The 110,159-nt window shown below is 62.4% G+C and overlaps 5 protein-coding genes across 5 annotated transcripts; 3 read left to right on the top strand and 2 right to left on the bottom strand.

Annotated features, from left to right (window-relative positions):
- Positions 1-2,404: 2,404 nt before the first annotated feature.
- On the bottom strand, positions 2,405-48,221 carry TAF4 (TATA-box binding protein associated factor 4). Its single transcript, XM_058679679.1, has 15 exons — positions 46,898-48,221; positions 19,891-20,057; positions 18,914-19,033; positions 16,744-16,863; positions 16,004-16,126; positions 13,324-13,413; positions 12,607-12,852; positions 11,608-11,755; positions 11,257-11,371; positions 9,613-9,790; positions 9,045-9,167; positions 8,666-8,791; positions 8,333-8,389; positions 7,859-7,978; positions 2,405-2,612 (listed from the first exon to the last, which is right to left on the bottom strand). Exons 1-15 carry the CDS (start codon positions 48,177-48,179, stop codon positions 2,445-2,447), a joined length of 3,183 nt encoding a protein of 1,060 aa, XP_058535662.1. The 5' UTR covers positions 48,180-48,221; the 3' UTR covers positions 2,405-2,444.
- A 12,338-nt stretch (positions 48,222-60,559) lies between these two features.
- Positions 60,560-67,946, top strand: LSM14B (LSM family member 14B). Its single transcript, XM_058679695.1, has 10 exons — positions 60,560-60,825; positions 61,300-61,463; positions 62,428-62,563; positions 63,173-63,289; positions 65,001-65,168; positions 65,500-65,580; positions 65,698-65,859; positions 66,065-66,215; positions 66,775-66,960; positions 67,468-67,946. The coding sequence occupies exons 1-9, from the start codon at positions 60,699-60,701 to the stop codon at positions 66,944-66,946; spliced, it is 1,278 nt and encodes a 425-aa protein (XP_058535678.1). The 5' UTR covers positions 60,560-60,698; the 3' UTR covers positions 66,947-66,960; positions 67,468-67,946.
- A 2,964-nt stretch (positions 67,947-70,910) lies between these two features.
- Positions 70,911-76,364, bottom strand: PSMA7 (proteasome 20S subunit alpha 7). Its single transcript, XM_058679650.1, has 7 exons — positions 76,189-76,364; positions 73,296-73,422; positions 72,982-73,106; positions 72,159-72,281; positions 71,801-71,920; positions 71,417-71,479; positions 70,911-71,017 (listed from the first exon to the last, which is right to left on the bottom strand). Exons 1-7 carry the CDS (start codon positions 76,282-76,284, stop codon positions 70,925-70,927), a joined length of 747 nt encoding a protein of 248 aa, XP_058535633.1. The 5' UTR covers positions 76,285-76,364; the 3' UTR covers positions 70,911-70,924.
- Positions 76,365-76,558: 194 nt separating this feature from the next.
- Positions 76,559-93,579, top strand: SS18L1 (SS18L1 subunit of BAF chromatin remodeling complex). Its single transcript, XM_058679866.1, has 11 exons — positions 76,559-76,759; positions 82,102-82,178; positions 83,568-83,652; positions 84,202-84,346; positions 85,492-85,689; positions 86,511-86,675; positions 86,838-86,939; positions 87,509-87,601; positions 91,052-91,171; positions 91,970-92,199; positions 93,553-93,579. Exons 1-11 carry the CDS (start codon positions 76,691-76,693, stop codon positions 93,577-93,579), a joined length of 1,311 nt encoding a protein of 436 aa, XP_058535849.1. The 5' UTR covers positions 76,559-76,690.
- Positions 93,580-95,490: 1,911 nt separating this feature from the next.
- On the top strand, positions 95,491-104,342 carry MTG2 (mitochondrial ribosome associated GTPase 2). The gene is made up of 7 exons (XM_058679865.1): positions 95,491-95,563; positions 99,997-100,184; positions 101,393-101,540; positions 101,950-102,065; positions 102,561-102,779; positions 102,951-103,089; positions 103,862-104,342. Exons 1-7 carry the CDS (start codon positions 95,491-95,493, stop codon positions 104,254-104,256), a joined length of 1,278 nt encoding a protein of 425 aa, XP_058535848.1. The 3' UTR covers positions 104,257-104,342.
- Positions 104,343-110,159: the final 5,817 nt, after the last annotated feature.

Genomic DNA, 110,159 nt, shown 5'->3' with positions numbered 1-110,159 from the left:
CCTGTGCCCTTCTGGAGGGCCCAGCCAGACGTGGCTGTTCACGGAACCAGCACTGTGAGCACACATCAACAAGGGCATGAGACCGGCCCAGGCAGGACTGAGTCCCTGCGGCCTGACACTACGGCAGCCCAGGGGCCTTCCCACGAGCGCTCCCGGGACTCACCAAAGGTGCCACCTTCCTGGGTGCGCTACAGAGCTCGACGTGGTTCTAACAGCAGGCCCGACGGAAGCAGGGGCCCTCACCCCGTCCCAGCCCCTCCATAGCTGTGTAGCCTCTGAGGTCAGCGTCCAAGCTGGAGGTCTCAGCGCAGCCAGCCGGGGCCCCAAGCACCGCGCAGTGGCCGTGCCCACCACAGGCCTGCCGAGTCCCTGACCGGGCCAGGCTAGGATGAGGCTTGGATCTCTGTGGATAGAAACTGCTGTCAGTGAGCGGAACCTCCCACTCCATGAACCTGGAGTTCCTCTTCACCTCGCCTGACTCAGCCTAAAGATCTTGCTGACCACCACCGGGGTTCAGCCACGGCTCTCCACCACCAGCGTCGGCTCCTGAGAGCTGGCAGCGTGTCATCGCTGGCTCCCCCGGCTCCCCGGCTCCCTGGCTCCCCGGCTCCTGCCGCACACAGCCGCGCCTCGGGTGCTCGCTGCCTGCCTTTCTCCTCTTCCTCATCTGGCACACATCTCGGTCACGTTACCCACCTGTTTCACAGGACAGACTGCATCTACTGTGTCACACACCACACGCTGCCTGCCACACGCCAGTCACACCGCAGTATCCCCCAACAGCCCCATGCCCATGCCCATTGCCAGGCGGCAATGCAAGCAGCGGGCACCTCAGCCCGGGACTCTGGTCACAGTCATGGCTGCCCCAGGACCATCACAGCCCAGCCACAGGCACACAGCCACATCTACCATCCTGAGTGGACTTGCCGAAGCTGCCCAAGGCCACAGGACTGCAGGTAAGCCTGTGCAGACGCGGGGCTGCCCTCAGAACCCGGCACAGGACTGGGGTACCCCACCCTGACCCAGCATGACTCATGTCTACACACATGCCAGGCTCACACTAAGGTGCCCATCAAGGGCTCTCACCTGCAGCCCAGCCGAGCTGTAGGCCTGGCCAGGGGCATTGTGCAGTGGCCCCTCCCTGCCCTGGCTTCCCTGTGCCTCCCCCTGCCAGGCCCAGCCGAGCCACACGCACCGTGCCCTGGAGGCAGCTCAGGGCTTTCCGCTGCAGGGCCAGCAGCTCGTGACCACGGCAGGATGCGAACATGCGAAGAGCCGACAACACACGTACAGATAAAGTTGTTTTTAATAAAGGAGTTAATTTTCTTTCAATCCTATATAAAACAATAGCAATTAAAAACTTCATTTTTCAAAGTAAAATATTTACATATGAACAAGTAACTGTGCAAAATTTACATGAAAAATGGAAAGACGGGGATCTCCTAAAAGACAAACTAAAGGCTGTAACAGTTCTCAGGTGTCGGTGGAAAATACTGACCGGCTACCTGGGCTCGTGCGGCTGGTCACGCGTGGCCGCACGAGCCAGGCTCTGTACAGTCATAAAAGCGCTATCCATAGACAATTTAATACAATAACCTCTGAAAATAGAAAGAACCAATTAGTATATCTGTCATAAAAAAATAGGTACAAAGAAGGGGCTTGGCTCCGGACGCCTGCAAAGTCGGCCCCCAGCTTGCATACAGTCTTAGCAAAATAACTGTAGTTTACACGGCCGTGTGGACACTCCGAGCCAGACGTGCACACCACCGACAGAACACGACGTCCCCACACGTGATTCAATGCGACGATAGGCCTCCGATGATTCTTCTCAACTCTGATTTTATTTCATCTAAGTTTCCACTTTGAGCTAAAAAACACAGTGCAAGTAAAATATATTTATGCTGAAAAGGTTTCCATCTTTCCACTTTACAGCTTTACAGCCCGGCAGGGGCAGCGCCCACGACCACGCTGCCCACAGTCAGGAGGAGCCGCCAGCCTGGCCGGGGAGCTACAGTGACCTGCTGTGCCTCGAGGGGGCTCAGCGGGCGGCCGGGGCGGGGCGGGGCGGGGGAGGCTAAAAAATCAGTTTGCTTTGCCAACTGACTCTAAGCAACATAAAACAAAGGCGGTGAGGTCGCCGGCTGCAGACACGTCCACACAGGCTGAACACACGCGGCCGGGGCGGCTCGTTCGGCGGCTCCATCAGTCTATATATATATGGCTTGTTTGGCAAGAAGGCCACTCACTCAGAGCTGAGTTAGATTCGGCTGTCCTGTGAGAGTCCACGGGCCTCGTGTTCTCTGTTACAGAGACGGGTTGCTTTCGTACTGAAGAGCGGATTTAGAAAGTGGTCCCCCTGAGAGGGGGCTGCTGGGAAACGGAACCCCTCGGCTCGGTCCAGAGGGGACCCCTGCGAAGCCAGCGGCCGTCCGCGCAGCACCGCGTCACTTCAGGAGCGCCTTGTACAGCAGCAGGGAGTGGCTGCTCTCCCGCTCATTTTCTAAACAGAATATGAGGTCCCTGAGGTTGACCCGCGTGATTCTCTGCCGCGTGAACTGCCTGGGGGTTCCGACGCCGGAGCTGCCTGGGACCGCTGAGCCCGGGCCCGCGCCCTGGTGACGAGAAAGCACAAGACAGGCGAGTTAGTGGTGCCAGGGGCAGTGCCCAACAGGAGGGACTGGGAGGGGCCCCCACGGCGCACGCTCAGACACCAGCCCTCGGCGACCCCACAGCTAGCACCTGGCCCTCCATACAAACACAGCACAGCTGCCCAGCAGGTGCAGTAGGGGTCCGAGCCCACCCAGGGCCACTCCGAAGGCCGGCTGAGTCATCCCACGTGGCCGTCACGCACACTGGACCTGGGCCTGCCTTCCCGGCCTGGGTGAGCAGGTGCTGAGCCGGGAAGGGGTGAAGGCTCAGTGGTTACAGTGGGCGGGTCGGGCCCGAGAATGGCCCCCTGCCCCACAGCCACCCAGCACCACCAGACCCTGGGGCAGCCTGCTATCCACGGAGCTGTTGGGGGCGTCTTCGACCCAGACAGCAGCTGCAGGCAGGCTTGGGGTGAGCGCAGCAGGGTCCACACGCCGAGGGTGGGAGCGCTTCCAGCACGCTTGAGCAGACACGGCCACAGAGTCCTCACGGCGTTCCACAGTCTGAGGCGCCCAGGAGTTCTGCCAGGACACTGCCAAGGATGGTGGGGCAGGAGAGGCCCCAGGCCCGCACCGAGCACTGCCCACGCCTGGGTTGGTCCAGGTCCAGTTGGGGCAGGCCACTGCTCTGGCTTGGCAGGTTTCAAAACAGGCTGGTGTGGCTCCAGCCCTCGGCCCCAGTTTCTTCACGGACAGATGGTCCAAGGAGGAGAGCAGGCCGCCGCTCAGGTGCCTGAGCCCCGATGCACACCCACTCCTTCTGGCCTCGCGGGCAGGTGTCAGCTGCAGGGACTCCATGGTCTCAGCAGGCTCCAGAGCAGCTTCAAGTCGCATCCTCCAGTGGCCTCGGCGCAGGAAGATGCGGGTCCCGTGCCCGGGAAGGCCCTCTGGCGGCTTGGAACAGCAATGGCACCAGCGACTGAGAGCGGGCCACGTGTGGGCAGGGCTCCAAGCCTGTCCTTGGCGGGCCAATGTGCAGCCATGGCCACCGGCGGCAAGCCTCCACGGCTTCCTCACGCAGTCACCACACCTGACCTCAGGGCTCAGCACAGCCAGCTGGCGCGGAGTGGGGCGGGCCCACGGGGAGGCTGCCAGCTGCAGGACACCGCCTTATGAAGCATATCTGCTCTCTGAACCCGAGAGCTGGCACCAAGGCAAGGCGTTAAGTTTACAGGGTGCTACAAGTCAGAAATCAGATAAACAAGATTTTAATGCAATCTTTTCTTGAGATTAGACTGACGCCCCAACTGGCCCACCGGCCAAGGCCAACACCCGCGTCTCCCAGGGCTCACGAGGTGGCGCCAACCTGCCTGCTGACCAGTGGCGGCATGGAAGGCCCCATCCGCACTCAGAGACCATTGGCAAAGTTGAACAGGGAGCTCAGACCAGCCTGTGGACTCCCAGGTGGGCAATGCAGACCCACTGTGAGTCCCACCTCGGGGGCTCTGTCAGCCAGCCCCGGCCACACCAGTAGCACTGCCTTCTCGTCTTCCCAGTGTGCAAACAAGGCAGGGCCAGGCCAGCTAGCTGGGAGTCAGGGCTGGACAGGACCCTGCCAAGGATCTGAGCTGACAGCAGTGCCAGGGCCAGCACCCCGTCAGGCCGCCCACACCTGCAGGCCCATGTCCTCCCCAGCAGGGGCAGGTGTGTGGCAAGTGGCAGCGGGAGGCAGCTTCACAGCTCACATGAGCCAGCCCAAAGGTCAGATCCCACCACCCCACGCACCCTGGGAAGGCAGCTCTGGTGGGGTTCTAGTTAGCACACAGCCAGCAGCACCAGGGCTGGTCATCCATCAGCCCCATCCCCCACCGAGGTGGCGTCATGCGTCCACTGCCCACAGCAGGCTGCAGAATGGACGCACTAGCCACTGAGGCCATGTGGGGAGGGACCCCCCGACGAGAGACAGAAGACAAAATCTCCCCACCTTGTCTCTAGCACTTTGTCTTTCGAATAATCAAACAGCACAGAAGAAACACCTGCGAGTGGCCAGGTCCGAGGCCCCGGGCCGGACCCCGGAAAGGGCTGAGCCCACAATGAACGGGCGGTGGGCCGCAGGGCCAAGCCCACACAGACGCAGGATCCAACCAGCCAGCACGGGCACAGAAGGCCCACTCCTGCACTTCGCAAGACCGTCAGGAGAGGGCGCCGTAACACCATGGACCCTGGAAGGAGGCAGCGCGGCACTGGGGGGGGGGGGCAGAGCACACACCTGCAGGAAAGCTGCATCGGGGAGCAGCTGTGACAGCATCCACGGAAACCAGACCACCCTGAAGCCTCCGAGCATGGAAGGAGAAGCCTGCGGGGACCAGGGCCAGGGGGCGGGGCCGGGGAGAGCAAGGTGCCCAAGCGCCCGACAGGAGGAAGAAGAGGAAGGAGGCAATGAATGTGCTTTGCCTGTGCTGTGAGACGGGGCAGGACTTGGCTTTGGTCACAGCGACCGCCTCTGTGGTCCCTCCCGTACAGCTCCAACTCTTGGCACATGGCAATGCCCAGATGGGGGAACCCCAGGACAGACACAAGGCAAAGGGGCTGGCATGGCTGCAGTGGGCACCTGGGGATCGGCCACCCCAAGAGAGGGCGCCCGTGTGCACTTCCATGCCCCTTGAGGCGAGCAGCTCTAAGCCTGCTGCAGCCACGTGGATATCAGGACCAAGACCCCCTGGATGCGTGGGGAGACGCGGGCTCCCCCACCGGCTGCTCAGCAGGGCCCACACAGCTGGCAAGACAAACTTGGGCTCAGCTCCTGGGAGCCCCGAGCACCCCTTACCCCCAGGGATGGACATCTCACCCACCACCAGCACTTCAGAGACACGGCTGCTATGGCAAGAGGAAGAGGAACGAAAAAGCTCCCGGAGACCCACGCCATCTGAACAGCAAAGCCAACCATCAGTTTTAATACGCCGTGGGATACCCCGCCCATGCACGCCACTGGAAACGCAGCAACAGACACGGCCAGGCAGCGGGGAACATGGGAGAAGGGGCTGGCGCGCTCAGCCCTGGTCTGACCCAGGCCTCTCACAGGACGCCCGGCAAGCTCACTTCCTGCCAGCGTGGTGCAGGCCAGATGACAAGCAGTTCGGGGAGGAGCAGCACACGCAGGACCCACACCTCTAGTGCCCACACCACGAACGGCTCTCGGAATGACACAGCTGCTGTCCAGCACTTCCATATTTCAATGATTTCAATGTCGTTTTGGAGTGGGCCCCGTAGGCTCCAAAGTCATCACAGACCAGGCCCAGCTCAGGCCGTGGGCTGCTCTTCCAAAGCCCTTCTGTGGGCCCCTGCCCACGATGCCAGTTAGTGTCCCAGCTGGTGAGCCAGCTCCCTGCAGACATGCCTGGGAAGCAGTAGGAACGCCCTGGCACGCACGTGGGAGACCAAATGGGGCCCGTACTTTCTGGGGCTGTCCTTCCAGACACACAGTCCTGCCCCACAGCCTGTACTGCCACCTCTCCCCTGTGGGCTGCAGCCTAGAGCCCCATCCACAGAGGGTGGGGCCCCAAGGTCACAGAGACACCAGGACACCAGAGACCTCGCACACTGCCAAGGTCACTGTGTAGGCCCTGCCTCAGACCACCTCCTCTCCACACAGCAGGTACACAGATAACAGCCACTCCACAGCTGGGATGGGACCCCCCCAACCTGAGCACCATAACCTGCACCCCACAAACACCTGGCCCCAAGTTAGGCCCACACACCTGAGAGGCCTCAGACCAGGCCCAGATCAGGAGTCGGGCGAACAAGGTGAGAAAGCCACCAGGAACCACGGGCCTCAGCAGGCCATCCCCAAGGCGTGCCCAGGATGCCAGCGGCCGTCAGACATGCGCAGCACCAACACTGCAGCCTGAAGTGCAAGGACAGCCCGAGGCCCCCAAGGGCTTGAGCTGCAGCTAGGATGGCCCACGCGGGCACTGAGCACTGGAAAGGCAGCTTTCACTCATTCGCCTCAAGAACGAGCAGCACACACACTGCTTAGTGAGTAGGCAGGCACTCAGCAGCTCATATGAGCCAGAGAACCAGGCGGAAAGCCTGCAAAGGCACTTTGGCAACATCCGAGCAGGGCACAGTGTGTGCAAGCAGGGCATGGCGTGTCCAAGAAGGGCACGGTGCGTCCCAGCAGGGCACGGCGCGTCCAAGGAGGGCACGACGCGTTCGAACAGGACACGGCGCGTCCAAGGAGGGCACGACGCGTTCGAACAGGGCACGGTGCGTCCAAGGAGGGCACAAAACATCCGAGCAGGGCACGGTGCATCCCAGCAGGGCATGGCGTGTCTGAACAGGGCACGGTGCATCCAAGGAGGGCATGGCATGTCCAGGCTGGGCACGACACATCCATGTAGGGCACGGTGTGTCCAGGCAGGGCACGGCACATCCCAGGACGACACACAATCAAGGGACCTGGAGGTGGTCCCACGCGTATCCCTGGCCCAAGAAGTTGACACTGAAGTCAACAGAGCTAACTGACATGTGAAACCAGAGCCCAGAGTGCAGAAGTCAGCCAAGGCTCCACTTGATGGTCACTCAGAGCATACAGGTGGGCCGGGCAGTCCAAGGCCCACTACTGGGGGGAACTCAGCATGAGCCAGAACCAAAACACGCACAGCGTGTGTGTCCAGGGCAGGTGCTGTGTCCGGCAGCCACAACGGTGCAGAGCTGGACTTGGTACCCCACATCTGAATGTCTGGGCTGCCTGCCCTGGGAGGCAGCAGCAACACTCGAGGGACTCTGGGGTTGGGTACCTCACTGGGGTTGGCCTGGCACTTGGGGAATGAGCCAGCAGCCACAGACCCGTCTCCCTCCGTGCCATCACCGCCATGAAAACGGAACCTGAAAAGTTACGGCACGTTGGGGTGCGCCTAACCAGCAACAGGCGTGAGAGTAAGATGAGGGCTGACGGCAGCCGGTGACAAGGTGGCTCCCGACAGGGCCCTGGAGAGACGCGGGCCCCAGGAGCAGGGTCACCAGGCTGAGCCCTCCAGCCCAGCCTGAACCCACCGCAGCCAGCCGTGATGTCCAAGTGGAGCAAATGCCCCTGGGTCAGGGCAGAAGACCCCCAAAGGCAGCTCAGAAGCTCCTGCCCGCTGCCCCGTCCCACGGGTACCTCTGCACCGCAGCCCTTGCCCCGCCCCGTGTGGCCGGTACCTCTGCACGCACCCTCTGCCCTGCCCAGTTCCACAGCGGAGCCCCTCTGTCGTCCACCCTGCCAGTACCTCTGCACCCGCTGTGGAGCCTGGCCAGTCTGCTCTCCTCTTCTTACGGGGGCCGATGGCAGCCAGGGCGGTCAAGTTGGCATCCCGCTGCCTCAACTGTGCCAGCTCCTGCTGCTGCATCTGGGACAAGTATGGGAGGACGCAGGGTCACCTTTCATTACCACAGAGCAGAGACAAGTCCCCCAACCAGGAACCCCTCATGTTCTAGCTCATGTGCGTGAGTGCATGTGCGTTCAAACTTTTTTGACCGTGAGCGTATTCTGCAAATCAGAAACAGCAGCACTTCTGAAAGGGATGACACTCACGTGAAAAGTCACAAATACGGACCAGTTCTGAGCGTCAGGCTGCGCATCCGGAGAAGCCACACTCGAGTGGGACCAAGCAGCCACAGTCCCACATGCAGCACTACCCATGCCCAGGGTGGCGCTGGGGGCAAGCACGACGTGGACCCACACGCTGGGGCCCCACCCTCACCTCTTTCGCCTTCTGCTTCAGCCTCAGCTGCTCAGGGTCTTCCTGTCTGGATCGAGACTGTGGTTCAAAGCAGCAGAAAGAGACAAGTCATGACCCAGGGTTCACGTCACGCGTGGCTCAGCTACCATCAGTCCACAAACATGTCTGACACGTGAGGCCGAGCGGTCAGCTGCCCACGGCATGCGTGGAAATGAGAAAGCAAGATGCAGTCCCACAGGGTGCGAGCCAGACTGGGGGCTGCCCACTGCCCGGCCTGGCCCAGGGCCAGCTGCCCCTCTTCACTCTGTGCAGCCCCGCCCGTGCGGGCACCTGCATGAGCCGCCGCACACTTGCCTTGGCCGCGCGCATCAGGATCTCACGCTCCTGTTCGTCCTTCCTCTGCTTCTCGATCTGATCGAGCTGCTCGAAGAACTTGAGCTGCGCCCGGACGTCACTCGCCTGCTCGTACCTGTCGTCATCCTACGGGGGAACGCAGCCAACCTGAGCCTGGAACCCCCTCCCCGTCTGCCCCGGGACACAGGCGCCTGCACCTCACACAAGCCCACAGGGATTCTAGAACTTCCAGACCCACAGTGGAGGGCATCCTTGAGACACTGCTCTGAGGCTGGGAACCCAGGGCTGTGGGAGGGACATCTCCAAGCCGCAGGTGCCCTCCTGCTGGCCTCCTGCTGGCCCGGGGCTGGCGACGGCGAAGCCCCTCCCGGCAGGATACCTTGTAAGAGAAGTTCTTCTGCTGTGCTGTCTCTGATATTCTCTCCACAAGGTTCTGCAGCCGCTGCTGCGTGGCATGCGACACGTAGCTCACAACGTCCGGGTGCAGCTCTGTGATGCCATGCTTCTTACCTGCAGCCCAGGCGACAGGAAGCAAGCATGTCGTGGAGCCAGGGTAGCGCTGCCTGCCTCGCCTCCCGCCGTTGCCCTGTGGTCTACCACCTCAGGGCAGCCCAGCCAAGACCACAGTTCACCAGTGCCCAGCACGGCAGGCATGGCCTGCTGCCCTCAGGCACCGGCAGAGGGCAAACCAAGCTCAGACATGGGTGCTCCCGGGAGCTGCCCAGCGCCCACCTGCCTGGTTCTGAGGCCCATCTTATAAAGCCCTCCCGGGAGCTGCCCAGCGCCCACCTGCCTGGTTCTGACCCATCTTATAAACCCTCCCAGAAGCTGCCCAGTGCCCACCTGCCTGGTTCTGACCCATCTTACAAACCCTCCCGGGAGCTGCCCAGCGCCCACCTGCCTGGTTCTGATCCATCTTATAAACCGTCCCGGGAGCTGCCCAGCACCCACTTGCCTATTTCTAATATTCTTCTTTGCAAAGGCGCCGGGAGGAGAAAGGTCTCATCTTTACAGGACCGGGTCAGCGTCCCCACAATTTCCGAGTTTGTGGCTAATATTCTCGCACTTTCTTCCGACAGATTTACTCCAGCCATTGACGCCACATCATTAATGTCATCATCGTCCCTTGAGAAAAGCAGATCAGATCGTCACAGCGGATGGGAGGAGAGGCTCTGGGCTCCTGGGCGACACACGCAGGGCAGGGAAAGGCCCAGCTTCTGCACCGGCTGCCCGCGGGCACTCCATCTGCTTCGTGATTTGTGGGCCCCCCGCGCCGCGTCCACGTGCTCACTGCTCTCCAGGCTCCACCACCTGACTAGAAGCTGGCAGCGGTCGGGACAACGTCTGCCCACCTGGCCAAGAGGAGCCCCCCGATGTGGCACAGGAAGCTCATCACCCACGTACTGCTGCCCACAGCCACCATTGTGGCAACTGCCCCAGGGCATCTCCTGTCCCTCGCTGTGGTCACTGCCACAGGCAGCAGCACACATTCCCACCCTTCACAGCTGAAGGTCACTGGCCAGTTGTCCCCAGGAGTCCTTGCTATGGTGGCCTGAGCCCCACAGGCAGCGGCCGTGGGACGACTCCTCCATGCTGTCTGCCAGCTACACAGCTCTGTGCATGCTGGCCCCAGGCGGGGCTGCCCTGGGGCCCCAGGGGACATGCTCTGGGTCCTTCCAACAGCGTGAGGTCACCTGCTGCTGGGGCAGCCGTCACCAACCTGGGACCCCCAACCCGTCTCACCCTTGAGCACCACAGCCCAGGCCAGCCATGTCCTTCCTGGGAGCGCTGGCCCAACCCGAGTTCCCCCAGCCACCCATGCCCAGCAGTGCTGCCACCCAGAGTCTGTGCCAGCCTGCCCGGGCCCATGCAGCACCCGCCCATGCCACTCAGACGAGGAGGAACCCTGGCTGCTAGCAGCCTCCTACACTCCTGGCTCCGATCCTCAAGGAACCGAGTTTCTTCTGCACCCCATGCAGCCAGTCGCCACCCCCGACCCCACTCTGTCCACATGGGGAGGGCGGGGGTCAGGAAGCCTCCGAAGCTGAGTGTGCCCTTCCCCCACCGCGGCCCCTCCTGCCCGTGGCCTGGGAACCCCCGACCCAGGGTGGCTCCTCTGGGTGCACTTGCAATACCACCCAGAGGGGCTAATGAACGTTTCTCTGTTCACACCCAGAAGCCCCAGGGACCGCCGAGGTGGCACCGATGCAGCCCCCGACCAGAGCTCCAGTTCCAGCCCCAGCTGTCTGGCTTCCCCCACCTCCCCTACCTAGGAAAGCAACAGGATGGCCCCAGTACTTGGGCCCTGCTGTCCACATGGGAGACCTGGATGGGGCGCCGGCTCCAGCCTCAACCTGGCCCAGCCCCCACCAGCACCGCCACAGACAGAAGTTCTGCCACTCCAGTCAGTCCCACTCATGTGGCATCCTCGAGGCAACCCCCCACACAGGTGGCTCCACTCAGGTAGGGAGAAGCAGTCTGCAGCCGCAGGAGCCCTGGGATGAAGGCCCACGAAGGCCCACGCACGCCCCGAGAGCCCGAGCAAGCCGAGGCCAGCTCCCCACTGACCCCACGGCGGGTGCAGCGCTTACCGGAAGGACCCGCCCCCAGGCTCCTTCAGCTTGTGCTTCTGCGCAGCGGCCGCCTGGGCTGACGCGGCAGTCAGGGCTTTGGTTCCAGGTAACACGGCGGGCTTGACAACGGGGACTGCAAGACACGGGCAATGCCACGAGGCTGTCGGCAGGCCCTGCCCGGGAGCTCACCTCCCGCCTCACTGCAGTGTTTCAGAACTTCGGATCAACCCGAACTCCACTGCAAGGGACCTCTCGGGACTCCCTCGATCTTATCAACCATTCCACACGCAGAGTCGTGTGGGACAGCGACAGCGGCACCGGTGCACGCCGCGCTCACCGAGCAGCGCACACTCTGCGCCCGGGCCTCACCTGGCTGCAGCTGGCTCAGCTGGACCTGCTGCGGGGCTGTCAGCATGATGCGGCTGTGAGGCTGCCGCAGGGCGACCATGGGTGTCTGCGTCAGCGTCACCTGTGGGGGTCGGATCAGGGCTCCTGGCTTCGAGGGCTGCTGGATGACCTGCAGCAGAGCGGGGAGGGCGGTGAGCACATGGCCCCCGACCCCGTTCCACACGCAGCTGGCAGGATCAGCGCAGGGGCAGATGGGGAGGTGCCCCCGCCACGTGCCACAGCACGTCGAGCAGCCTCCCTGCCAGAGCAGCCCAGGGCCATGAGGCCAGTGCAGGGGCCGAGCGGGAGCTCTGCCTGGGGCGCTGCCAGCACAGGCTCCAAGCCGCTTCTCCCTAGGCACTGGCAGGGGACCTCCTCTTGGGAGCTGAGTAGCTTCCTGGGCTTTGATCCTGCGGTGGGATGAGTCCTGCCTGAAAAGTGGCTCAACCACGCCCACCGGGCCTGCCACTTACACACCCTGGTCCTCCCAAGCACACCTCACCTGCACCTCTAGCAACCCCACTGCCCAAGCCATGGACCCTGCCCCCAGATATAACCTGACCCCTGACCCCTAACAAGAGCCACAAAGCTCAAGCCTGCGAGGCCTTGCCTTCAACCACAAGTCTGACACTTGTATGACCCTCACAAAGGTGCCTGGGGTGCACCCAGCAGAAACAGGAAGCTGGTGCAGACAACACAATGTCACAGGACACCAGGGTACACCATGTGCCAGCAGGTGGGCCCTATATCAGGAACCATGTAGACCAACACTACAGCCTCACACAGGCTCAGCCAGAGGACCCAGGCTAGCCTTACCACTCTGCCCCTGTCCCCCAGGGCCTCGCCCGTGGGGCCTGCTTCTCCTGTGTCCAGTGGACATGTGCCCGGGCGCATATCACACAGTAATGCCCACCCCAGACGCACCCCCAGCCCAGCCCCCTCACAGCGCCCTGTCTGGGCAGCTGGCCTTGCCGTGCATACCAGCGGGGCAGGCTGTGCCTGCTTGCCCACGCCGACCTGCGTGGGCTGGGCGAGGCTGATGACAGGGGGCTGCAGGGCGTTGGTCACGGTGGCCGCTGTCTTCCCCGCCGGGCGCTGCCCCGAGCTGCTCAGCACCACGGCCGTGAGCGCGGTGGTGGCCTGCGAGGCGGGCGGCGGCTGCTGCTGGCTCTGCTGGATGAAGGCCGCTGAGTCGGGGGTCAGCTGTCTCAACGCAGGCAGGCTCCTCTACATGGACACACAGGTGGCAGGGCTCAGGAGCGGACCAGGCAGCTCGCCCCATTGAAGGAACAGGCTCCCAACCCAAGGGAACATTCCGAGGTCAGGCCTCTACATCTGCCAAGGTCGCCTCTCCTGCCACCAGAACGCTTAAAAACAAGGTGGCAGCGACAGCAGGGTCAGTGTTCAGGGCGCTGCTCCAAGGCAGCACAGACGGCTCCCATCCCCAGGCCTCTGCCCCGAGGTGGGGGCCCAGATGGAGCTCTGGGCTCCCCGCTCCGCCTGGCCCCCACAGCCATGGCGGTCAGCTGGAGGGGAAACCGACAGGCAGTCTCTGGCTCTGTCTCTCCAAAACATGAAATACAACCAAGAAACAGCAGCACTGCTTAACACAGTGAAGGCCCAGACACAGCCTGCAGTCCCGGGCACCCCCGCCCAGCAGGACGGCCTCGCTGGGCAGCCCCGGGCACCTGCGCTTACCTTCAGGAAAGGCACAAGGTAAGGTTGAGGTGAAGAGTTAAGTTCTCGGTATAACCTGCTAGTGAAATCTTCAGCTTCAATTTTTCCATCCTTAAAAACAAGAGCCACATTGAAACCGGTGAACAGAGGCTCGTGGACACATCTCCACACAGCACCAAGTGGCCTCATCCGCCCCCTTCACCTGCTGGAGGGGGCAGGGGCCTGCACCTGGGCTCCTCAGGCCCTGCACAGCCCTGACACCTCCAGCCCCGTCCAAGCCACAGCCCCAACATCACCTGCAGCCCGTCCAAGCCAGCTCCTTGCCCAGCAGGGGCCAGGGCACCTTCCGGAAGGGGCCAACCCTGCCCACACCTACAAAGGGCTCGAGACGCAGGAGCTCAATACAGAGGAAACCAAGAGAGCCCAGAGCACAACGGACCAATTCCTCTCAAGAAACTCAAGCTTGCAACAGACAGACAAGTGAGATGGGCAGGGACCAGCAGCACAGCTTACTGGCTGCAACCAAGGACAGCGAGCCCTGGCAACCACAGCGAGGGCCTGGGGACAGAGGCCACCCCAGGCCACAGCACAGGCCTAGGGGCAGAGGCTACCCCAGGCCACAGCGAGGACGCAAGCACCAGAGTTCTGACCCAGAACACAGCGCGCTTCACAGAAACCAAGCAGTTTAGAGGTGGAAGTCAGAGGATGAGGTGTCAACCCTCTGTTGGGGGCATCTGCAGGGCCACAGGCATGTCCTGCCATCAGGGGACCCCAGGCCAGGCCTGGCACCACACAGGGACTTCAGAGAGGAGGAGCAAGCTTCCCTGACAAGCCATTCTCACAGAGGCTGGCACTGCAGTGGCCACGTCCATCCTGGGAGACGGTGCAGTCAGAAGGGGCAGCGAGCAGCAGCCAGGGCTCAGATGTCACAGAAGGGACCGCTGGTGGCCTTGCCAAGAGCACAGCTGCTGGGCTCAGCGAGAAGCAGAGAGCAGCCAACAGGTGCCCCCAGCCGGGCACACCACGCAACCTAGAGTGCAAGCCTCATGTCCAGGCATCCAAGCCCACGAGGAAGGAGCGAGGGGCAGCCCCGGGCACACAGCTCAGGCTGTCAGAAAGCACCACTAGGAGGTGGAAGCGGACACCCCTGTGGCCACGCAGCTCAGCCGCCAGTCGCCCCCAGAACACAGGGGGGCAGCAACCCTTGTACTCCTCTGTCCACTTAAACAAGGCTGACACCTCCCTGTTTAAAAGCAGTAAAGGTGGGAGGGGAAGGCAGGAGGAGTGGCGGGGGTAAGAAATGACACCTTGAGAAAAGAGCTTCGAGGAGCCGCACACACACTGTGCAGCACTGCCCTTCGCACAGCGGCCACCTGCCATGGCCCCTCTGAGAGCTGGCCCAGTCTCTCCACGTGGGCAAGCACGGGCAGACACAGCTCAAGATGGCGACGCATGCAGGGCCACAAGGATGGAGGCGGGGTCAGGCCCTCTCCTGCTGACCCTGTCATGGCCATGCCCGGGCCCTCTCCTGCTGACCCTGTCATCACGGCCGTGCCCGGGCCCTCTCCTGACCCTCTCCTGCTGACCCTGTCCCACGGCCATGCCAGGGTCCTCTCCTGAACCTCTCCTGCTGACTCTGTCATGGCAGTGCCCGGGTCCTCTCCTGACCCTCTCCTGCTGACCCTGTCATGGCCATGCCCGGGCCCTCTCCTGCTGACCCTCTCCTACTGATCCTGTCATCACGGATGTGCCCGGGTCCTCTCCTGACCCTCTCCTGCTGACCCTGTCATGGCTGTGCCCGGGTCCTCTCCTGACCCTCTCCTGCTGACCCTGTCATGGCTGTGCCCGGGTCCTCTCCTGACCCTCTCCTGTTGACCCTGTCATCACGGCCATGCCCGGGCCCTCTCCTGCTGACCCTGTCATGCTGACCCTGTCATCACGGCCGTGCCCGGGCCCTCTCCTGCTGACCCTGTCATGCTGACCCTGTCATCACGGCCGTGCCCGGGCCCTCTCCTGCTGACCCTGTCATGCTGACCCTGTCATCACGGCCGTGCCGGGGCCCTCTCCTGACCCTCTCCTGCTGACCCTGTCATGGCCATGCCCGGGCCCTCTCCTGACCCTCTCCTGACGACCCTGCCATCACGGCCGTGCCCGGGCCCTCTCCTGACCCTCTCCTGACGACCCTGTCATCACGGCCGTGCCCGGGCCCTCTCCTGACCCTCTCCTGCTGACCCTGTCATGGCCATGCCCAGGCCCTCTCCTGACCCTCTCCTGCTGACCCTGTCATCACGGCCGTGCCCGGGCCCTCTCCTGACCCTCTCCTGCTGACCCTGTCATGGCCATGCCCGGGCCCTCTCCTGACCCTCTCCTGCTGACCCTGTCATCACGGCCATGCCCGGGCCCTCTCCTGACCCTCTCCTGCTGACCCTGTCATCACGGCCGTGCCCGGGCCCTCTCCTGACCCTCTCCTGACGACCCTGTCATCACGGCCGTGCCCGGGCCCTCTCCTGACCCTCTCCTGCTGACCCTGTCATCACGGCCGTGCCCGGGTCCTCACCTGCTGACCCTGTCATCACGGCTGTGCCCGGGTCCTCTCCTGCTGACCCTGTCATGGCCATGCCCAGGCCCTCTCCTGCTGACCCTCTCCTGCTGACCCGCCGTCACGGCCGTGCCCGGCTCGGGGAATCGTGCAACTTCTCACCAGTAAACTCTGCACCAGCTCCTTCACGTTCGCTGCCGTCTCTGTGGACTGCTTACCAGACGAGGCCAGCTTTATTAACGTAGACAGAAAGTTTTTGCATTTCTTCACGTTTTCCATGGTCTCCTAGGTTAAAGTATAAAGACAAGTGAGGCAGTCAGGGGAGCCTCGCAGACACTTTCCAGAAAACACTGTGAGGGCAGCCCACCACGCCTGTCCAGGGCACCACAGGGCTGTACCCTCGGCCCAGAGGCATCGCACTGAGCGACCGAAGGCAGGCACGGGCACTGTGCTGACAGCAGAGGGCGCCACCTGGATGCACCCCAGAACCCACTCCTGGTGAGAGCTCCAGAGAAGCACGGAAAGGGCCCAGAAGTGACACGATGCCATCTTGCTAAAAGACCCGCACGGGTGTGGGGCACAGGGAGTGGGGAGAGCGACACGGGGAGAGGGTTCAGGGAGTGGGCTAGGGGCACAGGGAGTGGTGTCACTGTGCCAACAGGGTGGCCAGGGTGCCCCTCCACTGCCACCAGCCAGTTGTCTCCCATCTACAGACAGCCCCCTGGTCTAAGCTGAGAGAGAAGATCGGGGTGCTTCACTGCACCCTTCCCGCGCCTCATCAGGGCTGTGGGCTCAATGCCCCCCTCACACGTCGATGGTCCGAGCCAGCAGGAAGCAGGGGGAGGTGTGGCAGCTGCTTGCCCAGCTGTCCCCAAGGGCCCCGAGAAGCGGCAGGCTCTTACCGTGGCAGCTGTGGTGGTGGCGCTGGCCCCTGGAACTGTCCTCTGAGGAGCTCCTGCCGGAACCGCAGTCGCCGTCCCGAGGGCAGCCGTCTGCGTAGCGCCCCCCAGGACGAGCTGAGGCTGCAGGGACCCAACACCCACGGTGATGACATGGCAGGCCACCCAGCAGCTCCCCGACAGCTGAGGGTCCCTGCCGCCAGCTGCCGCCTTTAGGCAGCCAAGCCTCAGCAGAGCCACACTTCTGATGGCACCCGGGGAAGCCTCCTGCTGCGCCTGCATGAACAGCCCATCCCGGGAAAGGGCCTACCGTGCGGTCACTGTGAGGAGGCTGGGGTGACCAAGGACCAAGCCCCCTCTGCCCTCCTGCATGAACCTCACCCAGCAGCCACAGCAGGCAGGGTCAGAGCTCACCACACTGCCAGGAGGGAGCGGCCGCTGGGCTGAACAAATGGGCACAACACCTCAGATGCTGCAAAATTATCAAGGTTTCCGTTTCACAGGAATGAGCCTGATGCAAACATTTGCTGACTCTGAGTGTGTGCCCATTTGTAAACGCAGCTGCCAAGACTCCCTCGCAGCCTTTAGCTAACTCCTTGCCTGCAGCACAGAGCGCAGGCAGGGGGCAGTGCAGCCCCGGGAAGTGCTGCGACTAGCTCTTTGGGGCTTCCCGGGGCCACCCCCGAGGCGGTCAGGGAGCAGAGAGGCATCCCCGCCCTGCCTGGGAGCTCCACTCCCTGGGCACTGCCTCACAGGGTGAGGCGGGCAGCCCTGGAGGCGCAGAGGGGCCTTGGGCCAGTCCGGACCTGGGAGCTCCACTCCCTGGGCACTGCCGCACAGGGTGAGGCAGGCAGCCCTGGAGGCGCAGAGGGGCCTTGGGCCGGTCCGGACCTGGGAGCTCCACTCCCTGGGCACTGCCGCACAGGGTGAGGCGGGCAGCCTGGAGGCGCAGAGGGGCCTTGGGCTGGTCCGGACCTGGACCACAGGACTCACCTTCTCTCTGGGGGTTGGTTACCACTCTCGTTATTACTCTTTTTATCATTATTATTATTTAACTTAATGCAGTTGGCAGGCAGAGACAAGCAGGCCCCCCATCAGCTGCTTCACTCCTGAAGGGCCCCCAGCAGCCAGGGCTGGGTCAGGCCGAAGCCCCCGCCAGGGCTCCCCTGGGCCCCCACTGGGGTGGCCAGCAGCCACACAGGCCCTCTGGCTACTGCGCCCAGAGCTTCATTTTTCAGGGTGCATCCCCTGACACCTGCTGACTTCAGTGACTGCGTCTTTCCCAAACTTCACTGACACTGTGAGCTTCTCAGAAAATAATTGCCCAAGTTGGGGCCCTCCCCCACAGGGGCTTCCTGAGCCCCCGCCTGCCAGTCCCTGCTCCTGGTGCCACAGACCCACATGGGATCCAGAATCCCTGTCACCCTCTGCCGGCCAAGCCCAGGGCATGGCAGCAGGAGGACCCGCAGAGCCCAGCGCCAGGGTCAGCTCCGAAGGGCCCTGCCTTCTTCCCCAGCAGAAGGGCCAGACAAGCCAGTACAGGACCTTCCTGTGGCCCAGAGGCCACAGCTGAGCTTCCCAGAGCAATGCCCACCACAACAGTGGCCAGCTTAACACACTCCAAAACAAGAGCCCCGAGTGGGAGCAAGTAGGGGCGGACCAGTCCCCCCACGAGGGTGTGGTAGGGCACAGAATGAGAGCCACACTGGTGATCCGACACCAGGACTGGCAGAGTGGCCCAGACCCAGCACCTGCCCTCACCCACTCAGGCCTCCCACACGCAGCGAAGCCGGGGGCCGGCGTGATCCGACAGCGGACAGGCTCAACTCCTGGCTCTGCCTCTGATCAGTTTCCCAGAAGCAGCACGCGGCCAACGGGTCCCTCCGGCCCTGCATCTACACAGGGAACCAGCAAGTGGAAGGTTTCTCTGCTCTCTCTCTGCCTTTCAACTCAACTACAAATCTTGAGTCGTGAGGCACCCCTGTCAACACACCTGCTGCACAGGGGAAGCTCCCTGGGCCCGGCTGGGGACCGATGCTGTACGAACAAGGAACCCTGTTCTGGGAAAAGCACCCCGAGTTCAGCAGCACTCTATGAACCCCAGTCCCCACCCGCGACAAGACCCACGCACATGACGCAACGCCCCAGCTCCAGGGCCCATGCTACCTCTTACCTGAACACCAGGCGAGCGCTGTAGGCTTGTAGTGGGCTGTACCGTCGTCTGGGCCTGAGATACTTGCTTGATTATGGTCGTGGGGGTCACCTGCCGTGCAATGATGGGTGTCCCAGGCGCCTGCCAGATCAGCCAGTCATGTCAGACAAGCACCAGCCCACACAGCAGAGCTCCCCAACCCGTGTACAGACCCCAACCAGGACAGTTCAGGACCCACAGGCACAGCAATGTCTCATGGGAGCCACCAAACCAGGAGCTGTAATCAGAACATACACACACTGCCACCCCCAGTCTCCAGGCACCTCCGCCACCGTCACTGCACACGTTTGCAAGGTCACTATCCAGGTGGCAAAGGCAAAACAAGCCAACAACAGGAGGACAGGCCTGCCAGGAGGGAAAAGCACCTCACACGAACAGGACAAGTGTGACAGTGAGGGGCTGACAGCACCTACATGGGGCCACAGCGCACGGCCCACAGCACACGGGGCCCACAGCACATAGCCCACACTGCACAGCACACGGGGCCCTCAGCACATGGCCCACAGCACATGACCCATAGCACATGGCCCACAGTGCACGGCCCAGAGGGCACAGCCCATAGGGCACACTCCACAGTGCATGGCCCACAGCACACGGGCCCACAGCACACGGGGCCCTCAGCACATGGCCCACAGGACACAGCCCACAGCACATGGGGCCCCACAAGGCACAGCCCACAGCACACAAGGCATGGGGCCCACAGCACACGGCCCAGAGTTCACAGCCCACAGCCGAAAGGCACCCAACCTCATCCATCAGCACTTCGCCTGGGGAATTAGACACAACAGCCCCCGGGCGCTCTGAGATATGAGGTGCCTCCACCAGCTTGCAAGCGGAACGGCAGGAGACAGTGCTGTGCCCAGGCTCCCTGCACCCCTTGCTCACCTGGGAGGCCCTGGCCCCGAGGAGCAGGTGCCCCAGGGTGTGTGTGCACTCACCTGTACGGTGGAGATCTGGACAGGAGGGGCACTTGTGGGGGTGGCAGGACGGGGCGCCATGGTGCTCTGAGGCTGGGCCTGGGCATGCGCCTGCGCCTGCATCTGCGCCAAGGCCTGCTGGGGGATCATCAAGAGCTGCCCGTTCTCACTCCGCACAAGGACCATCCCTGGGACAAGACGGGGCAAGGTCAGGACAATGTCTGACACTGTGAAGGGCAGAGCCAAGGCAGTGCCAGCACTGGCCAGCAGAGCCAGGTCGGCCACCACCACAGGCTCACCAGCAGCCAGCCAGGTGCTAGCCAAGTGCCCACACTGCACTTCCCAGGGTAACCAAGGTCAAAGTGACGAGGGGCAAGGTCAGGCAGTGAGGGGGTCGGGCCAAGGCTCAGAGGACCTGCTGACATCACGAAACTGGGCCCCAAGGGCGCCCCCATGCTGGCTCTGAGTCCTGGCATCGTCCACACCGCTCAGGGAATCCCCCACCTGAGCCCTGAGTCCTCCGCTGTCCACACCATATGAAGGCATGGAGGGGGCGGGGAAGTGTTCCCACACTCGGCTGGGCACACAGCGCCATGCTGGGAATCCCCTGGGCAAGGATGGTCACTCACCCTCACTCTTGGGAAAGCAAAGCACACCACCCAGGAGGAGCACTACCCACCAACCATGTTGAGGTTCTGCTGCCCAGGCAGGAACCAGGCAGCCGGGCCCAGGGCAGCCCAGCTCAGGAGACCAGCTGCCGGGGAAAGTGCTGCTCCCCGACAGAGGGAGGGGCTCCTGAGGGCAGGCCTGGCTCCCACACCCATCACACAGTACAGAAGCAAAGGCAAGGCCTCCCCCTGGGCTTGCCACTAAAATTCTTGACCCAAAACCCCACAGTCAGGCCTGTAAAGACAGCTGCCCTCCAAGACGTCCCACTGAAAACAGAACAGGCTGAAGGCAGCCAACCCAGCCAGGCCCAGGCACTGCACGTCTCTGCCCCCGAGAGGCCTCATGCTGCCATAAGGACGGCTTGGAAAAAGGTGCGAGCAGGGACCCAGCCCAGAGATGGCCTCAGGCAGGTGGCAGGTGAGTCTGCCTTGCTCAGCAGCCACTGGCAAGTTGGAGGCAGCAGCAAGCCTGGTCACCCAAGATCTCCAAGGCCACCTGAAGGCCACCAGCAGTGGACCCAGGCCGTGGGACGGCAGCCCAGACACACACAGTGTCCTGAAGGCCACCAGCAGTGGACCCAGGCTGTGGGACAGCAGCCCAGACACACACAGTGACACACACAGTGGCCACCAGCAAGGCAGCACATGGACCCTGTGACTTAACAGGCAGCCCAAGCTGGAATGTGCTTTCATTTCCACTTGGAAAAATAACCCCAGCAACACTGAAAGGAACACATCAGACACTCACTATGGTCAAAACTTTATCAGAATCAAGTGGCATTTTGAACGTGTCCCAAGTATAAAAGCTATGACTCCTTAGAGCACGACAGTCAGGCCATTAGCACCTCTGTCACGGCCAAGACACCTGCTGACTCAACTCCAGACAACGGCCCATTCACGTCCCTGCCCTGTCCAGGAGCCAACCCAGGCTGCTTCGGCCTCAAGATTCTGATCCACAGGACGGCATTACCTTCACCTTTGCCAAAACTAAGAACCCACAGGCTCCCGGGAGCCACCCAAGGCTGCGCTGGCAGGAGCTGGCCTGGCTGCTGAGCAGCAGGGGCCCCTGCGCGTGTGCCCTGCACAGACAGGGACAGACCCACCTGCCACCGAGGCTGGCAGAGCCCGGCAGAGCTTTCCTGCGCGCCCTCCCCTGCCCCACAGCACTCATTCTGTGCCAGCCTCACTGTGCCTCACACTAAGCATACTCACAGCTCCCACTCAGGTTAAGAGTCAGTGTTAGTCTAGATTCTATTTTTCTTTATCGTCAAAAAGTAGGTTTCACTACGATTTATTTACCTACTTGAAAGACAGAATTACACAGAAAGTTACAACCACACCCACCACGGTCGCTCAACCCCACAGGCCAATGCAGGGCTCAGAGCCTTGACGATACAGGGACCACACCCCTCAGGCTCCCGCCGCCTGCCTCACTCCCCCAACAGCGACGCTCCTGGAGCAGGTCCCCCAACAGCGCACTCAGAACCCAACAAGGACACACAGCCAAGGCCAGCCTAGGCAGGACAACTCCCCAACCAGCGACGCCAGCAGCCTTCGGTGTGGTGCCAACACAATGGTGCAAGTCCCCAGAGGGCAGCTCTGCGGCCTACTCCCTGCACAGCGCCCAGGAAGGCACAGAGGACGGCCCACAAAGGAGACCTGCACGGACAACAGGGCCCAACATACGCCCCTCACACACTCTTCTCCTTCTCTCCACCATCACACAGCAGAGAAGAAATGTAGTACAGGCAAGGTCCAGCAGAGGGAGAGGGCAGCAGAGTCCAGGACAGGCACGAAGAGCACAGTCCTTCCAGGAAGCAGGGACAACTGAACACGCACAGGCAAAGACTCGGACGCACACCTCCCAGCGTCCACCGGAACCAGCCCGGCCTGAGTCCATGGACACTGCAGCTTCCAGGGGAGCCCTGACTCTGGCAGCAGCTCCAGGCAACAGCACAGCTGCACAGTAGCCAGAGAAGCTGGCCTCCTCAGACCTGCAACATTCCCTCTAAGACAGGCTCAGAGGACAGACAGCAGAGTGGAACGTGCCTCCAACACAGAACTCCCACAGTGAGAAAGCAGCCCGAAGTGGCCGGAGCTGACCAGAACACCAATGCCCGAGGAGGAGGTGCGCAGCCGTGCTACTGGCCAGGCCTACCAGTTCTGCTCTTCAGGCTCTAAAACAGTGATGGCTGAAGGAGTAAGAAGGCTGGGAAGACAGATGTGGCATCTACTGACTGACTCATGCTGACAGACAGCCCATGGTCGCTGCGACTGGCCTAGGCCAGAGCCGGGAGATGAAGCTGGGAGCTGGGGGCAGGAGCAGGAGCCGGGAGCAGGATCAGGAGCTGGGAGCAGAAGCTGGGAGCAGAAGCTGGGAGCAGGAGCGGGAGCCAGGAGCCGGGAGCAGGATCAGGAGCTGGGAGCAGAAGCTGGGAGCAGAAGCTGGGAGCAGGAGCGGGAGCCAGGAGCCAGGAGCGGGAGCCAGGAGCCGGAAGCAGGAGCCAGGAGCCGGGAGCAGGAGCCAGGAGCCAGGAGCTAGGAGTGGGAGCAGGAGTGGGAGCCAGGAGCCAGGAGCCGGAAGCAGGAGCCGGGAGCTAGGAGTGGGAGCCAGGAGCAGAAGCAGGAGCAGGGTGCGGGAGCCGGGAACCAAGAGCAGGAACAGGGAGCAGGGAGCTGGGAGCAGAAGCAGGGAGCGGGAGCCTGGAAGCCAGGAGCCAGGAGCCTGGAGCAAGAGCCAGGAGTCGGGAGCCGGGAGCTGGGAGCCAGGAGCTGGGAGCAGGTGCCGGGAGCCGGGAGCCTGGAAGCCGGGAGCTGGGAGCAGGAGCGGGAGCTGGAGCGGGAGCTGGAGCAGGAGCTGGAGCGGAAGCCAGAGCTGGGAGCCAGGAGCAGCAGCCAGGAGCGGGAGCCAGGAGCTCCATCGAGGTCTTTCTGGGTGGCAGCAGGGACACGAGCCCCTCACCTTCCAGAGTGCCTGTCAGCACGAAATGACCAGAGCAAAAGCAGGCTCCCATCCCCGGCACAACCCTGCACCACGGCGCCCACCCTCTGCTCCCATCCCCGGCACAACCCTGCACCACAGCGCCCACCCTCTGCTCCTGCTCCCAGGAGCTCACAGGGAAGGAAGCACCCAGCGGGTCAGCCAAAGCAACAGCCTGAAGGCAGGCAACCTGGACACAGTAGCAGGTGGAAGTAAAAGCACAGAAATTCTCGTCTACTGTAATGAAAAAGCTCTCAGCAACCAGACGGAGGGGACCCACAGCAACTCGGGGAATCCCAAATGACTGTGCTCAGTAAGAGCAGTGGGAGAGAGGCACTAGGCTCTTCCACCTGCTGCGACACACACCTGGCTCCAGGGACAGAGGGGTGTCAGTGACCATATGCCGACAAGGGGCCTGCAGACGATGGGTGGCTGGGGCTCCTGACCATGAGGTCAGCGTCCACACACATCAGAACTTGCTCAGCTGTCATGGCAGCACTGGGCATTCACCCTCAGCAGAGCCCTCAGGCAGAAACACTGGTAGCTCCAAGCATGGACAGCGCGGCCCTAGCGCACTCACCTTCCCCCCGCCGTCCCCAGCCCACCAGGGACCCCCGCCTGCTGCCCACTCGCCAGCAGAACACAGCAGGAGCCCTGTGGGAACCCTGGGCGCCACAACAGTCCACATCAGCCATCTCGCTCTCTTTTTAAAACACTGGAACATTTGCAGACTTTGCCGGCTGAGCATCCAAAACCAAACGCTGAGCCAGCACTCCAGGCCACAAGCCGTGGAATCCAGCACTCCAGGCCACAAGCCGTGGACTTCAGGGCATCCCTGGGCCTCAGCAGCAGAGCTGACAGACTGGCCAGGAGGCTACGAAGGGAGCCTGGGATGCAGCAGCCGCAGGTCAAGTGGCAGATCAGCCTCTCCCCAGGGATTAGAGGGATTGGCCTCTGCTGACCCATCCGGGACAGAAGGACGGTCCCCCCAGGCCTGTCTCCCTGAGTGCTGAGGGCCCCTCACACACCCCAGAGCTGCTCTTAAGCCTTCTGATTCATTCTGGCTGGGCAGGACTGCTTCCCGGGAAGCTTGGCTCTAGCAGGGGCCACAGACCAGTCAAGAGAAAGCAGGTAGTGGCCTGAGTGTGAGGTCACCCACCCACTTCCCTCATGAACACTGACGTGGGTTTCAGCGCCCCCCACACACCTGCAGCCCAGCACAGGCCAGAAGCACCCCAAAAAGGAGCACGGGGCCAGCAGCCCGTATCAGAGCACCTTCTCTGCTCCAGCTCCCTGCACAGATCAACAGAACGCACTCTTGGCTCCCTGGCCCACCTGCCTGAGGCGCTACCCGCGTCTTCCTCTGCGTCCTCCCCTCCAGGCCCACTGCCCGCAACGCAAGCCCTGGCTGCCCCTCACAAGTGTCTCTGCCCTCAACCACAGTGCTCAACTTGCAAGGCTCCACTCCACATGCACACACACCTCCCTCAAGGGCTCCACACACACACACACACACACACACCAAGGGTTACACACACACACACCCCAAGGGTTACACACACACACACACCAAGGGTTACACACACACACACACACACACACACACCAAGGGTTACACACACACACACACACACCCCAAGGGTTACACACACACACACCCCAAGGGCTCCACACACACACACACACACCGCAAGGGTTTTACACACACACACACACAAAGGGCGCACACACACACACACACACACCAAGGGCTACACACACACACACACACACCGCAAGGGTTTTACACACACACACACACACACACAGGGCACACACACACACACACCTCAAGGGTTACACACACACACACACACCAAGGGCTACACACACACACCAAGGGCTGTGCACACACACACACACACTCCAAGGGCTCCCCCTGACACACACACACCAAGGGCTGTGCACACACACACACACACACACCAAGGGCTGCACACACACACACACCCATACCCACACACTCCAAGGGCTCCCCCCAACACACACACACCAAGGGCTCACACACACACACACACCCATGGGCTCCACATGTGCACACACACGTACCCACACACACACCTACACTCCTTCCCCACCATCCTGGCCTTCTGCTCTGAGCCCCTCCCACCCAGGGCCTCTCAAAGCTGGGACACAGTTCCCCACCCCTCCACTCCACTCCACCCTGGTGCTCGGCCCCACAGGCCAGCCACTCCAGCTGCCCAGGAGCACACTGCAGGCCCCCCTGTGCGGCCCTCAGAGCTACCCAACACCACTCTGCAGGGCTGAGAGTGCCTGGAGGTGGAGATGTCATTTCTCTGCTCCCGGAGGGAAGTGTAGAGCCCCCGCAATGTCCTGGGCTTTCCCATAAGGTACTGCACCTCCCCGCCGGCATTCAGGCTGACACCCCAAACAGCAGTCATGCTTGTCTCTGAGCCCAAGGCAGCAGGCATGGCCCCTCGCACAGCCTGATTCTTTGCTAGCTAGCCCCTGGCCCCACACCTGCCCCGTGCCCAGCCCAGATACACAGCCTACATGCGTCACACCTCCTCCCCTTTACTGCTGGCTGGGTGGGCCTGGGCTAGGCAGGCCGTGGTCACCCAGGCAGGGTGGACCCTCCTGGGCACAGACGCCCAGCCAGGTGAGGGGGGCCTACAGGTACTCCCCCTCCACGCCACCTGCTGAGTCAGCTTTGAGGAAACAGGAAGCGGAGCAGCAGTCAGAGGTGTGTCAGCTGACTCTCTCAGCCCTCAGGGAGGTCTCTGCAGCCCCTCGCCTCCAGGCTGTCCCCGCCCCCCCCGCCCCCTCCCCCCCCACGCGGCCCAACCAGAGGCCAGCCCTGCACCCCACTCCATTTCTTCCCACTTCACTGTTCGGGAAGGTGTAGGAAACGCCTTCTGGCCACCAGGCGTTCCTTTGACGGAGGGCATGGCACTCGAGCCACCTCCTCCCCCTGTGCCCATCAGGCCTGGCCTTGCTCCAGGCTCTCTCGGCCTCCCCACGCCCCTCTCCTCAGTGCTGGCGTCACAAGCCCCTTCTTGGCTTAGCTCACCGGACAGCCTCGTCTCCACAGGCATGGCCCCGGTCCTCAGGGGGAGTGTCTGTCAGAACCACCCCAGACACGGGCACCCTCCCACAAGTGAGGGACCTTTTGTTCTGCCAAGGACCATTTAAATGTCTCTAAGTCATTCAACTCACAGAATCAGTCACTCAAACTGGCCACATTCACGCACGCAAAGGGCCGGCCAAGCAGCCATCCCCGACTTCCTGGTCCTGAGTCACACTCCTGCTCAGCGGGACTTGTGTCCCATGTGGCTCAGAGGCACCTGTGTCTCCCAGTTCCAGACCCACTGCACTGCTTTTCCAGGCGGCCCGAGAGAAGGCTCCGACAGCACAGACGCAGCAGCCACAGGCCGGAGGACCAGGCTCAGGGTCTGGCCTCAAAGTCCTCTCCGTGGCTTGGAAATGCAGTGACACATTCAAGGGAGCTGAGGTCAGAAACGCACCCTTGGCGACCTTCCCCAGCCTCACCGACCCAACAGCACAGCAGCATGCCTGTGAGCCCTCCCATACCTCATGGCCTCCACTCGGTCAGGGAGTTCACACCACGAGGACCCACCTGGCCAGCCACATCTGAGGGACCCGTGGGAGGGGGCAGGGGACAAAGACATGGGCAGGAGCATGGAACAGGACAAGACATGGCGGTGGGGGACAAGCCTGAGGTCCCCAGAAGAAGGGACCAGGCCAGCTCCCAGCAGACCTCTAGCTGTGAGCGCCACTGTGACCAGCTGGGCTTTCTAATTTCTGCTCGCCTCTGTTCATTGCAATGGAAAGACAGAACAGTCCCACCCACTGGCTCACTCTCCAAATGTCCGCAACAGGACTGGGCCAGGACCGCACCAGGAGCCGGAAGCTCCGCCCAGGGCTCCCACAGGAGGCAGGCACCCCAGCCAGTTCCCAGAGCCCATCGGCAGGAGCCAGGACCAAGCTCAGACACAGATCCGGGTGTGAGTATGCCCGGTGGCGGCGAAGCCACAGCGAGCAGCACCTGTCCCCACAGCTTTAGGCTGCTTTTAAAGATTTACTGATCTACTTTGAATATCAGCTACAGAGAGAAAAGGGGGGACAGGGCACTTCCACCTGCTGGTCCACCCAGCAGGCCTCAGTGGCAGGACTGGACCAGGCCAAAGCAAGCGGCCTGGAGTTCCATCCGGGTCTCCCACAGGGGGCAGAGGCCATTAGCAGGAAACTGGATCGGAAGTGGAGCAGCTGGACACCCACCGGCATTCATACGTCACCAGTACTGCCAGCAGCAGCTCTCTGGCCTGCCATGCAACACCAACCCATTTTAACAACAGGAAGCCAGCGAGACATGCCAACTGGAATCTTAACTCCACCAGCAGCTTTTGGCTGCTGGGAGACGGGGCGTAGCCTGGCCTGACTGCTTAAAAGCAGCCGGCGCCATCTTGGCAATGAGCTCTGGGGACTTGTGGGTGTGGAGTTACTGCCTAGGGACAGCCAAGGGTAAGGCCACCGTAGGTTTAGGTGAGGAATGAATCCTGAGGGAGTCCCAACGACAGGGCCACTGTACTTGCAGGTCATGGAAGAGATCCCATCTTAGGAGAAAAATATTACAGTTCTTTACAAGGCCATCCTGGACTAAGAGGGACCTGCCAAAGCAGCTCACACGCGCCTGAAGACCAGGACGCACCGGCCTAGCGCGGGGCTGTGCCATCACGTGGCCCACTATCGGCTCCTCAGGCAGTGCAGGGCATCCCCAGCAGCACGGCAAGCTCAAAGGAGACCTTAGCCCGAGCTCACAGGGAGAGCCAGGTGAAGACACCTACTACATTGACAAGGTGCAGGTATGCAGTTCCCAGGACACCAGCAGCAACTACGTCCCACAGGGACTGCAGCAGCTGTGCCCGACGCCGTCCGCTAGTGGTAGCTTAGAGGCAGACTTTCATTAAATTAAATATTTTTTAAAAAATAAAAAATTTAAAGCATAACAAAAATACTGAAGAGAAAATTGGGAAAGATAAGAAACTTTTTCTTAAAGGATTTCTTTTTACTGGAAAGACAGATTTACAGAGAGAAGGACATTCCATCTGCTCCTACTCTACTCCCCAAGTGGCCACAACAGCCAGGACTGAAGCAATCCAAAGACAGAGAGGGGAGCTTCCTCGGGGTCTCCCACATGGGTGCGGGGTCCCAAGGCTTTGGGCTGTCCTCCACTGCTTTCCCAAGACACAGGCAGGGAGCTGGATAGGAAGTAGAGCAGCTGGGACAAGAACTGGTGAACATATGGGATCCCGGCGCTTGGAAGGGGAGAATTATCCCACAGGTCCATCGCCACAGGCCAGAGCGGGAGCCTCTTCACGCTCCAAGCCAGCACAGCAGAGCCGCAGCAATGGGATGGGGGGCACAGTGCATCAACTCACCCTTCAGGACTGTCCCCGAACAACAATGCTGGATAAAGTTCAATATAAGCATTAGACCAAGGCCAATGCAACCCAAAACAGAATTAGCAAAAAATTTTAAAATGACAATACAACTTACAACAGCAGCAATAAACTCGAAGTGCAAAACCTATATATGGGAAAGGGACATAAACGGCTCAACGGCTAAATCCTCACCTTTCAAGTGTCAGGATCTCATATGGGCGCTGGTTCATGTTCTGCTTGCTCCACTTCCCATCCAGCTCCCTGCTTGTGGCCTGGGAGGACGGCCCAAAGCCTTGGGACCCTGCACCCGCATGGGAGACCAGGAGGAAGCTCCTGACTCCTGGCCTTGGATTGGTTCAGCTCCAGCCACTGTGGCCATCTGGGGAGAGAACCAGGTGATAGAAGATCTTTCTCTGTTTCTCCTTCTCTCCGTAAATCCAATTTACTTTTCAATTAAAATAAATTAAAAAAAAATCTTACATACGGGAAAAAACACAAAACTCAACTGCAAGATGTTACAGGTGTCTCAGTGAGTGACACAACACAGCCACAGCCACCAACAGGAAGACACACCAGTGCACAGCCCGGTGGACACGGCCATCTACCCAGTCACCTGCGAGGACGCCCAGGGCCTGTCACACGGCTCAGAGCCAAGCACAGAAAGACCCCAGGGATGCTGGCTGTCTCCCGCTCCACCTCGCCTTCCGTCACAGTGTCAACTCCAACACTGCGAGCGGCTCAAGTCAACCAGGTGCTACCACTCCCAACAGCGCTATACCCAGGGAAGCTCGCTCGCTCCCTGTCCTTCCCCAAGCCGCCACTTTTCATAATAAATAAATGGGGAGCCCAGCGTGGTGGCCTAACAGCTAAAGTCCTCACCTTGAATGCGCCGGGATCCCATATGGGCGCCAGTTCTAACCCGGCAGCCCCACTTCCCAGCCAGCTCCCTGCTTGTGGCCTGGGAAATCAGCAGAGGACAGCCCAAAGCCTTGGGACGCTGTGTGGGAGACCTGGAGGAAGTTCCTGGCTCCTGGCTTCGGACTGGTACAGCACTAGCTGTTGCAGTTGTTTGGGGAGTGAATCAATGCACTGAAGATCTTCCTCGCTCTCCTCTCTGTATATCTAACTTTGCAATAAAAATAAATAAATCTTTTAAAAATAAATGGGGGTGTCTTGCGGGGCTTGGGACTCTGACGAGGATGTCCGCACCCCAATTCCAAGTGTCCAGTGCCAACTTCAGGCTTTTCCACTTTGTATTTAAGGTTGACTGGTTGACTATTTGAGAGAGCGAGCAACAGAGAGGAGAGCTGCAGAGAGAGGCCTCGCACCGACCAGTTCCCTCTGGCCAGGACACCGCCACGGGAGAGCTAAGCTAAAGTCGAAGGGCGAGAACTCGCTCTGGGTCACGCTCGGGTTCCAGGTGCCCGAGCATTCGGCCCCTCAGCTGCCCGCCATGCGCACTGGCAGGATGCTGGGCCCGGAGGCAGCACCACAGCATGGGCAGGCCGGCCTCCTGCCGAGCAGCCAGATGACAGCAAGTCCATAGGTCCCTGCCACCCAGGTGGGAGACCCCGACAGTGCCCCTGGCTCCAGCCTGGTCCGGCCCGTCCATCTGAGGAGTGACCAGCAAATGGAGGACATCTCCACCCATCTGTCTCTGTGCCATCCCCACTCTGCTTGTTAAAAAGTGGAAAATGGGGCCTGGTGCCATGGCCTAGCACCTGAAGTCCTCATCTTGGACAAGCCGGGATCCCATATGGGCACCAGTTCTAATCCTGGCAGCCCTGCTTCCCATCCAGCTCCCTGCTTGTGGCCTGGAACCCTTGGGATCCTGCACCCCCGTGGGAGACCCAGAGCAGGCTCCTGGCTCCTGCCTTGGGATTGGCGCAGCTCCAGCCATTGTGGTCACTTGGGAAGTGAATCATCACGTGGGAGATCTTACTCTCTGTACATCTGACTTTCCAATAAAAATAAATAAATCCTAAAAAAAAAAAAAAAAAGCAAGCCCATCACACCCGGTGCTGGAGGGGACCGCCTCAGTCAGCGAGCAAGCAGCCCTGCTCGGCAGCTGCGTCCACACACCCGCCTGGCCTCTCGGGAGCTGCGTGGGTAAACACACACAGCAGCTTAACACGCCCTGCCACACACGCACCAACAGCACGCTGTGTGAGGAGGCCCGGCCCAACAGCACAGGCTGAGCAGGTGGGCAGTGCTCAGGCAGGCGCACGAGCTCCTCCAACCCCAACCGCACTCCTGAGGTACGCTCTTCATGCCAAGCGCCACCGCTGGGCCCAGCGAGCATCCTGTGGCCAAGTCCAGGCAGACTGTAGTGGCCAACAGTAGGAGGCAAGGTTGGATGCCCCAGGCTTCCAGCCCCCAGCCAGGCAGGGCAAGCCGAGCAGCCTGCAGCCTACGTGCCTCCCATCTGGCAGGGTAGATCTTGTTCCAAAATTATCTCTTTCAAGTTTCCAGCTCGACTCCTACTGGAGCTTCCTACACCTGCGCACATTAGGGGTGTTGGTGCCTGCAAGTGAAGATTAGCCTGTTGAGCCACAGTGCCGGCCCCCACTATAACACTTTCAATAGTGTTATACCACTACGATAGCGTAGTGGTTTAAATCCTCACCTTGCATGCCCGGGATCCCATATGGGTAACAGGTTCTAATCCCGGCAGCTCCACTTCCCATCCAGCTCCCTGCTTGTGGCCTGGGAAAGCTGTAGACGACAGCCCAATGCCTTGGGACCCTGCACCCACGTGGGAGACCTGGAAGAAGTTCTAGGCTCCTGGCTTCGGACTGGCTCAGCTCCAGCCGTTGTGGGCATTTGGGGAGTGAATCATTAGACAGAAGATCTTCCTCTCTGTCTCTCCTTCTCTCTGTAAGTTTGCTTTTCAAATAAATCTTTTTTGAAACAAGGTAACAATAACATGTACATGTGTGCACACCCACTTATTTTTACAAAAACAAACACTGAAAAAGCGTCTTACAAATGTGTCCTAAGTTTTTAAAAAACCAGGGAAGTGGACATGGGAGTTTGTGAAGCACGCAGGGACCACATGTGTGACACAGAAACCAGATCACAGCCAAGCAGAGGGCAGGGTGCACGCGGGGACAGGGCAGCCGAGGTGGCAGGTGCCAGGCACCAGTGCAGCCCCGTCCCACAACTCGGCTCCCGAGACCAGCTTCCTGCCCGACCCTAGAGGCCTCAGGACTGGCTCCAGGGTGAGCTCCCAAGCTGCCAGTTCATGCATTACACACTGAAACAGCAAGTATGTGGAGGTGCAGATTGGCCCCTGGCTCCTGGCCATGACCCCACTCAGCCTTGGGCAGGGCGGCCATTTGGTTCTCACCAAACGAGAACGCGCTCTCTGCATCTGCCCCTCGAACAAGTAAGCACTTGCACATCACTTCATCAGTAGGTAACCACACAGAAAGAACCCCATCCATGCGCTCTGAACCCAGAGCCTAGACAAAACCAGGACCAGCGGCCACCTCACCTGCTGACCAGGCGCGTACCTGCTTATGCTCTGCCTCAGATCCATGTTCCCACAGAAGACGGCTCAGGTCTTTCCGCCACTGCCACCCACATGGAAAACCTGGATAGAGGCCCTGGTTGCCGGCCTCAGCCTGGCCCAGTTCTGGCCACTGCAGCCATCGACAGAGTGAACCAGCAGGTGGAATATCTCCCTCTCACTGTAACTCTCACAACACTGAACCAATCCTCCTTTAAAAACGGAAGGGCCCAGTGCGGTAGCCTAGCCGCTAAAGTCTTCGCTTTGCATGCGCCAGGATCCCACATGGGCACTGGTTTGTGTCTCGGCCGCTCCACTTCCTTTCCAGCTCCCTGCTTGTGGCCTGGGAAAGCAGGAGAAGATGGCCCAAAGCTTTGGGACCCTGCATCTGCATGGGAGACCCTAAAGAAGCTCCTGGCTCCTGGCTCTGGATCAACTCAGTCCAGCTGTTGTGGCTGCTTGAAGAATGAGCCAGCAGATGGAATGTATTCCTCGCTGTCTCCTCTTCTCCCTGTAGATCTGACTTTCCAACAAAAATAAGTATCTTATAAAACCAAAGCAGCAGAGAGGAGCACTTGCACGGCAGTGCCTCACGCTGTAATTCTGGAAACACGCTCACTAAACACGATCACGTGCAAGACCCAAGACTGGGCCCGGCGGCGTGGCCTAGGGCCTAAAGTCCTCGCCATGTACGTGCCAGGATCCCATATGGGCGCTGGTTCTAATCCCGGCAGCACCGCTTCCCATCCAGCTCCCTGCTTGTGGCCTGAGAAAGCAGTCAAGGACGGCCCAATGCCTTGGGACCCTGCACCCGCGTGGGAGACCTGGAGGAGGTTCCTGGTTCCTGGCTCCAGATCAGCACAGCACCAACTGTTGCACTAAATTGGGGAGTGAATCATCGGACGGAAGATCTTCCTCTCTATCTCTCCTCCTCTCTATACATCTGACTTTGTAATAAAAATAAATAAATCTCAAAAAAAAAAAAAAAAGACCTAAGACAGTCTGCACAGGAGAAACACAAGCACCCCTTCAGGTCAGCAGGGAGGCCTGGAGGGTCAGGACCGAAGGGCAGGCCACAGCCCAACACACACCCGGCTCCACGGGCAGCACAGCCACACCCTGGGCGCCCATCCCAGAGCCAGCACAGCTGCACATGGGAGACACAGAAACCACCCCCAGATGGCACCAAGACCCCAGGGGGCACCCCAGAATACGGCAGGAGCATCTTGCCACACAGTCTTGCCCACCTCCCCCAATACATACACATAGTAGGCACACGCTCTAGCCAAACCATGTGGCCCACACTCACCGTGGCACTGCAATGACACGCCACCTGTGCCACGGACACGGGCCTGGCGTTCAGATCACAGGAAGGAGGGAAGATGACGGAAGGGCAGGCTGAGGCTCGCAGGGCACACACAGACAGTGCCCACGGGCAGGGAGGCCAGGGTGTCAGCCCGTCTACAGCCCAGGACCAGAGCGGAGCCTTGTAAGACACACACAACCCACAGCATTTGCACTACTTCCAGTGATGGCAAAGGTCTAGCCAGCAAGAGGGGGCATCCAGGAAGTGGGCACCACTCAGAGGGCGCTGGCAGACACATGGCTTTCCCTGGGCCAGACCCGCCCCCAGGGTACAGAGTGCCCAGCTCATCACTGCTTGTCCAGGGACTGACCTGACCAGAGCATGCCCTCATCTCAGGCAGGGACTTTCCTTCCTTCAAGCAGGAAACGCGGGCACAGCCTTTGGTGGGAAGGCTAGGGCCCCAGCGTTCCTCAACAGAGCGTGGGCTTCGTGCCAGCAAAGCGCACCAGGCAGTGGTCACAGCCCAGCAGCTGGGCTCCAGCCACCCACAGGAAGTGTCACCGGGGCCACCGCAGCCGTCTGGGGAGTGAGCAGATGGAAGATATCTCGAACTTTTTCTGAGTTTTTATTTATTTACTTATTTGGCAGAAAGACAGAGTCTCCCTACCCACCTGTTCACTCTCCAATGCTTACAACAGCTGGCCTGGGCCGTGCCCAGGTCAGTGCCCAGGACTCTGCCTAGCAGGTGCATCAGCAGGAAACTAGATCAGCAGTGGAACAATCTGGAACCTGGAGCATGCACTCCGATGTGTGGCGCCTCGCGCGGTGCACCTGCCGACACTGGGCCCAGCTCCACTCCAGTCACCACAGTGAGCCTGTCACTGTTCGGGACAGGCAGGGGCAACCACGTGGCACGGCACTGGTGTATCTCTCTCTCTAAGATTTATTTATTTTTATTTTAAACGTAGACCTACAAAGAGAAGGAAAGACAAAGAGCCCTTCCACCAGCTGGCACATTCCCCAAATGGCCACAGTGGCCAAAGCTGCTCAGGTCAGGAGCCAGGAGCTTCTTCAGGGTCTCCCACGCAGGGGCAGGTCCAAGGCTTTGGGCTGTCCTCGACTGCTGTCACAGGCCACAAGCAGGGAGCTGGATGGGAAGTGGGGCAGCTGGGGCACGAACCGGTACCCACAGGGGATGCCAGAGCGGCACGTGGAGAATCGGCTTGTTGAACCACCCTGCCAACCCCTCCTACATGCAAGCTCGCCAGTCTACACTCTGGCCGCTGGCCGTCTGCTCGCAGCCCAGGCCACACTCAGACGAACAGACCGCCCCTGTGTCTCAGCCAGCGGCTCGCTCTCCATGTGTCGTGGACAAGAGGCTTTCCTAGACAGACGCTTCCTCCAGGAAGCCCGCCAACCAGCAAAGGCCTTCCCAGACGACTCGCACGCTAGGAACTCTCCTCTAACCCAGGGTCATACAAACTGTCACCCCAAGGGTCCCCGTGAGTGACACACGCTTCTGCCATGGGGCTCTGGCCAGCTCTGGCCTCCCCAGCCAGCGAGGTCACCAGTCAGCGCTGGGCCCCCAGAAGCACGGGGTATGGGGCCTGGCTCAGCAGGGCCAGCGCACCAGGGGGATACCTGGAGAGGTCTCAGCTCCCGGCTTGAGCACAGCCCAGTCCCAGCCACTGCAGGAGTCTGGGGGAGTGAACCAGAGGACAGAGGATCGGAGAACGTGTGTCTGCCTGGCAAACAATGCAGACAAATGACACAGAAATTTGCTTTAAAAAATCCACTGGGGCTCACACAGTAGCTAAATCCCCACCTTGCAACCGCCAGGATCCCATACGGAAACTGCTTCCTATCCTGGCTATCCCACCTCCCTTCCAGCTCCCTGCCTGTGGCCTGGGAAGGCAGCAGAGGACGGCCCAGAGCAGTGAGAGCCTGCACCCGCGTGGGAGACCCGAGGCAGCTCCACGCTCCCGGCTCTGCGTCAGTGCAGTTCTGGCCGTTGCGGCCACTTGGGCAGTGAGCCAGCAGACGGGTCTTTATTTCCTTCTCTCCGTCTGCCTTTCCAATATAAATAAATAAATCTTTAAACAAAAATCCATGGGCCCTGCTCCAGGTGCAAAGCGACAGCAAGGCCTGCGAGTCACACCCGTGTGAGGTCACACATGAGCTGGGTCACACAGGACAGCGCCGCACAGGGAAGTCTGAGCTTCTAGGCAGCTCCTACAAGCCCTCACCACAAACAGGGCAGCAGGTGGGTGTCTGCTCCCAAGGACCCCAAGGGGAGAAAAGGGACCCCTGCCCAAGATGCTGCAAACACATTCCCTCCAACCCACAGGGACTCAGCCTGCTGGGGGACAGACCTGTAGCTGCTCAAGCTTCCATCACACCATCGCCTGGCACCAAGAATTCTTAGCCAGGGCATCAGAGGGGCTCACACGACCCTGGTCAAGGGCTGCCAGCAGAGCCACTCTTCCCAGGGAGCCACACCTCCCGCGCCCTCACCACCAACACGCCCAGCTCTGACCAGGAGCTCCAGCAAGCTGTGTGTGGCAGAAGCCAAGCACACAATCACACAGAAATCCCCAAGGGGACGTACCCGGGGCCTGACCCTCTCCTGCCTGCACCCAGCACTGCCCACCCAAGCCGAGGCAAGCCAGGACACGACTGCCTCTAGGCACTCCCTGTGCCACAAGGGTCCTGGACCGGACCCCCTGTGAGACTGGCCAGTCCTGGGTGGCCTGCTTGTAACACACAGCCCCAGGCCCTACTCAGGGGGCCAACAGGGTCCTAGACCGGACCCCCTGTGAGACTGGCCAGTCCTGGGTGGCCTGCTTGTAGCCGCCCCAGAGGCTCCTGCAGTTCTGGAGCCAAGACAGACCACATTACCTTGGGCTCTCGCAGGCCCAAGACAGACCGCATTACCTTGGGCTCTCACAGGCCCAAGACAGACCGCATTACCTTGGGCTCTCGCAGGCCCAAGCCCATCCGCCACGGCTCCACTTCCCTGCCCCAGCACAGCAGCAGCTTCTCCAGACACAACCCTGTCCGCCCGGCCCTCCACATCTGCCTGACAGCTCTGTACTCCCAAGGGGGACCAGGGGTCTCGGCACATGAGCCTTGAGCCTCAGCCTGGTGCCCACGTCCTCCCCAGCAGGCCAGCACCCTTCCACCTACAACCCCGGAGCTACCCACCGCCTAAGGGGTAGACTAACACTGCCTGAAGAATGTTTCCTGTCTCTCAAACACAAGGAAGTCACTCCTCCCCAGTCCTTCACCTCCGCCTGTCCAAATCCCATCCAAAGGTCAGGCCTCATCTCCCCTCTGCAAGTCAGATCAGCCAGCAGCTGGGCACCCCAACACCCCAGGTGCCTGCGACAGCCCAGGATATCCACCCAGGATCACCCCAGCGCAAGCCCTGAAAGCGCTCCGCCCTCTCCAACCGCAAGTCACCTGCACTAGCTCGTCCAGCTCCGCTGAACACCCACGTCACTCACCGAGAGCGCCTGAGCAGCACACACCCACCATCTCAAGTGGAGACTGGGCCGCCTGCCTGGGAACAGCTAACAGAAGGCAGCCTCTCCGGGGGCCCACCGCGGGACTCAGTGCAGGGGGGACCACGGAGGAGGGTCCTCCACGCCTCTACTCTGGAGCCCAGCCTCCTCATCCTCCCAGCTGGGTGCAGCCCTCGCCCCCACCAGGTCTCCCATCAGTCCCACATCTCCCACAGGGTTCTTCTAACCAGAGCAGCTCTCCAAGGGCTTTTCCCAAAACACCAAAACATCTGCTAGGGCCGGAATTGGGGAACAGCCTCCTGGGGAGCTGGCCAGCTGGCACGCCACCCCCTAGGCGCCAAGCCCCTTCCCAGCACCCCAGAACAAAGCAAAGGACTGTAAATGGCCAAAGTCCCAACAGAGACAAGGATGCAAGGGCCACCAGCCAGCAGGCGTGTCGCACACCTGCCATGTGTCAGGTGACGTGTGTCACACCTGTGTGCACCACACACCAGCGTATGCCCCGCTCCAAGAGGACGCAACAGCATTAGCTAGGAGAGTTCTGCTACCCTGGCCCCATGAAATCCAGCCCCTAGCATGGGGGGGTAAAGACACTGCCCACCTATCCTGTGCACCCCCAGGAGGTGGCCCTGGCAGGAGACTAGCAAGGGCGAGCCCCAACTCCAGGAAGTGAACACAGAAGCTCAGAAACCAGACACTGCTCACTGGAGGCAGGGCTTCAGACTGGATGACACAAATTGCACCCAGCAAGGGACAGGTGTGCTGGCCCCAGGGGCTGGCCAGAAGCCCCTCCTGGCCACTGCAAGAACCCAGGGACAGTCGCTGGCTACCTGCTCCCTCCACATAACCAAGGTCAGCCGCCAAGCAGCCACAGGCGCCCCTCCCCGCACGCTCCCCCGGCACTGCTGAGCCCCCCCCCGCAATCCCCCCGGCACTACTGAGCCCCCACTGCACGCTCTCATGGCACTGCTGAGCCCCCCCCGCACGCCCCCCAGGACTGCTGAGCCCCCACTGCACGCTCCCCCGGCACTGCTGAGCCCCCCCCGCAAGCCCCCCAGGACTGCTGAGCCCCCACTGCACGTTCCCCCGGCACTGCTGAACCCCCCCCCGCAAGCCCCCCGGCACTACTGAGCCCCCACTGCACGCTCCCCCGGCACTGCTGAGCCCCCCCCCCGCAAGCCCCCCAGGACTGCTGAGCCCCCACTGCACGCTCCCCCGGCACTGCTGAACCCCCCCCCCCGCAATCCCCCCGGCACTACTGAGCCCCCACTGCACACTCTCATGGCACTGCTGAGCCCCCCCCGCACGCCCCCCGGCACTGCTGAGCCCCTCCCCGCACGCTCCCCCGGCACTGCTGAGCCCCCACTGCACACTCCCCCGACACTGCTGAGCCCCCACTGCACGCTCTCCTGGCACTACTGAGCCCCCACTGCACGCCCCCCCCGGCACTGCTGAGCCCCCACTGCACACTCTCCCGGCACTGCTGAGCCCGCCCCCCGCACGCTCTCCTGGCACTACTGAGCCCCCACTGCACGCCCCCCCGGCACTGCTGAGCCCGCCCATTGCACGCTCTCCTGGCATTGCTGAGCCCCCACTGCACACTCCCCCGGCACTGCTGAGCCCCCACTGCACGCTCTCCCTGCACTGCTGAGCCCCCACTGCACACTCCCCCGGCACTGCTGAGCCCCCACTGCACGCTCTCCTGGCACTGAGCCCCCACTGCACGCTCCCCCAGCACTGCTGAGCCCCCATTGCACGCTCTCCTGGCTCTGCTGAGCCCCCACTGCACGCTCTCCTGGCTCTGCTGAGCCCCCACTGCACGCTCCCCCAGCACTGCTGAGCCCCCACTGCACGCTCTCCTGGCACTACTGAGCCCCCACTGCACGCTCCCCCAGCACTGCTGAGCCCCCACTGCACGCTCTCCTGGCACTACTGAGCCCCCACTGCACGCTCTCCTGGCACTACTGAGCCCCCACTGCACGCCCCCCCGGCACTGCTGAGCCCCTATTCAGATGCCGCCTCCATTCTTTTTTTTTAAGATTTATTTATTTTTATTGGCAAGGCAGATATACAGAAAGGAGGAGAGACAGAGAAGAAAATTTTCCGTCCGATGATTCACTCCCCAAGTGACCGCAACGGCTGGAGCTGGACCAATCTGAACCAATCTGAAGCCAGGAGCCAGGAGTCTCCTGTGGGTCTCCCACATGGGTGCAGGGTCCCAAGGCTTTGGGCACTCCTTGACTGCTTTCCCAGGCCACAAGCAGGGAGCTGGACGGGAAGCAGCGCTGCCGGGATTAGAACCAGTGCCCATATGGGAACCCGGCTCATGCAAGGTGAGGACTTTAACCATTACGCTATCGCACCGGGCCCCACCTCCATTCTTAAGAGTAAGGAGCCACCACAGCCCACCTCCTGCCTTCCGTTCCTGCCTGGACCCAGCTGCGGGTCAGCACACACCACGTCCTCGGGAGGGCTTAGACCCACGTGCTGCTGGACACAGTGATGTCCATACTCAGCCACGCCCTACATTGCCAATCTCCTCTCCCTGCGGGCAGCCGCGTGCTCAGCCCTTCCAACCCTCACTCCTGCTGACCCTGACACTCGGCCAGGCACCTCCTCTGCTCCGCCACCCAGAGCACCAGGCTACAACACTAACACCTCCCACAACCCCTGCTGCCCAGCCCTGCCCTGCCCTGAGCCCTGCCCTGAGTCCTGCCCGAGCCCTGCCCTGAGCCCTGCCCGAGCCCTGCCCTGAGCCCTGCCCGAGCCCTGCCCTGAGCCCTGCCCTGAGCCCTGCCCGAGCCCTGCCCGAGCCCTGCCCTGAGCCCTGCCCTGAGCCTTGCCCGAGCCCTGCCCTGAGCCTTGCCCGAGCCCTGCCCTGAGCCCTGCCCTGAGCCTTGCCCTGAGCCCTGCCCTGAGCCCTGCCCGAGCCCTGCCCGAGCCCTGCCCTGAGCCTTGCCCGAGCCCTGCCCTGAGCCCTGCCCTGAGCCCTGCCCTGAGCCCTGCCCGAGCCCTGCCCGAGCCCTGCCCGAGCCCTGCCCTGAGCCTTGCCCGAGCCCTGCCCTGAGCCCTACCCTGAGCCCCAGCACTTTGACAGCAAGAAAAACCCAGCCTGTCGTCAGGACCCAGGCCACTCCTGCACACTGACATACACACTCACGCTCACCCGTACACACTCTCAAACTCCTCCATTCACACAGTTGCACTCACCCGTACACAAACTCCTACAATGCTGCTACTTTTACACACTGTTGCACACCCGCACTTCGACAGTTACACTTACACACCCCACAGGAGAAACGGCAGCACCTTCCAGGGCAGCTGCACCCAGCCTAACACAGACAAGGCTGCCCGCACCCCTTGACGCTGCGGTCGTACCCAGAGTTCACTGCAGCTCACACATCCCTCACCAAAGTCAGCCTAAACCCAAACATAAGCCTTAGAAACCCTCCTTGGCACCCGACACGGTGGCCTAATGGCTAAAGTCCTCACCTTGAACTCCCCAGGTTCCCACATGGGCACTGTTTCATGTTCCAGTGGCCCCGTTTCCCATCCAGCTCCCTGCTTGTGGCCTGGGAAAGCAGTGGAGTACGGCCCAAAGCCTTGGGACCCTGCACCTGCGTGGGAGACCTGGAAGAGCTCCTGGCTTTGGATTGGCTCAGCTCCAGCCGTTGCGGTCACTTGGGGAGTGAACCATCGGACGGAAGATCTTCCTATCTACCTTTCCAATAAAAATAAGTGAATCTTATAAAGAAAAAAGAAAAGAAAGAAAAAAAGAAACTCCCCTTGGTCCCCCGCCAGGGCAGCAGCAGGTACAGGTGGGGGCCAGGACGGACACACAAGGTGGGCAGTGAGCAGGGTCCCTGGGACACGGGCGAGCTCCTGCTCCTTGGCCAGGGCGCTCAGCAGTACTGAGGAAATGTGACAGCCACGAAAATAAAACAGCCATGCAGGAGGCAGACCTGGCCTTCGCGTCCATCCTCGAGCCAAAGGCACGCAAGCAATTAGGCCACACCACCTCCAGGACTCCCTGACTCACTCTCCATGCATCTGGGCCATGGAGCCCACATCTGACGCTGCGGATGCCAAGCGGGCAGGTGCTCGGCTGGCAAGACACCCCCACAGCCCAGGGAGGGCGGGAGAAGTCACAGCCCTGTGATCCCAAGAGCAGGGCAGCCCCAGCAGAGCCAAGCTGCCTCCCCTGAGAGCTGGGTGGGACCCTAGAGGGGCCAGGACCCTTTGGAGTACAGCAGCCCAGTGCAGAGAGCAAGCCACGTGAGGGCACCTGGTGGCAGAAAAGCAGCTGCCTAAGAGCCACGGGCCACTTGGGCAGCCAGAACCAGCTGCACCTTCAGCACCCACTGGCCCACCACACACAGGCAGAGACCAGACCATCACACAGCACAGCGCTCACCCAGGGCTGGTGTGCAGCCGACAGGGCCACTGAAAGACACACAATGGGTATTCCACCCAAGAACAGACATCAACCAAACCCCATGTGTACACACACACACACACACACACACACTCTGCTTCAAGTTGTCACCCTGTGCTCACGCCCGTCGTGGGAGGAATTCTCTGCCCTCTGCCCCCAGCTAGCCGGCCACAGCTGAAGCTCCGTGTGCTCTGGCTCCATGAGGCCCACTCACAACTTCTGTCCAGGTTATCCTGCCCCTGGCCACTGCCCCCTGCCTCGCCCCCACCCCGGAGAGCTGTACCCTGAGACCCCCAGAGCAGCTCCCCCAGGGAGCAACAGGGCAAATGGGCCATGGGGGTGAACCACAGAGAAAAAGCACCCGTGACCACGGGACCACGGGACACAACTTAAAAGTCGCAACTTCCTACGGAATGTGCCAATCTCCAACAGGCACATTCGAGACGACTGCAGGAGCAGCCCGGCCCAGCTGAGAGTCCACTTGAGCCACAGTCCGAGACCCTGGCCCGTGAGCCCCTCGAGCATCTCGGCCGGGCACAGAGCTCGGGCTGAGAGCAAGAGGGGGAGGACAAGGCCAGCTGCCCTGGCCCCTGCCATCTCCTCCCAGCTCCTCGGATGAGCACACCAACTTCACAGCCAGAAAAACACGCTCAGAAGGAAATCATTCTCAAGTGACTACTACCTTTGCAACTTCGAGTTACAAACGCTCTCCTTTTCCCGTTCTAGCTCGGCGGGCCCTGGTGCCCTGGCTCCCCCTCCAGACAGCACCCAATCTACGGGCAGCTCAGGACAAGGCCTGACAGAACCTTCCTTTAAGCCCTCCTGCTGGCCACTGTCCCCCGTGTCAGCGCAGTTACAGCATGAGGCCCCTCCCTCACCTCAAAATGCCACCCGGCCTTGGCCAGACCCACTGTCCCAGGGTCCCGCTGGCCCCTGCCGTGCGCTGCTACCCATCCAACCCCAGAAGCAAGCCCCTTCCAGCTATCATCCCTTCCTGCTTAGCCCAGCTGGTGGGCACAGGTGCTGGCTGGGCCCCCTGTGCGCCTCCCCAGGGAGAACATCAACACCAGCAGGGCCCCAGGGCCCCCGCTGCCCGCTCCCCAGCCCTTCCATGGGACCTGACAGGTCTTACAGGACAGACAAACCCAGCAGATCTGCGTCTCAGTGAGCCCGGAGAAGCAGAGCCATGAGCACGCTGATTCCTGGGTCCACAAACGCAGAAGACACCCACCCCACCCTGCCAATGGCAGCAAAGGTGGCAGCCTGCTCCCCAACACCACAACATCTGGGCCTCATGGCACAGCGGGTCACCAGAAGTCAGAAAGGCCATGGCCAGTTCAACAGCGGACACACAGACACACACACAGGGTCAGGGACACACACAGACACACACACAGGGTCAGGGACACACACAGACACACACAGGGTCAGGGACACACACACACACACAGGGTCAGGGACACACACACAGACACACATAGGGTCAGGGACACATGCACACACACACAGGGTCAGGGACACACACACAGGGTCAGGGACACACGCACACACACACAGGGTCAGGGACACACACACAGACACACACAGGGTCAGGGACACACACACACACACAGGGTCAGGGACACACACACACACACACACAGGGTCAGGGACACACACACACACACACAGGGTCAGGGACACACACACACACAGGGTCAGGGACACACAGACACACACAGGGTCAGGGACACACACACACAGGGTCAGGGACACACACACACAAACACAGGGTCAGGGACACAGACACAGGATCAGGGACACACACACACACAGGGTCAGGGACACACACACACAGGGTCAAGGGTTTACACATCTTCAAACAGAGGTGACAGAGAGACCTATATTTGATTTTTGTCTCTTGCTTTTGACCATGTCAACCCTGAAGCCAATCATGAGAAGCAGGACACAGCAGGAAATATCATTCCAAGCTCCCGAGGCCCTGCGAGGGGTCCAGGGCTCCCATATCCAGCCCCAACTTCACAGTCCTGGCCAGCCGGTGCGCCGAGCACCCCCAGGGCAATGGCAGAGCGGCCAGCCTTCACCTCCTTCCGCAGCCCCATGTGCCCCGGCAGCCTCCTGTCCCACGGTCAAAGCCAGGTTGACAGCTCCACAAGGGGCCACGTCCAAGAGCAAAGGGGAGCTTCCGGCTCATTCACGCAGCCAGCCCCTCCGGAAGCCTGTCGCCAACGGCCACCCAAGGGGCGGCCAGGCCAAGGCAGGCTCCGGGCAGTGCATGCTGCTCTGACCCACCTCGTGCCCGGGAAGGACCCAGTGCTGCGGGTGATGCTGGCACCAGGGCACCATCCACCCAGAAAAGAGCCCATTTCCTGCAGCCTCAACACCCAAGAAGCCAGATGCTGTAGCCAAGCAGCTTCCTTGTGGGGGGCCGCACAAGCAGAACTCTACCCGCACGTGTGGACAACAGAACACACAGGAAGTCAGCTGTCCACCCCACACGTGGACACAGTGCTAGTGCCGGCAGGGAGAGGGTGACCCCAACAGGGCCACAGTCCCGGACGCTGTCACACCTGCACCGGGCACTTCCCAGAGTCTGCAGACACGTGCCGTCCACAGATCCCAGCTACAGGGTGGCTCCCAGGCCCCCAGCCTCACTGTGGGCACAGCTAGGACACCCCAGCAGGGAAGGGCAACCCTGGGGTCGGGTAGGCAGAAGCCCTGGACTGCCCTTGGTCACCCCTCCCAAAACACTGTTCTTGGTTCCCTACAAACATCACTGTCATCTAAGCAGGCCAAGAAGCCAAGCTCCCAGCCAGGCTCGGTCCACACAAGCGGCCATGGCCCCTCAGCCCCCGCGGCATGCCCCATCCTCAGAACCTGCACGCTCTGGGTGTGGCTCTGAACTCACTGAAGTCCTCCTTACAAGACCTTGTGTGACAATGTGACAAGCCCGAGACCCCTCCGACACATCCCATTCCCTTCCTCAAAGAACCAAGCCCGCTTCCCAGCCCAGGAGACTGAGACCCGCCCAGCGACGTGCCCTGCCAGGCCCCACCGCGGGGTCTCTCCCAGCAGCCACCCGCATCTCCAGCTCCCGGAACCTCAGCCTGGCCAGGAGCCCCCACTTTTACATCCCCACTTTACCAGAGGCTGTCTGTGCACCCGGCTCTGCCTGGGGGGCCACAGACACTCCTACCCCCCCATGAGGTCTCCAGGCCAGAGGGAAGAGACACTTTCCAACCACGATCAGGCCATGATTAGGAACCCACACAGGGGCCAAACAGAAAGGCGGGTAAGAGGAAATGGGGGGGATATGCAGAGAAGACCAGCATATCACCCCAAAGAAAGACCTTCAGCAAGGAGCGGGGGCACCTGCCAGGAAGGGCACTGCCTCACCGTCTCACCTCTCCACCCAAGCACAGCCCTAAAGACCCTCTGACCTAAAGACCCTTAAGTGTCCTAAGCCGCGTGATGTCTGAACAGCCAGTGGCGCCTACGATGCCGACAATCCCCCCAACCCCTTGGGGTCTGCGTCCCTCCCACAGCAGACACAGCTCAGGCCACAGCCCTTCAGAGGAGCAGATCCCAGCAGCACCCCGGCCTGGACGGAGACCCTCAGTGCTCGCGGCGGGTGAGGTGGTCTGCAGGGCCCCACCGAGGGAGAGTCCTTTCACACTCCACCCCACTTGCCAAGGACCTGCTACTGCACTTGACGCCTCCTGCAGCTTGGCAACTCCTGCCTGCCGGGTGGTGACAGGAACAAGCTATCAGCCAGCCGGGGCTCACGCACCCAGGCCGCTGCCCGCCAGCTCCTCTTCGCCACGAGAGGGTCCACAGACGCACAACACACAAGACCGGAAAGAACTTGCCACTTTCTCATCAGCAATGACACCCGGGAGGCTAACCATGGCCTCTCACGTCACTTCCACCTGGGGCATCACCCACCTGCAGCCCGGCCCAGGCACACCCAGCCCACAGAGCACCCGAGTGATGCCTCCTCATCAAGCCTGATGACCCCAAGCTCCCTGAAGCAGGACAAGGCAGGAGGTCCCCCTGTGCCAGGCCTCAGGTGCTGTGCCAGCAGTGGGCACAGGCCCGACCTCCAGGCTCCCTGGCCCTCACAGCCAGGCACCTGCTGAAGCCCACGAGCCTGGACAGCGCACACGGGCCTCCTACCAAAAGACCGACAGACATGTGCGTGAGGGCAGATGGAGGGGGCAGGGCGGCCCAGCTCGTGCTACGGGGAGCCTGCCCCCCAGCCCCACCCCCAGCTTCACCCCTTCCCCCCCCCGGGCTTGCCCTCTACCTGCCCTGGAGAGGCTACAGGGATGCCCTGCCCCTCCTGGGCTCAGTGACCCACTGCCGGCCCTCTACACCAAGCAAGAGGGCCACGCCAGAGCTGGCAACTCCTCATGACATGCCGGGGAGGAGCTCTCCGCACGCTGGGGTGCCAGCCAGGGAAGCTGGGGGTGATGGCCAAGGCGGCCCTATGTGCCTGAGGGTACCAAGCTCTCCTGGGCAATCCTGAGGAGCCCTTAGGAACTCTGAGCCGCTGCAGCTGAGGACGGAGCGTACTCGCACACCCTAGTTCTGCTGTTCTACACCTGGGAGTCTCCCTCCTCCACACACACACAGCTGCTGCCCACGCCAGGGCTCCGGGCGCGCTGCCTGTCCGGGGCCAGGTGGGAAGCCACGTCACCCCGCCTTGATCTCGCCTGGGAGAGGGGGTCTGCCAGCCTGCCTGCCAGCCCGCAGGAGAGCAGGCAAGGCCCCAGAAAGGGGGGCACGGAGGAACACCACCACTGCAGACGTACGGGAAGCCCGGGCGATCCCCAGCTCCCGGGAGCCCCATGGCCGCCCCGGGGAGCCCGCCACTGGTGCCTCGCCAACAGCGGTGACCCAACACGACCCGGCAGGCCAGGAGGGCCCGACCCAGCCAGTCGGAAAATGCAAACACCAGGACCCGGACGCAGAAGCACACCACTTCGGGTCAGGCTGGGGCTCAGGGCCTGCGGCAGCCTGGGGGCCCTGCGGGACAGATGACCTTAGCGCGTCAGCCGGCGCGGCGGACAACTTCCTGGAAGCAGCGCGCCGCGGCAGCCCGCCCTGCGCCCGCCCGCCCTGCGCCCGGCGTCCACTCACCTGGGGGCAGCTGGAAGTTCTGAATGTTGGTGGGGTTCTGAGGCGGCTGCGGCAGACGCGGGGCCAGCACGGTGGGCGTCAGCGCGGCGCGGATCCCGGCGGTGGTGGCCGTGGGCGTCCGGGGCAGGTTCTGGGGCACGGCGCCGGCCGCGCCTTTCGGCAGCCCGGTGGGGGTCCCGGGGCCGGGGCTGGGCAGCGCCCCTTGCATAGTTGGCCCGAGGATCATGCCGGCCGTGGAGCTGGCCGCGCCGCCGGCCGCCAGGGTCTGCGGGGGGGGCGCCGCCGCCGCCGCCACCACCGTCTTGGGCGACTCGGCCTTGACCCCCTGCACGGGCGCCGCGGCGGGCACGCCGGGCCCGGGCTGGCCGCTACCCCCCGCGGGGCCCCCGGCGGCCGGGGCGGGGGCGGGGGCGGCCCCGGCGCTGCCCCCGTTCTGCGCGGCGGCGGCGGCGGCGGGGGGCGGCGCGGCGGGCGCGGGTCCAGCCGGGTGGCCGGGCGGCCGGGCCAGGGTGGCCGGCGCGGGCGGCGGCGGGGGCGGGGCGGCGGCGGGCGCGGGGACGGCTGGGGGCGAGGGTGCGGCGGGGGCGGGCGCGGGGGGCGCGGCGGCGGCGGGGACGGCGGGGGCGCCCAGGAAAGGGGGCGTCTGGATGACAGTGCCGGGCGCGGGCTTGGGGGGCGGCGGCGGCGGCGGCGCGGGCCCGTTGTTGACCAGGCTGACAGCAGGTGCGGCGTGGTGCGAGTTCAGGAGCGCGGCGCCCCCATTCAAAGTTTGCGCGGCGGGGCCGGCGGGCTTGGCGGGGCCGGCGGCGGCGGCGGCGGCGGGCTCCGGCCCCGCGCTGGCGGCGGCGGCGGCGGGGGGGACCGGGGCGCAGGGCCCCGCGCTGCCCTCGGGCGGCGGCCTCAGCTTCGCGGCGGGCGCCGCTGCGGGCCCTGCGGGAGCAAGCGGGCGGCGCGGTGAGCCGGGGCCCTCGCGCCGCGGCCCCCCGCCCCCCGGCCGCGCTCTACCTGCGGGGGGCGGCTCCGGCGGCGCTCCGGGCGCGCCCTCGGCGGGGGCGGCCGCGCCAGTGCCCGCGGCTCCGGCCGGGCTGCCGCTCACAACATGGTTCCCGAGCGCGCCGGCGGCCGCGGCCCGCACCTCGGGCGTGCGCGGCGCGAGGTGGTGGTGGTGGGCCGCGCTGGCCGCCAGCTGCGACTCGAGCGAGCCCACCAGGTCGCTCACCACTTTCTCGTCCACCTCGCTGTTGAAGAAGACCTCGTCCAGCAGATCCGAGCCCGCCGCCATCTTTCCTCCTCGGCCGCCGCCGCCGCCGCCGCTCGGCCGAGCGCGCCTGGGCGGGGAGGAGGTTCCGAGGGGGGCGGCGCGGGGCGGGCGCGGGGCGGCGCGGGGTGCGAGGCCGGCGGGCTGCGCAGGCGCGCCCGCCCCCGCGGGGGCTCCCGGCCGCCCCGGATTGGCCGCGGCGCGCGCTTAAAAGGCGCGGCCAATGGCTGCGAGCGCTAGAGGCCGGGACGCGGGCGGGCGGCCGGGTGCGGCGGAGGCCGGCGGCCGGGCGCCGGCGCGGGGGGGCGGCCCGGGGTGGCGGGGCGCCGTGCGGCCGAGCGGGGCGCGGGCCCCGGGCCCCGGGCTGGGGGGCGCAGGGCCCGGGGCGCTCGCCGCCGGCCGGCCTCCCTCTTTGTCTCCGCGCCTCCAAAATGGCTGCGGCCGAGGCTGACAGGAGCGGCGGCTGAGGCCGGATGGAGCGTGGGGCTGCCGGGCGCCTTGGAGAGCGACCGGGGGACGCCCCCGCGCGCGTGGTGTGGCCTGCGGCCGCGAGGCTAGCCGGGCGCAGTGACCGGCCGGGGCCGGGTTACGGCCGGGGGCGCGGGGAGGAAGCGCGCCGGCGTTCCCGTGCGGGGTGGTCTCCACCGGCTTGCTTGCGGGGAGGGGCAGCGTGTCTGCAGTCGCGTCTGCCGCCGCGGGACGCTTCCAGTGCCCTCGTGGCTTTGTTTCCTTTAGCCAAGAGATGGTGGTCTGGGGCGCTTGCAGTGGTCTTCTCACTTCTTCGTGGGGGGAGCCCAGAGGAGCTCCAGGGCCAGTCCGGCCTCCTGAGGTCGCCGGACTCCGCCGGGAGCACCGAGCACCAGGCCCTCCAAGGAAAGGGGTGTTTCGTTTCATAAAATCAGACACAGCTTGGTGCTCGAACACAAGCCCCGCACCCCCGAGCGCCTGGAGGAGGGGTGCAGGCACCAGCGGCAGTGCCTGGAAGTCTGTGAGCCGGTGACCAGGCGCCCGCGGGCACGGAGCCTCTAGAACTCCGCCAGGGTGGGGGCCCGAGTGCCCCGGCCAGTGAAAGAATCTGCAAATGGGCCTGGGAGGCAGAGTGCTGCGCTGTGCCGGGTCACTCCCCGCAGGCCGCACTGGAGCAAAGCTTCGGCAACTGCAGGGCGGTGACCCACGGCCCCAGACCCGGGAGACCCGGATGGGTGGGAGGTGACCAGCAACGGGGAAGACTGTCATTCCACCTTTCAAAGAATTAACAGCTGAGGAGATTTTAAAGCAGAGCCAGCCAGCCACTGAGTTGGGCCCCGTGGGACTGGCCGGTGATGGCCTGCTGGTTCCAAGGTCCCCCTGCAAACCCCACGGAGCCTCGTCTGCGGTCCTGATATCTGCAGATCCTTGGGGGCATCAGCAGGCCCCACCGGAGCCTCTCACCCCAGTGTAGCCTCCCTTGGCCACTCCCAGCACCCCTGGGTCAGCCTCCCTTGGCCGCTCACAGCACCCCTGGAAGCCCCCCCTGCCCAGTGGTTGCAGGAAGCTGGGTGGCCTACTCAATCATACCTAGGATTGGAGGATTAACAAACGGACGTAGCAGAGGGTTACGCTGTCCACCTGTTGGCCTTGGGGGCTCTGGGGACCTGGCCTCATTTCCTCCTGTTTCAGCAGCTTTGCTTGTCCACAGCTGGAAAGGGGGAATTGTTCTGGGTCTGTACTTGACACCACGTTAACAAGGAAAGCTTTTACTGTCGGACCCTTCCTCGTGTGCCCACTGGGAGGCAGCAGCTGCTGGCCAGCGTCCCTGGCTCAGGAGTCCCCCCCCCCCCCCACGTCTGACCCTAGCTGTTGGGAAAACCTGGGAGTGTAGCAGCAAGTGGAAGACCCTCTCTCTGCTCTTCAAATAAAATGGCATTTTTAAATTTTGTTTAACCTTTCCATGCTGTGCTGTATCAAGCACAATGGTTTTGTTGTCTGTCTGAAAGCCTTCACCATAAGAAAATGAAAAAGGGCCCAGCGCAGTAGGCTAGCGCCTAAAGTCCTTGCCTTGTATGCGCCATAATCTCATATGAGCCCTGGTTCTAATCCCAATGACCCCACTTCCCATCCAGCTCCCTGCTTGTGGCCTGGGAAAGCAGTGGAGTACGGCCCAAAGCCTTGGGACCCTGCACCCACGTGGGATACCTGGAGGAGGTTGCTGGCTCCTGGCTTTGGATCAGTGCAGCACCTGCCTTTGCGGTCACTTGGGGAGTGAATCATCGGATGGAAGATCTTCCTCTTTGTCTCTCCTCCTATCTGTATGTCTCACTTTCCAACAAAAATAAATCGTGAAAAAAAAAGGAAAACGAAAAAGGTGAAAGTAGGGGGCAGTTGGAGGCCTGACAAGTCCCCAGGGTCCCATTCCCTGGCTGACCCTGCCAGCCTGGCCTGCCCCTTCCTCAACTGTGAAGACTCGGAGCAGACCACCTGGCCAACTGTGTAGGTGCCTGGCGGGGCCGGGAGCAGGCACATGACACCCCATTAGGAACACACATTTCGGGGGGTTGAAGCCCGAGGGCCCCTCCTCACCCCTCCAGTGGTTCCAGAGACGCAGCGACACCCCAGCGTCCAGCTGGCCAAGCATCGGTAACATCTCAGGCAGACACCCGTCCTGGGCACGGGGTCCTCTCAAGTGATGACAGCTGGAATGGCCCTGGTCCTGGACAGGGTCACAGCTGAAGTCCTTGTGGACCTGACAGGCAGGGAGCCCGTGGCAGGACTCAGCCCAGAGGCACTCTTCAGCCTCCCTGGAGCAGGCAGGACACAAGGTTCAGTGGGCCTACAGCAGGCTAATTATTAACTGTGACCTGAAGTGATGTCGCAAGTGTCCCAATGGTCTTTGGCAGATGAAAGGTTGCTCGCCCACAGGCGGAAGGGCCAGAGCCTGACAGGCTGCCCTGCTCCCCGGCAGGCCAGGCAGACCCTGTGAGGGCAGGCACTTGTCTCTGAGTGTCAGATCGGCTTCTCCAAGACCTACCCGACATGCAGCTCTCACAGCTCTACGGACACCCACAGCGCTATCGTAGAGGGGGAATGTTGGCAGGTCCTGGACAGCACCCCCACAGGTCAACCCTCCTTAACCATCACCACCACCACAGAGGGCACACATGGGCTGGCCTCACTTCCCAAACACGGAAGCCTGGGGCAGATTGCACCTGTTTCCCCTCCCCGCCCCCACTGTAAGCTCACTGCCCCCCACGTGGCTCCCTAGAATCGCTTGTTGACATGGCCGATTCCTGGCCAACGCACTCATGATCTGGTTCTCTTGCTCCTTGTAGCAGGTGCACCTTGGACAAGCCCCTGAGCCCTGGCACCAGTGATGTTCAAAGTGTGTTTGTAGGATGGGGGTACATCAAGATGCAATTATAGACAATAACCAGTAAGTGTCTTTAGGCTGTAGCTAAAGTCCTCCCTTTGCACGCCCAGGACCCCATCTGGGCGCCGATTTGTATCCCAGCTGCCCCACTTCCCATCCAGCTCCCTGCTTGTGGCCTGGGAAAACGGTGGAGGACGGCTCAAAGCCTTGGGACCCTGCATCCACCTGGGAGACCTGGAATTGGCTCCTGGCTTCGGACTGGTTCAGCTCTGGCCATTGCTGCCACTTGGGAAGCAAGTCATCGGACGGAAGACCTTCCTCTCTGTCTCTCCTCCTGTGTATCTGACTTTCCAACAAAAATAAATAAATCTTTTTTAAAAAAAAAAAGGTTCATGGGGCCCGGTGGCGTGGCCTAGCGGCTAAAGTCCTCGCCTTGAAAGCCCCGGGATCCCATATGGGCGCCAGTTCTGATCCCGGCAGCTCCACTTCCCATCCAACTCCCTGCTTGTGGCCTGGGAAAGCAGGAGAGGACAGCCCAATGCATTGGGACCCTGCACCCGTGTGGGAGACCCGGAAGAGGTTCCTGGTCCTGGCATCGGATTGGCGCGTACCGGCCCGTTGCGGCTCACTTGGGGAGTGAAACATCGGATGGAAGATCTTCCTCTCTGTCTCTCCTCCTCTGTATATCCGGCTTTCCAATAATAATAAAATCTTTAAAAAAAAAAAAGGTTCATGGCAACAACTGCCCCCCCACCCTCCACCCGGCCAAGCCCTGAGAACCGGGGCAGCAGCGGGCAGGGACTGCAAGCCCCTCCTGTCTCCCTGGCCCCATTGCAGAGAGCGGCTCCTAGAGGCTCATCCAGCAGGACAAGCAGAGGTCCCAGGGGCCTGGGCAGCTGCAGGTGCAAGGCCAGCTACTCAGGACACCAGTGCTGAAACTAAAGGCAACGAAGTTTCTGGTGATGGCATGAGACAAAGATGGGCCAAAGAGGTTCCCTGTGTTTTTAACATTTGCTTACTTGTTTATGTAAAAGAGCCTCTCTCTCTCTCAGACACACACCTTCCATCTGATGGCCAGAACAGCCAGGATTGGGCCAGGCTGAAGCCCAGAGCCAGGAGCCCCAGCCTGCTCTCCCTCGTGAGTGCAGGACCCCAGCACTCTACTGCCTTCCTAGGGCATTAGCAGGCAGCTACTCAGCAGTGGGAGGAGCCGGAACTGACCAGCGCCCAGTGTGGGGTGGATGTTGGCCCCTGGGGAGGGGGGTTGGACACTCCACAAGGGTCGCTGTCTTTGTCCAGTGAATTCTGTTCCTGAGAAGCACAGGTAACTGTGACACAAGCCAGGGAGGGCTCCCCGGAAGGGGTGGGAGCATGCACAGAGATCAGCCGACAGAGAGGGCGGGGGAGGGCAGAGCAAGCGCCTGGTGGGGGAGTACAGGGTGGCGGGGTGCACAGGGCAGGTAGGACAGAGGCCTTGCGAGCTAAGCCAGGGACACCCAGAGCCACTGCACATCCCGGAAGAGGGCACAAAGCATCCTTTCGCTAAAGACTGCCTGCCACCTCCTGGCATGGGTTCTTCCAGGACGTGTGGTCCTACAAACTGCCCAGCCATCCGGCTGCATCATGGGCGATCCCAGCACACAGCAGGTACAAGACGGGCTCGTGGACAGCCACTGGCAGCGTGGCCTCTGTGAACTAGCACCCTGGCCTGCTTGGCTTGCTTCCAAAACCTTCCACGACCACAAGGGCCTGGAGTGCCTCACCCATGTGGGGTGCTCAAGCCTTCCCCAGCTGGGGAAAAAATGCCGCAGAGTACTGCTGGGGGACAGAGCGTCCCCAGGGCACCCTTAGTCCTCCCATGCCCGCAGCCATACCAAGCTGAGCCCAGGACTCAGGGAGAGGCCCGGAGTGGGGGACAATGATGGCACACGGGGTAAGGCTTCCATTCCAACTGTTAAGTCACTTGAGTGCGTCCCAGCAAGTCACCTCTCTTCTGAACTCACCTACAAAGAGGAGTGTATGTGGCGGGGGGGCGGGATGAGACGAGAAGCTGAAAAGTGAGAGCCTGCTTGTTCACAGATCACACACAGAGAGGCCTTGGGAAGCCACCAAAAGTCTGTGGCAGGGACTGGCATGGTGGCACGGCAGCTAAGCCTCCACCTTCAGCGCCAGCATCCCATGTGAATATCAGTTAGTGTCCTGGTTGCTCCACTTCCCATCCAGTTCTCTGTCAACAGCCTGGAAAAACAGCAGAGGCTAGCCCAAGGCCTTGGGACCCAGCACCCACAGGGGAGACCCAGAAGAAGCTTCTGGTTTCCAGCTTTGGATCAGCTCAGTTCTGGCTGTCTCAGTCATTTGGGAAGTGAACTAGTAATTGGAAGATCTCTCTGACTCTCCCTGTAATCCTTCCAAGTAAAAGTAAATAGATCCAGGCCCGGTGCAGTAGCCTAGCAGCTAAAGTCCTTGCCTTGAACGTGCCAGGATCCCATGTGGGCAGTGGTTCTAATCCTGGCAGCTCCACTTCCCATCTAGCTCCCTGCCTGTGGCCTGGGAAAGCAGTCAAGGACAGCTCAAAGCCTTGGGACGCTGCACCCATGTGGGAGACCCAGAGGAGGCTCCTGGTTTCTGACTCTGGGCTCCTGGCATCAGATTGGTTCAGTTCTGGCCATTGCTGCCACTTGGGGAGTGAACCAACATATGCAAGACCTTTCTCTGTCTTTTCTCTGAATATCTGACTTTCCAATAAAAATAAATCCTAAGAAAAATATCTGTTTACTTTTTTTAAAAAGATTTATTTTATTTTTATTGCAAAGTCAGATATACAGAGAGGAGAGACAGAGAGGAAGATCTTTCGTCCAGTGATTCACTCCCCAGGTGACTACAATGGCTGGTGCTACGCCGATCTGGAGCCAGGATACAGGAACTTCTTCCAGGTCTCCCACGCGGGTGCAGGGTCCCAAGGCTTTGAGCTGTCCTTGACTGCTTTCCCAGGCCACAGACAGGGAGCTGGATGGGGAGTGGAGCAGCTGGGATATGAACCGGCACCCAGATGGGATCCCAGGTGTGCAAGACGAAGACTTTAGCCAATAGGCTACCACACTGGGCCCAAGTAAACAGATCTTAAGAAATAATACTTAAATAACAACAGAACAGGTGGACCCAGGCTAGGGGAGGGACGCCTCCTCCCTCAGCCCCCTAGTTGTCAAATCTCTGGGAGGCTAAATTTGGGGCTGGCTCTGTGGCTCAGTGAGCCAAGCCCCTGCCTACAAGGCCAGCAGCCCACACCAGAGAGCTGGTTCAAGTCCTCGCTGCACTGCTCCTCCCTCGGCTCCCCACTTGGGCGCCTGCCAAAGCAGCCACAGAGCTTGTCCCAAGGACCTGGCTTCCACGTTGAGCCAAACCCAGTTTCTCTCCCCACTCAGTCTCCTCCTTACAAGGATAAATCAACCTTAAAAAGAGGAGGGGGCCAGGGTTAGAAGTAAATTCCGGAGGCTCAGGCAATGAAGCAGGGTGAGGCTGACCAGTGCGTGCACCCTTCCCTGCTGGGGTTGGGGGCTTTAGGTCTGGGGGTTTATCAGTCCCTTAGCTCAGCTTCCTGAGGGAGATCTGTCACTGCTGTCATAGTGCCCACTGCACCCCCACAGGCCACCGTCATGTTCACTGGCTTGACCTCAGAGGTACCCCTGGGGCTACACCTGTCTCCCCTGCCCCTACCAGGACTTCCCCCCACCTCCACCCCATTCCACTCCAGCACAAGAACCAGCTGGCCCAGCCTGGACAGTGGGCACCCCGCCCAGTCAGCAGTGGGTCTGGTCAGGGGAGGCCCCAGGAGCACTGACTCAGCAGGACACAGATTCCAAAGAGGAGAGCAGAGCTGGGTCCCCTCCCGAGGTGACCCATGGTGCCAAACCTAAGCGCGGGTGACAGGCTAGCTCCTCCCACTGCTGGGGATGAGCTGGGGGGGTCCTAGGCTAGGACACATTCCTAGCAGGACCCCAGCCCCTGCTGTGCACGCCTGAGGACCAGTGACAGCCACTTGTGCCCCTGCCAGGGCCCTCAGGGCAGCCTGAGCTGCGGAGGCCTCACCCAGCTGGCCCAGACTGGTCCAGGCCAGGGCTTGTGCTCCCCACTTCTGCTCTGTGTCCTTGTCCTCCTCCTTCCTTCCTTCTCTCAAAAGTGCAAACTTGCCAAGAAAGCCCCGCACCTCCTTCCGGAGAACAAAACTGGGATGGAACAGTTCAGGCAAGCGGGCACAAGGCGGGGTTGCACAGCCTGGACAAGGACACATGTGAGCATGCCAGTGCAGGGGTTGGGGGATGCCACAGACAGTGGCCGGCCCAGCACCAGGATTCAAACTGTCTCAGGTGGTTAGAATATGTGGAGAGGAGGCTGATAGTGGGGCTGGAGGGCTGTTAACCAGGCTGCACTGACTGAGGGGATAATGACAAGATGACGGCAATTAAACAATTGAAAACCATGTGTGAGAGCCAGCAGCTGCACAGAGGCCTGGCGGACAGCAGACAGGAGGGCAAGTCCAAGTGCACATTCGATGCCAGAGAAGCTCAAGCTCCCTGCCAATGTGAGGGTGCCTGGCCAAAGCCAGGGCCCCGCTGGGAGCTGGAGGACAAAGGACACCCCTAGATGCTCCCAAATCCCGCAAGCCACTGGGAGCCAGTCCACTATGGTGGACTGACCCCAGACAAACCCACGGGGCTTGGTCAACGCTATTTCGCCAACACTGCAAGGGATCTGTGGACGCGCCCTGAGACGTCCCCTCCCCCAGTCCTCCCTGTTCCTGTGGTATACACAGGCAGCTGCCCAGCTCCAGTAGGTTCCATGACCAGGGAGGGGCTCAGCGCCATGTGGTAAGGTGCCCCATTTCCTTATGTGCAGGGATGTGGCTGGACAGCACGGGGGCGTGCCCAGGGTGAGTCCTAACTGCCCCAAGAATGTGGGGGGAGGGCAGGGACACCATGGGAATCTGCCTTGACACAGGGAGAGGCCTGCAGGGAAAGTAGCCGTGTGTGTGTATGCATGCGTGTGTGTGAGTCGACCACCTGCTCCTGTAGAGCCAGAGAGGTTTTGCTGGGTGAGCACCTCCGAGGGTGGCCAGGCTGGGCTGGGCAGCCATGCTGGGCCCCCTGCTCTCAGCTCCCTGCTGGCCTGGTGGTCCCTGTTAGGTCTGCACCCCAGCTGGCAGCTCCTGGCCCACCTTGGCCTCCCCCACTTTTCTCATCCTCTGTGACAACAGGCAGGGCTCCCCACTGGCTCGGTCACATGCTGGAAGGGCTGGGAGGACATGGGACAGCATTCTCACATGGGCCCTGGCTCCCTGGGTGGGCATGGCCACACCTATGCTGCCCTCAATTTCCTGTCCACACAGCACTGGTCACTATGGCCCCTGCTCCCTTTGCAGGCCAGGCGTGGGGAGCCCCTAGCACAGTGCCTGGGACACACCCAATCCAACTACTACATCATCTGCCACGTCACCTCTGGACTGAAGACTGGGGAGGCGCGAGCCGGGGGTAGAGGGGAGGGGCAGTGGTCCGCGGGTGGGGAAAGGACCATGGGGTCCAAGGCATTCTTCCGAGCCAGGCATGACCCTGTCCCTGCAGGCAGGACAACCTGTCCCCAGACATCACCCACACAGTCCAGCCACTGGCTGGACTGTGGCAGAACTGTGGTGGGACTCAGCAGCTGTATGGCTGGGGAAAAGCTTAGGAGAAAACACAGGCCCACACAGAGCCGCTCATGGCAGCGTTGTGTGCTTTGCAGACACACCTACGTGCGAGCAGCCAGCACAAGCAGGCCACCAATAACACACTCCCATTCACAGGAAATGCCCAGGGAGATGCCCAGGGGTGGGCAGGCTGTGGTGCCCACGCACACGGCTTCCCCTGTGCGGGTGAGAACAACATTGCTGAGAACGTACTCAGCATAGCTGGCAGAACCCTGGAACTGTGGGCCAGCAGGTGGACTGGGACAACCTCCGGACCAGGTCAGCCCACATAGATCACGTTACACACAAGTTGCCCAGGGCTCTGTGACGGCCACTGTCACTTGAACCCTGCAGGGGACAGAGGAGGAGGATTGCTGGGGACAGAAGTGGCCCTGTTCATCCAAGACTGAGCAGCTCTGCCACTGAGCCACTGGGAAGACATCTCAGGCCCTACCCCGACCCAGCCCTGGGCACCTGCTGGGGCAGTGGCAAACCTGAGGAGTGCCCTTCTCTGCTGCTCTCTCACAGGCCCCACCTGCCCCCATCACAGGCCCTCAGGGCCAGGGCCTGCCTCCTGGGGTCCACCACCTGACCCTGACACAGCCTAGGACAACCCAAGGGAAGGATGCTGTTAGCAAGCTGCACCTGCTGTGAGCAGAAGCAACGGCTTCCCAGCTGCTGCCTTGGTGTTCAGGATGCCTCTGCTCAAAGAGACATGACCTGGGTGTGCAGAAGAGGAACCTCGTGTTGGCCTGCGGGGCGCTGCTGGCAAGGCCAGGCTTCTGGGAGGCCGGGCCACCTGCTCACATGGCCTCATTCTGCAGGACCCTTGCTCTCTCCACCAGTCTTGTCCTATTGGGTGCAGGGACACACCCAGCCTGGCCTCTGGTTACCATGGCAGCCCCCAGGACACAGCTTGCATTCTTCAGGGGGAGTGGAGTCAGGAGGTAACTGCCTGTGGCAAGTGACGACTTCCCACGCCAAGCTGCAGCCCCAGATCGCATCTGGCCTCCGGCAGTGGCCTAACGGGTTCAGCAGTGGCAGACTACCAGACACTGGCTGGGGGACCCTGGGCCAGCCCTCATCTGAGCAGCTGGGGCTCCTCTGTGATTCCCCTTGGGGGTGGGGTGGGGAAAAGGTGCAAGAATGGCTAGAAAGGATGTGGGACGGATGGCATGCTTCTGCGGAGCAGGGGTGCAGAGGGCCATGCGGGTATTTCACGAGGATTCCGACACCTATTCCTCCTTCTGAGCAGGCCATGTGGGTCACCTGCTTACCGCCTCCCTGGGTCCCCCAGCCCACTCAGCCTCGCGCGTGGCAGACCCTGTGTGCCTGGTCCTGTGAGAGCGCAGGAACGAGGCCCAGCTCCCGTGTGCCCACCCTGTAGACCGCGCACTGGCTTCCAGCCTCAGGACCACCTGATTGCCTGAGTCGGCTGCCTGTGCTTCCCCGTGACCCAGCAGGGCTTCGGAGGGCGGGGTGCACCGGCCGTTCCTTACCTGGAGGATAGCGGAGGCACAGCACAGCTCTCCAGGCGTCTCCCCAAGAGGAGTGGAATGCAGCGTGGGCAGCAGTACCACCGCTCTGCCTGTTGGGAACTCTGTCCTCACACAGGTGTGATGGAGACCCACCAGCTGCCCCTGGCCCTCTGCGCAGGTCGTCTCCCACCTGTGGGGCCCTTCGGAGGCCTGGAGGCCCTGTCACTTGGCTTGGGGTGCAGTCAGTGCTAGCCGGCACCCCTTAACAGTGGGCAGATGGAACGTGGCTGCATCCTCCACCCTCTGATCAATGCTTGGGCAAGTCAGTGAAGATGTTAATGCTCTTTAGATTCCTAATTGTGTACTTCCAAGAGTTCCTGGAGAGGTGGAGCCTAACACTAAGGAAATGTTAATTCCACCTTTGGGGGGAGCCCTGGTCGTCTCTGGCCCCTGCCTACAGTTACTGAAGTTAATCAGAAATTTTGCATTGCATGACAAAACATTGTACCTTTCAAACTAATTGGAGGACGAGAGCTTAAAGCCCCCTGAGTTGTGCCACGCGGAGCAGTGGCTCCTGGTGTAGAGGGAGCTGCTGTCGCCAAGCTTGGGCTGTAAACGTTCCTAACGTCTTGCACTTGGGTACGGCGTGCTCTCTCATCAACAGCCAGCCAACAGGAAAGTGGGTGGGCAGTCCACCTGTCAGGGTTCCTCAGCAGAGTGCCCCTCAGCCTGGGGAGGGCAGTCGGTGGCCACCGGAAGAGCTGCTCATCTTCCAGGGAGCCACGGGAAGGATGCCCAGGCCTGGAAGACAGGACACCCTGTCCGGTCTAGGACGGAGATGGCACCCCCAGTGTCTTCCACCTGAGGCAGGCCTGGTGCACCTGCTGGGCACCTGGGGCCCAGGACCCAGCTCCGTCAAGGGAAGCACGCAGCAGCCCATGGCTCCAAAACCTGGGGAGTCTGATACAAGTTTCTAACCCAGGAAGGGGGTGGCAGGAGGAACTCAGCTGCTGAGGTCACCAGGACTGGGGACACCTGCTCTGGACCACGGTTTTTGACACCCCAGCCGGTAGGCCCATTTTCCCCGGCAGGGCTCCCCAGGCAGTGTCGAGGGGTGAAGCAGATGCTGTAGACCACCTCCAAGCCTTCCCATGCCGTGGGGGGGGTCTCCGCCCAGCTAATGCCTCGGGCTGTTCCCAGCGGAGGGCGACGCATTTCAGCACCCACGCAGAGGCACCTGTTTGAGTCCCTGCTCCCTGCTACTGGCCTGGGACAGCACAGGAGCACAGCCAGGGCTGGGCCCTGCACCCACCCAGGAGACCCAGAGGAACTGGCCCAGCTCTAGCCATGGCGGCCATGTGGAGAGTGAATCCCGGGGTGGAAAACCACGGCCTCTCCTCCTAACTCTGCCTTTCAAATAGATCTTTTGAAAGCACATTCAGTTTAGGTTCTGACCAAGTTCACGGAGCACAGAGACGTTAAGACAGGAGTCACAAATGGTACTTGTCTCCTACTCCACTGCCACAGCCGCTCCCGGACAGCCGCCCCCCGCACGACACGCAGTGGACGCCCCACGCGGCCGCGTGGACAGTGATCTCGCTCAGCCTCGCTGGCCCCCTCGGGATGCAGCGAAGCCCCAGGGTCTCCGCACGCAGGGACCCCGCGTCTCCGCTCCACAGTCAGGGACCCCGGGGTCTCCGCCCACGCCGCCCACGCCGCGCGGGGCCCGCCGGGAGTCACCGACTGCCTCCCCGAGCCGGCGGGCCGAGCTGCGCAGGCGCGGCCGGCGGCGCGGCCATGTTTAAAGGGCGGCGGGCGCGGCCGGCCAATGGGCGGCGCGCGTGCGGGGGCGGCGCGGGGCCCCGGATGTGGCTGCGGCGGCCGCTCCTCCCCCGCGTCCCCCTCGGAGCCCGGCGGCGCGCCCCGGCCTCGCTCGCTCGGCGCCCCGCAGGCCCCTCGGGCGGCGCGGAGGCCGCGCGGCAGCGGAGCGGGTGGCCGCCATGAGCGGCTCCTCGGGCACCCCGTACCTGGGCAGCAAGATCAGCCTCATCTCCAAGGCGCAGATCCGCTACGAGGGCATCCTCTACACCATCGACACCGACAATTCGACCGTGGCGCTCGCCAAAGGTAGCGGCGCGCGCCCAACCGCCCCGCCCGGGCACCATGGCTGCGCGCCGAGCCCGGCCGGGGCTCCGTGCAGGGGCAGGCCCCGGTCCCGCGTGGCCGCGCGCGGCCCTCGGCAGGTGCTGCCCGGCGGGGTGGGGCGCGGGGCGCGACGCCCGCGGCCGGCTCCGGGACGCCCCGGGGAGGTGTCGGTGGGCGCCGCGTGTGGCCCCCGGGCTCCTTTGTCCTCCCGCGGAGCCGGGGTGCGCGCGGGCCGAGAGCCGGGCCCGCCCCGCCGGTGGGGGTCCGTCTACCAGGCGGGTCTCTGGAGTTGTGCGGAGGGTCTCCTTTCGGGGGACAGAATCTGCTGTTGGGACCGGCCCCCTCCGCCGTGCCACCGCCGAGCAGAGGCCCCTGCGGGTGGAGGGTGAGGGGCACTGACCCCTGGGGAGCCGGCTGTGGGCAGCGTTGGTGACCCCACGATTTCTCTGGCCTAAGTGAGGTCCTTTGGGACCGAAGATCGGCCCACGGACCGGCCTGCGCCCCCGAGAGAGGAGGTTTATGAATACATCATCTTCCGGGGAAGTGACATCAAGGACATCACCGTGTGTGAACCTCCGAAGGCCCAGCACACGCTCCCTCAGGATCCTGCCATCGTTCAAGTGCGTGCCCCGTAGGGAGAGGACCAGGCCGTGAGGTGCCAGGGCTGCTGGGACCCCGGGTGCCTCGGGCAGTGCTTGCCGTTGGGCTCTGGTGCCTTGCCCGCACAGCCCTGTTGAGACACTCGGTTGACCAGCGCAGGTTGTCTGCTGGGCCGTGCCCGGTGGTGGTTTGCAGGGAGCTGCAGGTGTTGGTATTCCTGGCCTGCTTTGGGCCCAGGCGGCAGCCGGCCCTGGGCGGTCGGAAGCCTGCTCGGACTCTGATGAGCTCTGAGTGGAGAGCACACCTGAGCCAGCTCGGGCCGTAGGCTCCGGGCTCCTGGGACACGCACGCTGGATCCCAGTGCTGCCTGCGCTTCTCCTAACCCTGGGCTACAGCACACGTCCCTGCCAGGAGGCTCAGGCACCCAGGCGGGGTGGGGCATGTGGGTAGAAGGTCCCTCTGTACCTCTCAGGTGGATGGGAGTAGAAACCGTTAGAGGTTGGTCTGCAGACAGGCAGCTGTATCCCCAACGCTTGGGGACCAGAGAGGGGATGGGCGTTTAGGAGAGGGTCCAGCAGTTCCATGCCTGCAGCCCCTGGCTGTGCCTCTGCCCCTGTGAGGGAGGCTGGGCTCGGCCTGACCAGCAGGTCTGTCACGTGCCCAGGTTGGCCAGGCCTCCATGTGTGGCAGGAACTGCCCCGGCTATCCTGGCGCCCCCGTCACCCGATCAGTTTTCATGGGAAACGGATTGGGAGTAGGACCGGGACCCAGGCACTTGGTTGTGGGGTGGCCAGACGCCCACTGCCATGAGGGTATGAGCTGAGTTGGGGCAGTTGGGAAGGGTTTTGGAGAGACATCTGGGAGCCTGCAGGGAACTCCATGTGAGGAGCGCCCCAGCATCCTGGGCACCCAGGGTGGGCAGAGCCGGGGCAGGTGAGGGTCCCGGCCTGCTGTCACCGTGTCACTGTGTCTCCCCCTGTTCAGTCCTCCCTGGGCTCAGCCTCCGCCTCGCCCTTCCAGTCGCACGTGCCTTACAGCCCCTTCCGCGGGATGCCGCCCTACGGCCAGCTGGCAGCTAGCTCCCTGCTCAGCCAGCAGTACGCTGCCTCCTTAGGTCTCGGTGAGTAGCTGCCCCTCTTGTGACCGCCGGAGACTGGGTGGGTCGTGTCCTCCGGTCACGTTCAGCTGGTCGACTGTGAGCTTCTCCCACTGAGGCACGGGCCCTGCAGCTCGCTTGGCGCGGGTAGGGGGCAGCAGGCTCGCCTTTGGAGCGCACGCCCTGGGCTGTGAGCCTGGGCAGTGGTGGGACCCCGGTTACCTTCACTAGAGACACGTGCGTCTGGTGGCTGAGGCCTAGCTGGCTGCACGTGGCTGTGTGTGGAGGCGGGTTGCAGGCGGCGCCCCTGCTCACGGCCTTGGCTCCTCCCTCGGTGCGTCTCCAGCCCTGCTGGGTGACCACTCACGCCGGGGAGGGGAGCTGCAGCTCGGCCTTTGTCCTAAGCTGGACGGAGTGTTGCATTCAGAACCCGCGGGTGTCAGGTGCTCCGGCCAGGCCTGCACAGCTTCCTGCCCGAGGCTGCAGTTAGGCCCTGAGCCGTGGCACTGGTCTGTCCTTTGCCTCGCCGTCTCCGGCTCGGTCAGTGTGAGCGAGGTGCCCTGGCGCCTGCGCGCTGGGGACGTCAAGACTCACGTGTGCGCTTTGTCTCTGCTCTTCTCTCTCTCCCCTCAGAGAAGCTGGTAAGCCCTCCAGCCTCAGCCGCTGCTTCCAGCCCTGGCTCTTCTCCATCCCCACAGCCTGTCTCAGAGCTTGACATGTCCTCAGAGCCACCTCAGCTCGCTTCCAAGGGTAACAGTGTGGAGAGCTGCGCGCTGTCTGGCATGCTGAGCGCGAGGGGTAAACCGCGAGCCAGGAGACAGCGGCTGGGGCGCTGCTCCCGCGTGCTCAGGGCGTGGCCAAGAGCAGGCCCTCTCTGGCTGCAGGGGCTGTTGTAGTCTGAGCCGACGCTGCCCGTGCGCTCTGGGCCACTCAGTGGGACGCAGGGCAGGGCTCGGGCTGAGGGCCTGGCAGGTGCCTGGTGTCGGTCGGTTGGCTTGGGTGCCACTGCCAGGGCATACCCCCGTGTCTGCTGTTCGAGTGGCACCTGCAGGCCGTGGCTGTGCTCCTGCGGATCTGTCCCTGAGCCTGTGGTGCATGCGGCTCAGCGCCCCATACTTTGCCTGCTGTGCTGTGCGGCCTGGGCTGTGGCTGCGATGCACACCTGCTTTCTGGCATAGCCTGTGCATGCTGCTCGCTGGATCCAGTGGGCCCCACTGTGTTTAAGTTAGACCAGTGGGAAGACTTCCCAGAGGGTTCGTTGTAGCTGATCTGTGTGTGTGTGTGTGTGTGTGTGAAGAGCTCCATTTGTGAGTTTACTCCCCCAATGCCCACAGCAAGCAGGACGCCCTGTGCGTCTCCCACATGGGTCACAGGGACTCGAGTGCTTGCCGTGTGGGCAGCAGACTGCCGAGACTACACCCAGGCACCAGGTGGGCCGGGGCGTCCCTGCCGCCAGGACCCTGAACGTGACCATGAGCCTGCGTAGTGTAGCACCTTGCCTCCCACAGCCTCCAGCACGTACTTGGCAGCGAGGCTGCCGGACTGAGGAGCGCTCTCTGGAGGCCAACCCTGGGCACTCCAGCTGGCCCCTGAGTGGCAGGAGCTGGGTGCTGCAGAGCCGTGCCTGGCAGCAGGAAGCTGGGAGTGGGCCTGGAGCAGGCCAGGACCCAGCACTCCAGCACAGAGGGGACATGGCCCAGCAGCACTGGCTGTCGCCATGCTTGGCCTGTTGAATGAGAAGCAAACAGGGCATGGGCGCCTGGTAAGGCGCTGCTCAGCGCTTGGTGCAGAGTGGGGCTGCAAAGAGGAGCCGTGCACGTCCGTGAGGGCAGCTTCTCCGCAAGTCTTCCTCACCGCGCCCGCTCTGCGCGAGGTTAGGCCCGTGCTCAGCTGTGTGGGGTGCTCCTCGGAGTTGACCGAGGTTGGTGCGCCCACGCCACCTCCGCTCGGCCAGGCTGTCTGGTGCCCACTCCGGCAGGCTGAGCCAGGGAGGCAAGAGGGAGGCGGCTGGCGGGGCCGCAGAGGCACCCGGGAGCTCTGTAGGACTTTGCACCACATCTGCTTGTGTGAGGAGTCTGGGCTGTCTCTGAAATCACTCCTGCGTTGTCTTCAGCCTTGAATGGAAGCCAGCACTGTGGCTTGTGGCCCCAAAGTGTGACACACACACTCCAGCCAGACCAGAATGAACTGGTTTCTTAAGGTCTTACCTCAGGATGGACTCCTCTGGGCTGAGAGCTTGCAGAGTTGTCAAAGGATTTGTTCTGGAAATACTGGAGGTACCTGCTGGGGCCAGGAGTTTGCCCCCTGCCATTCTCTAGCTTGGAGTGAAGGGCTGGGGCTCCCAGAGACAAGCCTAGCTGGGGCAGCTTTGCCAACCGCAGAGGGCCCTGGTGCTGCCCACCTGGTCGACAGGCAGGTGCCAGGCCTGCTGCCGCTGAGCCCTCCCCCTCCCTCCCCACAGGAGCTGCTGTTCCCTCTCTCCCAGCCGGCAAGAGCCCGATGGTGGAGCAGGCTGTCCAGACGGGTTCTGCAGATAACCTGAGCGTGAAGAAGCTGGTCCCCGGCAAGGGCCCCTCGGGGACTCAGCTGGGCAGTCGCCAGGTCCAGGCAAGCAGCAAGACTGTGAACGGTACCCGAGCCCCCGTCCCCTGAGCAGGAGCTTTTGAGTTAGGACTTCCCCCGCCAGGCCCCCTCCTGCTGCCAGGGTCTCTGCTTTTGAGTTAGGACTCCCCCGCCAGGCCCCCTCCTGCTGCCGGGGTCTCTGCTTTTGACTTAGGATTCCCCTGCCAGGCCCCCTCCTGCTCCTGGGGTCTCTGCTTTTGAGTTAGGACTGCCCCGCCAACCCCCTCCTGCTCCTGGGGTCTCTGCTTTTGAGTTAGGACTCCCCCGCCAGGCCCCCACCTGCTGTCTGCTGCCCATGGCGGTGAGGACCTGGCTTTGTTTTGCGCTTTGGTGTCTAGAGGTCACCCAGCCAGCAGCGGTGGTGCAAGCCCAGGGGCAGGTGAATGATGAGAACAGACGGCCTCAGCGGAGGCGCTCAGGTAACCCCAGGGCCCTCGGTGCCAGCCACCACTGGGAGTCCAGAGCGTGCGGTACCTCCTGGGCAGCCCCTGTTGCATTCCGAACCTGGGCTGCTAACTTCCTGCTTGGTCCCACAGGGAACCGGAGGGCAAGGAATCGCTCCCGAGGGCAAAGCCGCCCGGCCACGGCCAAGGAGAATACCATCAAGTTTGAGGGCGACTTTGACTTCGAGAGTGCCAATGCCCAGTTCAACAGAGAGGAGCTTGACAAAGAGTTCAAGAAGAGGCTGAATTTCAAAGGTCTGGCTTCAGGGAGAGGTGCGCCCCCAGACCTCCCTGGGGAGCCGGCTGCTAGCCGCGTGGACTAAGGGGTTGAGGAGACCGGAAGGGACTGGAGTGGCAGGCCACGGGTGGAGGGATGGGGCATCCAGACCGCTGCCAGGAGCGGCCCTGGAGGCCAGCCATGCCTGCAGAGCACAGCTCATGGCTCCACTCATCTTGGTAGACGACAACGCAGAGAAGGGGGATGACAAGGACCCGGCTGTGGTGACCCAGAGAGAGGAGCCTCCTGCTGAGGAAGACCTCCTGGGCCCCAACTGCTACTATGACAAGTCCAAGTCCTTCTTCGACAACATCTCCTCTGAGCTCAAGACGAGGTGAGGCAGGCGGGACTGTGGGACTGCGCGTGCTGCGGGGCTGCAGGGCCAGGCCTCCGGGTTCAGGGTGGGTGCTCCCTGTGTACCAGGGACCACGTCTCCGCTGTGCCCACAGCAGGCAGGAGGTGGCCGGGCTGGCTTTTTGGTCCCCAACCATCCCCATGCTCACGCCTGTGCTCGGCCTGTGAGCTGGAACACTGACGAACGTTCCTTCCCAGGCTGTGTGGGGTGGTCGGTCTGCGGCACCGCTGAACTGCCACAGGAAGTGGCATCTGCCACAAGGGCACCGGGTGGGGACTGAGACACGTGTATTCTGTGATTGGGTGCTGGGGGACATGCCCCCTCCCCGCCCTTGTTCTACCAGGTTAGACTGATGGGCTGTGGGGTGACACAGGCGGGGGTCCAGGTTTTGAGTAGGGGTGGGATGGGATCCGGGGGGCATCATGGGTCGTGGCAGTGACAGCGGCTGCTGCGAGGACCGGGCCCCACCCGGGCCCGCTGAGCTGGTGCGGCCTGTGCCTGCTGCTGCAGCCTGTGCCCACCACTGCCTGCCCTTCAGTTCCAGGCGGACGACGTGGGCTGAGGAGCGGAAGCTCAACACAGAGACCTTCGGGGTGTCGGGGAGGTTTCTTCGAGGCCGCAGCTCCCGCGGTGGGTTCCGAGGAGGCAGGGGCAACGGGACCCCCCGTCGCAACCCAACTTCACACAGGGCTGGCACTGGCCGGGTGTGAGGGCACAGCCTGGGGTGAGTGGGGCACTTCTGGGGTCCCCAGGTGAGAGAGTGTGGGGACGGGCACTCCTGGGTGGAGCTTAGGGGCTGGGGAGCTGGCAGCTCTGTGGCCTATAGGTATGGAGAACAACCCAGGGCCCTGACTCTTGAAATTATGGGGCAGGAGCGACTCCCGGTAGCAGCAGGACCCGAACCGCAACCCAGGCCAACTAAACCTGAGCCCTCGGTGGGGGGGGGCAGGCCCTGGCATTGCCAAGTGATGCCAAGACGGGTGAGGGCTGTGGTGGGGCCTGTGTGAGTGTGGCCTCGAGTGGACAGCATCCCGTGTGGGGTGCCTAGTGCTGACCCACTCTTAGGTGCAGGCTGGAAGAGCAGGGGCCCCTGTGACCAGCTGCCATGCTGTTGCCATCTGGTTCCCAATGAGGGGGTCCATGGGACTGTGGGCAGCCCCTGGCAAAGGAGGGCTGGGGGCCCTGGCTGCTGCAGCCAGCTGCTCACAGGCCCTCGCTGTCTCTCCCACAGGTTCCTGACGTGTGGGACAGTGGATGCCACAGCAGCTGCTGCACTAGGGGAGAAGTGGGTTGCCTTGTTGACCGAGCTGGCAGGCCCTCGCTGCTTAGGTTTTGGGTTGAAGTAGCCTTGGACATGTCTGAGTCCGAGCTGCTGTTCTGGGGACACATTCCTGGTGACCTCCGGGAGGTGTGCACCTGCGTTTCCTTTTGAGTTGGCATTCTCCTCCTAAGGTTTTGATATTACACTCCTCACTTTGTAACTTTTTTTATGGTAACTCTGACTTTAAAAGTGGAACCACATCTCATGTGGCACGTGAGCCGGCCAGGCGCGGGCATCTCTGCCCCCCGCTGTCTCAGGAGCCAAGCAGGGCCAGTCCAAGGTGGGCATGTGGGAGGGTGGCTGTAGGTGGGGAAGGGCAGCGTCCCACAGATCATGTTGGAGAAGGGAACTGGCCTCCCTGTATGTCCTGGTGATGGCCAGGCTGTGGGCTGGCAGGGCTGCATCGTGGCGAGAGCCCCGAAGGTTGGTGTGGAGTCTGCCTTTGACATGGGGTTGAGGTCGAGGCCTGAGCCTTGGCAGTCCCCTGTGCGGTGCACCCAGCCTGGCCCTGGCGGCCCCGCAGCCCCTGCTGCTTTCTGCTGGACTCAGGTTTTCTTATCCACTTGGAAAGAAGCCAGTCCGTTTTTTTGTAAGGTCAGTTGACCGGAGCGTATTTCTTTTCTTCTTGACTGTAAATAGTTGTTTTTGTTTTAAAGGTGGGTGGAGGGAGGGTGGGACTATAAACTTGCTGCATGAGTAGTGGCTCAGCCCGTGTAAGCATGTGGCTGTGGCCGGGCCTTGGGCTGGAAGGGAGCCCCTTGGGAGCAGTTCTGCAGTGGCTTGGTTGCTGTCCAAGCTGGGCTTATTTTTGTAGGACATCAGGGCCTTGGGCTGGTAGGACTTGGGGACCCGCTGCTGTGGGAGGACGTCAGTTGTGATTCTGAATAAACAAGCAAACCTTCCGGTTGGTCTGGACTGCTGCCTCCCGCTGGGCCCCCAGGCAGGTGCTGGGCAGGGGTGGAACTTGCCTGGGTTAGTGGGATTTGGGGGGCATGGAACCCTGCCTGGTGCAGTGCTTGGGAGAGCAGCCCCGAGTCTCCTAGGCTGCTTTTCCGGGCCGAGTGGCTCTGCTGCCCAGAACCTGGACACAGCAGGCTTTCAGCCAGCTCACAGACGTAACTGCTTCAGCAGCAACCCCTTGCTCCCGATTCTCCAGCTTGTGTTATAAAATCTTACCTGGTCAAGGGGGATGTATGGAGAAAGGTGGGGCCAGTATCTGTTCTTAATTATTTCCTGTGTCCCCAGCCAGGAAAAGGTGGGACCAGTTCCTTGCTGTCAGACTGCATCAGCACCCAGGGGTGGGGATGGCTGACACTCAAATCGCCATGCGGGGAAGTGTTCTGAGGGTGTTTGACAGTTGTGAAAAGTTCCTGGTGTCACTGCTCCAGGTTTAAAGTCTTCCCAAGGTCAGCTGACTGACTGACCAAGTCCACCTTCATGTATCCATGTCGGGGAATCTCCGAACCCACGGAAGAAAACCGACGCTGAGTGAATGTGTAGGAACTCTATTCCACCAGGCAGTATGCAAACAGGAAAGCCGTCTGCTCCTGCACGTGGGAAGCGACCAATCTGCTAAAAGGTCACCCCCGCAGGCAGGACATGCAGCCTCGCCCCAAGGGGAAGACACTTCCTGAACTTGTTTTCCGCTGCCCTGTCAGGGCGTTGGTTCGAGTCGCTGTCCTAGACAGCCCCATAGATCGTTAGGTGCCCTCAACACATCCACTGGCCTAGGAACAGGCTGCACAGCTTGGTCACCCACCGGACAGCTAGCCGTCATTGGCCCTATTTTTTTGTTTTTAACATTTATTTGGAGCCAGCACACTGGTGTAGCAGGCTAGTCCCCTACAATGCTGGCATCCCACGTGGTTACTGGTTTGTATCACATGTTCAACTCCTGGTCCATCTTATGGCCTGGAAAGGCAGTAGAAGACCCAGAGTTCTGGGCCCCTGCACTTGGAGCTAGTAGTTGGAAGATCTCTTTTCTGAAAAAAAAAAAAAACATTGCCTTTCAAGTGCAAATTTTAATATGAAAAAGGATTTATTTACTTAAAGGGCAGTTAGGTCTTTGAGCTACTGCTCCACTTGCACAATGGCACAGCGCCTGACCTGGATGAACCAAGCCCAGCGCTCCATCTGGGCCTCCCACGTGGGTTGAGCTGCTTGAGATTGCCCTGCCTCTCCATTCCCTGGCAGTTAATGTGGGGGCGGGAGTGCAATGCAGGCACCAGGAATCCACCTGGACTTGAGCTGCTGTGGCTGTGCCCAGCAAAAAGGCCAGGTACGCACACCTGCGGTTATTTTAATTTTTTTTATTGGAGGGCCCGGCGCGGTGGCCTAGCTGCTAAAGTCATCGCCTTGAACATTGCCAGGATCCCATATGGGAACCAGTTCTAAACCTGGCAGCCCTGCTTCCCATCCAGCTCCCTGCTTGTGGCCTGAGAAAGCAGTTGAGGATGGCCCAAGACCTTGGGACCCTGCACCCACGTAGGAGACCCAGAAGTTGTTCCTTGCTCCTGGCTTTGGATCGGCTCAGCACCAGCCGTGGCAGCCACTTGGGGAGTGAATCCTCAGATAGACAATCTTCCTTTCTGTTTATCTTTGTGATGAAAACAAATCTTAAAAAAAAAATATTTTTATTGGAAAGGTAAACTTCCAGAGATCTTCCGTCTGCTGGCTCACTCCCCACGCAGCAGCGACAGCCAGAGCCCAGTTGATCAGGAGCCAGGAGCTTCTGGGTTTCCCTTGTAGGTACAGGGTCCCAAAGCTCTGGGCTACCTTTTACTGCTTTCCCAGGCCACAAACAGCGAGCTGGGTGGGAAACGGAGCAGCCGGGACAAGGGCCAGGGCTCACATGGGACCCCGGTGCATGCAAAGCAAAGATTTAGCCACCAGGCTACCATGCCGGGCCTGCAAAACTAGTTTTCAACATGAAACCACCTTTGTGCCATGCCCTCAAGCACTGCTCGCGGGCCCTAGCTGAAAGGCAGGCTGTCAGTTCTGCATGGCGGTCCCAAGGGGCTGCAGAATGCCAAGCCCAGCCTGGGTTGCTAAGACAGATGGGCACACAGGCCTTCCTGTGCACCCTGGTGGCAGCAGTGGGCGGCCAGGCACCTGGGTCCCTTGCCACACACCCAGGACATGTGGGTGCACAGCTCCTGGTCCAGCCCCAGCTGCTGTAATCCAGTGAGCCAACCAGCAAATGGGAGGCCTAATAAAATGATTAAAGATACACATTCTAGTAATAAAAAAAAAAGTTTAAAAAATATGCAGGTTTATTGTGGACACTCGACAGCACTGCTGGAGTGGAAAGGCCAGCAGGTCCCGCGAGGTTCCCTCATGATTGGGACAGTCAGCGGAAGGCGCTTCATCACGACGCCTTCTTCTGCTTCTTCTTTTCACTTTCTTCTTTCTCTTTCTCAATTTCAGCGACGTATTTTTCGATTTCTTCAGGATTTAAAATCTGCCAGAGGAAGAGGGGCTTGTTGGTAGTGGAGCACCCGGCCCTTCCCTGGGGGGGAGTCAACTGCTGGGCCCTCCACTAGTGACCACTACGAAGGAGCGGCAGCAGACTGCCCAGGGATGGGCAGGGGCTTGGCCCGCACAGGGTGCCCAAGGACGGGCAGGGGCTTGGCCCGCACAGGGTGCCCAGGGATGGGCAGGGGCTTGGCCCGCACAGGGTGCCCAAGGACGGGCAGGGGCTTGGCCCGCACAGGGTGCTCAGGACCAGGACACGGGCTTGGCCTGCACAGGGTGCCAGTGGATTGGGGTGGGGGCTTGCCCTGCACAGGGTGCCTTTTTTGGATGGCTGAGGCCAGCCCTGACCCCAAGATCCTCCCAGGTGAGCTCGCATAGCCATTACCTTGAGTGGCTGATCCCGTCGCATGACAGCAAGCTCAATGTTCTTGCCACCTGACTGTACCACCTAAAGAGATGACAGGAGTGTTCGACACCTCTGCCATCCCCTGCCACAAACCAAACCACCCCACAAGGCCCAGCACTGGTACCCAGGCCTCTGTGAGGCAGCCCCACTTGGGAGCTCCCCCATGGCACCTCCGAGGGGTCGGATCTGGTCAAGCTGGGGACCTCAGGTTCACTGCCACCTAGTATAACTGCCAGGGATCTCAGTCCTGAGCAACAGCTCCCAGCCAGGCACACCTGGGGTGGCGTCCTGCCGTTGGCATGCCCCGTGCTCTGCGTGGCTTGGCAGGCACACCTGGCAGGTCTCCGTGCTGCTGCCGCTTACCTCCAGGAGGGCCCTGATCACCAGCTTGATGGTCAGGTCGTCCGTGTCAATGGCCTCGTCGGTGTAATTCTTCTCCAGGAACTCGCGCACGGACTTGGCGCCCCGGCCAATCGCGTTGGCCTGCAACACGTGTAGGTGTGCCCCTGAGGTGGTGCCCTGGGGTCCGGCGAGCTGCCCCTGCTCAGTGCTGGCCTGGGCATGGCTCCCCTCGACGGAGTCACAGGCTAGGACAGGATTCTACCTTAGTCACCACCTCATCCTGTCCTTAATCTCCAACAGCCATGCTGAAGGACTTGCTGAGCACATGGGCAGGGGCCTCCACTCCCACGCGCGGAAGCCCTCGCCTTGCCCCGCTCACCTTCCAGGCATGGTATGTGCCCGAGGGGTCCGTCTGATAGAGTCTGGGGGTGCCATCGAAGTCGAAACCCACGATAAGGGCAGAGATGCCAAATGGCCTGCGGCCATTGCTCTGGGTGTAGCGCTGGCAACAACACACAGCACAGTCAGGACCATGGCCTGTGCAGCGCGGGGCCTCCGGGGGCCTCCGGGGGGCCTCCGGGGGGCCTCCAGGGCCTCCAGGGCCTCCAGGGGCCTCCAGGGGCCAGGAGGACTCTGCTGCAAGGCCAAGATCCACACAAGAATTACAGTGGCTGGAGCGGCCGACTCCCTCCCTCCACTTCTCCATTTCCGCTAGATCCTGGACACAAGGACACGTGATCTCCACGGAGTGGGGCAGGACACAAGCACACGTGATCTCCACGGAGTGGGGCAGGACACAAGCACACGTGATCTCCACGGAGTGGGGCAGGACACAAGGACACGTGATCTCCACGGAGTGGGACAGGACACAAGCACACGTGATCTCCACGGAGTGGGACAGGACACAAGGACACGTGATCTCCACGGAGTGGGACAGGACACAAGGACACGTGATCTCCACGGAGTGAGGCAGGACACAAGGACACGTGATGTCCACGGAGTGGGACAGGACACAAGCGCATGTGGTTCCCATGGAGAGGGGCAGTTCCTGCTCCCTTCCGCCTGGGAGAACACTTAACATCTCCCCCTGACCCAGGAAGAAACCCACAGGTACCAGTGCCCACCGAGGGACACCCCGCAGGTCCACGGCCAGCCCAGGACGTGGCCGCAGCTCCCGCCCTGCCTGCCTGGTGCACACGCACCTGCTTCAGGCTGGCGATGTAGCGAGTGATGTACTCCACAGTGACCGGGTCCTCCACGGTCAGCCGGTGGCTCTGGCACTCCACCCGGGCCCGGTTGATGACTATGCGTGCGTCAGCGGTGAGGCCTGCAATGAGCAGAAGGCTTGCATTCAAGGACCCACAGCGTCTCACTGGCCTCCAGGGCTCAGACAACAGGTCAGTCACCCTGGGTGCTAGATCCTGCGCCAATGCGCCAGCAAGACCCCCGGGGGCCCAGAGCTGAGGTAAACCGCGGTTCCCCAGCCGTCCCTGCATGTCCCATCCCGGCACCGCACCTGCAAAGGCCATGCAGACATTGTCGTCAAGCGCACAGATCTTCCGCACGGTCCTCTCATCCTGCAGTTTGGCCACAGACTTCTTCTCCACACCGAGGACCACAATGTCCCTGCCTCGCACGCCAACCTGCAACAACCCCCACCCCCAGGCCATGTCACCGAACGGCCACGGGCAGCGCGCGAGCTGCGGCTGGCACCCCAGGCTGAGCTCTCCGCCCCCCTGCGCCGTCACAGTCCACAAGACGACCGGGGGCGCGATCCACTCTGCCCATGTACACACACGGAAAGGAAGCACTGTGCAGTAAGGGCCACAAATCCCACAGCCCCACGAGGCCAACATGCAGGCACCGCCTCTGGCCGCCCCGCCCACCCCCAAGCCCACTTGATGGTGGGTTGCCATCAAGCAATTTTATTCGTCCCCACTGAGTCCGTCTGGGTGCGGGGACCATCCTGCCCTTGGTCTGACTCTGCTAACTTCTAAGCTGGTCATTCCAGCCTACAAACGATGCTCCAAATAGCCAAATGGCTCTTGGCAGAAAAAAGGTTCCCACGCCCGCCACAGGAGGGGCTGGCCTGTGACACTGGTGTCCCCATAGAAGTGCTGGTTTGAGACAAACACTTGGCTGCTTTTTTTTTTTTTTTTTTTTAAGATTTACTTTTGTTGGAAAGGCAATTACAGAGGAAAGAGAAAGATTTTTCACTTGCTGGTTCACTCCCCCGATGGCCACAACGGCCAGAGCTGCACCCATCTAAAGCAGGGAGCCAGGAGTGTCTTCCAGGACTCCCATGTGGGTGTAGGGTTCCAAGGCCTTGGGCCATCCTCTGTTGTTTCCCAGGCTACAAGCAAGGAGTTGGATCAGAAGTGGAGCAGCTGGGACTTGAACTGGTGACCACACAGATGCTAGCACTGTAGGCAGAGGTTCAGCCTGCTATGCCGTGGCACTAGCCCCACAGCTACGTGGCTTTGCTCAACACCTTTCTCCTTTTTACAGGTTTATTCATCTATTTGTTTTATTGGAAGGTCAGATATACAAAGAGGAGAGACACAGAGAAATACCCTCTGTCCACTGATTCACTCCCCAAGTGCCCACAACAGCTGGAGCTGAGCTGATCTGAAGCCAGGAGCCAGGAACTTCCTCCAGGTCTCCCATGCAGGTGCAGGGTCCCAAGGCTTTGGGCCGTCCTCCACTGCTTTCCCAGGCCACAGGCAGGGAGCTGGATAGGAAGTGGAGCAGCCGGGGCATGCGCCAGTGCCCACGAGGAATCCTGGCTCTGGGAGGTGAAGGATTAGCCAGTGGACCCATTTGCCAGCTGACCCACCTGGGAAGGTAGCAGAGGGTCGCCCCGCTGCACCACAGGAGGCAGGACGGAGTTCCTGGCTCCCAGGGCTGTAGCCTCCCTGGAGTTAGCCAGCTGGTGGAAGATCTCCCCTCTTTCTGGAGCACAACAAGCCAGGGGGCATGCCAGCTCCGTCCCGGGGCTAAGTCAGCGCTGCGATGCCCGAGTCCCACAGGTGGGCAGATGCCTCTGGCCGGTGGCCTGTGGGGCTTCTTAGCGAACCACGCACTGAACGTTTCAATCAGCTCCAATACAGACAGACCGTGTGCCCACCCCCCAGGGCTTGGCAGTCAGTCCCGGGCCCTGTGGGTGCCGCCCCTGCCTCCCCTTGCAGGCCAGCACATCTGCAGCGTCCCCAAAACGCAGCAGCACCCACAGTCTGCAATGTTTCCATTCCCAGGGAGGTGACCTAGGTGGTGCCAGAGGGGAAGGGAGTGAGTGGCTAGGGGTGCAGCTGGTGGAATCCCCACCGATCCCCAGCTCTGGAAGCTGTCCGGACTTGAGACTCACACCCCAACAGTACCACACCAGAGGATCGAAACACCCCCACCTCCACACTCCTGCGACCAAGTCACAAAACCATGGCCGGCAGTCTCTTGGGGAGGGGGCGGGGACTACTGACCTCAGGGCTGTGTGAAAGCCCACCAACCACCACCTCCCCCGCCCCGTCGAGAGCTCGGGTTTACACGCAAAGGGGTGCTGCTCCTGTCAATCAACGCACTTGAGGTTGGCCAGGGGCTGGAAAGCAGCCCCTCCTGGGCTCACCCTTCCACTGCCTGCAGCTGCATCCGGCTCTGCGGGCCACGCACAGAGGCGACCCCGGAGGAGCCGCACCCCTATGCCCGAGCAGCAGCTGCCGTAAAGACGGGAGAAAATGCGCAATGGGCTCTCTGGAGGGCACTGCCAGCAGCTCCCGGCCTGTCCCTCCAGCCACGGCGACGCACGGCAAGCGGCCCTCCACGCTGCGCGAGCCGGAGCACACGAGCACACGGCGCCATCGGCCCCACCCGGGCTGTGGAGCACAGGAGCCAGTGGGTCTACGATCTCCTCCCGCGTCATGGGCACACAGCGCTTCGGCCTCCACGGCCAGGCGCCCGTCCCGGAAGCGGGAACCGAGCTCAGGCCTCCAGCCACCACCACGGCCCAGGCCCCAGGCCCCGCGCACGGAGCCCCCGCCTCGCCACCACCACGGCCCAGGCCCCGCGCACGGAGCCCCCGCCTCGCCACCACCACGGCCCAGGCCCCAGGCCCCGCGCACGGAGCCCCCGCCTCGCCACCACCACGGCCCAGGCCCCAGGCCCCGCGCACGGAGCCCCCGCCTCGCCACCACCACGGCCCAGGCCCCAGGCCCCGCGCACGGAGCCCCCGCCTCCGACACCACCACGGCCCAGGCCCCAGGCCCCGCGCACGGAGCCCCCGCCTCGCCACCACCACGGCCCAGGCCCCAGGCCCCGCGCACGGAGCCCCCGCCTCGCCACCACCACGGCCCAGGCCCCAGGCCCCGCGCACGGAGCCCCCGCCTCGCCACCACCACGGCCCAGGCCCCGCGCCTCACCGCGGTCGAGCCCTTCTTGACGGCCTCCTGCGCGTACTCCACTTGGAACAGGTGGCCGTCGGGCGAGAAGACGGTGATGGCGCGGTCGTAGCTCATCCTGGGCCGCCCGGGCAGCTCCGCCGCCGCCGCCCGAAAGCGCACACTCACGGCCGGCGCGCGCGCGCACGCACGCCGCGCCCGTGACGTCAGGGCAGCGCGGGCGCGCGCCGCCGGCGGCGGGCCGAACCACGGGCGGGCGCGGGGCGGGGGTGGCGCGGCGGGCGGCGGGGCGGGCGCGGGGCGCGGAGGGGCCGCCGGTGCGGGCGCGCGGCGCGGAGCCTCGGGCCGGGGCGGGTGGCGGGCGGCGCAGCTGCGGGGCCCGGGCGGCCGCGCGGGGCGGCGGTCTGGGCGCGCCCACTGCGCGGCGTCCCCCGCGCCCCGCGCCCCCCGGCGACTGCGGAGAAGGAGCTCCCCGGGCCGCCCGCAGCCCCGGTGATCCCGGGCACAGCCCCGCGTCGCCACCATGTCCGTGGCCTTCGCGTCCGCCCGCCCGCGCGGCAAGGGGGAGGTCACGCAGCAGACCATCCAGAAGGTGGGTCGCGCCGGGGCGCGGGGCGCGCGCGGGGGCCGGCGGGCGCGGGGCGCGAACAAAGCCGGGGCGCAGCCGGGCGGCCCCGCGCTCCCCGGAGAGCCCACGCCCACCGGCCGGAGGCGTGGAGTCCCCCGCGGCCCCGAGGGGCGCGCCCCGCCGCCTCCCGCACCGCCCGCTCCGGCTCTGCGCCGAGTTGAGGAGCGTGCCGCGGTCCCTGCGCCCCTCGCAGCGCATGCGGCCGTGGGTTCCCTCCTGCACCCCGCAGCCTCCCGCTGACCCTGGCCCGGGACGGGACGGGCCCGGGGAGCCTGACCTTGCACTCGGTGGTGCACGAGGACCTTGGTCAGTTCCTCACACGTGCGGCCTCGCGCTACCCGACAAGGGCCTCACACATCCGTCTATTTTCTATGTGCGTTTTCCCTTCCGTCTCCGCCATGCGCCTGCAGCAGCCGGGCCGGGCCGGGCCAAGTGGAAACGGGGAGCCTGGGTCCCGTCCCGGGAACGGGTGCACCGGTCTGGAGCGGCAACGGCCCCGGGGGAGCTTCCAGGCCAGGTCAGGGTCATGCCCTGGCCCTGGGGCAAGCCTGCGGGCGGCTGGGGCGGCCTGGCACCGGCCGTTTGGCACTCCACTGTGGTCGTTCCCCTGGCTAGTCTAGTCTGTGCTTGGCACCCCAAGTTGTGCAGGAGCAGTGTGGGTGAGCTGGCTGGCCGGCAGCAAGCCGAGGAGGGAACTGCAGCCTGTCCATGAGCCACCTGCCAGCCAGCCCTGTCGTCCAGTGAGCAGACATCCCCTGGGCTTCTCTTATATTTGAAATACAGAATTAGGAAGACAGTGGTCTGAATGGCTGCAACAGTTGCAGTGGGGTTGGTCTGAATCCAGGACTCCCACGTGGGGCCCCAGAACTTCTGCAATCCTCTGCTGCCCTCCCAGGCCTTCGGAAGTGGAGCAGCCAGGACGCGGACTGGCCCATATGGGGTGCTGGTGCCACAGGCACAGGCCTCCAAGGTCTCTGAGCATCCTGGGATGTGAGCGGCACAGAGCCTACATGTGTCCCCGGCCTGTACCAGGGAGGGCGAGAAGGGCCAGCTCTCCCCCCTGCCCATGCATCTGCGCTTGCCCAGCCTTCCCACTGACCAGGGACCCTCATCACAAGGTAGCAGGCGAGCACGGATGACGTCACACTGGACAGCGCTGGGAGGGACGAAGGCTTGCTTGGGCTCTGAGCTGGCAGGTGGCCTGCTCTCCTCTGGACCCCTGCCTGGCGCAGCGCCACAGGTAACACAGGCTCTGCCCCGGGAGCATTTTGGGGTGAGCTGGTGTGGACACCCCAGTCCACTGGCGCCAGGGCTCTGGGGGAGCCGGGAGGCCTCTGCTGGTGGGGGGTCCATGGCTTACTTGGGCCTCATCCCTCCAGACCACACCTCTCTTTCCCTGTCTTCTCTCCTCTGTGAATACAAGTTTCCTCTCTCCCCCTTGGCCTTGGCCTTAGGGTCCAGCACTATCTAGTATGATGTCACTCCCCAAGTGCCTCTGAGGCCTGGGGTCACTCCCCAGGGGAATTTTGCAGGTGAAGAATCAAAGGGGACCAGGGTTATGGTGTCCCATGTTAGGCCCTTGCACCAGCATCTATACTGGGTACTGGTTCAAGTCCCGGCTGCTCCACTTTTAATCCAGCTCATGCTAATGTGCTGGGAAAGCAAAGGAGGAAGCTCCTAGGTTCATCCAGGACCATTCCCGCCTGGTGCGAACCAGCAGATGGAAGGTCTGTCTCCTGGCCCTGCTGCTCTTTCAAAATAACCAACACGTGACATTTTACAGAAAAAAATCAGTAGAGCCCAATGGCTCTCCTGGCCGATCTTCCAGCCCCAGGCACTGGGATCCCACGTGGGCACCGGTTCTAATCCCGGCAGCTCCACTTCCCATCCAGCTCCCTGCTTGTGGCCTGGGAAAGCAGTTGAGGATGGCCCAAAGCCTCGGGACCCTGCACCCGTGTGGGAGACCTGGTGAAGGCTCCTGGCTCCTTGCTTCGGGTAAGCTCAACTCTGGCCGTTGCGGCCACTTGGGGAGTGAGTCAGCAGACAGAAACTCTTTCTCTGTGTCTCTGCTTTGTAAGTCTGACTTTTCAATAAAATAAATAAACCATAAAGAAAATGAGAAAAGAAATGAATGGGAAGGTGTGGGGCTTGTGGTACAGGCAAGGGGGGTTGTGAGGTCCCTCCTGCCCCTCTGCAGCCCCCATTGGCCTGCATATCCCAAAGGACGCTTCTCAGGAAGGGGCCCCGCCCTACACACCCTGCACCAGCTCCCGGGGAGGGGCTGCAGAGGGGCTGCTCCCCCAGTTCACGGCCCCGCCGCAGCTCTCCTGGGGTGCCCTGCTCTCCTGGACACCATGACTTCTGTGGGTCTCGCAGTATGTGCTGCTGTGGCAGCCTCGAACAGGTGTCTGGGGACACGCTCTTCCTGGAATTGCCCGTGTTGGTGTGCTCCCGCCTCCCTCTGTCCGCCCAGGCCTCTGGAGCTGCGCACTGCTGTCCTGTGCTTCCTGGTTCTCCACGGTGCTTTCTGGAGAGGACTTTGGACGGATGCTGACTGGGGCTGTGGCGCTGTCCCATCCGCTGTCCTCCCTGGACTGTCCCTGGGCCGTTGCTAGCCTGTTCAGGCGACCTGACCTGCTCCTGAGGCCCTGGCCAGTTACAGGAAGCCATTCAGTGGGGTGCCTTGTGTCCGCCGTGGGCTGACCGGCCCTTCCTTCTGTCCTTGTTCTCTGTGGGGCTTTGCTAGGTTAGAATTTCTCAGAGCCTGTTCCTGTGTCCACCTGCCTGTGCCCTGTGTCCACCTGCCTGTCCACCTGTCTGTTCCCGTGTCTGTCCACCTGCCTGTCCCCATGTCTGTCCACCTGCCTGTGCCCGTTTCTGTCCACCTGCCTGTGCCCGTGTCTGTCCGCCTGTCTGTCCCCGTGTCTGTCCCCATGCCTGTCCCCATGTCTGTCCACCTGCCTGTGCCCGTTTCTGTCCCCCTGTCTGTCCACCTGTCTGTCCACCTGTCTGTCCCCGTGTCTGTCCGCCTGCCTGTCCCCGTGTCTGTCCGCCTGCCTGTCCCCGTGTCTGTCCGCCTGCCTGTGCCCGTGTCCACCTGCCTGTCCCCATGTCCACCTGCCTCACGCTGGCCAGCCCTTCCCCAAGGCCTTTGTTGTACCCCATTACTGTGGACTTGGCACCACCTTTCTCTGACCCAGGAACTGCACTGCATCTTTTTGAATGTGTTTCTATCAGCTTTTGTGGGTTCAGTCTCATGTCACAGTTGTGTCCACAGTTGGCCTCTGTGGATGGTGGTGGCCTTGTGTGTGCTACGTGCTGGCTGCACCCCCACCACCTGGAGCCTCAGCAGCCCTAGCCGTGTGGGCTGTACCTGGTGACGCCCCATCAGAGGCCCTGGGCTGCACGCCCCATCAGAGGCCCTGGGCTGCACGCCCCATCAGAGGCCCTGGGCTGTACCTGGTGACGCCCCATCAGAGGCCCTGGGCTGCACGCGGGGCCTGCTGCTTCAGCCTCACTCCTTCCTCCTCCTTTTTTCTTTTATTTGAAAGGCAGATACACAGAGAGAAATGTCCTCTGTGTGCTGGTTCACTCCCCAAGTGGTTACAGTGGCTGGCGCTGTGCCAATCCAAAGTCAGGAGCCAGGAGCTTCCTCCGGTTCTCCCGTGCAGGTGCAGGATCCCAAGGCTTTGGGCCGTCCTCATTGCTTTCCCAGGTCACAAGCAGGGAGCTGGATGGGAAGTGGAGCAGCCAGGACACAGACCTGCACTCTTGTGGGATCCCAGCGCGTGCAAGGCAGGGATTTAGCCACTGGGCTATGGCTCCGGGCCTAACCTCCTTTCTCTTTCCTGTGAGAGTCTGGGCCATCTGCCGCCACTGTGTCCTGGTGCTGGGAGGGCTGTTGTAAGAGCAGTTGTCACTGACGAGGACGCTCCCTGGCCACCTGATGAGCCTGAAGGGTGCTGACATGCCCATCTGTGGTGTGTTGTTTCTCTGTGCCCCTGGATTTCCCTGGGAGACCTTTGGAGGCAGAGAGCACCTCTCCGTCCTGGCCATCCTGGTGATCCGGAGGAGCCAGCGGCCGCCCTTCCGGCCAGGCAGGTGCACTGGGCAGGCGGCTCCTGGCCGGCAGCGCCCTCTGGTGGCCGATTGGAACCACATCCCGCCCTTTGGGGAGGAGGGCAGGTTACCAACACAGGAGCTGCGGTGTGTGTGCCTGAGGCCACATGGTAGCTTTAGTGGGGCACCAGGCACTGGGCCCTCTGTGGCTGTGCCATTGCAGGAAGGCCTGGTTGCATCGACAGTGTGGCACACTGGTGAGGAGGCTCGTGCCATGGCCCCGGGCTGTGGTACTTACCACCTCCTTCTGCCCTCTGTCTCCGCCTTCTCTCACATCCCCCTGCCCAGGGCCGTCTTCCTGGCCTGTGCCCCTGACACTACCCCCCTGAGCTGTGGGTGGAGGAAGTGCTCCTGGGTGGAAAGTGGAGCTGAGTTGGCTGCTCGGGTCCCTGCTGTCCCCTCGTGGGCCACCAGGGTTTGTCCTCCCCATCTTGGGCCCGGAGCCTAGACTCTGGCCGTGTGCTGGGTTCCGGGAGCCACACCCATGCTCCCCTGTCACTGGAAGAAATTGTCTCAAATCTGGAGGTTGGATCATGCCCAGGGGTGCGTCCACACACGTGTAGGACACACGGTTCATGCCAGCCAGTTCCATGTGACTGTCTGCCTCACGTCCACACACGTGTAGGACACACGGAAGTTCAGCCAGCCAGTTCCATGTGACTGTCTGCCTCACGTCCACACACGTGTAGGACACACGGAGGTTCAGCCAGCAGTTTGCAGTTCCCTGTTGTTCCATCTCCCGAGAGGCATGCAGTAAGGGAGGGCAGCGAGGGCCCCCCAGCCTGTTCCTGTCCCTCCTCCTTGCCCACCCAGCCTGCGTGCTGCCCTGTCTGTTGCTAGTGTGACCAATCTGTCGTGGGTGCTCTGCAGGTGGATTCCAGGGCCTGGTGTGCGCCTTCTCACATAGTCCCTCAGCTGGCTCCTGCTGGACATACACCCTGCTGTGCAGGGTCCTGTGGGGTGGGAGGTGGGCAGGCCCAACCCTGGCTCACTTGCACATGTACTCTAGCCTGGTCCCATATTGCAGTGAGCACAACTCGGAGACCCACCAGCCACGTCAGGGTGCCCACTCACCCCTGCTCCCCTCTGCCCACCAGCCACGCCAGGGCGCCCACTCACCCCTGCTCCCCTCTGCCCACCAGCCACGCCAGGGCGCCCACTCACCCCTGCTCCCCTCTGCCCACCAGATGCTGGACGAGAACCATCACTTGATTCAGAGCATCTTGGACTTCCAAAGCAAGGGCAAGACAGCCGAATGCACGCAGTGAGTGTGTAGGCAGTGGGTGTGATGGCGAGTGGCTGGCCAGTGGGTGTGGTGGCGAGTGGCTGGCCAGTGGGTGTGTGGGCAAGGGGCTGGCCAGTGGGTGTGCGGGCGAGGGGCTGGCCAGTGGGTGTGCGGGCAAGGGGCTGGCCAGTGGGTGTGGCCGTGAGAGGCTGGCCAGTGGGTGTGGCCGTGAGAGGCTGGCCAGTGGGTGTGCGGGCGAGGGGCTGGCCAGTGGGTGTGCGAGCGAGGGGCTGGCCAGTGGGTGTGCGGGCGAGGGGCTGGCCGGTGGGTATGGCAGGTGAGGGCTGGCAGTGGGTGTGGCAGTGAAGGGCTCAGGTGAGCTCCTTCCCTGTCTTTGTACGGTTCAGGTGGCTGCCCTGTGTAGTAAGGCGGCTGTCTGGCTGCCTCACCCTTCTCCCTCTGGCTGCCTCCCAGCTTCTGTCCACTTCTGCCTCTGGACAGACTAAGGCCACCTCCCCTTGTCTGCCTGGCCCATGCTCTTGTCATGGCCAGAGCCTAGCTCGCTGCAGCGAGGTGGGGTGCCAGAGTCCAGCTCCAGCTGAGTTCGGAACTCAAGAAGGGCGCGTGGATGAGGCATAGAGAAAATAGACGGACCACTAGGATTCCAGGATCATCGTGGACAATGCGGGAAAGCTGTCCCCTTTATTTATACAGAAGCAGTCAAACTCTGGCTCAGACTTTTTACGTCATGGTCAAGTGGGTGTTTCTAAGGGTAATTCTGCCGTTTGTTTCACCTTAAAGCAGGATGTTATCCATCCTGACCTGTGGTCAGGAAGTTCTCAATAGACGGTGCATATCAATCAGTAACACTACTACAATCCTCATTCTACAACTTAGTCTTGAATCAGCTAAGGGAGGAAATGCATCACAGAAGGAAAGCCCTAAAGATCAAAGAAGGAGGGAAAGAATAGATTCCCACTATGCCTGGGGACGGAACACCCTGGATTAGCACATGGTCAACGGGGGCAGCTGAGGCAGCAATAATAAAAGGCCCCTTGGTTAACATCAACTTCCAAGCTCACATTGGTAGTAAACATAACTCCGCAGAGGCAGACAATGCCTAAATAAATTATAGAAATCTCAGCGGGGTTATCCGGTGTCCATGCAAAGGGAGGTGGAGCTGCATTCGGGTGGTCGTAGAGACATCCGCCGGGCCCTGCCGTGCAGCGGGAAATTCCTTGCGGCCCTGCGTGCAGCGGAACAGCTCTCTTCACACCTTCCTGTCTTCCACACCCACTGCACGGACCCCAGTAGTGGGGGGCTGCTCAGGTGTCTCAGTGGGGTCTGTCTGGTTAAACTTGAGCTTTGGGGCGTCCTGGGGGCAGGCCGCTCTGTCCTCCAGCCTGAGCTGCATGGCTCTCGCTGCAGGTACCAGCAGATCCTGCACCGGAACCTGGTGTACCTGGCCACCATCGCGGACTCCAACCAGAATATGCAGTCCCTGCTCCCTGCGGTGAGTACGACTCAGAGCCCCGAGTGAGCAGCACGGGCCACGCAACATCCCAGGGACACAGCCTTGCAGGGCCAGGACAGCTGGGCCACCAGGGCGCACTTGGTGGGTTACGCTGGGAAGTCAGCCTTGGCAGGCTGCAGACCCAGGGCCATCCCCACGCAGACCCCAGCAGGGGGCAGTGTCAGCTGGGATGGTAACAGACCTGGGTCACTTCTGGGTACTCCTCACTGCAGCAGATGGAAGGAAAATGGGGAAGCGGGCGTACATGGCAGGGGTGCAGGTACCGGGGGCGGTCAGGCGAGGGGTGTGGGCCTGGCCAGCTGAGCCCGGGAGGGGAGGAGTGGCTGTGGCCACATGGACCATTCAGGGGGTCCCTCTGCCCAGGAGGAGAGCTTGGCTTTTACTGCCCAGCGTGTGTAGGTCAGCATGGTGCCTGTTCAGCTCTGGAGGCATACGCCTCGTGTGGTGTCACCTGCCCCGGCTGACTGGCTCCCTGCATGTCACTGTCCCATCGCCCCTCTGTAATGCAAACCTTCCTGTCGCCTGCAGCCACCGACCCAGAACATGACCCTGGGTCCTGGTGCCCTGACACAGAGTGGCCCTGGCCAGGGCCTGCACGCCCAGGGCAGCCTCAGCGACGCCATTGGCTCAGGCCTGCCCCCCACCTCCCTCTTGCAAGGCCAGATTGGCAACGGTGAGCACATGGGGCAGGGGCCATCGGGGGACCCCTTGCTCCCCACTCCCACAGGGCTGGGGTGGACACACACACAACACTAAGTGGACACACATGCATGGGGCTGAGGATGGACACAAACACACACTTAACAGCCCTGGGAGTAGACACACACATACACAGAGGAAGGGGGTGCTGAGGGTGAACACACATACACATTGCTGGGGTGGACACACGGGGGACTGAGGGTGAACACACACGGGGCTGTGGGCACACACGGGGCTGTGGGCACACACATGGGGTTGGGGGCACACACAGGGCTGTGGGCACACACAGGAGGCTGTGGGCACACACACACAGGGTTGGGGGCACACACACAGGGCTGTGGGCACACACACAGGGTTGGGGGCACACACACAGGGCTGTGGGCACACACAGGAGGCTGTGGGCACACACACACACAGGGTTGGGGGCACACACACAGGGCTGTGGGCACACACACAGGGTTGGGGGCACACACAGGGCTGTGGGCACACACAGGAGGCTGTGGGCACACACACACAGGGTTGGGGGCACACACATGGGGTTGGGGGCACACACACAGGGCTGTGGGCACACACAGGAGACTGTGGGCACACACACACGGGGTTGGGGGCACACACACGGGGTTGGGGGCACACATACACGGGGTTGGGGGCACACACACAGGGGGCTGTGGGCACACACACACTGTGCCTGAGGTCGTGGGCACAGCTCAGCTGCTCCAGCCCAGCTGGTGGCTGCAGTGGGGGACCCTGCGCAGGGTTGCAGCCCTGCCTGCAGGTGCCCCTCTGGCGCCGTGGGCTCCTGGCCGCTGTGGACTGACTGTCGGCTGTTGCTGACAGTGAACCTGGACCTTGCCTCGCCCCTCATCAGTGTCCATTGTCCTGTTAGCTCTTGGTGTTGGGGGCAGTGAGCCGCCCTGCCCCTCACCCCTGCGGCTCTAGCCCCGCATCCCAGGCCGACAGGAGCCTGAGCTTGCGACAGGAGTCCTGGGAGTGCCATTAGACTCGCCCCCCTGCGGGCTGTGGGGCTGAAGGCCCACCCTGAGTCAGCCCCTCCCTGCAGTTCTGGGGAAGCCCAGGGTGTGTCGGGGCAGAGGTGGTGATGTCGGCCCCGCACCACAGGCCCCAGCCACGCGTCCATGCAGCAGACGGCGCAGAGCACGCTGCCCACCACCTCTATGAGCATGTCAGGAAGCGGCCACGGCTCGGCGCCCGGCTACAGCCACGCAGGACCCTCCTCGCAGAGTGTCCCCATGCAGGGGCAGGGCCCCATCAGCAGCTACGTGTCCCGCAGCAATATCAACATGCCCTCTAACCCAGGTACTCAGCAGCTGCGCCCACCTGGGTGCGGGGACAGGGAAGCACACGGGCCGTCTTGGGGTCCCTTAGGTGTGGGGTGCTAGGAGGGAAATGCATAGATCCAAGCCAGCACACGGGGCCTGGGCCCGAGGAAGTGCTGGGCAGGACTGGCCATTCCCTGGCAGGAAGCAGCCTGCCCAAGGTGGAGGGAGCCCGGAGCTGGGAGGACCGAATGGGCTGCTGATGGCCTGGGAAGTGGCTGGTCCCAGCCCAGGGTCCCCTGAGTGTGACAGGCACAGAGCGCCACACGCCGCCTCCCCGAGCTGCTGCAGAGCTCTATGGTGAAGACTTGCTTTGTTGAGGGAACAGTCGTCGGTTGCTGGATGTGCGTTCGTGTGTCCAGCCCTGCCATGCGGGGTGCTGAGCAGGGCCAGGGGCAGGCCCAGAGTCCGGGAGGTGGTCCACAGTGAGGGGCCTGCCCTGGAGTAGGGACCAGCCAGTCGGCAGAACAGAATGGGCAAAGTGCTGTGTGTGCAGACACGTGAGGACCCAAGACTCCCTCCCGACGTGGGCCCTCTGGCCCTGTGCCCAGCAGCTCCCTAGAGGGAGCCAGACTCTGCAGGGAGTGGGTGATATGGCATTCCCGGCAGCAGCTCCACCCTCACGCAGAGGTGCCCTAAGCCAGGCTGAGCAGCTGGACGACAGCGGGGGTCTGGGCGCAGGGCGCCTTACAACCTCAGGTGCCGTTCTTGGGGCAAGAGGGGTGCCGCAGGGTGCATGCAGCCACAGCGTGGGGGTGGGGTGGCCCACCGGGTGTGACTGGGCTCCGTCATGTCACGCAGTTTCCATGATGCATCAGCAAGCAGCCACATCGCACTACAACTCGGCGCAGGGTGGCAGCCAGCACTACCAGGGCCAGTCGTCCATCGCCATGATGGGCCAGGGCGGTCAGGGCAGCGGCATGATGGGGCAGCGGCCCATGGCACCGTACCGGCCGTCCCAGCAAGGTAACGCCTGGAGGTCTCTCTATGGATACTTGCCACTTGCCCCAGGACTGCTGGGGCTGCAGACCTCTGCGGCCTTGGGAGGCTCAGTGCCACGTTTGGAGGGGAGAAGGAGGTCGTGGTGAAAAAGGTCCAGGCTGCTGAGTGCCCCTGTCCCACCCACAGGTTCTTCCCAGCAGTACCTGGGCCAGGAGGAGTACTACAGTGAGCAGTACAGCCACAGCCAAGGCGCCTCGGAGTCCATGAACCAGCAGTACTACCCAGACGGTGGGGCCCTGCCTCCCCCCGGGTGTGGATGCCGGGTCCCAGCGGAGCCTCCTCAGCCCTCTGTGGTGGAGCACATCTGGGGACAGGGACAAGGGCCAGCCTGGCAGTGCGTGGTGCCTGTCCCCTGCCGACGAGCTCTGGCACCTTCTGCCACCGCCCCCTCCCTCTGCCTCGGGGCTGGGCGCTGCTTGCAGCCTCACCTGGCCATGAGCTGGTGTGTGCGCTGCAGCCCCGCCTCAGGCGCTCACCCTGCACGTGGCTGTCCTGGAGTCACCTTCAGCATTTAGTGGTGGTCAGGGATGGCTGGGTTTGGAGCACTCCAGGCAGGAAAGCAGCTTTAGTTCCACCCCGCAGGGCTATGTGGCCAGGTCCCCTTGGACGGTCACAGCGCCCCCTCCTGGTGCCGTCCCCAGAGTCAGCTCCTTTTCCCAGCCAGGACTTGGCCTCCTAGGAGCACAAGTGGTGGGAAGAAGGGAATGGATACCTGTGGTTCCTGGCAGAGGTCGGGCACGGTCAGCCTGGGGAGCCGGCCTGGGCCCCGGGAGCTAACAGTCGTGTGTGTCTCACAGGCCATGGTGATTATACGTATCAGCAGTCATCCTACACGGAACAGAGCTACGACCGCTCGTTCGATGAGTCTACTCAGCACTACTACGAGGGGGGTAAGGGCGTCCACTGGCAGCATGGGCACTGGAGAAATCGGTGGAGGGGCTGTGAGCCACTCAGACGCCGTGCAGTTCTGTGCTTTAGCCAAGCCTGGGCCAAGGTGGCAGGACCCAGGCTCGCCGGGAGCTGCTAAGCTAAGTGGGTGATGCATGCTTGGGGTGTGGCCCCTTGGAGTGGCCAGGGGACGTGTGTCTCAGGGCTGGCAGCCAGCCAGCTGGTCCTGCTTGCCCAACAGGTAGCCTAGCCATGCAGAGCATCAGTGGCTCCCTGGGGGAGGACTTGGGGAATGCTACAGCTGGGCGCCTGGACAGCCTTGGCAGTCACAGGTCCCTCTGGCCAGCAGTGGGGGAGGGAGGGTGGCCGGTAAGACCAGTGCAGGAAGACGCACCTGCTCTCAGCTGGGGTCAGAGGTCGCATGGCAAGATCCAGCACCTCGGCTGTGTTCATTGAAGACTCGTGTTTATTTGAAAGAATTAAAAGAGGGAAGAGGAGAGCCTCTCTCCACTGGTGACTTACCAGGTATCCAGCAGCCCCTCCTGGGTCTCCCTGTGGGTGTGGGGCCCCAGCACTCGGACCAGGCCACAAACAGAGAGCTGGAGCTGGGGCAGGGCAGCCAGGACTTGAAGCGGCCCCAGCCTTAACTGTCTGCTTGCTTAAAGGGTGTATTTACGTGGAGGAGTTAGAGGAACAGAGATCTTCCGTCTGCTGCTTCTCCCCCCGGTGGCCACGGTGGCCAAGGGTGGCCTGGGCAGAACCCAGGAGACCAAGGGTTTGAGCCATTTCCCAAGGCCACTGGGGGGATCTGGCTCTGAAGTAGACAGTCAGGACTTGAACCAGTGCCCACATGGGATGTGCTACTGTAGCCAGTGGCTTAACGTGTTGCAACACAGCACCATTTTAGTGAGAAGGGCACTAGCTCCCATCCCAAGCGACCTCAGTGGCCTGGGCTGGTGGGGTGACCCAGACTGGAGCCCCAGGTGTGCGTGCTGAGAAAATGAAGTTGGAGCCATAGCTGGGACTCGAACCTAGGCCCTGCCATGTGGAGTGTGGGCCTCTTAGCCACTGTGCTAAAAAGCTATGTCTAGGTCACACCCCATAAGGAGAGCTTAACTATGTGGGAGTGTATGTGGGGTGTGGGTGCGTGGTATGTGTGTGTGTCCCAGGCATGGCTCCTGTGCTAGATAAACCCAGACCCCCTCCAACCTCAGGGGCCTCGTGGTGCTCTGGGGGGGGGGGTCCAGTGCTACAGGACATGGCCATGCTGAGGTCCTGTTCTTGCAAGCAGGCCCTGGGGTGTGCATGGAGCTCCACCTCGAGGCCCAGACGGCCAGGCCCAAGAAGCTTCTGGGACGGACCTGCTGCTAACACTTCGCTGAACTGGCTGGTGACCCGAGTGTCACCGTGAGCCTTTCCCCCTTGGCTGTGGGGCTTCTTGCAGAAGGAAGCGCAAAGTGTGGGTGCCTGTGCCGGTCACCTGGGGACAGGGATGAGGCAGTTTGTCTACAGAGAAGGCAGGGCTGGGGCCACAGAGGAGGGTCCTCCTCCGTCATGCTGCGTGAGGTAGCAGGGGGCCGTGGTGGCGGAGGGGATCCTGCCAGCACTCACAGGAGCCCGGGGCAAGGCCCCAGGGCCCACCCTAGGCACCACCACACAGGGGCCCAGGGCAAGGCCCCAGAGCCCACCCTCAGCATCCAGCACAGGGGCCCAGGGCCCACCCTCAACACCCGGCACAGGGGCCCAGGGCAAGGCCCCAGGGCCCACCCTAGGCACCACCACACAGGGGCCCAGGGCAAGGCCCCAGGGCCCACCCTAGGCACCACCACACAGGGGCCCAGGGCAAGGCCCCAGGGCCCACCCTAGGCACCACCACACAGGGCCCAGGGCAAGGCCCCAGGGCCCACCCTCAGCACCCCACACAGGGGCCCAGGGCAAGGCCCCAGGGCCCACCCTCAGCACCCCACACAGGGGCCCAGGGCCCACCCTCAACACCCAGCACAGGGGCCCAGGACAAGGCCCCAGGGCCCACCCTAGGCACCACCACACAGGGGCCCAGGGCAAGGCCCCAGGGCCCACCCTCAGCCCCCGGCACAGGGGCCCAGGGCAAGGCCCCAGGGCCCACCCTAGGCACCACCACACAGGGGCCCAGGGCAAGGCCCCAGGGCCCACCCTAGGCACCACCACACAGGGGCCCAGGGCAAGGCCCCAGGGCCCACCCTCAGCGCCCAGCACAGGGGTCCAGGGCAAGGCCCCAGGGCCCACCCTAGGCACCACTACAGAGGGGCCCAGGGCAAGGCCCCAGGGCCCACCCTAGGCACCACCACACAGGGGCCCAGGGCAAGGCCCCAGGGCCCATCCTAGGCACCACCACACAGGGGCCCAGGGCAAGGCCCCAGGGCCCACCCTCAGCGCCCGGCACAGGGGCCCAGGGCAAGGCCCCAGGGCCCACCCTCAGCGCCCGGCACAGGGGCCCAGGGCAAGGCCCCAGGGCCCACCCTCAGCGCCTGGCACAGGGGCCCAGGGCAAGGCCCCAGGGCCCACCCTAGGCACCACCACACAGGGGCCCAGGGCAAGGCCCCAGGGCCCACCCTAGGCATCACCACACAGGGGCCCAGGGCAAGGCCCCAGAGCCCATCCTAGGCACCACCACACAGGGGCCCAGGGCAAGGCCCCAGGGCCCACCCTCAGCGCCCGGCACAGGGGCCCAGGGCAAGGCCCCAGGGCCCACCCTCAGCGCCCGGCACAGGGGCCCAGGGCAAGGCCCCAGGGCCCACCCTCAGCCCCCGGCACAGGGGCCCAGGGCAAGGCCCCAGGGCCTACCCTAGGCACCACCACACAGGGGCCCAGGGCAAGGCCCCAGGGCCCACCCTAGGCATCACCACACAGGGGCCCAGGGCAAGGCCCCAGAGCCCATCCTAGGCACCACCACACAGGGGCCCAGGGCAAGGCCCCAGGGCCCACCCTCAGCCCCCGGCACAGGGGCCCAGAGCCCACCCTCAGCGCCCGGCACAGGGGCCCAGGACAAGGTCTCAACCTCATGCTGCTACATGGAGTGCTGGCAGTGTTGTTTTCCGGCATAGCCGAGGAGCTGCCCGGGCCGTCACCCACACCCTGCCTGCATGTCCTTGGCTGCTGTGGGGGCTCCAAGCCACATGGGCTTCTCTCATTGTTTCTCACTGGTCAGTGCCCTCGGCTGTCCGGTGGTCAGCTCACAGCAGGAAACGTGATACTCTGGTCCTCAGCCCTGGTCGGCCGAGCCCAAGTGACTCCATCCTCACCCTCACAGCCCACAGCACAGGGGCTCAGGACGCCCACCTGTGCCCCGTGTTCTCAGCCCTGTTAGTCTGGTTTCTCCTGGCTCTCTGACTGTTCATGAAGCGGGAGATGGAAGCAGTGTGGCGCCCGGAGCTCCCTGGCCTGTGACTGAGCCCTGCTCCTCCTGTCTGCAGGAAACTCCCAGTACAACCAGCAGCAGGCTGGCTACCAGCAGGGCACTGCCCAGCAGCAGGGCTACTCTGGGCAGCAGTACCCCGGCCAGCAGAGCTACCCTGGGCAGCAGCAGGCCTACGGTAAGGGGGGACCCCGGGCAGCAGCAGGCCTAGGTGAGGGGGACCCCGGGCAGCAGCAGGCCTAGGTGAGGGGCACCCCGGGCAGCAGCAGGCCTAGGTGAGGGGGCACCCCGGGCAGCAACAGGCCTAGGTGAGGGACACCCTGGGCAGCAGCAGGCGTACAGTAAGGTGGTGCCAGCTGCAGCAGGTCTACAATGAGGGGCCTGGCCACAGTGAGTAAGGGGGCGTCTAACCTCACACACCAAGGACGTGTGGGGTCCAGCCTTGGCTCTCGCCCTCCCTGCACCTCAGGGTCTCCTGCAGGGTCTGGACAATGCTGGAGCCCCCAGCTCAGTGCGATGCCCTTATGTGCCCCGTCTCAGGGAGCCCATGTGGTTGCTGTGCACCCTGTGGGAAAGCTCCATGACACAACCCCCAGGCCCTTCACATGGGGGATCTGGCAGTGCTGGGAAAGCTGGGCCTGCGTGGTCCTTGGGCTTCAGCGGGGGTTAGTAGAGGTGGTTCTCTTCTCCCACGGGGTCTCTGTTCTTGTGAAGTGTCCGTTTTGTGTTCACAGCAGCCCCATAACAGACCCCAGGTGGTTCCAGGCTAGCCCCTCAGCCCTGACGTGCTGTGTGGACCCCAGGGCAGCCCCGGGGAGCAGCTGTGGCGTTGGGGTGGGGTCAGACCTGGGCCCCACAAGCCTGGAGAGGCCGCTGAGAGATTGTGGGTTGTCTCGCTATATGGAGTTGGGGTCATGTGCATCTGGGGAGGTTGGCAGGTGGGTGGGGTGGCCTCATGCGCCCCGTGTCCTCTCAGGGCCTGCCCAGGGAGCACCCTCACAGTACTCCGGCTACCAGCAAGCCCAAGGCCAGCAGTACGGGAGCTACCGAGCCTCACAGACGGGACCCTCCGCCCAGCAGCAGCGGCCCTATGGCTATGAGCAGGCAAGCTTCCCGGGGTCCCCAGGCATGGCCATGCACCCCGTATGTCCAGGCGTGCGGACGGTCACACTGATCGGCTTGGGAGGGTTTGAAGTCTTGTTTTCTGTATGTGCCAGTCGCCAGCAGCCCACTGGCTCCGGACACCCTGAGCGTGTGGGATTTGTTCCTTCGTTCACTTTGCAGGCTCTTGGTTGTCAGAGCCCCCTCATCCAGGAGACAGTCACACCTGTTTCTGGACATCAAGTGTGACCTTTGTGATCCAGGGCTGGGCAGTGCCAGGCATACCTACAGGTGGTGACAGTTCCAGAGGGAAGCACTGGGCTGGAGGATTGGCAGGATCCCCAGGGGATTGAGGGGCGAGCAAGGGCTCTGAAGACGCAGTGTGGCAGAGTGGCACAGTAGACAGGAGGCAGGACGTGCTGGACACACAGTTCAGTATGGGGCAGGGGCTACTGTGGGGGTGTGGTGTTCAGGTCAGGGGGCTGGCACGGCCCAAGAGGTGAGCCAGGAGTGCGAGGAGCCCAGGTGCTTTTCAGTTCCTTAAGGTGACGGAGGTGTGTGGGAAAGCCAGAGCTGGTGCTGGGCACGTTACAGTTCAGCTCCCTCTGAGACAGGGGAAGGCAGAGTAGTGGGGGGCCTCAGGGCTGTGCGGCCAGGCCAGGCCTGTCAGAGGCAGGCAGGGTTGAGCTGGGCCATGAACAAGATGTAGGCAGCACCAGGGCAAGGATTCTGGGCCCAGGGCAGCTCTTACAGGTCCAGGACAGGCAGCAGGGGGCACTGGGGAGCAGGTAGGGCGTGTGCCAGCAGCTGCTTTGCGGAAGCTTAGTTGCAGGACTGCTCTCTGCCACTGTGGTGCCAGGTGGGAGGCCTGAGTGACAGCTGACCCGGCCAAGGGAGTGGCAGAGCACAGTGCATTGTGGGTTTTCCTCCCTGAGGAGGGTGCCAGGTATGCCCATCAGCTCACAGAAGGCTGGGTTCCACCTGGGAGCGGGCATTGGCCAGGCATCAGAGAACAGTTGAGAAGTGGCTGGCCATCAAGCCGTCACAGAACCCCTGCCCAGCTGCATGCCTGGGTGCTGGCAGTGCCTGTGGGTGCCCATGACACCCCGATGTGCCAAACAGGTCACAATCCAGCTCTTGGCTAGTGGCTCCCTCTGGGAACATGGGGCCCAGCGGCATTGGGGGGTGGCTCAGGGTGGCTGCCGCCTGGGCTGCTGGGTTGCAGGCCTGGGGTGTCTGTAGAGCAGGAGGGAAGAAAACTGGCCCCCAGCAACCCCCTCCAGCTCGCTTCCTGGCCGTGCAGTCTTCGGCAGCGCTGGGCGGAGGGCCTGGCAGTGTCTTGCTGTGCTAACCACGTGCTCTCCATGGACGTCTTTCCACCGTCCGCTCCTGGTGCTGGGCATCTGTGGTCCCTCTTCCCCGTGACTGTAGAGGTTGACCTGTCTCCATCTCTTTCAGGGCCAGTATGGAAACTACCAGCAGTGAGGACCAGCGTCCTTGGAGCGCTCGGGTAGCGTGTCCACCTGGGGACAGACGGGCCAACAGCGTGTCTGACAGACTGACCCGATGGTGGCCCCTCGGCTGCCATGTCTGGTTCACTCTGGACACGCAGCTCAGTGTGCCAGGGTACTGTGTATGGTACCCTGCGTGGACCCTGGAAGGGCCACTCCTCAGTCCCCTCACCGCCCTGCCCTGTTTCCAGCTGGCTGCGGGGTCCGTCAGCGACAGGCTACATAAGAGTTGCCACCTCCCGTCTGCCCTCTGCTTACTCACGGGTTCGAATGCAGCTGCGACTCAGTGGACCTGCCCAGGGGTGTGGACGGCACCTGCTGACCCGGGCGTCCTTCCAGCTCTAGTCCAGCGTAAAGGTGGATGTGCTTGTGTGACCGAGGAGACTGGGTCAATGACCGCATCCCGCAGACACAAGAATCCGTGGAGGGTGACATGGACAAGGAGCGAGGCACTGCCGAGGCCGGGGGCTGGGCTGAGCTGGGCTGAGCTGGGCTGAGCTGGGCGGCTCGCCTGCGTCTGGCGGCCACTCATGGCGCAGAGAGCCACGCGTGCCCTGACCTGTTTCCAGATCGTCGTACTGACGCCATGTGCCCCAGCGCTTGTGTGAGATTTCTCCTGGGACCTGCTTGTCTGGACCTCCCGAGGGTCTCCGTGGGGTGACCCACACCCCTGCTCACCGTGAACACACCCAGGGAATGCTGTTCCGTTCTTCACGGTGAGAAGGGAAGGTTTGCGTGGAGAAGTCTGAGTGGCTTATGCATTCCTACAGCGTGAATCCCACTGAATCTACACTCTGTGTAGACCCTGATGGCAGTGCACCCCAAACCCACGGTCGTGGGGGACACCCCACTGGCGTAACAGACCTCTCTGGAGAATGCTCATCTGTTTCCAAGAAATTCACAAACTGCCAGCGGAAGGCCGGCCGGCGCTGTTGCTGCTCCTTCACAGCTTGAGTTTTGCATTTCAAAAATTCCTTCCTGACTGGAATTGAGAGCTGTGGGGCTTCCATGGCCCCCCACACGTCCTGTGTGGACAGGGTCCACGGCTCCCGTGGCAGGGAGAGCGCCAGCCTGGCCACGGCAGATCCTCCCAGACAGCCTTCCTTGGCATGCGTGTCTGCAAGGCCCGACCTGGTCAGTGCACCACGCCCGTGGCCAGTGGGGGACCACACAGCCGTGCCCGCGGCCAGTGGGGGTACACAGCCGTGCCCGCGGCCAGTGGGGGACCACACAGCCGTGCCCGCGGCCAGTGGGGGTACACAGCCGTGCCCGCGGCCAGTGGGGGACCACACAGCCGTGCCCGCGGCCAGTGGGGGGTACACAGCCGTGCCCGCAGCAGGTGGGGGACACAGCCCCGCCATGCCCATGGCCAGTGGTGGGACACACGGTCCCGCCATGCCCGCAGCAGGTGGGGGACACAGCCCCGCCGTAGCCAGCTGCCCCCTGCCCAGTGTCCCCAACAGCTGTGAGGGTGCTGGAAGCTGCCACCTTGCCCACGCAGGATTGTATGCGAGAAGCGCTGTGGTAACTTTCTGAAGGAAAGGACCTGAAATAGTTATCACCCCACTTCCATCCGAGATGTCTTACATGAACAATTTCCTGAATGTTGTGTATAGATTTTAAAAAGCACTTTGTGAAATAGTTTGTACATTTGTTTCCTAATTTATACACTTTTTGGTGTTGCTATATTTAACTAATGGGATTTTATTTATTGTTTTCCTTTTCTATGTGATGTGCGTGGGGAGGACGCGGGGCGGGCCACGGAGTGCTGACCACTGCCCGCGGCGCCCTTGGCCCGGCCGCACTCGATGTTGTCTTGGTCTGAATAAACCGCTTCTCCGAGTCCCCCGAGTGTCCGCGAGGTGCACCCGCCGCCCTTCCGCACATGCGCGCAGGGTTGGGGGCGGGGCCGGAAGTCGCGGGCCGCTTCCTGCGCCTGGAGGGCGGCGCTTGGTGTTGTGAGTGCACGAGGGGCCGGGGGTGGAGGGGAGCCGGGAAACACGAGGGGCCGGGGTCGCGGGGGGCCGGGGGTGGAGAGGAGCCGGGAAACGCGGGGGGCCGGGGGTGGAGGGGAGCCGGGAAACACGAGGGGCCGGGGTCGCGGGGGGCCGGGGGTGGAGGGGAGCCGGGAAACGCGGGGACCGGGGTCGCGGGGGGCCGGGGGTGGAGGGGAGCCGGGAAACGCGGGGGGCGGGGGGCCGGGGGTGGAGGGGAGCCGGGAAACACGGGGGGCCGGGGTCGCGGGGGGCCGGGGGTGGAGGGGAGCCGGGAAACGCGGGGGGCCGGGGTCGCGGGGGGCCGGGGGTGGAGGGGAGCCGGGAAACGCGGGGGGCCGGGGTCGCGGGGGGCCGGGGGTGGAGGGGAGCCGGGAAACGCGGGGACCGGGGTCGCGGGGGCTGCGGGCAGAGGCGCTCAGCGGGCGGGCGCGATGGCCATGGCTCCCCGCCCCGGCCTGCCCCGCAGCCCCCACAGTTCAGAAGGCCGGATTAGCGGCCTGCCCTGGGACTGAGTGTCCCCAGAGGGAGGACAGCGCCCCGCGGAGCTCACGAGGCCAACAGGGGTAGTGGATTCCGGAGCAGTCAGAAAAATAGCTGGGTTGGCTCTGGTCAGACACGGCTGGACACGCGGGGTCAGCTGGGGGGTCAGACGCCCCTGGACACGCGAGGTCAGCCTGGGGGGATGTAGACACCCTGGGGTGGGGACGGGCTCATCCCTCGTGCCTGCTGAGGGCCGCCCCTGGTGTTGGGTCCATTGATGAGCTTGGGAACAGCTTCTTGGCACGGGTGACACTCTTCCATTGACAGAATTCATGCCTCTGGTGGTGGTCTTTGAGGGTTTTTTCCTCTGGAGTTTTGGAAGGCACAGTGGCAAGGGCCTGTCGTCTGCCCCGTGCCTCCCCAGCTGCCCTCTGGTGCCATGGGCATGGAGAGGACGGGGCCCAGGCGCTGGTGCTGTCTTGGGACTGCAGCCTAGGAGCCGGCTGGGCTCAGTGCCTGCCCCCGGGCCCTGCAGCTCTGTGCGTCCAGGCCCCGGTGTGCTTTGGCCCTGTGCTAAGCTGGGCCTGGTCACAGAATGCTTCCAGGAGGCTGTGGCGTCATCTCCTGGACTCCCATGTACAGTGTCCAGCAGAACATTCGTGCTGATGGAAACGCGTGTGTGGGGCCGGCGTGGGCCTCCCTGCCCAGGGGGCAGCGCGTCAGCGCGAGGTCTGACTGAAGCTGAGCTTCAGCGAGGTATCCCCTTATGGATTAAAAGGTGCAGAGCTGCCCCTGCCCTGTGGCATCCTGGGCCCACTTCCTCCTCCTCCTCCATGACACCCTGGGCCCACCCAGCCCCACCCCTGCCCTTTCCCTCCAGGTCTGTGGTCTCTGTTGACCCCCGCCCCATTTTCGCAGAGGATGAGACGAGGGTCCCTGGGGGTGCCATCAGGGACTGGCACAGCATCGCGGTGGGGTAGTGCTCGCGGTGTAGCCTTGGCATCCCATATGGGCACCAGTTTGAGTCCCGGCTGCTGCACTTCCAACCCAGCTCCGTGCCTACGGCCTGAAAAGCAGCGGGCAAAGGATGGTCCACGTGCTTGGGCCCCTGACCCGTGTGGGAAACCGGTGCACGCTGACCCAGCTCTGCTGTGGCCACTTAGAGGGAAACCGACCGATGGAAGATGCCTCTGTCTCTGCTCTGGTTCTGCCTTGCCCACAGTAGGAAGCAGCCTGAGAAGAAGGCAGTCCCTGAGCAGCATGGCGGCCTGCGGCTGTGTGCTTGGTGTGCTGTGATGGGTGTTCCTCGTTGTGGTTTGCAGCTGGCTGTTGCTGCCTCCCCTGGGTATGGCAGAGATTGTGAGCAGTTCCCTGCAGTCAGCAGCCCTGCTCAGCACATTTGCTAGTTCTGGTTCTCATGTCAGAGTTTGTCCTGTGGCTTTCCTACAAATCTGGCTCCTTCTGCAAGTCAGCTGCTTCCACTTTCTCCTGTTCCCCTTCCTGGCTGTCCTCCGCTGCTCCCCCAGGCACATTGGCAGGCAGCTGCAGCGGAAGTGGAGCAGCCGGGACTCCAACCAGTGTTGGCGCTGCTGGCGGCAGCTGAGCCCACTGCCCCACAGTGCCAGGCCCTTGATTTCTTTGAATAATAGATGACTCAGAGGTTTTTAAATTTTCATATACATGAGGGCTTCTGTAAGTTTAGTTCCAATTTAATTCTGTTGTAGTTGGAGAATCCACTCGGATTTTCTGTCCGCTGAAGTTTATGCAGGCTTCCCTAACCACTGTATGTTCCTGGAAGTGTCCCCGTGGCTGCGGGGCGTGGGGCTCTGTGTTCCTGGAAGTGTGACCGTCCCCGTGGCTGTGGGGCGTGGGCTCTGTAATGTCGCTCAGGGAGGCTGTGTCTCAGGCTTTGTTTTCTTGAGGTGTTTTATTTAGTTTGGGGGCGCAGTCAGGGAGGGGCTCTCCACCTGCAGGTCCACTTCCCACATGCCTCTAGTGACTGAGCCCAGGTCAGAGTTCAGCGTGGGAAACCCAGGTCGCCGTCTCTCGGGGAAGGAAGGACCCTGACCGCGGGTCACTCACGCTGCACTTTGGTCTGGAAGGAGGCCGGAGCCCTGCCCTGTGACTGCCACAGTCGCTGAGAGCTGTTGCAGCTTCCTGCTCTGCTCAGTGCGTCTGTCGCTCCTGCGCACACGCGTGTCCTCTCCTTGCACTTTGACCGGTCTCCGTCATAATGTTCAGGCCACTGTGTCACACTCTGCCTTTCCAATGACTGTTTGAAGAGCTTTATTTGTTTTTATTGGAAAAGCGAAGGAGAGAAGGGACAGGGAGAGCTATTTTCCATCTAGTAGCTCATTCCCTAGGTGACCACAAAGGCTGGAGCTCGGCTGATCTGAAGCCAGGAGCTTCTTCCGAGTCTCATGCAGGTGCAGGGTCCCAAAGCTTTGGGCCACCCTCCTCTGCTTTCCCAGGCCACAGGCAGGGAGCTGGATGGGAAGTGGAGCAGCTGGGACTCGAACCGGTGTTCGTATGGGAGTTACTGTTGTACTAGAAGTATGGCAAGCTAGCCTTGCCTGGGTCTCCCGCTCCCTCGGCCTTCTGTGGCACGCTCCTGTGTGTCAGCCCAGCCTGGCTCACTGTGCAAGCCCTGGTTTCGGTGCTGCCCCCAGCTGTGGCACGTGCCCGGCTCGGGCAGCACACATGGAACAGTTCTGGGGCAGGTGGGGGAGGGGTCAGGCTGCTGCTGACTCTCAGAGGGTTGCCGAGTGTTTTGTTCTCTTGTCCCAAGGTTTCTGGAACTGTGATGCTTCAGAATTCAAAGCCAAGCCGTGGAGGGCCTTGCTGCAGGGGCGGCCGCCCCAAGGAAAGCGCTTCCTTTCTTGGGGGCTGTAAAAGTGGGAGGGGGGCACCCACGGGGGCTTGTGAGGGGCAGGCAGCTTCTGCAGCCCCCCCACGGTGAGCCTTGGGAAGTGCCCACATGGGTAGTGCCACGCGTGTCACATAGGGGGCCTTGGGCTTTCTTTGGATATGGCGCGCATGGCACCAGGGCGTCATCTTGCTTGACCCTCGGCCCCTGCCAGGCACATGTGGCCACCAGCTGTCCCCTGGGGGGCAGCCATGTAGGTGACGTGTCCCTGTGGCCTCGGGTCATATGTCTGTCCCCTGGAACCTTGAGGGTGCCCTGCCTCTCAGCTTGGTCTGCCTCCACCTGCCTGCAGGCATGGAAGCCTGCTCCCCACCCCGAGCCAGTTGCATGTGGCAGGTCTGGACCTGGCTGCCAATCAACCCTCCCACACCCATGACCTGGGTGAGGTCACGTGCTGGAGCGACTGCTAGATGCGGAGGACAGTGCATTGGCCCTTTTCTTAGAGGCAGTGAGGAGGGAGACAGGACCAGAGCGGTCTTCCATGCACTGCTCGCTGTGCCGGAGCACCCGGCTTCACCATAGGACCCTGAGGATGCTGTGGTTGGGTACAGGGCCCACGTCCAGCCCCTGGTCATGACTTGGCTCTTGGCCTGAGGCCCTCAGCGGGACAGAGATAGCTGTCATTCAGGAGGTGCTGGGAGATGGATACGCCTTATCGCATTCCTGGCTCAGGAAATTACATGGTGTCAGGATCAGGGGCAGAGATGGAGCGAGTGTGCGTTCTGCACCCCCGCGGCAGCAGGCCCTGCCTCCTCTCCCGCCCTGGCATCGCAGGTGCTCATGTGGTACAAGCAAGAGGACATTACGTTTCAACCTCTGGTTCAAATTGCTGATGTCTGCTGTGGGTCTGCGCAGTCTGCCGTGCCGTGACATTCACGTCTGAGAGCTCACAGCCATGCCCTGAGCCTGATGGGCCAGGCGTGCTCAGCTTCATGCCCATGTTGCGGACTTAAACCCCGGCTCTCACCGGACCTTTGACTTTCCCTAGGGGCCATGGCACGTCTGGGGCTTTTCTCCGTGAGATCTCAGACCATGTTGGACAGCCTGGGGTGCTGGGCTGCGTCCCAGCGACTCTCTCGACAGCCCAAGCCTGCCAGGCCGTTCTCCCTCGGCTGCGTGGACCAGACCCGGCACCAGGAGCCCCCCAGGAAGAAGCTGCTCTCTGAGAAAAAGCTGGTGAGACCCCCTCAGCGGGGATGGCCCCTCGCAGTTCCTCTGAGCTCGCCGAATGTGCCTGTGTCCTGACGGTGTCAGGAGGTGTCACGCTGAGCCTGCCCCAGGCCGGGAGGGGCTCCTCCGCGTGACTGGCCTCACGGCTCCTGGCGCCCTGACCAACACTGAGTTCGTTCCTCTCTATGCCATCCTTGCCATCCCCCTTCAGGGCAGCAGGCCCAGCTCATTGTCCCTCGAGGCCAGCTCATATCTCCCATGTGCAAAATCCCACACTGAGTCTTTTAAACAGTAATTCCTGGGTTTCCATGTGGTGGTTCCAGCGCTACTGTGAGCATTGGACAGATACCCGTGGCGTGGGCTCTGCCTGGGCCTAGACCACTGGGCTGCCTGGGTGGGGTGAGCCAACAGCTATGAAGTGTGAACTCTTACAGTCAGGCCCAGAGCGCCCTGGCAGCCCCTTCCCATCCTGCTCTGTATCCTGGGAACTAGAACTTGCCATCATAAAGACCTGTGACTTCAGAAATGATATATATTAACAGTATTTTCTCTTTTAAAATTACATTTTTTAATGGTTTATTTTTATTGGAAAGTCAGATATACAGAGAGGAGGAGAGACAGAAAGATCTTCCGTCCGATGATTCACTCCCCAAGTGACCGCAATAGCCGAAGCTGAGCCAATTTGAAGCCAGGAGCTTCTTCCGGGTCCCTCACGTGGGTGCAGGTCCCAAGGCTTTGGACCATCCTCCACGGCTTTCCCAGGCCATAGAAAGGTAGCTGAGTGGAAAGTAGGGCAGCTGGGACATGATCTGGTGCCTATATGAGATGAAAGCTTATGCAGGTTGAAGATTAGCCCACTGAGCCACAGCACCAGCCAGGAGGATATTTCTTGATTAACAACTTTTCTTTATTTCCTGAGAGGCAGGGTTCCATCCCCTGGTTGACTTCTCACATGCTCACAGTGGCTGGTGCTGATGCAGGCTGCAGCCTGCGGCCAGGATCGCTAGCCCCCCAGCCCTGTGTGTGTCCTACAGAGGCTGTGGGTCTCGGGAGAGGGGAGCGGTGTTGGTATCACGACCATCTGGCTGCCAGAGCAGGTGCATTTCCGCTGGACACTCGGTGTCGGAGGAGGGTGTTGGAGACTTGCCGATGATGCGGGAGCCCGTGCAGGATGTGGGAGGTGGGAACTAGTGTGAGCATTGTGCTCTTTGCAGAAAAGACACACTGTGGACCATCGGAGAGTGCTTGTCCGAGGAGGAAGTGGAGGTGCTGGTGCGAGCTGTTTCCACAGCGAGCCCCGCAAGGAGTTTGGAGGCCCTGACGGTGGAGATGGGGGCCACGGCGGCCATGTCATCCTGAAAGGCACGTGTCTGGTAGCTGGGGCAGTAGGGCCTCGGCGAGGCAGGGCAGCCGGTCCCAGGTCTCTGGATTGTAGTCCGAGCATGTGGACGTCCAGGTCTGTGTACCTGAGAGCTGAGGAGCCCAGGAGCTGCCCATCGGAGGGCTGCACAGGCCGCCCGTCCATCCCAGGCAGAGCTGATGGCGCTCGGCGCTCGGTCGGCCAGCGGGACGTCAGCATGCCAGAGTAGTCGCACCATTGGTGATGTGGCGCTATGATTCTGGGCTTTGGAGGAAAACCAAGGCATTGTCCGTTTGACAGCTGTGTTCTGTTTCCACGCACACTCAGTGTTGGCCGCGTGGACAGAGGAGCACTGACCACGGCGGCGGTTCTGTCCGCACATACAGAAGCCTGGCCCTTGTCTTACCCCAGTCGACCAGCAGGTCACGTCCCTGTCGTCGGTGCTGTCACGGTACCAGGGCTCCAGTGGACAAGATGGCGGCCGCAAGAACTGCTGTGGGCGAGGGGGCGCCGCCCTGTATGTCCGGGTAAGCTGTGGGTGCAGGAGGCTGCGGGGCCTGTGGCCTTGGGGTGAGAAGGGAGGCAGCTGGTGAGCAGAGGACAGGTCTGTCCCCACAAAGCTGATGGTGCCGGGCCACACGCGTAGTTGCTGGAGTCATGTGCACGCAGCACTGACACTGAGGACTTCCACAGCTGCAGCCTGTGGGTTTCTGTGGTGTCGTGGGCACCACGTCCGCCTGCCACAGCGGCTCTGCTCCTGGGTCAGCTGTCTGTCCAGAGGTGCCAGTTTGCCCCCGTGTTTCAGGAGTGATCCAGAGCAGCCGTTTGTGCGGTGGGCACGGAGTGGGGGATGTGACCACCCCTGGGAAGCCCGTGAGGTCAGGGCATCATCCAGCGCTTTGTGAGGGTGCTGAATGCTGCCCACCCCTGGGCCTGGGCCCTGCCTCGACTCCACTAAATGCCTTAAGGAGGGCCACCTGCTGTTGGTAGGTCGTCATCCCAGAACCCTGTGCCATCTCCAGGTCCCTGTGGGCACACTGGTGAAGGAAGGAGGTAAAGTTGTGGCCGACCTGTGTCGCCCTGGTGAGGAGTACATTGCCGCCCGGGGGGGCGCCGGAGGCAAAGGCAACCGCTTCTTCCTGGCCAACAACAACCGCGCGCCTGTGACCTGCATGCCCGGCCAGCCCGGCCAGGAACGGGTTCTCCACCTGGAGCTCAAGACCATGGCCCACGCTGGGCTGGTGCGTGCCACACAGGCGTGCAGGCTTGGAGGTCACCCCTTTGCCCAGTTAGTGTCCCTTCACCTGGCCTGACCACACCCTGCGCTCGGTACAGTGAGCCCTGCAGTGTGGCATTCCCTGGCTGTGGTGCCTCCACGCTGAACCCAAAGCCATCCTTGCACCATCTTCCAGGTTGGGTTCCCCAATGCCGGAAAGTCCTCGCTCCTCCGAGCCATTTCAAATGCGAGACCCGCTGTGGCCGCCTACCCGTTCACCACCTTAAGTCCCCACATCGGGATTGTCCACTACGAAGGCCACCAACAAATAGCAGGTAGTGCTGCCCCGCTCTGCCCATGGTCAGGGGTAAGGGGTCTAGGTGACCGAGGGGCCCCAAGGTGACTTTCCTCCTTGGCCCAGCTGCAGGGTCAGAACACGCCGGGCGCCTCTGCCGGCTCCGGCGGAAAAGCCCCAGGCGGGAGTGAGGCTGCTGGAGGCTGCTTTGTTCCTCCCTGCCGTCTGGGGATCGGCTGCGTCGCTCACGCAGACAACGTGTGATTTCAAAAGCTTCCCCTGTACCATTTTCAGAAAAGAAAACTTTTTTTTCTGGAAGATGGTGTTCCCATTAAAAATAGTACGCCTGCTGGTGAGGTTAGGAGCGTGGCACTTGATGTTTGCAAAGTGCTCTGCCGTCATTTCTATCAGGGATCAAGTTATTCAGAGTACAGGAAGCCGTTTCCCCAAGGCCTTTGTGGAACCACACGACGGGAGCATGGGAGAGGGCCTGGGTTGGGCTGATGGGTGCCCACGCCTGGCACTCAGGTGGCGTGCCACCTTGTACACAGCTCAGCCCACTGTCCGTCACCAGGAGGCTCATGGCAGTGAACACAGCAGCCTCATCTTGAGCGACTCCTGGCAGGGCTGGCCACAGTGGCCTCCAGCTCCCTCCCAGGTGCAGGCAGGTGCTGTCCTCGGTGCCCCAAGGACAGCAGTCATTCCTACACCCCTGACCCAGAAACCCACCTGCTGTGACCTGCGCCCTCGGCCCCCCACGCGCTGTGGTACCCAGCACCCCGCCTGCTGTGACCCGTGTGTCCTCTCCACAGTGGCCGACATCCCTGGCATCGTGCGTGGTGCCCACCAGAACCGTGGCCTGGGGCTCGCCTTCCTTCGGCACATCGAGCGCTGCCGCTTCCTGCTCTTCGTGGTGGACCTCTCCCTGCCGGAGCCATGGACTCAGGTTGGGCATTTGAAGCACGAATTGGAGATGTACCAGCAGGGCCTGTCCCAGCGGCCCCACGCTGTTGTTGCCAACAAGCTCGATCTCCCGGAGGCCAGAGCCAGCCTGCCCCAGCTGCGGGCCCGCCTGGGCCAGGGGGTCATTGTCCTCTCGGCAGTCACCGGAGAGAACCTGGAGGAGCTGCTGCTGCGGCTAAAGGGACTGCACGAGGCCTGCGGGGAGGCTGAGCGGGGGCAGGGCCGCCTGCCACTCGGCTGGTAGCGGGGCAGGGCCGGGGGATCCCCAGGCGGGAGCTGTGAGCCGCAGGTCGCTGCCTGATCTGTAAGAACGCACTTAGAGCTGTGTGAGCCTGCCCGTGTTTCTTGTGTCTCGCTCCAAGGTGCACGCCACTCTGGCCTGGCATTCCTGGCAAGGGCATGTCCTGTGTGCTGGTTAATGCTGCCATGAGGGGTGGGCACTGTGCACACTCAGCCGTGGTGAGCTGCAAGTCCTGACTTCCCGGCGCCGCCACCTCTAGGCTGGCTGGTTGCACAGGTGAGCCTAATGTTGAACGAGTGATTGATTGGACAGCAAGGGTCGCTAAGGGCAGTGGGGGCAAAGAGAACCAGAGGACATCTTCCACTGCTGGCTCACTCCAAGATGGACACACTGGCTGGCCAAGAGCCTGGAGCTCCATCTGAGCCCCCCTGGAGGGGCTGAGGCCCCAGGTCCTGACCGGTGGGGTCGTACTGGCTTCCTGGCTGTCCAGTGCGGCAGAGCTGAGTGGACATGGGCCTGGGGCACAGGGAGTTTGCCCAGGCCTGCTTTGCTGGGCACCACCCCCTCAGGAGAGCAGCCTGGTCTGAGTCCGCCATCACGCTCAGACTGGGCCCTGTGCCCTGCGGGCCGGAGCGCCAGACAAACCCCAGGCTTCACGACTCAGTGCACCCAATATCCGCGCTGAGGCACACCACGTGCACGCGGCTTCCGGCCAAAGGTGCTGCAGGCCGTGGGGGCTGGGTAGGAAGTTCCAGTATGCTGCAGGGGCTGAGAACTTGAAGAGAGCTGGAGCAGGTGCTTACCAAGACACACCTGGCCAGCCAGAAGTGACTGGTCTTTCTAGGTCTGGTGCAATGGTTTGGGAAGCAATCTTGGCATCATATGGTCTGTGTCTTGCCCCTGGGGGCTCCATGCTGACAGCCACTTCCCAAAGCCGGGACCACCACATGGGCTGCTCGGGGGAGCTGCGTCTCAGCTTCCAGAACGATTGCGTTTTGATCCCGCGTCAGATCTGCGGCCGGAGCGGGAAAGGCCTTTTAGCCGGAGCCTGCCTTTAATGTCTCGTGCTTTCAAAGGCCCCTGTGTTCCTGAGGCGGGCTCAGGCTGTGCGTCTGTTTGCTGCCTCATTCGGGCCTCCACAAAGAAGTGCGGGGGCGCTAATTGCCCTGCCTTTCATCTTTGCCCCAGGGCGGGGCCCGTGCGAGGCGGACCTCCCCTCCCCTCCCCTGGGCAGCTTGGCTGTGGGGTGTAGACACGGACAGGTGGACAGAGACCCTGCTCCCAGAGCCTGCCACTCTCCTCTTTGGGCACGGGCATGAGATGTACCTCTGATGGGCATGTTTCTGGTCGTGGGCATTTGGCCTCAGGTTGACATGCTAGTTTCTCCTCTGAGTTCAGGGTTCAATTCCTAGTTCCATCTCCGAGCCCTTAGGGAGCAGCAGGTGCTGGGCTCCTGCCACCTGGGATGCCTGCACAGAGCTCCTGGCTTTAGCCCGGCCCGTGCCGCTCTCCACAGGCACTTGGGAGTAGACCAGCAGGTAGGCATGCACTCTCCTACACAGTTTACAAAACTGAGAGCACAGTAGGGGTCTCTCCAGACTATGCCCCCCCACAGATGATCCAGAACCAGGCATCTTGCCTGAAAGCAGCCCTGGGAGTCGAGGTCCCTCCCTGCACCTGCTGTACCTCCCTCCCTTCAGAACCCGCTCTCCCCAGCTGATGTGGAAGCAAACGCCCCAGTGGTGACCCCAGAGGCTGCAGCTTCCCGGCAGCGGGAGGCCCCCCTGCTCCCCTTCACCCCTGTAGCTCCAGGTGTGGGCGGGGAGGTTCCTTTGAAGGCCTGCTTGGGTGGGTATGGCTGAGCGCCTCCAAGCAGTGGCCTCCCGTGCCCCAGCCAGGGCACTCCTGTGAGCTCAGGACAGCAGCTTGGCCCTGCCATGCCAGCACCCCCACCCAGGCCCAGCTTGGTGGCACTTGGCAGATGCTGCCCTGGATCTGTCCAGGTGCCTCTGGCTCTTGGTGCTTGCCACCTCCTGGCTGCTGCCCTGGTCCCTCTGGAACCCTGGCCCTCCCCAGAGAAACAGATGCACACGGCCCCCCAGGGCCCTGCCCCTGTCCAGGGAGATGCGTGGTTCAAGCCAGACACTGCCAGCAGCTGCATGTTCCCCGGCCCTCCAGGGGCACCTTCAGCACCAGAACCTCTTGTTCTGGGCCGCACCCAGCGCCTGGGGTGGGAGCGAGCGTTTATCTCAGTGGGTGAGCCGGCCTGGGTGTACCGGCAGCTGTGGGACAACGCGCTCCCATGCGCCGGTGAGTGCAGAAAGGATGTGAGGACGGGGGGCAGTGGTGCCCATGTGCCCTGGGGAAGCAGCCAGAGGAGGTGGGCTCTGTGTGCACTGCTGTGTCCGTAGCGCATGAGCTGACAACAGTCTCAAAGGGAGAAGATGTTGGAGAGGTGCCACCCCCAGCTGAGCCCCAAGGGCTGTGTGAAGGAGTGAGCCGGGCCCTGCCCCAGCCAGGACCACCTTGCTGTGGGGCCTCTCCTGACGACACCCCACCTGCCATGGATACTCAATTCCTCTGTGCCAGGCCAGGCAGGCATTGGAGGAAGACTCAGTGGGAGACAGAAAATTGCCCTGCTTGGGCATGGTGTCCACACAAGCAGGGAAGGATCAGGATGGCCTTGCAGACATGGCTCCTGTTCCCTTCTAGAAGGTTTCAGAGCTCCTTGTACAGTACCCCACCCTCCCCAGGGTCCTTTCTGGGCCACAGCGGGGGGCTTCAAGGGGAGGGGAGGGACCAGATTTGCTGATACAGAGCCCTACCCAGGGTGCTGCCTTCCCCAGGGGCCCTGTGACCGGGGCTGCCTTTGCTGACTTCACAGGACCACAGCAGGCAGGCACTCACTCCTGGCCCAGCCCGGGGATTCCCCTCCATGGCCTCCCCTGCCTCCCAGCTCCCAGTGGGTGCTGCCCTGCCCCACCCTCCTGCTTCCAGGCTCTCCCTCTGAGCAGGGCTGAGGGAGGCCTTCCCTAAAGCGCCCACCCAGTGACACTTCACCTACTGTGCTTGGGCAACCTGGGCAACCCTTCCCACCTCCTCCCGAGGCGTTCCCACAAGCCCCTTCCGGAGGCAGTGGGCAGGAGCCTGGGTCCGGGAACAGGGCCTCCCCTCCCTGCCACAGTAGTGGCCGGGCTGTTGTCCATAGGACGTCCAGGACGCTGGGCCTGCTGCTGCTCTTCCGTGTGCTTATTGCTCTCAGGTCCCTGTGTGCTGTCACGCCCCCCGCCAGTGGACACAGAATCCACAGGGCATGGCATGTGAAGACTGTTTTGCCAGGAAGGACATACAGCCCCACAGCATGCCTCCCAGTGCCCCTGCGACGGCTGGCTCTGGCTCTGCCACCTGCCAACGTGGACCCCCTCCAGGGGGGGCAGCAGTGCCAGCTGAGGTGGTTCCCAGCTTCCAGCCTTGGTCCTGACCAGGCCCTCCCAAGCTTACTTCCCATGGGCAGGGGAGCCCCGGAACCAAGAGAAGCCAGCCTCAGGTGAGCCTGCTCCCTCCACATGGCTGGAACACGTTATCCGTGCTGGTTTGGGGGAAGAAAGCTCAGGCAGTGGGACAGCCCTGGGTGCTGTGTGTGTGCTGCCTCAGCTCTGCAGTGGCCAACTGCTGGGCCTGGGACCCATGTCAACGCTGGAGTCCAGGGGAGGGTTGGCGTCCCCAGGCTAGAGCGCAGGACATGGCCACAGCTGTGGGAGTGGGCAGGTGGTGCAGGGCTGTCGCACACAGCACCAAGACCCCTTCTGGGCCCAGCCCTGACAGCTTCTTCCCCCAGAGAGGAGCCCTGTGCCCCAGTCCTCTGGGTCTCCCTGGACAGCCCCAGGATACCTCTCCCACAGACTCTGCGGCTGGGAACCTGCCTGAGTCCACAAGCTCATTCCCACTGCAAAGGGAACAACCCACAGCTACAGGCAGCAGAGACCTCCCCCAGCCCTGTCAATCCTGCCTGCTGGGGGCAGGACCAAGCCCGGAATGATGGATGGCAGACAGCAGGTGCAGCTGGCTAACAATGGAGTGATTCTGGCAAGGGCAGGGGAGTACTTCCTGCCGACAGGTGGGGGGCACTGCTGAGATTCCCAGGCCACCTCAGGGACAGGCGCTCAGCGCCATCCTGCAAGGGCAGACCTGGCGGGCAGGGGCACACCCACCTGGATTTCGGCCCAAGTCTCCCCTCTCCCCCTCCTGCCGTGTCCCCAGGGCTGACTCGGCAGAGAGCTGAGAAGAGTCCCCTTTATGGAGGGCATATAGCAGGTGCTCAATCAGGGCTCCATGCCAGGACTGATCGACAGAGCTACCACCAGTCCCCCACACTGTCCCAGGAGGTGTCGGGGAGAAGGGGCTGAGTGGGAAGACTGGAGTTCAAGTCAGACTCTACTTCCGGCCCTGGCTTCCTCCCCCTCCCTCTGCAGAAGGGGTGCACTGGGCAGGCCTGCTGGACAGGAAGTGGAGGAGGTAGGCGGCTGCAGAAGGAAGGCTCTTCACACTCCCTAAGCCCAGCCACACACGCTGGGCGCCAGGGGTCTACAGGGACAGTGGGAAGGCAGCCCTGTGGCTCACCCACATCCAGGACTCCCCAGGCACATGACCACTGCAGACAGATGGAGGTGCAGTGGCCTGCTTGGCACTGCCCCAGGGCACCCCTGAGGCCCAGGCCAGGGCGGGAGGCACGCAACAGCAGCTACCTCCAGAGAACCCTGTGGGGAGGACCTGTAGGTTCCCCCTGGTCCTGCTGGGTGGCTCCATGCCCTGTTCCCTGCCACGTCTCCTGTTTGTCCCCCACAGGCCTCTCACAGTCCAGGTCTGTGCCGCCCCCGCAGCCAGGGGCCCGCCTGCTGGGGTCACATACCTGCCAGCTGCAGGTACATCCCCTGCCAGCGCCCCCGACCCCAGGGGGAGGCCCCTGGTGTGTGTGTTTGCTGCCAGTTGGTGCCTGGCACACTCCACCAGTTCCTTCTCTCCTCCCCCATCCCTGCACATGAGCCTGGGGAGCGGCAGTTTCCTGAGATTGAAGGCAAAATTGCTTGAAAGCCTATGCTTTTATCCACCAATTTGTAGCCATTTAGCAGGGCCAGGCGGAGGGGCAGCTGGCCCCAGCGGTGCTGTCAGCACAGAGGCACCATCGCCTCAGCCAGTGGGATTGTGTCCTTCACTGGTGGTCCCGGCCGGAGGGCCCGGCCAAGGTCAGAAGGCTCTGAGCACTGCAGGTGGCCAGCCGTGGGCCTGGGCTGCCCCTCTCTCTGACCCATGGGGACAGGGCCAGGCTGCCAGAGCTCCGGGAGCTTTGTAGGGGGAGGGCTGGGGGTGGGGGTGTGCAGGGAGCAGGAGGAGGGTTTTGTACTGAGTTCTGGCTAACAGCAGCTGAGGACCACCATACGTCACTGTGCCTGGCCCGGGAAGGTGTAAAAGTGGGGCCCAGCAGAGCAGGGTGCCAGCAGTTGGCGGGGGTTGCCCCAGCCCCGAGTCACCCTTTCCGCTGAGCTGGTCTTGTCTGCTTTCCAAGGGGACCTGGCCACGGCATAGCCAGTGTGCATGGTGTCTGCCCTAATGCTAGCACTGCCCACTTGCCATGGGCACTCCCAGGGCATGGGGGCTGTCCCCACCATCTGACCCCCTCTGGGGCCATCCTCCATCCTCCTCCCTCCCACCTAGAACTTGGCCGCTGTCCCCCAGCCCCGCCCTGGCCCCTCAGCAAGTGGCCACTTCTCCCAGCTCAGAGTGACAGCAGGAAGGCCAGCACCGACACCCTCAGGGCCCACTCGGGCCCCCAGCAGATCAGGGCTGGCAGGGCTTCTGGCTCAGCAAGACCAGCACCAGTGCGTCCTGAGGAGCATGGGGCCCGAGTC

This window comes from Ochotona princeps, chromosome 22 (genome assembly GCF_030435755.1).
Source record: "Ochotona princeps isolate mOchPri1 chromosome 22, mOchPri1.hap1, whole genome shotgun sequence".
NCBI lineage: Eukaryota > Metazoa > Chordata > Mammalia > Lagomorpha > Ochotonidae > Ochotona > Ochotona princeps.
Note: the sequence above shows the minus strand (reverse complement) of the source record. Positions and strands in the feature narration are given on the sequence as shown.

Bases quoted from the DNA above. Each gene is read 5' to 3' on its own strand.
- TAF4 (XM_058679679.1), bottom strand. From the start codon at position 48,179: ATGGCGGCGGGCTCGGATCTGCTGGACGAGGTCTTCTTCAACAGCGAG. The intron at 11,756-12,606 runs GTATGCACGGCA...GCTCTGCTGCAG, and splicing joins AGGCACAGCCTGCCCCGCTG to GTCATCCAGCAGCCCTCGAA. The intron at 2,613-7,858 runs GTACTGGCAGGG...TCTCGTCACCAG, and splicing joins GCTCCACAGCGGGTGCAGAG to GGCGCGGGCCCGGGCTCAGC.
- MTG2 (XM_058679865.1), top strand. From the start codon at position 95,491: ATGCGCGCAGGGTTGGGGGCGGGGCCGGAAGTCGCGGGCCGCTTCCTG. The intron at 95,564-99,996 runs GTGAGTGCACGA...GACTTTCCCTAG, and splicing joins GGAGGGCGGCGCTTGGTGTT to GGGCCATGGCACGTCTGGGG. The intron at 101,541-101,949 runs GCACGTGTCTGG...GTCTTACCCCAG, and splicing joins CGGCCATGTCATCCTGAAAG to TCGACCAGCAGGTCACGTCC.
- LSM14B (XM_058679695.1), top strand. From the start codon at position 60,699: ATGAGCGGCTCCTCGGGCACCCCGTACCTGGGCAGCAAGATCAGCCTC. The intron at 61,464-62,427 runs GTGCGTGCCCCG...CCCCCTGTTCAG, and splicing joins AGGATCCTGCCATCGTTCAA to TCCTCCCTGGGCTCAGCCTC. The intron at 62,564-63,172 runs GTGAGTAGCTGC...CTCTCCCCTCAG, and splicing joins CGCTGCCTCCTTAGGTCTCG to AGAAGCTGGTAAGCCCTCCA.
- PSMA7 (XM_058679650.1), bottom strand. From the start codon at position 76,284: ATGAGCTACGACCGCGCCATCACCGTCTTCTCGCCCGACGGCCACCTG. The intron at 73,423-76,188 runs GTGAGGCGCGGG...GGGTTGTTGCAG, and splicing joins TCAAGAAGGGCTCGACCGCG to GTTGGCGTGCGAGGCAGGGA. The intron at 73,107-73,295 runs GTGCGGTGCCGG...TGCTCATTGCAG, and splicing joins TGTCTGCATGGCCTTTGCAG to GCCTCACCGCTGACGCACGC.
- SS18L1 (XM_058679866.1), top strand. From the start codon at position 76,691: ATGTCCGTGGCCTTCGCGTCCGCCCGCCCGCGCGGCAAGGGGGAGGTC. The intron at 82,179-83,567 runs GTGAGTGTGTAG...CTCTCGCTGCAG, and splicing joins AAGACAGCCGAATGCACGCA to GTACCAGCAGATCCTGCACC. The intron at 84,347-85,491 runs GTGAGCACATGG...CCCGCACCACAG, and splicing joins GCAAGGCCAGATTGGCAACG to GCCCCAGCCACGCGTCCATG.